The sequence below is a fragment of the Cupressus sempervirens genome, chromosome 1 (genome assembly GCF_028749045.1).
Source record: "Cupressus sempervirens isolate cs-2001-9-10 chromosome 1, ASM2874904v1, whole genome shotgun sequence".
NCBI classification, from domain to species: Eukaryota; Viridiplantae; Streptophyta; class Pinopsida; order Cupressales; family Cupressaceae; genus Cupressus; species Cupressus sempervirens.
The window spans coordinates 598902772-599046950 of NC_143118.1; the positions used below are offsets into that span (position 1 = coordinate 598902772).

A 144179-nucleotide genomic window follows, 5' to 3' on the forward strand; every position below is an offset into this window, starting at 1 on the left:
CACCTTCAGAATCAATTGAAGGTTTTTTCACCTTGTCTCCAACATACCAACTCATTTCCAATCATTAAAAACCAAGCTCTAATGGCTATAACTCCTTATGATGCTCCATAGCCATGAATTTAGTGTCCTTTACTTCACAAACTCTAATGGTGGTCACAAATCCTTAAAACTTCTTGTCAAAACATTGTTAGATATGATTTGTACATATTTTTATAAGATCATTCCATGAGATTCAAATTCCTACAATCATGGAATGATTAACATTTCAAGTAAAGACTCAAACTTGTTAATGAAAACAATGAAACCCTTAAAGCGGTGAGAATAAACTTGAAAGGAATGAACTTCACAAATCTCAATGCATTAGGAATTGATCAAACAATATGAAAAAAGGCTTATGAGATCATAAGACTACAAGAAATCAATGATAGTCAAGGCACCATGCACCAAATGCTTGAAAAATGAAGTTTTTATTGGCTCTCTTTACACAATCCGTATAATTGATCAAATCCCAATATTGTTCTCTCCATACAATTCCTCAAATTTGAATTAATAGCATCTCTTAAAACTATTCCAACTGATTTGGATCAGTTTCAATGGCTAGTTATTCCTAAAACTCATAAAATATAATTTACCCCCAAAATGGAACTAACCGTTGGGATTCAAATATTTGAATTTCCCAACTTACAATTTATTGAATAAAACAACTAATTAACCCACTAAACTTTCTTATTAGGTCCTCAAGATAAATTTAACAAATCCTAAACCTTTCTAAGACTCTTAAGGGCCCTATTAACTTCAATATTCCATTATGCCCATATTTCACTATCAAAGATCCTAAGGTCCTTAATAGGCCTTTTAGGATTCATTACTTTTTTATCATCTTTAAAGCCTTCTAAGGCCACAATTGACTTCAACACATGCCAATTGATTGGTTTAAACTCCTCCTTTCCTCTGATCCATATTTTTTCTTCTTTAGGGATCCTTGCACGTTTAGATGCTCTTGCATCACATACGTTGGCCCAACAATGGAAGCCAAGGATGTAACCATGCATGTATTGGCACAGTCTTCCTATGAAGATCCCAAGTATCTATTGTTGATGTTAATTTGGGAATCACTATATGATCCAAAATGTTATGAAGTACTGAAGCCGGTAGTAACTTCTCCCATGTCTTCAGAAAACATAGCATAGGTTTAGGGTCCCTTAGCTCCCAAGAATTTGTAGCAATTATTCTCACTAATGGAAGAATAACTTTAGTGAAGAGTTGAGTGTAAGGAGTTGAAGAAGCAAGTTCTAATTCTGTGTAAATTTCATAATCATGAGGCTCATTCCCTTGTAGAAGCCTCTACCACAATGACATTACCTCTAAACCATGCAAAGGACATTGAAGTGGTTCCCAACCTTGAAACACTCTTATAAGAAATGGAAAAGCAAATGCAGATGCAATAGATATATTACTATTATTTATTTATATGTTTATAAGTATGTATGTATGTATGTATCTGTGTGTGTGTGTGTGTGTGTGTGTACATACACACACATATGTGTGTGTCTATGTATGTATGTATACAGAGAGATCTTGGCACAACAGAACAATTGATCCAGTTGCATACATATTCCAAGATCCAAATAATAAAACAATAAAACTCACTTAACTTGTGCTAAGTGACTTACCTCAAGATCTTGCACAAAAATAATGCATACTAAGAAAATTGGGCAGAGTTTGCAAGAAATTTTATAAAAACATATCATAACAGATATTTTTAGAAAGAAACAAGCCATAAGCCATAACAAAGTGATCTTTTTTAAGGAACCTATTGATCCAACTGTATACATATTCTAGAATCCAAATAATAAAACAATAAAACTCACTCAACACATAGCATGGCCACAGATGTGATGGCAACGCCTATTGGTAAGTAGAGTCCTCTTTCTCTCTCATTTTCATGTGTTTATTTCACTTGAACTATTATTTCTTAGGGGGCATTTTGTAATATTGGATTCATTTTATGTAGGAAGAAATGAGGACATTCTTGGATGTACTCATGTTAGATGTACGAGAACACTAAAGAATTGTGATGAATTTCTCATGAGCAATGAAGATGGACTTCCCCCTGAGAGTAGCCCAACTTCCAAGTACTTTGAAGATTGATCCTTTCTTAAATATTTTAGATGTTAGCATGGAATTTAGATGTTGGGAGGTGGGGGTGTGGGACCAAATGAGCTTCCACCTTCATGTGGTTGGCCCTGATTAGTATGAAATATTAAACTATACTTGAAACCAAGTGAAGCTCAACATTAACCTATGATTGCACGAAAAACAACTATTTGAATCTCTTAGTTTCAGGCAATGCAGAAGGAGGCCATAATTCAATATGCAATCTCAATTCATATGCATACAACATCAGGTGGAGCTAAAAAAATGTAACAGGTTTGCATTTTTGTTAGAGGTCTTTAATTAGGTATTTTAATTTATAAATCATCACGAACATTGTAACTTTGGCTCTTACAGGCAAGGGTGATTAATGTCCTCAACGTGCAAGAAAATCAAGACTTTCTATGTGTTGGCTTGCTGAGGACATTCTCTCATCCATGCAGCTAGAGTTATAATGCTCATGATGGTCTATAATTTAAAAAACTTAATAGACCTATTAAATAAATGTAAACGTGGTGCATTTTTTCAGCTCTACCTATTGTCCATGCATATAGAACATAGTTGCACATGCATTCTCAATTCAAAGTGGCATTCACAAGTAGGGTGGGCACCTACAACTTGATAGATGATTCCTTTATGGGGGAGATGGTATTATCGATTGAACCCTATAGCTTAAACACTCTATAGCCTTTTGTCTCTGCAATATGGAGACATGGAGACCAATTTAAGGATGACCTAAAAAAGAAATGGTTAAGTGTATAAATTTTCTAGAACTGATGTCAATTATCTTAGTATGAAACTTATGTCAACTTTTTTAATTATGGCAGTTTTCTAACATTAGATTTTGTTGCTCCAGTGCTTGCTAATGGTGATAAATGGATTGTGCTTGCCAGAAATAATGCAAACAATTTTACTAGGATTGCATCAAAATATGAAGTGAGGTATGTAGTATTTGGTACTTTTCTATTCTATATAGATAATGGTCATCAATTTTTTGAAACTGCGGATGAGTTAACTTTTTTTTTAATTAATAGAATTGAGCATGTGAATTTTATTATCACATTCTCATTACAACTTTTTATGTTGAGAAAAATGATTATTCACAAGGATTAATGATTTTGGATATTTATTTTATGGTTTCAAACATATAAACCATTTATCCAAACATTTTTATTTTGCAATCTAGTTTCTTCAAATTTGACTTAATAATTTTAGCTTCTTCCTTAAGAATGACCCAATTCCCAAAGTATGATCATCATCTTGCCAAACCCATATGATATCTTTGAGAGCAGGTTTAACTTGTTGATTACATAATTTTTTGTATTATATTGTATCTCCATTGGCTTTTCTCAACTCCACTACAAAGAATGAAAGTGTCAACTCAAAAATCTTTGTAAAAGATACCAAGTTATCTTTTCTTCCATTCTTATTTCCTTGCATCTTGATTATGCAATCTATTTTCTTCATATTGAAGAATTATCTTATTTATCCATAAAAAAAAATAGCATTGGACTAAAGTATTTACCATGTTATATTGTGCATGTCACTGCTTTCAATCTTGAAGGAGGAGAATGCTTTGATAGATACAACTTTCACTCTGACTATTGATTTGGCCATTACTAATATTAACTATAGTCTATATAACCTACTACAATCTCTTCAATCCTTTATGAAGGATGACTCCTTATTGAGTAATATGACTAATGAGTGAATGACTGGACTGGTTGTTATCATTGCTTTTAATTACCATCCTTTAAATAGAGAAAATGAGTAGAGCTTGGAATATTAAATTATTCCTTCATGTAATGGGTTATTTTCATGTGATGAATCTACTTATATTCTCATTGGAAAGAGTTATATATTCGCATATGATAAGTCTCCTTATATTCTCGCAGGGAGAAGGGTTATTTGCATTTTGATAAAGTTGTGGCATCTAGTAACACTGTAACAGAATAGATATTGTGCAAAATATAATCCAGCATGTTCTGCTTTGTGATTCGCATAATAATCCACATTTGGATCCATGTTGTTCAAAATACCAGTCCAGTGAGAATTAAAACCTTCCCACATTTAACTGGATGTTGTTCAAGTAAATTGTTACCATAAATACATTAACAATATGAAGATAATAGATAGAGAACACAAGTTCAGTAGATTTACTTTTATGTGGTGCAGAGAAATACCATTCTTGTAAGAATTAGCTTCCTCCTCACACTAAATTATTAAGTAATTTATTTTGATAAATATTTTGACAATATGAAAGGAACATATTGAACATATTTGTTGGTTTTGGTGTGTCTTAAAATGTCTTGAAATTTTCTGATTAGCTAAAGTGAGAAAGGGTTCAAAAAAAAAATTAAAATTAAAATACCAAGTCCAGTGCACAAAAAGTAAGGGTTCAAAAAAAGTGAAGCAATATAGAAACTAGCACCAAAACTAGAAAAAAAAAAAAAAAAACTAAATTGCCACCAACACCAAATAGTACAAAAACAAAAATCCTAAACTGTTAAGGTAGCAAAGACAAACTAGCACCTAACATGAACCAAAAACCCATAGACACACACCAACACCAAGCTCCGACACCGTAACCACACCCCAACATAAGACCACTACTTTCTCATCTCCTTGGGCTTCTTTGAGAAGGATGAGAGGAATTTGCATCCCCTAAGTCATCCACCTCCTTAGTGACAATCTGAAGACCCTCCTCTTTACCATGGGTTTCCTCCTTTCTTTTTCTTTTTTGTTTCCTTTCCTTTAGCTTGCCTTGAATCATGCCAATGGACTTTAACACTTTGTCCCATGCAACTCTTTGTTGCATAGCCAAATCCTTGATTTGATCCCCTAGATGAACCTAAGACTCCTTCATAGATGCTAGGGAAATGAGAATCTCATAATGCATTCCATATCAAAATAGATTTTGGTTTTTCTTTCCATGACTTAAAATAGTTGTACAATGTTGGGATGCTTGACTAGTCTAATCATAGTTGTGCAATGTTAGGATGCTTGACCAGTCTAATCTTAATGTATGACTTTTCATGATTGCCAGCATCGCCACCTTCAATGTAGTGGTTGTGTTTCTTCTTTAGTCCACTGGATGGAGCACTAAGTTTAAATGGCCACAAAATGTTGTTCACTTTTGTGAAGTTGGGGCCAATAGTAACAATCTCGTGGATAAGATCTTCAATACATATTATGCCATATTTACCTAAAACATGTTCACAAGAAACAAGGTAGAAATAATAAGCATTGAGAAAGCATACTGACTAACACAAAAAGGCATCACGAACACAAGTGCTATAAGAATTTTCCTTAGGGCAAAATAACATCAAGATCAAGAAGCTCAAGCACTAGCACAATATGGACCAATAATGGATGATCAGAATAGCAATAATGAGAATATCATATGTGTGCATACACAATAGAAGTGTTTGTATATAAAGGGCTCTAGACTGACTAGGAGATAGCAAATTAAGCCTCACAACTAAGCACATGTCCACCAAGAGTGGATCATCCTCCATTGAGCACAAAAGTTAGTGTGATAATGAGAGGATAAGAACACTGAGCTATATCTCATAAAGAGATGTTGTAGACACCATGTGCTTAATTAGAGTAAAAATAATTGTGTTGTCTACATGACAACTCAGATGATTATGCAAATTCTTGTGTTGTCAACAAGACAACTCATCTAACTATGCATACTTTATGATAATTAATAAAATAATGCATTTAACCTAAGTAAACTTAAGTAAAGTGTAATAATAATTAATTATTTACACTGACAAGTACCTTTTCAATGACAGAGTTGTTAGTCAAAGGAATCTGTTGCTTATCAACCTTTTCATAACCTCACTTGTAAATCAAATCTCTTATGCTTTTTAAATTTGGATATCTAGAAAAATTAAGCAAGAGAATTAAATAATAGTAGACACAAGAATCTATGAAATAAGAAAAAATTGATCTACATATTGCTTATAACTTACCAAGAACATACCCAAAGGTTGCATATGGCTCAACCCGATGCAACATATTTATTGTTGCTCTGTTCACTTTTAGAAAGATGCCATTGAAGATCTAAAATGAAGTGCTATAACAAGTCAATATCACTAGAATATTGTATATACATCTAAAAGCAATCACTAACCACTATTTTAGAAACAAAAAGTGCAAAAGAGACAGGTCAAGCTGAAAAAGGACCAACTTGCCTCAAATGCAAAAGTTGCAAAATTATTCTTGTCTTTGGATGCATATCATTGATATTGAATAAGAAAAATAAGAAACTCAAAAAATGGGGGAAAAAAAAAACCTACTTAAAACATATATTAGAATTTGGCAAAGACTAATAATTTTGTGTTCATCTTTATTTAAAATAGAAGAGATCTAAATATATTACAATAAAATCTAGGGAAAAAACATTTACTCTTTTTTAATGAAAAATAGACTAGAGAGCTAATAGTCCGCCAAATCTATCACTATATAAAGACCAAGAAAGTACAAGGTATATAAATACTACAGACTAGCTACTTACCCACGGATACAAATAATAAACAATAGATTAGCTTCTGGCTCAACACAAAAGTCTCCTTTCATTTTTGCCTCTCTTCAATCTAATAACCTCTCATTCCTGATTTTTGTCACAAAGTACACAAGAAACTTACTAAGGTACGTTCATCAACCCTAGATGGATCAACATCGCTCCCACAACATAGCTATTGCATGGACGTCGCAATTGGACTGGAAGCTTAAGACGTCATACTTCTGATGATGTAATGTTGCAATTGTGACATCCTCAACATGAACTCTTGCCCCTTCCTTCTTCCAAGTTACGACAATTTTATCCATCACAATTGCGACGGGTGCCCTTGTTGTCGCAATTTGAGACAGCAAAAATCTGATGGGAGCCAATTCATGGTTCTGTCATTTGGGTGACAAATTTCCATCACAATTGCAACGGCCTTCCATCGCAATTCAGGCCCAAATGTAGTAGTGATGTGTCATAATTGGGATATATGCTTGTGCTACTATCCATTGACTATAGGACCAAGTCATCCAAGCTTAAGGATAGTAATCATCATGTGGATCCCTAGACCTGTTTAATAACCACCAAGAGAAGTGGAAGACCAACCATCATCAATGAGTCAAGCCTAGCTATTACTCATTATGAACAAATCATCTAAGGCCTATTACGCTGGAGAGAAAATCCAATTAGAAGTCGCCTATATTTCTATTGTTCATTCAATGATGAAGACTTATTCCTTTTTTTTGAGAAAATGTCTCAATATATTTGTAATTGAATTAACTTTTCTAATGTATCTAACTAAGATGACCAATAGTTTAGGAATTTAGTTAGAATCTTTTGTTTTAAATAAATTGTTGGAAGACTTCTCGTAGGAATGGGTGTAGTAAGATAGAAGTCAATATATTGTAGTTTTCCAAGCAACAAAGTTGTATCATTTCAATTTGAAGCATACATTTCATTTTCAACTATGAGTAAAAGGGAGATGTTTGCATTTCAATAACTTGCATGGTTATTCTTATTCACTCGCCCAAGGGGCCCACTTGGTGAGTGAATATTTCCATTCCTTGTCTTTGTAAAATTTGTTTAGTTCTTTGTTGTTCTTGCAACCACTATGTACCAAAACCTGTGAGTAGCAAAGGCAGACATAGTAGATACATCTCTAAACTATTGAATTTTGTTTAGGTTATTAATAATAGTTCAAGCTTTGATAAGATAAGATTAGAATCCAATATGTACTTCTAAAGATTATTTTCCTTTCTTTCAATAGAATAGTGATGGCATCTGAGGTAACTTAGTGCATATATTTTGTTGTGTTATTTCAAGTTTACATCCTTGGGTTGATAGATAAATGGACCTATAAGTAGAATTAATAACTATTGGATGGATGTACAATCTACAACTATAGGGTAAATTATCCTAGGTATTAGTCTGATTTAGTAGGCAAACAATTAGCTCTTTCATTCATTTCTTAATAAGATTTATCATTGTTTTTGTAATACTCAAACAAATATTTGTGTAGAGCCTACTTATGTTGCAACCTTGTTTACATAATTATGTCAGTTCATATAGATAGATATATATAATTTTATTAAATGTTTAAATAATTGATTTAAGCCACTTTAGAATAAAATAAAATTTATCAAAACAATGGAAATCATGAATATTTAGCAAATATTTTTTTTTAAATCTTCCTTTTTTTTTAAATATGTCATATTATTTATAAATGATAATATAAATGTTAATTTCAATTTGTTACAAATAGAAAATATATTTTTTCAATTATTAATATTAACTAGTAACAAATTAAGTAACATTTAAAAATACCAATTCAAACAAATTCTTAAAATGCAATTATTTAAATTAGAAGAAAGAATCATATAAAATTGCTTATTTCACTCATAATCTCCCAACTTGTAAAAATTTATAAACTACAATGGAAGTCCAAGAGTTGTCACTTGAAATTCTAACACTAAATATCATTTGATAAACTCATCCTCACTAAAGAAAATTTAGAAGTTCAAAATGAAAAATAAAATATATATGCCTTATTTATAGCACAATTAAGTATCTAAATAACAAATATAAAATAGTATATATATCGTCAGATATGTTTTTAAAAATAAAAAATAACCTTCCCATTCCAATACAAGTCCATCGACTCCGCACGGCATGAAGTATGAACTATAAGAAAGAAATCACAATTTGCTTGTCAACATGCTCATCCGTCGAGATTTGTTTTGGAGGCTTTAATCTTGTTTTGAAAAATGAAAAGATGGGCATGATTTGGGCTGGTTTTGAATAAAACAAAGAAAAACAGTGGTGCGGGATGGTAAGCATTTGTTTCTTTGAGGGATGAACAAGACTCAGCTAATTTGTGTACTCTGTTCTTGCCTTAAAATCTCTCTGACCCATTTTACTTTGAGACATTAATTCTACAAGAATGGCAGCCTCTAGGAGAACAGACAGCACAAAGCAGTTTTCCTTGTCAAGAAATGGAGAAGCGTTAGTGGAAGAAGAAGAAGATGATGAAGCCAATCTTGATCTGTATTTCTATATCATTGAAAACCAAGAATCAGTAACAGATGAAGGGGTAACCAGTGATGTTCTCCAAGGAGTTGTAGAGGAAGTGAAATATGGAGACCCACTTAGGCAGCTTCAAGCTCTCCGTCAGCTCAGAAAGATTTACAGCTTCCAAGATTACATAATCAATGGAGAACTTGTACCCGTGCTGGTTGATTGTCTGACAAGGGATGATTCAACAGAGCTTCAGCATGAGGCAGCTCACATGTTACGCTTTCTCTCCCGATTTGAGACTGCTGTTTTGATTGAAAACCATGCAGTGCCTTATTTCATCAACCTCTTGAATTCCCCCAATGAAGATGTGCAAGAACAGGCAGTAAGGGCCATCGCCATTGTTGCAGATCATGCTCTGCAATCCTTTGATTGCAGAGTCATAACGGAAGACATGATCTTCAATCTTCTCCCCTTCTTCTATCGACCCAAATCCCCTTTCAAGATCTTCTGGTTCGCCCTCAAAGCACTCGTAAACATCATTCGGTGCAAACCCATTGAGGATACTCTGATTGCCATTCCAACCCTAAAGGAGATTCTTGAAACAGGAGAAGATCCCCAAGTACTAAGGCTTGCTTGTGAGGCTCTTACATCTTTTTCTGAAGGGCCTGAGGGTGTTGAATCTATCATTGGCAATGGCATTTGCCCTTGCCTTGTTGAGCTCATGTTCCATGATTCTCCACAACTGCTTCTTTCCGTCATGGAAACCATGGCCAACATTGCAGACCATGAGAGCTATAAGGAGGTCATCAATGGCAGAACACTGTCTCAAATGGTTGCAATTGTGTCAAATGGTGGTGACAAGGGAGAGTCAAAAATGGTGAAGCAGATTCATTGTGAGATTTGTAGATTGGTTGCGAGTATCACAAGACAAACCCCAGATGACATTGAGCTTGCAATCAATGGAGGAGTGATAGATGCAGTTGTGAGGCTTCTTGCAGACGGAGAAGATAGTGTGAAGGAAGAAGCGGCTGTTACCATTGTTAATGGTATCGAACATGGGAATGAAGAACAGGTTGTGTACTTTGTAGATCTTGATTGTTCAAATCTCCTCAGTGATCTGATTACAAGTAGCAATGAAAGCCTCGCACAAACTTGCCTTGATGGAATTGAGAGGATGTTGCGGTTCATCAAAGAGGAAAACAAACACCCACATCTTTTCAGGAATACTAAGCTCAGGGATTTCCATAGAACGCAAACACAAAGTGATCAATGGGTAGATGCAGATGCAGAGGAAGGTGGTCTTCTATTTCCTCCTGCTAAGAAGCCATGCACTGATTTCAAAAATATTTTCAAGAGAATGAAGTAAGATTAAAACGTTCGAATTGAATGCCAATCTATATTTTGAACTCCCTTTTTGTTGAAATACCAAAATCCAATGACCTGGATAAGTTTAAGTTGGAATCTGTTTTTGTGTCCCAGCTTTCCAGATCATTTCAGAGAACAATTCAAGCGCTAATTTGATGCAACAAAAGGGTTGCTGAGTGATATTAGTCCAGTCTTTTCATTCCATCAAACATATTATTTTCAAATATTGTAATAGTGGTTTCTCGGAGTTTTTGCATACACCGAAGAGGTGAGATGGAATCAAGCTTTTATATTTTCTTGAGATGCCCGTAAATATGTTAGACCCTATGAAAAAACATATGTTAAATTCTTATCTAAAAATCTGGTTATTTCTTATTATCTTGGTTCAGCTTCTGTGATTCTATGCACTGGGTTTCAAAATTAGAGTTTGAAGTCATGTTTATATTTTGGAGAAAAAAAAGGTTGCAAATGTGAATTGCATTATATTTTTATTAAAATGGCATCCATTGTGAATCTGGGAACATTTCTTTATATTTAGTTCTTGTTTATTTTAAAATTTAGATTCTTTCTTAAGTCATAATTCTACAATGGCATCCATTGTGAATCTGGGAACATTTCTTTATATTTAGTTCTTGTTTATTTTAAAATTTAGATTCTTTCTTAAGTCATAATTCTACTTTTGTGAAATTTGTTTGTCATGATTTATATGGGACATTTTCATTGGTGCATTAAAATATACTATATGCACACTTTCATCTTGTAACATTTGGATGGTTAAGATCAATTGTTTTCAATCTTTTACAAACCTTAGTAAGGATTGACCAAAGAAAAAATGTCAGTAATCTACCAAAGTTATCTTTAATATTATTATTTCAAAAAGTTAATTAAAAAAATTATATAATAAGGTTCAAAATTACATATCATTCTAAACCATTTCTACAAATCAAAGAGGTTTTTGCAAGTGAGGATTTGAACTGGATTTGTATACTCAAACCTACCAAAATATAGATTTATTGTTCAAAGTGCAAAACAAAGTTTTGGCCAATTTAATATTTTCAATCATAAAAATATAATGAACCACATGTACATTGGATATCATAGTATCTTTTATCTTTTTTGGACATTGTCTTTATAAAAGTACTCTTATTTTTTTTTATACTACTTTCATGCCTAAAAATGAAGAAATCTTTTTTATTTGTTTTCTTAATTTTGACACTTCATTGAATATCAAAATACCTTATCTTTTTTGGACATTACCTTCATACAAGTACTTACTTTTTATATATTGTTTTCATACCCAATATGAAAATATATTTTGTATTTATTTTCTAGACTAGTCTATATTTCTATTGTATGCATTTAATTGACTAGTACACATAATAACATTTACAATAGGGGAAGTGGTCATTTAACTTTAAGGGAGTGCTCTAATTTTTCAAATTTTAAGTAAAAAGAAAAATAATAATTTTGAAAATTGAATAAGATAAAATCAAGTACAAAGTAAAATAGATAGATGCACTATAATAACATGGTAATCAGAAGTTTTATAAATCAATATTAGTATTTCTCTAAATAAATTTAAGTCAATTAATTTTGTCTATTACAAATTCAGACCATGAGCATGGCAATTTAACAGAGACACAGAGTGCACCAGCCCAGTGAGGGTCTTAACAAAGTAATTTTAGTTCTATACGAAAGAGGTATCAATTTCACCAGGTTCACTTGGACAATATCTTGGTCTCATCCCTTATTAAGGGTCTTACATTCAAAACACTTGATCTCTAGTTAAGTCATTTAAACCCTTTCAACTTCATCAATAGACCAATGACAATAGCTATGCAACAGCAACTAAAATAGACATTATACCGAAGAAAAAAACTTTGTACAATTTTTTTTTTAAAGTCTCCCCTTACTATAATGTCTATTCTGATAACTGCGTAGTCCATTGACCTTTTTCACTATTTTTAACAAAATTTCAAATGTGAATGTTGACTATTTTTAACAAAAATCCAAATGTGACTGTTGACCTGAACTCCAAATTCATAGATCAACTCACCAGAAACTTTTTATCTCTTCGAAATATGCTATTTTGTGTTTTTACAAGGGCTATTTTCTATGATATAACATGCAATTTCTATTCCTTATGGCCAGTTTCAACTTTATGAATACGAATCCGTTACTTGTTCATTTTCATTAAACATAAACGATTCGTCAATATACAAAGTTCAGCTTACAAGATCATGAATATACGAAGATCAACTTAAATCCTGACAAAACATTCAAATTAACGACGCGTCTACTTTTGCATGCCTGACATGATGTGAATGGACCAAAATCATGACGGCAAACTGATATGTTAAGCGTATTCCAGATAAGCCTCGAAAAATACTTTAATTTGTTAAAAAATACATAGCATACAAGAGCTAACTATATATTCTTAAATAAATTAGTAAATTTTTTAATAAAATTTGCAACCAACACATCAAAATTTTTATTTTATGAATAGGGATTGACATCGTGCATGTCAAGTTTGAAACAATGAAGGCCACTTTAGGTTTTTTAAGTCAAAAAATCTTACTCGGTTTTATAGCAGCCAGAGTATAAATGTAGACGAACATAGTGGGTATAGGGCGAGTGTTTTAAATGACACTTTTTGACCACTTTGCACTCCACGATCTCTACAGAGAGATCAGTGAATAACCAAAAACTGATTTCTTAGCTTTAAGCCCTCCACTCACTGACGGAGGTACACTGAAAAAATCGACAAATTCCAATTTATGATTTAGGAGTTCTAGATACGTGAGGAGCAGACTCGTCCAAATACATTAGTTCCAAGAAGATGGAAGGAACATTGAACTAACAACTGAATATGTTTTCCAGGGTCTACATCATCATCTCAGCCTTTGTCTGTCAATAGCTTCATCAGTGTCTGTCAATAGCTTCATCAGTGCAGATAATTATGAAGTGGCATCGTCCAGTAATTCTACGCGTAATAATACTCCTTGATTGTCACCAGTAGTTGCTCACTCAAAAAATACCAGTACTCGTAATTAAAAAAGTCTGAATAGTCTTTATGAAATGTCTCAACAGTGGTGCACAAATTAGTCAATCACCAACCAAAAAAGCTAAAAAATGATACATGTGGGATCGGTTATTAGTACATGAGTTTTCATTTTTGGGGGCTCTTTCAAGAGGTAATTGGGAGTATCTATGACAAAACTATCACGACTGTTAATACATATGGGATTGGTTATTAGTACATGAGTTTCATTTTGTGTGGCTCGTTCAAAAGTGGTAATTGGGGGTATCTATGACAAAACTATCACAGTTATTAGACCCCTTGTTGGTTACTAAGCCTCTTCCCCTAATCAGGGTCATATTGCGGATGCACAAAATATTGTTTTAACTAGGCCAATTGGTATATCAGTTTCATAAATTAGTGTCAAAATGTGGGCATACCGAGTATAATTAACCTAGGCCAATTTGTGAATCAATTATACAAATCAGGTTCTGATGTAGTTACCAAATATTAATACTGCCTGGGATATAGCATTCTTGAATAAGCGGGTCCAATTATATTTGACAAATATGCAAAATTATTAATTTTTCACCATATATCGGATTGGTAGGATGATCTATTTTTCATCCTCTTGCTCTCTAACATCCTGATGACCGATCATGGGTTTGATCCAAAATATTGATACAGAAAACACTTACATGATTAAATTAAGAGGCAGCTTTCAGATAATATATATGCTCGTCTGTCAATTACATTAACATGGTTTGGCAATTCCGTTAACATGGTTTGGTATAATAATTGAATGCAGGCACTAAAATTGGTTGGCATTTATGAATAAACCCCTTTAGAGCAACGTGATCTGAAAGATCTATCCAAAGTGTGGTTCCTTCTTTTTAGATCAAATGATTGCTGACTGCAAGACTGGAGCCGTTTCGTTCTGAATGATAATTTCCAAATGTACAGCAGCTATTAGGAGAAAAAACATATGCAGAATGAAGTGAAATATAACATTTATAAACATTAAACAAGATCAAAGAAGTTAAGAATAGGAAAACATTTATTTTCAAGTGCTGTTGTCATGTGAAAATCAAACATCTTGTTGGTCTGTGTATGCTGTAGAGAAGCTATATTGTTATGTTAGTTCGGGACACGGATGTAAATTCGTCTGTATTTAAAATTGTTTTCTACATAATATTGTAATAGTACCTATGGAAAAATACACTTGTATGATATGTCGAAATCTCGTAAAACTAGAAACTTGTATCCAGAACTATTTAGCGAATCTGAACTTTAGGAGACAAACAACAGGCAAAACCCTACTGCCAAGGACTCTTATCACCTTGCCTCATGTAGACATCAAAGAATGTTGAATCCTGGATACTCAAAAAGAAAAAATTCTTCAATGGAACTTATTGCATTAAAAAGGGCCCAAAAGGACTTCTGAGCTTCCTATCGATTGAATATTTGTATTGTAAAATTTACAAACTAGCTTGACCAGTAATGATTATACAAAAATAAATTAAAAGTGGAAACAATAATCCAACCGAAAAAACAAAATCCTTCTGGATCACCTGGCTTAATCCAATTTGCATCCAATTGAGGATACATCTTTACAAAAAGGGTTCATCTTTACAAGAGTCCTACTCGACCAGATTAAGTTCAACTTAAAATACAAAGAATGGCAGAATACAGCATTCTGTTACTGCAAAAAGTCCCGAAAACAGTGCCTGTAGCAGATCTGATCATTGATGCCTGTGAACTCCTCCAAAGAAAATGTTGAACATGTGCTAGCCTTAGCTGTATTTTCAGCAATATACATGGTTAGACATTAGATAAATTTATGAATCACTCATTTTTCACTATGATGCCACTTGCTCAAGCAATAAATAAGAGAAGTGCCTATATCTGAAGTACATGTACCTGTACAATATGGTACAAATGCATGGGGCCACAAAGTGGATCACCTGTCTTAGATAAAGAACTTCCTTGATAGTGAAGCTCAGCACCCAGACCAGCTCCCAATCTCATTTACATTGGTCCAGAAGTTGGAGGCTCGTTATATCCACTTCCTAAACTAGTATGAATAGAACTTTGTATCACATTGTGAGTTTGCCGATGCTGCTGCTGTTGCTGTTGTTGAGACATTGTTTGCTGGGGCTGCCACTGAACACCGATTTGTTGTCCTGGTGGTGGTCTTGCCCCAATTGGTGTATGGGATCCTGTGTTGTGCCCATGAACTTGACCAATTGAACTATACTGTCGTTGGGGAAGTCCTGCAATATTTGTTCCAGAAGCCAACATACCAGATGAAGTGGTCGTTGATACCGCAGCATTTCCATTTGTTGAGGTAAGCAACATTCCAGATGTGCTGACAGTGGGAGATATCTGGGTACCCGGAACACCATTGTGATTATTTAAGCTGTAAGGCATGCTTGTTGTTTGAGTGACACTCTGCCCTGTTTTCCACTGTACTGAATTTACAACATTATTGTTTGAATGAACAGTATCGGCAAGAGATGAGGCCGGAGCTGCAGAGGCTGTACTTAAAGGAACTCCCACATTGGATCCAACCTGAAATGCTAAATGTCCTTGTTGAGATGACAGCTGAGATGCAACCTGATCCTGTTGTGGCACACAGCTCCTACTGGTCTGAGACGAAGGTTGCAATCCAACATCGGGTCCAGACTGGCGATGAGGTAGCTTTCGATGAGCAAGCTGCTGTGATTGAATAGACTGTCGTTGTTGTTGGGATGATGAAGATAACGAGGACATGGGAACAGAACATGATTGTGCTTGACAGGAAGGCATCTGTTGTTGCAATTGTGCTGCACTTGGAGAAGAAACTGTCGCTTGTTGGTTGTCTGTGCTTAAAGAAGATGAAGGCTGTTGTTTCAATGAGGATTGCTGCACAAATCCCTTTTGCTGTTGGGAAAGGGCCAAATTCTGAGGCAAGCTCACTGGTATCTGTCCAGTAACTTGTCCTTGTCCTGACATAGCAGACTGTATCATCTGTTTCCCTGGCTGAAGTGAGCCAGAGCCGTGAAATAACCTTTGCCCAGGTACTAATTGCACCATTTGATCTTTCTCAGGGTGTTGATTTCCAGTTACAGGCCCTTGAGGCCCATTAACCTGACCAAGATCTGCAGCAATATTCTGCATCATCATACCACCCCTCTCCAAACCTTTTGACACTCTACTTTGCTGCTGCTGCTGCTGACCTTGTAGTTGGCTTTTTTGTTGCTGTTGTGGTTGTGCTTGGTGTTTTAGTTGTTGTTGTCGCTGTTGATGCTGCTTCTGCATCTGATTTTGTTGTAATATGTTTGACTGGCCAGCACCCTGATAATTTTGTCCTTGTGTCTGTGGGAGACTCGGTTGCCGCTTCTGTGAACTTAATATGGAAGTATTCATGGCAGAAGGGCCAGATTGTTGCGATATTTGATTTTGCACACCAGGGGGTGACTGTGTTTTTGACTGCTGTTGAGCACCTGTATGTTGTTGCTGCAGCACATGTTGTGGTAAAGAATGTTGTTGATGAGTGTTATTAGGGACAGTCGACATTGCATGTTTGGCTTGTGGAAGAGGGTGTGGCTGTGATTGTGAAAGTTGTGAACCATTTGAAACATAATGTTGTTGCTGTATAAGTCGTTGACGCTGCAATTGAATCATGTAGGCCGGACTATGGCTAGCATTTTGCAATTGAGAGCTCTGCAAATTACCATGTCCCTGATGCTGTTGATGCTGTCCAGTGTAATTCTGGGTTGGAGAAGAAGCCATCTGGTTAGAGAAAGAACCATTTAAGGTACTGTATGGAGCTGCAGCCTGACCATTTCCCTGAGCAGGCTGGATCTGAAGCTCTTGCATTAGCATCTGCCGTTGATCCTCTGGAGTCTGGCTAGGCTGTTAATCATGAAAGAAAGAAAGGAGAATGCAATAAGACAGTAACAAATATTTTCAATCTAAACATGAAATTAAAACAATGATGACCTTGAGAAATAACAACACAACTTCAGGTGAAATCTAGAATTTAGCACCAGTCAAATCTTCTATAATCTAACACAACTCACCCGCAGCATCTGCATTGAATCTCTTGATCGAGGGATCAAACTCCCTTGACCAGAAATAGCTCCAGAAGTTACTGTGCCAGTAGTTGACAATCCAACACCATTACAAGGGAGTATATTATTTATTCCTGTAGAACCCAAACTCATAATTCCAGGTGCTCCCATCGCAGAATATCCAGGCCTGGGCACTGGCATACCTCTATTAAGCCCAGGCAATAAACCTGCCGCATTCCCTCCTGGCAGCATCCGAGACCCCCGATCACTTGAGTTGGGCAAGCCCATTGGATGACTTGCTGACATGGAAACACCAGGGGCCTGCAAGTTTCTTGCGGCAATCATTTGATTATACTGTTGCATTCGTTGTTGCTCATCCATTTTAACAGAAATAGGCCTTACTGATGAAAACCGCTGCATATCCCTATCATGTAATAATGTAAATTCAGAATATGTCCACAAACAGATGAAAGATATGCAAGTGTTCAGCTAACCAAATATCACTATGATTCACCTTGAAGCTCCTGCCACATTTATTGCAGATGATGAAGCCACCAAATTACCACCCAGTGGCAGGCTACTGGGACCTTGCAATGAAGGAATGCCAACAGATCCAGGCTGCAAAGGTGAAACTGCTCCTAATGAATTGAGCATGCCACTAGTATGTGGTCCCTGGATTGGATAGCCTTGTGGTGATATCTCTGTACTTGATGAAGGTTTATCACATAAATCTAACGGCCTTGATTCAAAAAAAAATTTAATCATATTAGAAACAACAGATAATCAAATAATTTCTTTGAAATTATGTGCATAGCAACGTAAATATGAGAATAATCAATTATTTTGACAGCATTTCACATGTCTAGAATCTCTAGAAGGCATTATCCACTCACGTAAACGGCCCAGCAATATTTTGAATTGCCATAAAATGTGAAGCATGTTCTTGAGCACGCTGCTTCTGTTCCTGATTATCATTCTGCCAAAAAAAGAAGAAATGGGCAAGATCAAGCACACTGGACAGGCAGAACTCCACTAATTCAAATTACTCATGCTCCAAAGTATTATAAGACGGAACTTACAGGCAAGAACATACTAAAGGGGATCAAGAACAAACATGCCCACATGATTATATATTGAACAAACATGCCCACATGATTATATATTGTGATCATCTATTAAGCAGAGTAAACCTCACTAGTCATTTCAACTAAAGGCTACAACATCATGCTTCACACAGCTTCAAAGAAATAAAGAAGAACATACTTCTGGGACAAAGCAAATCTAAGAGAATTTTGCCTAGTATGCTGACTCTGGCAACTCTAGCTGACACAACTTTGGAGAATCAGCACTTGATAAAATAGGAGCTATGAAAATGCCTCTCCTTTATTCTAGCATCTATATTCTTGTTTTGAAGAATTCAACAGCTGAGACAATATTTTACTGGAGGTAGGACTCATTTCTAGCAAAGATGGATTATTTTTCTTAATGATTAGTAACTTCTAGTTATTTTTTACTTATTTCGTTTGCCAAGTCTTGCCGAGCTCATACTATTTTTCTTGACCTAGTATAAGCCCACAGCAGTTTTGAATAATCAAATATCTTATATCAATACCAAGCTACATAAATCATTTCAGATTTCAAACTCTCACTAAATTATTGGTCAGAAATATTCAGCATGAAGACTGCCTATCATATTCATTTATCCGAAAAGCTTAAATAATTAATTGCACCATGATATCAAAAGCATCTTGTATATCCTATACTGGAGGTGCAGATGTATATGTTTAGGATTTAGCTCTAGTAACAATCTTTCATGGTCTCTAGGGTCTCCATTCCAACAGATAATCCTAATCAGTTCTTTCGCATATGAGAAACCAACATAGTAAGCATGCCTTTATGCTTGCTTCCACCAACTTAATAAAGGACTAATATATATGACAAATTAAACATTCAATCCTTGCAGTTCACCCAACCACATGAACATTAAAATGGAATCCTACAATTAGCTAGATGGCCTCTATTTAAATGCCAAAAAAAAAAGGGTAGGCCTAATAGAAGGGCAACTTACACCATTCCGCCCCATTGTTATAAAAGCAGAATTACAATATCATCAGATCAAAGTAACTAGATACTACTATCCTCTGCCTGGGCGCACATATTCCCATCTCCATATTGGTTATGGATACAATACAACATAGATACACATTTAGTACCAGTTCCATACGTGCCCAAAAACCGAGATTCTTGAGCCGTGTTGGATACTGTGATTTGATTTTTTGAAAATTTGAAACAAATCTTCCTAGACTTTAAAAAAAATCAACCATCCAATTCTTTTTGGTATAAGCAAAAACCTACACCAAATGAGGAAGACAAATGAAATGTTTTTCTATTTCAGCAACCTAATTTTTTGAACTACCTTCCACTGCAACTCTAGTAATGTTTGCAAATTCTAATTTGTTATATCTACTTATTATTCTCTATGTAGCAATAGTATGTCTATATTGCTTTCAGAGAAAAACAAAATCCTCTAGTAACTCATAAAAATGTGTTAAACATGTATATATGTTTCTTATGACTTTTGCATCCAACCATATCCATATTAGGGGTCTTTAAATGGCCATACCCATATCCGATATCTTATCTGCAATTGTATCTGAATCTGTGCCTATGCAACTTTGCATCAGATTAAATAATCTCAAAATAGAATCAATTGCTAGAGAGTGATTAGATTTTGTTCATAATTTGAAGATACATAATAAGGTCAAACTGTCAGAATTTTGGAGGTTGCACAGTATTAATTCTTTCTTATACATTGGTAGAACTCAGCAAGTCAGAAGCCTCAACCTAAAGATTAGGACAGATCTGACAGCTGAGATTCATGAGTTTCAGCAGACTCACGAATTGTAGCAGTCAGCCTAGGTAGGAAAAAGATCAAGAAAAACAGTAAATCAACTTAAAATACTCGTTTTTAAAAGAATATTAAAACATTGTTCATTTATTACTTTAAAATCAATTGTGGAGTTGTATTTCCATTAAATTAATTGCAAAGTTGTCTTTCCATTAATCCAAGTCAGAAAATGTTGTCTTTCCACCGAGTCCATGTCCAAGTCAGAAAAAAACTTTGAGTTTTCAGCAAGTCCATGTCTTTACATATGATTTATACACTGATATTTTTTTGAGCTTGTAAACATGACAATGACTATATTCACTGCCTAGAGAATTTGAGAGAAAATAATTATGTTTACAGATACTACTTTCTTGAAATGTGATACCATTTTAGTTATTCATATCGTGATGGATTACCTTTTTGCCAAAATATTAAGTTTCAATGCCAATAAACAAACTGAACCTTAATTTTGCAGTCATCCAAAAACAAATAAGAATTGAAGATACAAAAGATTAAAAACAGTGGGTTGGAAACAGGTTTAAATTTAGTATATACTCCTCAACAATTTTATACAATTAAAATGGCTCAACTGTCTAACCAATTACATGGTGAAATCAACAATTTATCCATTCGATGCTTTTAAAAAATTGAACGGCAATCTGCTTTAGTTAACTGTCTAACCATTTCCTACCATGTATATTTAACAGTTCATCCATTCCAAGTGTCAAGTACAATGTTTACAAAAAACCCAAAGGGAAATCTACAGAAGTTGACACTGGAATGCAATCACACAACCCTCTAAATGGCTTCAGATGTACTGCTATAATCCTAACAGTAATTTGATGTATGAAATACCCTGTGCCTGAATTCCATTTACCAAATCTGAGCTGAAATCTAGAATCTCTATAATCACTATCATAAAACCAAAACTTAAACTAATATGAGTTAGAGACTCACCAAAACTATCTCAAACAACTACAGAAACTTCAAATTAAAATTCTGTGAGAAATCTATATATAAATGAAATATCAGTGTACTGGAACTAACAAAACCTAGAATATCTTAATAACTGAAGCTTAAATTTATAAATCCTTCAATACTATAGACTTTTAATATTGCTGAAAACTGTCACCAACATTTCATAAGTTAACTTGTATGAGAGATGTATTGGACACTAGCTCGCGCTGAAATATTAAATTTAGTGCTGCACTTGGCCCAAAACACCATTCACTCCAAACTTGTGCAAAAGCTCCATCCAAAGAATAATCACATTTTGACATATCTGAAGCCTTAGAGTGGTGTCCCAAGGTAGGGTTACCTCTCCTATTTGTATAGCACAGGTATCCCCATGAAACATTAAAATTACTGCAGCCACAAGTTCTAGAATCTTCTCCTCCAAATTGGAGGGTCCTTTTGTAGGAAACTTTCCGCTGCAGCTAGTAAATAGGGAAATAATTTTGCAGGAGTAATTTTTGGCTAAAGGCTTTCAAACAAATAGCCATGTAGGCGCAGTTTCATTTTATACAAAATTACCAGGAAACTACATTATAAGAACATGAACCATGTCCCTGTCCCTGCTTCCACAATTCTCGGTGACTAAATTTATATATAACATAGTAGTCTCCTTATTCCATTTCTCATATACCCCAATCTCTATGTTACTGGATCACTGCTGTAACTTAACGGATCCAGATCCTAGTCTGGTACAGGCAGGGGTGTGACTCAGGTCTGTGATTTTGCTTGTGCATTCTTCAGGGGAGAACCCATGAAGAACCCAGATTTATTTGCAAAACCCACAGTGAATCTGGCAGAAGACAGCAATTTTTTTATTTCTATTTCCTTTGGCATTTTTAATTGTTCAAGCTAAGTTTCTGATTCAGATTCGGATTAGGATTAAGGTTTGAGATTCAGTCAAAAAAAATTGGGCTTGGTTCAAACTCGTTTTTGGTTCATCTGTACAAAAGTATATGTTTTTAATATATATATGCAGCAGCAAATATGTTAATACACCACTATATTTATAAAGACATCTTATTAATAAAATATTATCTATTACCATCCATAGCAAAATAACTCACAGACAAGCTTAGAGCATGCAACAATCACCTATCAACACTCCTTGAACAATGGCAATCAAAAAAGAAAGTTTAGCAATGGAGGCAAGAAGTTCTCTTTTTCATTCACAAATGCACAAGTGATATAAAACAACTTTCTTGGCATTTTTAGGGCAAATTCGGCCCCAGGTTCATCCGCTAGAAATCAAATTTGCTGCAAATTCTTCTAAATTCCTCCCAGGTCTTCTGTCCGAATTTGCAGCAAATTTTAATGACTGGCAGAATTACTAACCAATTTGGCAGGGACCCAAATTTGTGAGGAATCGACCCGACTTAGAGAGGACTGTGAGTGAATCTGGTAGCTTAGTGTTCAAAAAATTTGACTGATTTGAATGCATCCCGATCATGTGTTTTCCCTACTAGTTAGTAATTAGGCATCACCTCCTGGTCATGCAGATTTATTCATAGTCATGGAATAATTGGCCCACAGGGGAGAGGCACAGCAGGGGAGGGTTCAGTTTGCACATGAAATTCCAATAAAAGCACAAGAATTAAGTTAGCCAATTTCATTTCATTCTAGAGCAAGCACTAATTCATGCAGTGGGCGGTGTACATTATATTTTCTGTTCTGTAGTTTTCTCTTGTGATTGGAAACTTGTGCATTTGTGTTCCTTTTCTTGCGTGAGTACCTGAACTTTTTGTTTTAAACATTTTAAATTTCAGGTAATAATTAACTTTATTTATTTATGTAGCCTATACTACAGCAAAATGTAAACTTTTAACTACTTATTCAATTCTTAAACATAAAGTTTATTCATAATTTATTATAATATTATACATTAATATTGTACAGGATATATATATATATATATATATATAATGTGTGTGTGTGTGTGTGTGTTACCAAATCGGGTGCAGATGTGGAGGCAAGAAGTGGGTGTGCAGACATTTTGTGGGGGGATGTGGATGTGTTTGGATGTGTGTGTGTGTATTATATATATGCAAATAAATGCATTTTCATTAACCTTGAATATTGAATAAATGGATTGTTCTACGATCACAGATTAACAGATGCTACAAAAATCCTCAGTCAAAAATCACAAATCTCTTCAACTGGAAGCAGCATTAGATAGGATTGCATCTTTAGTCTTATTTATTATCTCCTTAACATTTGCAATGGAAGACACCAGGTATGGAAAAATTTATGAACATAGAAGAAATTGATCTCGGGATTTAAATCTGCAGCTACACAAACTCTCAGACACATTTTCTGCCTGTAACACAATACAGATCTACAAATGCCCTCCATACGCAGAGTAATCAATACTCATCAACCTTAAGATTTAACAATTCTGAATTCTTTCTTCTCTGCAAGCCCAAACTGGATATAAATCTTAAGTTTTAACCAAATAATAGAAGCATATGCCTGTGGAAGCTACCACGAAGCACCTCCCAGGCATTTGGATACCTGGGAGGCGCTTCCGAGTGGCTTCCGCAGCATCCGCCTCCGCCTCCACCTCCAGGCCCAGGATGCCCACTTCAGCATCTAAGATATGTGGGTGTGGGTGTGGGTGCGCGCATGTGTGTGTATATTTTTGTTATTAACATATTATGGGCTAAAAATAAACTACTGCAGATATCTTAGATCCATCGATCTAAAAAATGCCAAGGGATACATCTTTTTGTATGGACAAATTGAAAATGAACCTGGCCCCAAATATTGTTTTCACTGCATCTGCAAAGTGAAACTCGAAACCCAAACTCAAACCGATAACAATTTTAGTATTTTAGCCTAAATTGATTGGTGCATCCCCGTCACTGTCCCTGTCCCTATCCCTGTTCCTGCCCTGATCCTGGCACCCATACCCCCACATCTTCTGGTAACTATGATTTTATACGATAGTATTTTTTCCAACTAAAAGTTATTACTAAGAACCCTTGAAAGCTTATTCTTGCAGAAGCTGTTAATTTCAAAGGAACTATATAACATTAAAACATTCTTAAGATTCTACTGCACCATCTTCCAATAAAATCAAGAATGCACCCTCAATCGGCCAGTAGTTTAGACCCTAACTACAACAACCATTCCATGCCCCAGGATGATATTGATGTCCCTGTTGTCTCAGATATTCAAGGGTCTTAGGCACTTGATTGTCCCCTCTTTCCAAAACATACACCCTGCTTTATTTGATACCAAAAGTCAAAAAATGTAACTTTTAAGGGGGAAAATGACTGAAAACTTTGAGAAGCTAAATGGGGCAGATTGTCATTGCAAATTCAGCACATGTACTTCGTTTGCCAAATTTAAGTTTTTTTTTGGTTTATTAGGTTCTTTTATAGCCCTCCTCTGCCAGCTTGAAATTTGTGAAAATTTTGACATTCATAAAACAATATTTCCACATCCTTGCATTTTCTCATCCTGGACTCGCAGAAACATTGTTTGTATATACTGTCAATTTATGACAAATTCACTTTAAAAGTTAGACATGTGAGATAATTACTAATTAGTTATTATACAAAAACCAAAAGCTTATCACCCTAAATAGATTGAATCTAGCTATATTCTCCAAAACATTCCTTTTTGTGCACCCATGAGATATAAAGGTGGCTCAGTGGGCCCACTACCTATAAAGAAGAATTGGCCTAGGAACCCTCAAAATGGTCTCCCTATTGATATTTAAAATAACTTGGACACACTGACTAATAGCCATATTGTGCAGAGCATACAACCAAAAAAGGCCCATAACAACATGCTCAAATGCTTTTCATTGTATATATATTGAGGTTCCTACAATATAATTTTTGCTGCATAGTTTCACCCTAATGCAGTAACAACACACAAAGTTTGTGGTGTATTATTATTGCACTACATCTAGCTTCACTTCAAAAGTTCAAATTGCTACAGTGTTGTAAAAGCATGTGCTAATTATGATTAAAAATATTAAATAAATAAAAATATAGCAGCTACAAATGAAGATGTTATGCTAGTCTCCTATTTCACTTTTTGTCCATGCTCATCTCCTTCCCTACCAAATGGGTAATGGCTAAATGACTCCAATCAAGTCATCATCCTTAACACCTACCAAACCCTGGTCTACCATTATAACCGATTCAAATCTTGTCATATCATTAATCTTATAATCAATGCCTGTTTGACTGTGTAGGAAAGGAATAAGTGGTGAAGCTTATACATAAGTAATCTGCCTTAAAAACATAATACTAATTATTTAAAGTAATATTTCCAGGTAAAAGATTACTCTGCACAAGCAATGTTTTATCAATTATCTTTAACACCAAATAGAAATTAAATGGAGGCAGTCAGAATTTCAAAATTCAACAATTGATAAAATGTCACTCTTCCAAGGCATGCATATAAAACTATACCTCTCAGGCTCTTCTCAGACCAAGGCTACATCAAGTCACCATGGAAAAAAATGTATACTAAAAATTGTTACTAATTATAATTCTCCATCACTAGAAGGAACATCTGACCTGAGTCTTTCGGACATGCTGCTGTTGCCCAATCTGCACAATTTTCTCAAAATGAGTCTTGAGCGCTTCTTCTTCCATTGGACCTTGCAGACGTTGGAGCAATATTCTAGCACTGCCCTGCATTGCCAAAGTTTAAATATGAATTCCTTGAAGCATATATTAGGGAAATATAAATATAACCCATGTTTTCCATATCAAATATTTCTTCACTAGAATTGTTTTTTCTTATGTTCAAATGGTTCTAGCCTACAAATAGCTATACTAAAATCTTCAAAGAAAAAGGCTTGCACGTCATTAGATTAATGCGTATATATAAAACCTGGAAACATATTATCATCTTAATTCAAAATATGTATTTATAGCGCAAAGATCAATCAGGATCATGCCTTTGGAATTCCAGGTAAGGTAGAAGGGTAAGGCTGAGAAGAGCCAGAATCTTCTGGACTGTCACCACCATCTCCACTGGTCCTCTCCATGAGACTTTTATGGCGTTCTTTACAATCTTTTGGTTTTCGAAAAATACACTGATGAGAACAAATTTCATGGGCAACATCCAATCAAGTGAGTAAAAATCAATTTCATGATTCTATAAACATTCGTAAAACTACACACCTATGAATCAACACTGCTGCTCTTCAAGTTCACAAATCATTTTTATTTATTCCTATGTAGGCTTGATTGATTGAACAAACAAGAAACAGTCAATCGCAAGACAGGAAGTCACAAAGAGCTTGATATCATAAAGCAGATAAAAAAAATCACCTTTATTTGCAAGCTGGAATTAATTATATCACTCACAAGTTCCCAATTAGGACCAACATCATGGACCAAAACAACAAGGGCCTGAAAGACAACATATTGGCAGGTAAGATCAACAACGATGAGACCATGAATGTTAACCAAATATATTCAAACTTAAGACATTTCTTTAACATCAAGTAGCCAAAAATAACATCACCTGATCTTCAAATGTCGACCACGCAATGCCTTGTCCTATGTGATTGGCAGCAGCCTGCACAGCCCATAAAGATGTCATCCCAATTTCATCATATCCCTTGCTCATTAGGACCAGCAGGACAGATTTACATTTATCAGAAGCATTGAAAAAATTTAAAAACCAGAACGATTGACACGAGCAATCAATGCTTCTGTTTGGTTTATATGCCAGAAGAAAAACACTTATTTTCTCAGAAGTGATCAATAATTACTTGAGATCTTTAAAATAATAAAGCATCTATAGATTCTATGTGACAAAAGCTTGCGCACTGCTTACCTTTGGTGTTTTATATTTCCTTCCTTTGTCCCGATTAGTTGAGAATTTGATGGGCTTACTAGAATTGGACATATTGCTCATTTGAGATGCACCTGGAGATGGTGCTGATATAGTTGCTGGTGCCTGTGGAGACATATCTGAAAGTTGCTTTGAAAGTTTTAGTTTCTTTATAGCTGTTTGACCAGCAATTCCTTGTGAATTTGTCATTTGATGATCCAAGGAAGAACCTGATTATAAACACATAGACTTAATGATTTAATCATTTCTTAGTATCATTATCTTCAATGAAATGAAAACAAATAACCTAATAAATAAGAGGAGTAGAGAGATGTCACCTAAAACAGTACTTGGAAGAAATACTTGATTTTCGAGTTTCCGTTTTGTTTGCTCTCTCTGCGCATGGAATAAATATTTTCACATGAGAGATTCGAATTACAAATTGGATTTTAACTATTCCCAGGGGAAAACATTATTGAATTTTGAATTTCTCCATATGTTAAAAACAGTTTCAACTGTTTCAAGTACAACCATGACATTTCAAAAAAATTATGTTACTGACAAATTAGAAACTCCATAAATGGGGTACCTTCCTTTGTACAAATCCTAGAAGTGAGAATTTTCTTTCACGCCTTATTTAAAATATGATCTCACGTAAATAATGCTGGTACATACTAAATAGAAATTTTGTAAATCTTTAGGACATGCAGGAGGTTTGCTTAAAAAGATCAATTTTGACATTCTGCAACACTAAATTATGTGATACATAGAAGGGCTCAAGATCTTTATAGTACTATTTCTTCTTCTCCCCTATTCCCAACTTCTGTTGCTATAAGGAATCTAAAAATTGCAAACATAAGTGCCATATGTGTGTGGCATTTAATATTCTAATGAGACATTATCCTACAGGAAAAGCTGTGTACACTAATATTAAATACAGAAATGCAAAACATATATTTCTACCTATGAACTACAAACATTAGACACAAGACATTTCCCTCTGTTTAGAAAAAACCATCCATATTTTCATCCACATATATGTGATATGGGAGGTTTCATCCGCATATATGTGATATGGGAGGATCCGCTTAGTTTATAAAGCAAACTTCATCTTCAGCCAACTGAGTACATTCTATTTTGCCTGTTTTGGGTGGTCGACATATTGCAGGTAGAAGTCCAGAATGGTTTGCTGGGGCCAGAAAAATTGCAGCTCCTCTTCTAGATCTGATGACCCAAAATTTGATGATGCCAAGATTGACAGCATCATTCAAAGGTTAATTCAACTGGAATGATCATACAAAAACCGATAAAATCTCCACAGGCATATGGGCCCTACCTAAAATGATCTAGTTGTGTTTTGGTTAATTTTAGAACCTATGTAATTATATATTGTGTGCATACCCAAACTATATATTGTGTGCATACCCAAACTATGTACCCTGCCTAAATGAAGAGTTCAGACTTTTTTCAGATAATGTATTGCTTATTTTTTAATGTAGTTCCTAGGTACTCTATACAATATCAACAGCCTGATCTTGCTCCTTTCACTTAACTAGAAGGGAAAGATTGAAGCAAGCAATTAAAAAACTCATTTAAGCAATAGACACATCAGAAGATTCAAAAGATTGACATGAAACCAAGAGAGACATGCAATGCTGTCATAAGTGAGACAGACGAAACAGAGAAATTTATCCCGTAGCTTATTGGAGAAAAATATATGCATAAGGCATAAGGCACACACATAAGTCTCATATTGATTTTAATTGTTGATTCCTGAGTCTCATTTATCAGTCAACAGCTGTACATTATGAATCACCCATTTGCACACGCTCAACTGTGTGCCACAGAAGCCTATGAGAGTAGTCATAAAATCTTATCATCTGCTGAACCTAACATTGAACACATATATATATATATATATATATATATATATATATATATATATATATATATATATATATATATATATATATATATATATATATCTGTGTGTGTGTGTGTGTCATTATTTCTGGTAAAGCATATGACAACAGAATCAAAGGTGACTAAGTTTATCAAACACAGATTTTAAACACATTAGAGCTGAAATTGCTGCTGCTAGTTTAAATCACACATTAGCAAAACTTAGTAAACCCAAACACATACTAAGGGATAAATATCAACCACCCAGATGGGTAAAAATTGAGGTGAGCTTATCTAACCCTCCTAATCTCCATTTGCATTTTGAGTTCGGATATTTTATTTAGGTCTGATTACTACTAACTGTTTTGTAGAAGTTAATTAAACCTTGTAATTGTGTAGGTTCTATTTCCCTACATTTGCATATCACAATAGTAATAGCATCTTGTTTGCCTTAGGATTCACACAACTATAAGTAAATTTCCTTGGTCAACAATTTACTTTTATTAGAAGCTTATTAATATACCAAGCATTTGAACTAGATCTGAGGCATAATATGGCAGATACTGTATATATTAAATTTTGTTAACTCTTTAGCCTATCATTGCGATGAAATTTTATCATTTTCAATATCTGGCATATGTCGATATTGAAAAACAATTCATTACTCTTCCATTACAGTGTTTCTTTATAGACATTTTGTTCCCAAATTCAAGAAGATATCGCTCCCCAATATAACAGAAAATGATTAGATTCCAAACTATTTAATCTTGACCTTGAAGGTCTGCACTCTTTTATCAGTGTTCTAAAACCTGAAAGAAAGGTAATTTAACACAATATTCATAAGCATAGGACTGCAATGAAAGATAATGATACCTGATCAAGCTGAGAAGTAACATCTTGTTGCCACTTAGGTTCATATTCTAGACCCTGCATTCACAACAACAAAAAGAGTAATTTAATAAGAAAATCAAAACAAAACCATGAAGCAGTCATAGTTGATTTCATGGAAGCAACAGAGCGGTGTACTATACATTTCCAGGTACACCTAAAGTCCCTGCAGCATCCATGGCACTTGAAGAGGGTCCCATACCAAACTGTTTTGACTTTTTCTTTTTTCTAGGTTTGAGAAACATATCTCCGCCATCAGAATGCAAAGATTTCCCATAATTGTCAATTTCCATACTTCTCCTAGATTGAGAACCTTCAATCAATGTGTTGAACTCATCTTGCAAAGAGCTTGTATCTCCACTAGAAACATCTGTCTTGTTTGCATGACCAGATGCTCCAGTTGTTCCTCCGCTGAGAGATCCTGCTGCGCGTTGCCTTGCAGCTATTGTTGAACTACGAATGCGCTTAGTTGGAATAGGAGCACCAGCATTTAAATTGGCAGAGGATGCTGTTCGCTTTCCATTCATTTCTGTTATTGAAGGCATGCCTGTAATTGTTTCTGCAATGATCCGTTGTGAAAATCCATGGGAATCTCCTGAAGGAATTCTACCATGAGCCTTTGGCATCTTTATCATGTGTTTTTTCTTACGGGCCTTGGTAATTTTGCTACCCTCAAAAGCACCTGGCAAATATTGTGCTCTCAAATCATCATCTTCACAAAAAGCTCGCTCTCGAGGAGCAAATCCTGAACAAGAACCAATGTCTTCAGCATAATCGTATGATGCATGTTTAAAAAGCACTAGCAAATCAGTGTAGGCTTACTACCTAGTTGAGTATCTGCATCAGTCCAGGTTTCCATGCTCTCCTTCTGCGGCATTCCAAAATCATTATATTGATATTCAATAAGAACTATTCTTTATGAGAAAGCTTTTTACTTTTAAGAAAAATAGGGACAAAATGATATAGAGATTGAGAGATGTGATAATAAATATTATAGAAATGCATTTTTAAGACAAAGAAGGGGATTCCAAATTTTAGTACCTCAAGCAATGCCCAATATAATTCCACAGAGTTGCGATATAGCTCCATTGCCCCGCAAGGAACTGTGTAAAATAGGCTTTCCTGCACATCATTATATTGCCATAACTCTAAATTAGATAAATGATTTGCCAAGAAACAGACTCTTACATGAATTGCATTGACTGGACAGTTTGTCATTAGGGAAGTCTTAGAATGTTGCATGCCCACAAACAACCCTCAACCATTGTACTCAATTCCAAGATGATACTACATAAACATATCCAACGAATATTATTTTGCAAATATTCATACAAAATAAAAGTCCATGCGCATTACATACCTCTGGAAATTGGTCTTCCCAAGATGGTTCCAAAATGCCAGCATCCAATAATCGCTCAGGAGTGGATGGAGCCTCTGCTTGAACGGTATCATCACTATCTTTCGTATATTTCAAATGTCGAATGGCATATTGCTGCAATGGTGATACATCAAGGGACTTTCCAGCCTTGGGTTCCTTGTTACATTCCTGCATTAATGACTTTATGCAATCAAGAGAAGGAGAAAAGGAAGCTTATATAAAAGTGCAAAATGAAAGAAAAGAGTGAGAGCTTATGGGAATAGAGGAATCAAAAAGCAATTTGTTTGCTTAACTTCATTATAAGTTAGAGTGAAGCTATATGACATGCTAGTATTGCTTTCAACATTTCTATTAGCTAAGATATTACAGATGCTTCACCAATATACTGTTAAATGGTTATAATAGGCCCATTTATAACATCCTTTTCCTAGAATATACTGTACAATACTTGGCCAGACAGGATTTTAGAGAGTGATGATTCCTACTGAACACAAGAGCTGCAGATATTTGAACTCTTTACAGGGTACACACGTAGAATCACTTGATAGAAAAATTGTGGGTTCTTCACAATTCCCATAGTGATAAATTTCATTATATTAATCAACTACATGTGTAAGTGTGTGACCCTCAACACATAATCCCATTAGCATCCATATATCGATACTCTCAAATAGTATATGCATCATTTGCATGTGTATATCATGTTAATACAATATTTAAAGACAGACAGAAAGTGAGTCTATTTGGATACTGTGAAGATGTCCTTTCTACTTATTTCCGAAGTCCTGAATAAAGATACCTAGCTTTGTTCTATTCAGTATAGTAGCTAAAAAGCATCAGGCAGTGCAAGGATCTTTCAAGCCTACCAAGATGATGATTGTGTAGAGTTCATTCTATCTCTATCAAAATAGATAACGCGGAAAATTGTTCAAGCAATGTTCCAATGCTACTCCCAGAAAATAATCTTCCTGATACCAGGCAATATCTCATTTCAAGCCTCATGTTACCACTTACATAGCCAGGTCTTCATCTTTTAGCTGTAAGGAGTGGCAATGTCCCCTGCAACTAACCAGGTGTTCAGCTTTAGCTGTAAGGACTGACAATGTCCCTACAACCCATGAGGATAGTTCAGTCAACAATTATCAGCTTGTAAAAATAACTTCAGAACTGCTTATCCATAGACCATGTCTATTCTTTCCTTATAGGTAGATAGCTCTCACATTAATTTTTAATATTTCTTCAAGATCAAATTACAAGTCTCAACTAAACCTGCTTATACATCAATTTTTATGTTTTCTTTATTATGGTTTATTTCCAGTTATGGGTCATGTTCTGATGAACCAGGCATAAATGCTCTGTCCAATTGACCTACTTTGGGAATATTATCATTGTCATAAACTCGATTTCAACTAGCAATGAATGGCAGGAAAACAGTTTAGAGTCGATCACAAATACAATGTAATATAAAAAGTAATTAATACCAAGTATACCAGTTCTTCCAAATTCTATGCATCCTCCTTGGCACATCAATTTCATACTTCAGTCTCCATTCTCTTGTCTCACATTTGAAACACTTGTTCTGAAGATCCAGAGGCATTTTAGATGTTCATTTTGACAGACAATTGTTGATTCTTTCTGGTGAGCAGGTAAAACTCATGTGCATGTAGAAATCTATTCCTGGCTTGATGAACAGCTTCAACAGCTTCATCATTAAAAATGTTTTCCAAAGTTTTGGAACAATTAACAAAAACTAATGAGTTCAATTTATGTTTATCAAAATCAAATATTGAATAGAATTCAGTGGTAAGAAAAGTTGAGATGGAAGAGGATGAATACCAGCGACTGATGTATAATATAAGGATAACTGGTCAGACAAAAGTTTGTAATTGTTAAAAATGGAGAATAATTTAATGGATTTCACTCACTGAATACTTCAAAGTGGAGTCTTTAGTGTACCAGAAGTTGAGATTCAGTTTTGAATCGATTGTGGAATGTACAACTGGAATGAAGCCAGAAGTTTTAATTTAATTAATTTGATAAATTTATTGCATGGAAGCAATCCATTTAGAAACTGAAATGGCATAGTACAAATGCAAGTTATTTTCAATTTGACAATTACCAGAGTTTAAAAAGAGAAAACAAGAAAAGCCATAGTAAACTGAAAAACTGAAAAAATAATTATAAATTACTATTAGGTTGCAACAGACTGGGCCAAAATGACCCCCAAAAAATTTAATTAATATATAACTGAAAAGTCTGGTCCCAAGTATGAAAAAACGTTGTCTTGAGTGATCTTATTTTACTAATAATTAATTACTAAGGAGCAGAATGGAGTTTTATTTACTCTCAAAATTCTCCAAGTTAATTTGTGCCATTCAGGAGGGCATAAGTATTCCTCCACTACACAAATAGTTGTGAATTAACCACAGTTCATTCTCAAGTTATGCTTATATGCATAGTTTGCAGTCTAGGACTTGGAAAGAGTACAAGGCAAGCCCAAAATTTTCAACTTGGCAAAAACTCAAAGAAAATTTGACCAAACCTCAACAACTTAGAAAGAATCAAAAATAAAAATCTCTTAACGAAACATTTTTTTTTGTAAAATTCAATTACAAAATGTATTAAATCAATTATTGACATATTCAAAGAGAAAATGCACAGTTTTATAGCAAAAACAGCACGTGAAAAACACATTTTAACCAGCGTTTTACCTGCATCAAAATTTTTACCCATGGTTTTTTGTGTCTATAGAAACCCAAGAGTTAAACTTGAGTACTCACCAAATAAAAAAGAACAAGAATACTCAGGAGCTCGGGGAGTTTTTGGAGAGTTTGTAAAACTATGCTTTTATGTCTTATTTACCATCAAAAATTGATCCCCATGAATCTCAACAAACGCATAAATGATTACATTTCCAAAAGCCTAAATCGTTGTGATTGTTTGGTGGTGAGCCTTAACTCTCATTGTTTTGAGTTCTAACAAGTTTAGATCTCATATAAGGCCCCTTTATGTGCTATGTTATCTTTAAGTTTTAACAGGTATGCATTGGCCTTTGGTTACAATCTTTTAATATCTACCAAAAAGAACATGATTAGTTGAGGGAGAAATTTTGAAAGCTGTTACAAAGATCCATAGTTTAGTGGGAGGTGTTGGATATAGAAGGTCAAGAAAAGCAATAAAAATTCTACAATGACTACTTTTAAATCTTTTTAAATTTCACCTATGAATAATCATCAACTTTGACACCTACACTCCCCTTTATGGGCTAATTGTATCTAAGATTAATGTAAGGCGCAGCAATGGAAAGCCCGCTTGCTGGGTGGGAAGCTCAACTTTGATGGAGCTCGCTTACTTTAATTTCTCCACAGTCTTGTCAGAGGAAGAAACTAATGGATACCTTGGTCACCGACTAACAAGGATTATTTTCTATTCAGTATCTTTCAGTTAAGCAATGAGAATCTGAGTCAGGGTATATGACAAACACGAATCTAAACTCATATTCTCAATTGCCTGTTACCTTTTGATTCCCTATCAAAAGCATTTCTCTGGTACCAAAATCAAGAATTCCACATAAGTCCGCTTTACATCACGGCCAACATCGAGATCAGTATATATTTATTGTATTCCATCTCTAGCATATAGAATTTTCAGAAAAAGTTCAACTATTTATTTGAAGGCACAGTATAATACCAATAGAATATGGAGTTCTTTTATATGTCAATCTCACTACATTATATCTACCTCATGAAATTAGGGCAACTTGAAGTGTTGTAAGAGAACTCCGTATATAAGAAGTAAAAATATTGTAGATAAAATATTTGGTAAGAGATTCAGGAAAAACTCAAGGTTGGCAATATTATACAAAAGGTTTGCAATTCCTTACAAAAATTACTTTCAGTCAATTGTATGGCTACAATTTGCTACATGTTCTGCGAGGAATTATGCACTATTCATATGACACAACTAACAACACATCTCAGCAGGCTGCATGGAAGAATTATTGTTATATAATAGCACCAGATTTAAAGGATTGTCAATTTCTGTTTAACCATTTGTCAATGGCGAAGAAGTAATTGGGCAAAGTGGATATAAAAATAATTCAGAATCAAATATGACATTTCTGCAGTCACTCTAATACATTAAGAATAATCCTGCAAATGTCATAAATAGATTTGCAGCAGCACATGTTAACAGAATCAATATCTCTGATGTGTGCCATTCAGGAAACTAAAGCAATTGCAAAAGACAAACTCTTTTACATAACGGTGTTATTTATGTTATTTGCCAAAGAGAAAAATGTATATGGGTATTTACTACTTCACGAACTAGGGTGGACGCTGCGCACGCACTTGAGTCAGGTACATGTATTTTATGCAACATTGTTGTATTTCTGAACCCTGACTGCTGTACAGAGGGCATTCAACCTTTAAAATTGACCAATATTACTGATTGTGATGGAAATTATTCCCCATCGTCTATGAAAATGAATTAACATATGTAGATGCATCACACCATATTAAAATAGTGAAGTTAAGCTCTTCAAAAACTGAAATATAGTAGCACAAACAGAAAATATAAATATCAAAGCAATAATAATCCAGCTATAGCATTCTTAACAATAAACTCAAAAGATCACTGTGAAGAGAAATATGGTCAATACTCAATACTTAACAAAATAACTCTTCTTTTCCATTGTTAAGCAAAGATATTTAACAAAATAACTCTTCTATGCTTAAGTAAAAAGAAAAACAAACTGGAGTCAAAAGTAATTTGATATTAAAATTTGTAGTCTACAAGAACTATCCTATAATTAGAATTTTGAACAATAAAAATCAATAAACTAACTAACCAGTTGCCCCATCTTGGGGTGTCGAGACACCCAGTCAACCTTAAAGAGCAATCAACTATTTTTCCTTTGAAAAAAAATGTGGAAATCGTATACAATGACACTTGTAGATTTCCTCTCTTATTTGTGCAAAGAAAAGTTGAGAGTAAACTACCAGAAATGGAACTAAAATGACTTTGAATGGCAAATTCAAATAACACTCGAAGCATTATAATTTCCTTCAACATTCCAAAAATAGAATATGAACAATCACAGGTCCCCTTCTACACTCCTGACTAAGTTGTTGACATCCCCATGTACATAAACACTTGACAAGTCTATTTTGGCTCTCCTCTGATTAATGGAATGACAAGACATACATATATAGAAAACATGTCTGTCATTTCCCATGAACAGTCATGTATCAACTAAAATTATTCATTGAAATTCTATTTAAAATTGTTCAAATTTTACATCACACACAAACAGATCAATAGGACCAGCTTGTAATTAGTGTCCGAAGAAAGACAGTCAGAGCTTAATGTTAGCTGACTGAGTGTCGTTTTAGAAGCAGGCCACCCTCTAGCATCAAATGACACCATGATAGGAATCACAAAAATGTGTAGTTTATTGACTTAAAATGCATAAATCCAAACAAGACAGATGCATGGACATCCTTAGAGACACTCAATACATGAATTCACAGCCAAATGCTGGCATGGCCATATGAAACTGATATAGTGTAGTATACCTACTAGGTATGCATAATGTATATGACATATTTATGTATACAGATATAAAATAGGATATATTTACTCTGATAGATTTCTTTAAATGCAAGATTAAGCAGCATATTTGATAGGCATGCCCCATCAACATAATAGGTCACATCACTTGGTAGCAACTATTAATAACTATCTGAGCTTAATTAGATAAAACACGCCCTTCCATGTTGAAAAGGCTTTGACCTCAAAGCACCACAAGGACTTGTATCGAGCGAGTCATTCTCTGAACTTGAGACAATTTTGTAAAACCATTTATTACTATAGAAACATTTTATCAATACAACGAAAACAAAAGATGAAGATAATGGATTACAAGTCATTCTTATGGATCATGAAGTGAGGCAAATGGAATAAAAATCAACAGACATTTAAATTAGAAGTATACAGTATGAATAGACTGAACAAAATCCCCTCTGAATGGCACATCAACAGAAATGACAGAAAATTGTCACTTAGTAAGGGAGATGGAGTGTGTAAGCACAAACCAGCATTATAACATCAGATTCATCAATCTCCTTTTGAACTACTTCATCATTACTCATTTTCTTCCGTGACATCAAAGAATCCTCCTCATTTCTGCAGCATACCAATGCCTCGGCTGCCTGCCAGAACTGCATGACAGAAAATGCTATCTTACGGGCCCCTTTCCTTTGCTTCTTGTATAGTGCCTCTTCTCGATATTCTGCATGTCCAATCCGTTCGGCTATTTCATGACTAAACTGAGCAGCAGCAGTCAATTTCCACCTCCTTTCCTGTAAACATCAGATATTCACTGCTTGAGAAAGCATGTAAGAACATGTAAGCACCTAATTATTAGCACAAATAATTCCTCCTGTGGCAGCAGAGGTATTAAAATTTGATTATAACGAAAAATAAGAACTCTTCATAATTTACACAAATGCAAAACCATTATCGACCAGTAAACCTGCATAAAATCATTTGCCAACCACTCCATCTCTGTAAGAACAAAATCCCAGTGGGAGTCTCTACGTGGAGGCTCCAGAAAAGGCTTTGTCTTAGCCAGCTCTGCATTCTTTTTCAATCTAGCCTGAACATTAAAAAGATCTCCATATCAAAAAAAGGTTCCACCAAACAGCTGACAATATTAAATTTAGTAGTTCATGCACAATGGATATAACTGAGATACTGGAAAAATCCAACGATATCTTGAAAACTTCAGTACTTACCTTGAGATGCTTGGCTGACTCCAAAATGAGGTCTTCATGTGCCTTCTTAGCTGTAGCTGAAAGGGTTGGTTTATGAAATTCTGCCTCTGCATTACCACCCGAATTCTTCCCCTTCTCTAAAGAAAGATTTATTCCCAAGTATTTTTTACTTGGCACACTCACTCCTGATGAAGACTTTGACTGTGGATGCGGTAATTTTGGAAAGCTATTAAAACCCCCAAATTGCCTCTCTTCCTTATTTTCCAGTAGCTGTGAAGAATTTCTTAATTTAACCTCTTGATTAGGTGTAATCTTTGGAACTTCAGTTTGCATTAACGTACTAGCCAGTAAACCTTCTTCAGTCTTGACCAAAACATCCGAGGTCACTAAACATTTTTCATCAGGTTTGGAGTTTCTTCTCCTCGTATGCAGATCAGCACAACTTGGTTCAGTAATTTCTTTTATATTGTCAATACCTCTACTCTCTGGTATCCTCTCAGACATCAAAGTTTTGTCATTTGCAGCATTAGAACATTCAAGAGAGCCAAGAGTCTCCTTTCCATTAGCCGAAATGATTCCTTCGGTGTCAGATTTACCCACATCAACTGCAGTTTTACATGAAGCTTTATTATTACTTTCTAATTCAAATTTCACTCCCTTATCACAATCATTCACACAACTAGTGGGTCCTTTATCAAGACTCTGTTCAGCAATAACAACATTTTGAACAATTTTATCTGTATCCACTCTATCATTTACTAGGTTTGAACATTGATTTGCTCCGTCATGTCCCACCATTGAAGTTACAATATTTCTTGGAACCACATCCTGGTCAGCGTCAACCTCTGAAGAACATTTATGATTTTCAACTTTATCAGAACATGTAGCATCCCTAGAGCCAGGATCACTTCCTTCAAGATTGACATTTGCATCATTCCTAGAAGCTTCCTGCTTTGGTGGCACATTTGAATCAGTTTCGAAATGTTTTTTATGTGTGGATGTTTCAAGCATTCCATTCCGATTGAGTGAGGTGGGTTTTGAATTACTATTTGATAAAACATTATAAGTTTTGTCTGCAAGAGTCTCAGGCTCTATATCTTTGGCTTCCCCAAGGCCTTTAATACCAGCAGCCAAATTTGGCAACTGATCACAGGTACCAGATTTTACAGAATCCTTCAATGATGCATGTCCAGTATAACGATTTCCTTTAGGCCTGTTTCTTCTTGCATAGCCCTTCACACCCATGCGAACACCCCCAGAGTCTTCTGATTCCTTTATATGAGTTTCAGTACGGCTGCCCTCCACATGGGATGTCTGTCCTTCCTGTGCAACATTTACTTTCCCATCGCACGAAAAAGTACCTCTTTCAGCATCAACAACTTCAGTATCACCAGCAAAATTGTCTGCTGTATTCAATCCCCTGCACAGGACAGTCCCAAGACTTTCATTGTTATCATCAGACTATAATTCAGGACGCATTCAAGGTAAATCTACAATTTGGTTCAACGAAAACTATAATCAAATGCCTTATCGGCTAGCATAATTGTTTATGTTATACAAAAATGCCATGTTACAACTTATAAATTGACTTCAAGTAAATAGCATCACTACTAAAAGAATTAACAAATAGCATCACTAGTAAGAGACAGAAGTGGAAAGGTGACAAGCCTGAAGAAAACCTTGTGAAATATGAGCGAAGGGATGTATGATATACAAGAAATGCCATGTTAGTAGCATAGCTAGTGAAAGAAAAAACTGCAAGAGGCAATAAGCCCGAAGAAAACCTTGATAGATACTGCTCAGCCAGTGGATCCGTTGGTGATGGCGAAAGAAAACCAGCGGTTGGCTCTCCAAATTTAAAATCCAGGGGATTCCCTCCCTGAAAGAAAAGATAGAAATGTATGCTCAAGCAGACTGATATTATTGTCAGCAAACCTAATAATAGCAATGATAAAATCAACTATCAGTTCATATTTACCTTCTCCAAAAACTCTAGCTCCCTTCTACGTTCTTCACGAACAACAAACTCCAGCCTGAGAGTAAGGCAAGCATTTCTCTAACATTTCAGTAAGACAGAAAACATGGTAGAGGCATTATAAGGATGTGAAGTACCAGCAAATTGAATCACTGCTACCTGAGCTCTGCTTGAGCCTTCTCGATGGCTGCACGGCGTGGAGAGGGTTCACTATCTATACCCACCCCACCACCGACACCTCCGCCCATGGAACCTTTTTCTGCATTGACCACGTGTTCAGACCCAGGGTTGGGTACAGGATATTCTTTTTACTAATGTTATGCAGTCCTCAAAAACACACTACAATTCTGTTCCATGTGTTCTTGTACAAACTCTCACAGCTCCATCAACTAGCAACAGAGGCTTGATCTGCTCAAATTATCAAATGAAATAAATGTTAGTGACAGAAACAAAAGGTTCGTAGCAGTCAAAAGAAAAAAGAAAAACACACTTCAAGTTAACTTGAAACATATATTAATAGACTAACATAAGATGTCATAAGATGAGACTACCCATAGCTAAAATAAGTATTTTGAAGAAGTCGTGAATCAATGCAGACAGACAGTGAACAAATTATAGAAAACTAAAGGGGTTCTCTACAACATTTTTAGGTCTTCGGTAAGGACACTAAAATCAGGTTAGACCATAACCCTCATAGACAATTTCATTGTTAGTTCTTCACTCAGGACACTAAACTCAAGTTAGACCACCACCCTCATAACACAACTAGATCACCACCCTCATAACACAACTACATAAGAATCCTTCTCAGAAAACTAAAATAGGAATCTGCTCAGCACAAAGCACTTAAAGTCATTCCAAGTCAACTCAACCAGGAATGCAACTCATCAAATCATCCTGTTTATGATTCACACCAAAATTCTGTTTCCATGTGCATTTGCAAGATAGTATCCATGGCAGCATGGTTTAAACATGGCTTAGATGGCAACAGCTGTAAAAGTCAGACCAATTGTCGAAAAGCTTGTTTGAAAGGCAGACTATATATCTTCTTAAATAAAAACTTTTTAAAAAATAACATTTTTGTACAGCATATAAGTTCCAGTAATGAGACCTATCTAAAAGCTTTCCAATTATACATATATCAAAAATTTGACATCTGAGAGAGAATCGATACAAAAAATATTTTGGAAATTTAAAAATGTGAAAATAAGCTTGCTTCTTTCCAATTTTGCAACACCGTATGCATGGGTGAGAGTAGACAACTGGTACACAATTTGACAATTACAGTGTATCACATGGACACAGTCAGCTAGTCATGCAGGCAAACGCGCACACAGAGAGAAACGCACATGCATAGACACGTAGATACATGTCTGTGTACTATGCAAGTACTATAAATTTAGAAAAATCTTGAATCAGATTCTTTTTAACCTACAAACAGTGAATGGAAAGGTCATCTTATAAGTCAATCAATGAAATCTAAAACTCTTTGGCTGAAGACCATAACCCTTACCTACAATGAAAAGATACCTCCCTGGAATACCCCTAAACCTCTTTCTTGTTTCTACAATAAAAATCTCTTTTGATCAAAAAGGTTATTTGTTCAAAACTTGTTTTGTTCTCCTGAAATTTTCCCCAAGAACCTGCTGTAAAATGACATCCTCATATTTGGTGCTTATAAAATCTTCTTCTGTGGTCCAGGTTTGTTTTAAAGAGTTGCTAAGCATAAGGGTGGTGCGGAAAGAAGAATTTCCAATTCTAATTTTCAGCAATCTTTTCATATTTCTGAAACCTCTACAGGTCTATCATTATCTCATATTCCTTCATCACATCATCTTTTCCATGCATAAGGTAGTTACATGTTGGGGGTTCTCATGCACAAATATTTCCACCATTCAGCTCCTTCATTGTGTAACATGTTATTTGGCTCTATAAGTTTAGACTTGAGTGCATTGTGCACTAAATCCTAGAATCTCTTTATCTTGCACAACAAACACCAAATAAAAATATTGTTCCTACCAGCGTTCCAACTTTTTGTACACCTTGGCAAAGTCCATGAAGCATGCAATAGTGAGAGAAAGGACCTCATTTATATGAAAAACTTGCTACTTGGTGATTACATGTGTATATCAAGCTTTCCATTTCTATATAACCATACTAGAGTAACTATAAATTCCCTATCATTAAGGTCTCATTTCGAAGTTTCCCACTGCATCTCATCTTTTTAGAACTCCATAAGATACAAATGGTTTGCGGTCAATGAAACCAACTTCTAGAGCAAGAAATTAATCTTATATAAATCATAGAGAAAACCTTATCTGATGAACTGAGAAATCATTTGTTGCAAGCATGATTATTGATTGGCTATGCAAAATGCTCTTTGCTAGTTTATAAATCTTTATTGGTTGTTGAGCAAACTTGAAACCAGCAATCTTATTTGATGTAGACCTTGAGTATTGATACAATAGTTTTGATTGCAAACCCCTCACTTATATATGATATCAGATCATTTTCTTTATCAAAGTGTGATTTTACAACCATTGGTCCACTTGTTTCCTGTAATACAAACTAAATTTTAATGTGCGCCTCAATGCGCCTTCCATCATTTTTCGTAAAGACTAGTGATATGCTTTCCATAAATGTAGTAAGGACTAGAAAAATCATAAGTTGATGTGTCTAGTCCAGAATATCCCCAGGAACATGTAGTGTTTAATTCATATAAACAATCAAACATGGATGCCTAACTCTCAATTCGAAGATACTTTATGGTTAATTAAACTTTTAAAAGTATACAATGAGAAGAAACACAATAGCTAAAAGAAAATTACTATATACTTAAGAGTTACAATCACTTTAAGCTCTCTCATTCCTAATGATGGATCATTGAGTATGATCCAGAATGTCGATGCTATAAACACACACAATCTCATCCAGAAGCATAAGTAGAAACATGTTTCTTATAAGAAATTACAGATAATGATTGTTCAAAACTCCAAAGTATTCATCAATCTGATTTGCTATAAGTTCATTATTCACAACATAGGAAAAACGTTGATATTACACTAAAAAGCCTATATTGAAAAAATTAAGAAATTTATTACAGTTCAACTAATAGTAAAATTCTAAACAAATGTCTAAAATTTTAACAATCAAAAAAATCATGTTTTAGCTAAATGTAAGTCTATGGAAGCTAACAGAATTATACACTTTGATAACTTATTATGTTAGTTCACACCATGCAAATACATTTAGGGTTTGCACTCACACACCACCAGACATCAACAAAGAAAGGATATTTTAAAGGCTAAAGTCATCAACTAGATAAATATTGGTCTATTTTAAAAAAATTATTCTCAACAATCAAATTTCACAAAAAATCATTAGTGAAGTCATTTAAAATTAAATAAAAATACTCTAATTGACTAATATTTACAAGTATTACTAATGAGTTCTATCACTATGCTTTAATTAAACATTAGAACATAATATGTATCTTCTTGGCTAGTAAAATTGGTAGATTCTCAAACCATGCTATAGTAAATAAATATCATTTATTAAATGTTTCAAGTTACAAAAACAATAATCATAGCAATTCTGTGTAAGTTTTGCATGCAAGAACAATTCCATAATCTTATCTACTAGATGGAAAGAAATAGCGATTAGAACATTAGTATCCAATTCAGTAACATAGCTATAAACTTATCAAAAATATAATTTATAGCTGGTTTAACTAAGAAATACAATCAAAAGGAAAGCAAGTGGAAGACATGCCTGAATGGAAATTACTGAACTTACAAGGAGATAGAAGAAACACAAATAGCATATAAAGAATAATCAGATGCAACACAATCTAACCCTATTTATTGAGATGAATGCAATAAATCAAGAGAATAATACTAGCATAGAAAGAAAGAAATATGAAGTACAAAGCACACTTGTTAGTTGCAATTCTTTTCAAATCTCAATAAATTTGCAAAATGGTGTAATCCCCCATAAATGCTCAGTTCACAAGGGAATAGCCTAATAACTTCTTCAAAAGAATTCAAAAAAAAGTTGAGACAAACACCCTTGTGTTGTTTGAAATGACATTTGTAATAAGGGATGCAAAAATGCAATAATAATTCATGTACTATGAGGACACATCCCCTCGGCATTTCCAAATATTATTGCAGTTGGGACATTTTGTGAATGCATTGACAAGTACAAAACTTCTTCAAAGTTGTCCCCAACAATCAAAAAAACATTTCTAGTATGATCAAAAAATCATAAGAGAAAGCAAGAAAAAACATGTGATGGTTAGTCATTCCCTACAAGCCGACCTATTGTGAGGTTCATTAGATATACTAAGACAAACTCTCGTAGTATTGGAGAAATTTTGAAGACATTTGTCAAAATGCTTGTGCGATGAAGCAATCCATTCATAGAAGGGATCTTAATTTGGGATTGTACAAGGAGCATACAGAGCCATTGTAATGTGCTAGTTCAATGCTTTGAATACCACACCTCAAATGCCCTCTATGCTCTAAATACCAACGATAGTCACTAAAACCTACCAAAGTGTCTCCTGGTGATGAAGAGGTGAAAGTGGAGATCATAAAGGCCGTTCAAAAGACATATAGCAATGAGAAGGCAACCCCACATTTAAAACAAAGTGGCTTTCCTTTGTTAATCTTTGAGCCCCACCATTTATCAAACCATAAGTGAGGACCAATAAGGGTCTATTAGCTCAATCCAACCCTTTTGAATAGAGAACATGGCATGGAAAAGATGCACCAACATTGTAGATGTTGGGTATATTAGTTCAATCCAACCCTATTAAATAGAGAACATGGCATGGTAAAGATGCACCAACATTGTAGTTGTTTGCCACTCATCTCCTTTCACAAGTTGCTAGTTTAAACATTGCAGAGAGAAATCGATCCACATACAATTTCAGTTAACTAAAAAGAATTAAGTTTATAACTCATCTTGTTCAAAAGTTGGTGGTCAAGCTTAGTGTCTTGCATCGCCAAAATAAACAAATTCTTGATTACTGGCAATCTCCAACAATATGATGCAATGTCAATCCCAAATAAGCCCATACAAATTAATGAGGCATAGGAGGGATTCAATTGGGGTACCTTGAATAAGATGATCCGTCATTTTCGGAGTGATTCTAATTCAATCTCTAATTTTGATTTAGGTGAAGAATAGACAAATTCAATCTCTAATTTTGATTTAGGTGAAGAATAGACAAAGGCATCACAACATTAAACCATTCTATTCTCTTGTCTTGCTCTCTTCTTTTAGATGATGGATAATGTAGTATCCAAAATGTTGAGGAAATAAACTCACGCAATTATTCCCAAAAGCTATGCTCAGTAACAATAGATCTAGTTGTCTACACTTTGTCAACTTGTAGTTGAAGCCTTTCGACCTTTTCAATTTGCCCCATGTGTACACTGATAATTAAGTTTCAAAATATTAGACATTGAAATGTTGTTAATTTGTATGTTAACTTGTGTGAATTCTTCATTCAGCTCTATTGATTCATAATATGGTTATATAATGAATAATATTTGAAATTTCCTATATTAATTTTTATTTTATTTTTAAATTTTCATCCTCTGCCAAAGTTTAAAAAAAGTTATCTGAAAAACAAATCCCCACATTACTATAGACTCATAAAGCATCCAACACGTTGAACAAGTTAGCATCTCTTACAAGTACCAAATTGTCCAAATAGCCAAATCAATTTGATTTTGTAGGTAGCAAAAACACAGCTTGGAGTTGTTGAGGCAACTAACACAATGGTTATCATAATCAAAGTGTGGTTGCAAAATGCCTCCACATTTAACAAAACTACTCACTTTCTCTTAAAAAATGCTGCCCTGCAAATGAAACTCCCAAACTCAAAAGTTGTATGTGAACAAAATTCTACATGCTTTGGAATATTTTGAAGAAAACATTCCAGTGTGTTTTTATTTTCACCAGGTCTTTTCACTCAAATATATTTCCTGTCTGTTTGCACCTCTCATGTTCTATTTTTGTATTAACAAAGATATTGTAATATTGCTATCAAGATTCAACTATGTGATTTTGAGTCAAATTCATTGACCCATGTTTCATAAGTAGTGATTCAACATGAGTCCATCTCTCATGAAAATAAATGGAACACTTAGCACTCATTGGATCTAGGTGATGTTCACAGGGGTGAAGCATCGAGACTTCCCGAGAGGTCACCTATCCAAGCACTACTCCATCCTGAGCGTGCTTAACTACGAAGTTTCCTCCATGGTTAAACCCAAAGCTTGCAACCCCATTTGCAAAACCTTCACCAAGTGTTGTGCCTTATGAACCATTCATTAGAAAGCCCCTTAAGCTCATCAATTGATAAGTAGGAGATAATTTCCACAGCAAGTCAAATTGTGATATTGCTATCAGGATTTAACTGTGTGATTTTGAGTACCCATGTTTCATGAGTAGTGATTCAACATGAATCCATCTCTCATGAGGATAAATGGAACAGTTAGCACTCAAAGAATCTAGGTGATGCTCACAGGGGTGAAGCATCGAGACTTCTCGGGAGGTCACCCATCCCACTACTACTCCAGCCTTTGCGCGCTTAACTAAGGAGTTTCCTCCATGATTAAACCCAATGCTTGCAACCCCATTTGCAAAACCTTCACCAAGTGTTGTGCCTTATGAATCATTCATTAGAAAGCCCCTTAAGCTCATCAATTGATAAGTAGGAGATAATTTCCACAACAAGTCAAATTGTGATATTGCTATCAAGATTTAACTGTGTGATTTTGAGTCAAATTCATTGACCCATGTTTCATGAGTAGTGATTCAACATGAATCCATCTCTCATGAGAATAAATGCAACACTTAGCACTCATTGGATCTACGTGATGCTCACAGGGGTGAAGCACCGAGATTTCCCCGGAGGTAACCCATCCCAGTAGTACTCCATCTCGAGCGCGCTTAACAATGGAGTTTCCTCCATTGTTAAACACAAAGCTTGCAACCCCATTTGCAAAACCTTCACCAAGTGTTGTGCCTTATGAACCATTCATTAGAAAGCCCCTTAAGCTCATCAATTGATAAGTAGGAGATAATTTCCACAGCAAGTCAAATTGTAATATTGCTATCAGGATTTAATTGTGTGATTTTGAGTCAAACTCATTGACCCATGTTTCATGAGTAGTGATTCAACATGAATCCATCTCTCATGAGAATAAATGGAACACTTAGCACTCATTGGATCTAGGTGATGCTCACAAGGGTGAAACACCAGGACTTCCCGGGAGATCACCCATCCCAGTACTACTCTAGCCTGAGCGCGCTTAACTACAGAGTTTCCTCCCTGGTTAAACCCAAAGCTTGCAACCCCATTTGCAAAACCATCGATTAGAAAGCGCCTTAAGCTCATCAATTGATAAGTAGGAGATAATTTCCACAACAAGTCAAATGGTGATATTGCTATCGGGATTTAATTGTGTGATTTTAAATCAAACTCATTGACCCATGTTTCATGAGTAGTGATTCAACATGAATCCATCTCTCATGAGAATAAATGGAACACTTAGCACTCATTGGATCTAGGTACTTCTCGGGAGGTCACCCATCCCAGTACTACTCCATCCTGAGTGCGCTTAAAGATATTGTACTCAAGCATAATGTGTCTTTGCTTCATCTCTTAGTACAAACATTTCACTCAATTCGGTTCCTTAAGAGTTAGAACCCACTCGCAAGATAATCACCAATTATTTGCCGTAAGTACTTAATATTTTTGTAGTAAAAGGCGTACTTGAGTTGTTAATGCCAATATTATATGCTTAACCAAAAAAAAATTGTTCTTGGTAGTTTGTTTTTGTTACTAGATGATAGTTGTATCTAGTAATCTACAAGTCTAATTTAAGTTATTTTGGAGTCTCGTTTACCTCAAGTTTTGTTACATAGAAGCTCAATTTCACTATTGTCCATCATCAACCATATATCATGGTGCAACAAAATAGAATAAAGACTTCTTCCAAATCTCTAGATTCTATGATGTAGCAAATAATTGTTCCTTTTTAGTTTTTAATACATTGTACAAAATACATTTGTTGGCGGTTTTTTAGTGAAACTCCATGATAAAATCTGTTTAAATTATCCCAAAATATATAAGGAGTAGAATTGTTCTTGGAATTATGGCAACTAAGATAGGTCTTGACCATCAAATATTGTTGAGCATCAACATGTATTTTAGTTTTGTAAATTAATTCGATACAGAAATTACTTGACATAGCTTTCTCTAAAAGTAGTAACAGGTTGCGCAACACTTAAATCATTGAGGCAAGTGGCTGAAACTAGAAGATTTGCATAGTCAGCCTATACGAGTTTTACTTGCTAGCACACATGTCATCTGTTGGTTCCTGTATTTCCAAATCAATCAGTACAATGGAATCCATACAGGCAAATCAGCAATTAATCAGCAAATGTCCAAATTTGAGAAGCTTACCAGTAGCCAAGCCTTACTTGGAACAACAATAGCAATAACAGGCATAAATCTTACATCCTAAATGTTACTTATTCAGGTCAGCAATTCAATGGCTGAATCAGTAAAGATATCCCCGGAAACTAGGGCAGATGCCAATTGGAGGTCACAAACTCACCTTCAACAGTCATGTTACAGTTCCATCCATAATACAATCGATAGTACATGGAACTTTATCGCCAGAGCAAGAACAAGAAAAATGCACTTCCGACTTTAGCAAGTGAGACGCAATTTCCATCGAAGACTCATGATGTCAACTCAAATGGACAAACAGTCCCACACGCCACTTCAATGTCATAAACAAGAGTAACGTGGACTCTATGACCTAGGGCGTGCCATCAAACACTGCGATTCCGATTCCTCAAGTGTGCAGCAACTATCAGCCAGCAGTCACGAGTTCAATTCACAGCACAAACATACTCCAAACAAACAAGTACACGTATGCCACAATAACGAGCTGGAAACAGAAAGCCCTAACTGAATGCACACAAAAATCACCAATTCGAACACTTGAGCCCGAAAAGAAATAGCTAAAGCAGACGCACGCTCTACAATCCCGGCACAAGAAAACACCCCGAACACGCATTGCACGGCTCAAACGAACGTCGGGGCCCGCAAACAGCACTAGCTCGAAATTCCCACCGTGCCCTAATTTTAAACTAGAATGAAATTTAAACCCTCCGAAGCAAATTCAAACATGAATTATACCAAAACAAGAAAGATTAAGGACGAGCAAACATCGAGTTCGAGGGAAAAGAATGGTTCCACGTACCTGCGAAAACCCTAGGAGTGAAACAAGCTCAAATTCTGAGTGAATTTGCCCGCGATGTCCACGGCCGGTGATGCGAGTGAACAGATCGACGGAAAGAATCAGCGGATTTACTCAGAAATATGAAAATTTTGAAGTGATGTGCGGGGATTTTCCTTTTTTTTTCCTTGGCTGGCGGGTGCATGTTAAAAAAGCTCTGGTTTGTCCTCTGAGTGAATACGCGGGAGTTAAACACGTGATATCCTAATCGAGGCCTTTTGTTTTGTGAGACCTGAAGAGGAATTCTGCCCTTGTTTTTATGAACAACTATGCTGATTGCGTGGTAGATGACCTGGAGCACATGTGGTCTACGCAGCTCTTTTAATAAGCTTTCACTGGATTCAAATATCAATCAACACAAATTTCATTGCCACGTGGATTTTTCTGCCCAAGCTTTGGGGATTTTCAATATTTTTTAATAGCATATTGCAGGATTGCATAAACACTTTTTATTATTATTACTTATTTGCGAGTTTGTCAATAAGATTGCATTCGAATAGTCATTTCAACTTTTAATGTTTTTGGAGTTAAATTTCAGGAGCTTCACTTGATATGTTGGAAGAGGGAAGTCAGATTTTTCTTTTGATTTTATTAAAAGTTACTGTGTACGATAATTTTAGTACTTGGGGTAAGTAGTTAAGTAGTTAATCAATTATATTTGATGTAGTCTGTAATTTTAAATTTAAATGTAATATGAGAATTATAGAACGTGGGATAAGTAGTTAATGTATTGTGTAGTTTTAAATTTAAATGTAATATTTAGTTATGTCATATTATTCAATTTTTAGAAGATCTTGATTAGTTTAGATTACGTTGTGTTTTGTGTTATTAAAAGTTATTGCATATGAGAATTTTAGTACTTAGGATAAGTAGTTGATCAATTATATTCGATGTAGCTTATAGTTTTAAATTTAAATGAAATATGAGAATTATAGAAAGAGATAAATAGTTAATGTATGTAGTTTTAATTTTAAATGCAATATTTAGTTATGTCATGTTATTCAATTTTTAGAAGGTCCTTTTTAGTTTAGATTATGTTGTGTTTTGTGTTGTGTTATTTACAGGAGATGAAGTATTTAACATGTTTCTTTATTTTCAAATTTGAATTTCTAATTTTAATATAATTGTTATCTACCAATTAGTGTGTTAAAGACTTTTAATTATGTACCTCTACCTTGTATTTCAACTTGATTCATTCTTAAATAATATGATAGTACACAATCGCACAACTTGATTCATTCTTAAATAATATAACAGCAATTCACTTTCTACATCTCTTGGTTCTCTCACATCCTACGAGACAATTGAAATCGAGATTAATATTAAATTTGTTGATCATGGAAAACTTGTATTATTAATAGGATGATGTGTTTGTGTATTAGTCGTTAACATTTTGTATGTTTAATTGTATGCTACTCTCTCTACATTAACATTCAACATCTTTGTTTTATATATTGCTTAGATCATTATTGAAACTATCCTAAGTCTTGGCTACTAATTGTGAACTCTTCCCAAACCCCAATGATACTTTTTAGAAACACCTAATTTCTCTTATTCAAATATACATTAGGCAAATTTTATGTATGGGTGTTAAATGCGTATTCCACTCAAACTAAAATTATAACATCAACATTAAATCTTATGAATGTTGGGATTAACATGTCTCAACCCTTGCATGTCCTACCATTTGATTTGGGGATTATTTAATTATTCTATCCCAATATTGCTCGCTTTAAGTTAGCTACAACTTGCACCCAAAGATCGATAGGTGTTGTGATGTGGAGCCTAATCAAACTGAGAGGTTTATTCGGTGTAGTTTCTCCTCAGATTATTTCTACAGGGGTTTTGGGGCAATGCCCCCAAGATAGGGTCAAGGGGTAGTGCCTGTCGCAGTACAAGGTGGGGTTGAGGGGCAATGACCCTATGGGGGTTTCGGGGGGCAGCGGCCTTGAAGCCAAAAATGACCTTACTATTGTAAAAGCCATCGGCTACTATTTTTCTATTGGACAACTTATTCTAGTTCTAATTTTGTAAGCAACAAAAGCTTGTATAAAATGGCTTAGGAATAGGGATTTCATAATGTATGGTGATATTGTAGCTTCTTGTAGTGGTATTAAGTTGTAAGGGACTACAAATTGTAATTACTGGATAATAATAATATTGAACTTGGTGTTTGGTGGATGTAGCCCAGGGATTGGGTGAACCATGTTAAACCTTGGTGTTTTTTTTCTCTTTTGTGTGATTTATTATTTTATGATATTGGTTATATTTGCATGTAATTGTTATTTCTATGTGTGGTTAATCCTAACAAGTGGTATCAGAGCCAGACTGTCGTCATTTTTTTTAGCTATCCTCTATAGGAAGGTCTTACGATTGAGTGGGAGCGATGACATACGAGGGTAAGCTAAAGGTTGAGAAGTTTAATAGTTAGAAGTTTCAGTAATGGAAAATGCAAACGGAGGACTATCTTTATCAAAAGGATTTATGGAAGCAATTGGAAGGGAAAACCAAGAAACAAGGAACTATGACAAATGAGGACTAGGAGAATTTGAAAGACGGAAAAGCACTTGGAAGTATTCAATTATGCTTGACACCATTAGTGACATTTAACATTACAAAAGTGAAGATGATGGAAGAGTTGATGCAAACCCTAGTGAAATTGTACGAAAAGCCCTCTACTTCAAACAAGGTATTTCCCATGAAGCATTTATTTAATATGAAGATGGGAGAAGGTGGATGTATTGCATATTTTTTGAATGAGTAATACCATTACTAGTTGGTTATCTTCTGTGAATGTCAATTCTGATGAAGAAATTAGGGCTCTTTTGATTTTGTGTTCTTTGTCAGAAAATTGGAATGGCTTGGTAATGGATGTGAGTAATTATATTTCTAGGTCTAATACCCTAAAATTTGATGATGTGATTGGTGTTATTTTGAGTGAGGAAACTCGTAGGAAAACCTCAAGTGGATCTACATCAAGAAGTGTTTTGAATGCACAAAGCAAAGGTAGAATGACTGGGAGAGGAATTAATTTTGGAAATTGTGGGAAATTAAGAGAAAAATCAAATGGAAAAAGGTCTCAATCCAGAGGACCAAGAGATTGTCGGTACTGTGGGAAACCAAGGCATAAGAAGAAAGATTGATGGACTCGAAAGAACGATGAAAGAGACAAATAAGATGGAAACAAGGAGGCAAATGTGGTAAATAACAAATCCAAAGAGGATGCTTTGCTTCTTTCTTTAGAAAGTGTTTATTATTCTTGGGTTTTAGATTTTGGGGCCTCATTTCATGCTACACCCCATAGAGGTTAATTTATTGATTATGTCCAAAGGGATTTTGGGCTTGTTTATTTGGGGGATAATGAACGCTTTCAAATTGTTAGAAAGGGAAAAGTTAAGATTAAGTTGCAGAATGTGAATCATTGGCTACTACATGAGATAAGACATGTTCCAAGGTTGAGTAGGAATTTAATTCCAATAGAGCAACTTAGTGACGAGGGTTGTGTAGATACTTTTAATGATAAGAATTGGAAGGTTTCAAAAGGTTCCCTTGTAGTAGCAAAAGGTGTGAAATTAGACACCGTATATCTTTGTATAGGTCATATTGTTCCTTCTACTTTAATTATTTCATAACAAAATGAATGTTCAAGAATAGTTGTTGCAATTGAGCAAAGAGAACAAACAATTGTTGTAGATTCTGATACAACGTTATGGCACTACAAACTTGGGCATATGAGTGAGAAAGGTATGAATTACTTCATTCAAATAAAGTTTTACCAGGTCTGAAATGTGTAAATATGGATTTATGTTAAAGTTGTGTGTATGGAAAACAAAAGAGAGTTAGTTTTGTGAAGAGGAAGAAGGAAAAAGAAAAACGAGAAATTAGAGCTTTTGCATACAGATGTATGGGGACTGGCTCAAGTATCTTCCCTTGGTGGATTTCATTACTATGTTACATTAATTGATGATGCAACTAGAAAAGTATGGGTTTATTTCCTTAGACAATAATTTGATGTATTTCTAACTTTTAAGAAAAGAAAATGCTTGGTTGAAAATGAGACTGGAAAGAGATTAAAATGTTTCAGATCTGATAATGGTGGTGAGTATTGTAGTCATGAATTTGAAGATTATTACTCCAGTAATGGGATTCATAGACAGAAAACAATTCCAAGGACTCCACAAGAAAATGGAGTGGTTGAATGCATGAACAAGACAATAATGGAGCGTGCAAGGAGCATGAGGTTGCATGTTGGGTTGCCCTTAAACATGTGGGTGGAGGCTGTTAATATTATTGTATATTTGATTAATAGAGGTTCCTCTACTCCTTTGTGTTGTGGTATTCCAAAGGAAACATGGACTGGTAAGAAGGCGAGTTATTATTTTCTCGTAACCTTAGGTTGTGAAGCATGTGCACATATAGATTTTGGAAATAAAACCAAGTTGGAAGCTAAGTCAAAGAAATGTATATTTGTTGGATATGGCATTGATGAATTTGGTTATAGGCTTTGGGATTTTGAAAATTTTAAAATTGTAAGAAGCAAGGATGTCATATTCAATGAGAAAGTGTTGTACAAAGATATGTTGCAACAACATGAGAAGAAACAAAATCATTATGTAGTGTTCAATGATATTCCAAAAGCTAATGTTCCAATAGTTCCTCATGATCTACAATAATTGCAACAACAAATACCACACACCCTAGTGAATGTTAGACGGTTAACAAGGCTAAGTAGACCTCCAAATAGCTTTTCTCCCTCTTTGTACTATATTTTACTTACTGATGTTGGTGAACCTGAATGTTATGACGAAGTTGTGTAGGTGGATACAAAGATTCAGTGGGAGTTTGCAATGAAAAAAGAAATGGCCTCTTTGTTGAAAAACAAGACATGGGCTTTATGCAAGTTTCCTACAAGTAAAAGGGCTTTACAAAATAAATGGGTTTATAGGTTGAAAGAAGAGGATGGACGTAAGAAAAGATTTAAAGCTAGGTTAGTGGTAAAAGGATTTGCACAGAAAATTGGGATTGATTTTGATGAGATATTTTCTTATGTTGTTAAAATGACTTCTATTTGTATTGTTTTAAGTATTGTGGTTGATGAAGATTTGCATTTGGAGCAGCTTGATGTTAAAACAACTTTTTTTCACGGTGATTTGGATGAAGAGATATATATGGCACATCCATAGGGATTTGAGGTCAAAGGTAAGGAGAACTTAGTGTGCAGATTGAAGAAAAGTATGCATAGCTTAAAGTAAGCACCTCGGCAATGGTATCTGAAATTTGACAGTTTTATGCATGAGCATAGATACAGTAGGTGTCATTTAGATCATTGTGTTTATTTTAAGAGGTTGGATGATGAAAACTACATTATTTTATGTTTATATATTGATGATATGCTTGTAGCTAGGTCTAACATGTATCCCATTAAGGGGTTAAAAGAACAGCTAGCACATTCATTTGCTATGAAGGATTTGGGGGCAGTAAAACAAATCCTTGGTATGAAGATTTGCAGAGATAGAAAGAACAAAAATCGACATTCTCAAGCTGATTATATTGAACAGTTGTTGCAACGTTTCTCTATGGAGAATGGTAAAGCTGTCGGGTGGAAGCACAAACCTGTGTCACCTTTCGTGATATCCGTGGGGTTTTTGGTTGTAAGGGTTTCGGTTGTAACCTTTTTAGCCATACAAACATGGCACTTTCCTGCGCTTATGTGGCAGATAGGTTTAGGGCCAAAACCCTTTTAGCCGAAAGGGTTTCGGTCGTAACCCCCTGACTTTATAAATACCAAAAAATGACTCTCGGCAGTCATTTTCACTGTTGCGTTTTACAGTTGCGGCTATCAGGCGATTAGGGTGTTTTGGCCGTAATAAGTAGGTGCATTTTTATTATTTTTTTGTGTTTTTTTTGTTATTACATGGTAACATTAATTAAATAAATTGTTTTAAAGTGTTTTAATAATTAAATTAATTATATTTTAAGTGTTTTTTTTAGTAGTTGATAATATTTTAGTTACATTTTAGAAAATATTAACACAGTAAACATTAACAACAAACCTATTAGTTACATTTTAGAAAACATTAACATAATAAACTTATATGTACTAAATAACATAGCATTTTACAAACTTATTAGTTACATTAACATAGTAAACCTATATGTATTAAAGAGAAAACATTTTAGAAAACATTAATAACAAACCTATTAGTTACATTTTACAAAACATTAACATAGTAAACCTATATGTACTAAATAACATAGCATTTTACAAACCCACTAGTCACATTAACGTAGTAAAGCTATATGTACTAAATAACATTACATTTTACAAACCTATTAGTTACATTTTAGAAAACATTAACATAGTAAACCTATATGTACTAAATAACATAGCATTTTACAAACCTATATTAGTTACATTAACATAGTAAACCTATATGTACTAAATAACAAATACATTTTACAAACCTATTAGTTTTAGAAAACATTAACATAGTAAACCTAGATGTATTAAATTATAACATACATGAATATTTTTTATTCACATACATGAGCTAGATGCTCACATACTTGAGCTAGATGTACTAAATAACATGTGCATACTTTTAGTTACATTCAAATTTGTACATATTTGTATACATACATTTTTAAAATTAAATTTAACTTTCAATTTTATATGTAATTATGTATGTATATCTTAACTCTACATTTATAGATAGAGATATTTGCATATTTCATTATGGCATCTAGTATTGGTGGAGCACCTACGTCCTTAGGGGAGGCTAGTGTTCATGGAGGGGGTCTTAGTGCTGAGTCAAGTACAACACATAGACCGACATCATCCACTGAGGAGAGTCAGCGTATATTTGCAGATACTATTGCTAGATTATCTCATGCTCTCAAGTATCTTGATTCTACATTGTTAGCTTCTACCACTCTCCCTAATAGGGAGAAGATTGTTTCTATTAGAGATGAGTTGTGCCAGATGATTGAGATGATCTCTGCATACAACCCATTTGATGATATTAGTATTGAGACATTTTACTCTTCCCTTTCTTATAGTGTCACTGGCATTGTGAAGTATTCACAGACTGATGGTGAGGTCTCCACCACTATGGTGAAGACCATGTTTCCCTTTTGTACAAATAGGGCTAGGGTTAGAGGTTATTCAGTGATGAAGTGTACAGATCGGCTCATCACTCCATCTATATATCCTCGGTGGTTAGCTACACATCACAGGTGGCCACAGAAGGATGAGTTTCCTCTTTATTTCTGCAAACAATTGTTTACAGAATTTCATTTACATCATGATGTCGACTATATAGATTTTCTAGGTCATGTTGGACAGGGCCTAGGCTGATTGTCAGAGAGATTTAGACCTACGGACACCCCTGCGCCCATTAATAAATGGGCAATGGTGGGTTCAAACCTTTTGGTCATGCCGAGAGGTCCATAGATGACTGTTGCGGGTTTGAGTGTTCCTAATGATACAGTCAAGAGTCAAATATTTTCTAGCATTGCCACACACTTACAAGAGATATCTTCAGATAGATATGGTAGATATATGCTACGATCTCATGGTCCCATTTCGACAGGTGCATCCTCTAACACAGGAGCTGATGATCTAAATGAGATGGCAGATATACCATTGCCACTAGAAGTTTTGGTTATATCAGATGTGGATGCATTGCGCCGTATGGCATCTTATTTAGCATATGATCTTCTTGGATCATATCAGGTACTGTCAATGGTCATGGGGATTCCTCTTCATGACATTGGTGGACACATCAATCATATTTTGTCATGCACAACAAGACCACAACCCTCATAGAGATAGGAGGATATCCCTGTACATTCTACAACACCTGCTCCTACAAAGGGGCATAGAACACCTGCTCCTACAAAGGGTCATATAACACTTATCCCCACACCTACTCAGGATCCTGTAGCACCTGCTCCTACATGCCTAGCCTTAAAGCACCTATGTTCCATGATTCAGAGATTACTCTATCACTACATGACTTAGATATCAGTCAGATTGGCAGAGCACTACATGATGCTACAGTAAATATTGTAAATTTATATATATGTTTATATTTATTTGTTACTATAATTTATGCATGTATACAACTTATTTAGCGTACTCAAGATCTTTTATGTGTATGTGCTTAGGTCTATACATATATATTCTTGAGTGATTCAATTTAACTTGCGTACATGTAGATGTGTGTTCTATAGGGTCTTAGTGATAGTCTGTTGCGTTTTGGAGATCTTCAGACCCTAATAGATCCTCCACGACATGAGTCGCAGGTATGTTATGTATTTTTTATTATATATATTGGATGGATATATATTGTACATATGATATTTAATACATGCACGTATACATGAATATGTATAATTTTACAAATTTCTTTCATTTGACACAGGGTGCAGATCCAGATCATAGAGCCCTTTGGGGTCAAGGATTAGGAGGGGATGTGGTTGATCTTAGTTTACACATGTGTCTATTTCATTGATGTTGCTAGGATATTATATATATATATATATATATATATATATATATATATATATATATATACATGTCATTTTAGATACTTTTATATCCAAAGATGTATGTTATCTCATATACATGTGTTATTTCAGATACTTTTATATGGATATGTATGTTATTTCAGATACATGTCTTATTTCAGATACTTTTATATGGATGTACATGTTATTTTAGATACATTTGATACATGTGGTATTTTAGAGATATTTGATGTGGTATTTTGGACACATTTTATATGGTATTTTGGATACATTTTACATGGGTATGTATACATTATTTCATACATGTGTTATTTTACATAGATGTACATATTATGTTCATGTCTTATGTTCATGTTGAATGTATGTATGTTTTCAATATTTAATCAATAAATTTAATACAAATTTAAAAACATAAAGAGTACTAGAACTTAATGTCTTATGTACATGTTAAATTGATCTTTTAATGTCTTAATCTTTTATGTTTATGTATGTGTTATTCATGTTTATGTATATGTTATTCATCTTAATACCTTATTCATGTTTTCAATATTCATGTTTATGTATATGTTATTCATCTTAATACCTTAATCTAAGTGTAATTAACTATATTTAATGACATATCTTAAGGGGAGATCCTAAATTATACATAAGAATGTAGATTAGAATGTATTTTTTATTTCATAGATGTATGTAACTATGTTCATGTTAAATGTAGACATGTATGTTTTCAATATTCATGTTTATGTATATGTTATTGTTTTTTATGCCTTAATCTAAGTATAATTAACTATATTTAATGACATGTCTTAAGGGGAGATCCTAAATTATACATATATAAGAATGTAGATTAATGCACAGGTAAGAATATAACATATACATGTACATAAGAACATATAAAGAAAACATGACCTAAAGAATGCATGTTACAATATTTAATTAATAAAAGTTAATACATATAAGAACATAAAGATTATATACAAACATAAAGAATGTATCATATAAGAACATAAAGATTATATGTACATAAATACATAACAACATTAACAATCATAAGAAAACATAAACAATGTATATAAATACATACAAATACTAAAGGGGTTGTCTTAAGGAGAGGTCCTAAAAAGTGGTACTAAGGGGATGTCCTAATAGGTGGTCTTAAGGGGAGGTTAGTTAATAGGTAGTCCTAAGGGGAGGTCCTAAGAGGTTGTCTTAAATGAGATATCCATGTCTAATTTAAATAAAAATAACAAAGCATGGTCCTAATAAATCGCATATCCAAGATAAATGATCTAATGTATACAAATTTATAAAACAAATATCCTGTCAACATTAAATGTGAAAGTATAAGAGCTAGATAGATATAGAGCTCCACAATAAGTGCATAGGTAAACTAGAGCTCCACAAACATTGTATTGTTAGGATCCTCTCTAATTTTTATTATCTCTAGAAGTTTTTCATGTTCTTCAATAGACAATTTCCACTTTTGATTTCCACGACGTCCTCTTCTTTGTATTGCTTCAAATTGTAATTTGGTTGCTATAACGTGGTTACTATAATGTAAAACCTTTGCTCCATGCTTGTATTCAATAAATTCAATACCACTATCAGTTACCCTTGTTTGTTGATAATATGTTCCTTCAATAACAACTGATCCAATTGGATATGACTGTTCATCAGCATCTATAGTTCCTTCTAGCAACTTGTGTTTTGCTTTTGTGCATCTTAAAAGATAATACTCAACATTTTTCACATTATCTGGTAAGGCTTGAACTGCAAAAATATCTCTTGCATGTATATAAAAATAGATAAATATAAATTAATTTTAAAATAAATATAAATGTATATTAATGTATATATATGTATATATGCACACAAACTTGCCATAACTAAATCAGAAATGTGCTCATAATTAGCTGAATATACAAGATCATGAATGTCAATGTCAGTGTCAACATCTTCAAAAGGAGGCTTTCTAACTATCTCCTTCAAATCCCAATGTGAAACATATCCATTCACAATATTTTCACATGCACTCACTGGATTGTCCTTAATGCAGTCATCACAAAACATGTTTTCTCTCTTACTTTAATTACTATAGGTTTATGGTTTCCTATAGTCATCACTTAATGTAAACTTCTAATACCAGGAATCATTTGACAATTGTAAGGATTAGATCGATCTATATTTGTTACAAGTACAAAAATAATTGTCATATTTCAAAATAAATATTTTAATAAAAAACTCAAGAATTTGAAAAATACATTAAAAATAAATATAATTTAGTTCACCTTTCACTTCCCAAAAGTAACGCTTATTGTATTCAGTATCTCGAGTAGCAAAATGAACTTTGCACCATTCAACAATTTGATTTGCACTCTTTATCCTATTCCTTGTATGTACATACAATATGTATATATATAATTTAAAATATATGCTACTAGTATTAAACATGCACATTAAATGCATATATTTACCTGCAAGTTCATGTTGTCAAAGCACACGCTTTATACATGCTCCTACTCCATCATGCTCCCCTTTTCCACATTCACTTTGAAAGAAATTCCATAAAACCTAACATTGGTTCTAGCATGTTGCATTGCTAACCAATTAAATGCTTTTGCATATTTGAATTGCCCTGTGAACATGAAACATGATAAGTATCTACAATTATATGTGTACATGTATCAAATCAAAATAGTCATACATACAAATAAATATAAGTTAAAATAAAGTTAAATAAATGTGTAAGTTCATGTATACTAATTTGCACATCCATCAGACCAAATCCAGTGCTCTGAAACATTTATTCCACGATTTCTAAGATCTTCAGAGAACATTGCAAAACAATGAGCCACATAACTCCTATCATGAACTCTATCATCACTAATATAGAAATGAACCTCTTTGATGATGATGCGTTCATTTTCATCCAACCTTTCTATCTCATCCACCTCAAATTGTGCATGTCTATAGGTCACTTGCACAAATATTGCAGCTTGTTCAGAATGATAATATTGCCCTTGAAGCTCTGTTTGAGGTGCAAATGTATAATTCTCAGAAAAATCTACAAGTAAAAGTATACAACTAGGTGGAAAACAATTTTTGGAATCACGAAATTATTCAGCTTGCCATTGTGTACCATGACAATGTTGGATATGTGGATATATCAATGGACAGAATTTAATCATAAACTCATCATAACACAATTCACTCTCCTTCAATACAATTTTTTTGGATTCATCTCTTATTTTATTTTGGTATGTCTCATATTCATATCTCATCCATGAAACTGGTGTGGATTCATTAATATTCTCAATTTGCATTTCAAAAAATTTGCGTAAATCTCCACAATCTTCACACTGATTTTTGATGCATTGCACTTTGAACTCATTTGAATCTTCTAATTTATCACATAATATGGACTTCACAAATTGTGTTGTACTACTAGGGATGACCAAATTAGGATCAAGTATTGCCATAAACTTTTTATATGATTGCAAGTGTAGACCAAATTCAGCATAATTTCGACAACAAAAATTTTCATACATCTTATTTATGCGTAGAAAGGAAGGACACAAACTCTCAAACATTCTCTGACATATTTTGACATTTAAACATTCTTGCTTGAATGTTTGAAATAATTCACTTTGAGTTATATCTATGAAATGTTTTGGATGTTCAATTTTGGCCCCTATTTCTTGATCTTTAATTTGTATAGTATCACATCTGTTGGAAGAAACATGAGAATGTAAGGTTCAAAATACAATAAATTGTATTTTCACATCTTCAAAAATTTTGTCTTTTCCAGGAACTCTACAAATATTCACCCTGTTATTCTCAATGTTATCATCTAGCATATTTCTCCTCTTGATGTATCTCTAAACAATTCTTTTAGATATATGTAGTACATCAGAAATTGCACGTACCTATTTTCTATGTGTCAATTTTCTACTAGACATAGTAGTCATCAATGCTCTACATGCATTACTCAAACTACCTCCTTGAGTTGTGTTGTCAATTTTGTTATAAGTATTTTGCAAGTTTTCAACTATTGTTTTATTAATATTATGCACATGGTTTTTCCTGTTATCAACACCCATCAACTCTAAAACAGGTCTCATATCTTTTCTCCTAAATAACTTGACAAATAATTGTGTCTATCCAAATATACTTTTATCTTTGAAATACTCATCCCACATGTTTTGACAATGCTTTCTAATAGTGTTATCATTTATCATACCTTTAGATTGAATTTGGTTGAAAAGTAGTTCCTCATCCAAATCCATCAAATTTGTTATGCCTTCTAATTTGTTTCTATCAGTAGAACTGCCAATTTCTTCCTCTTCATTACTTTCATTCTCTTCATGAATCTCATCTTGTTCAGGAATTTCAGTAGGTTGGTTTTGGTTACGTTTTGTATGACCTTTCATTTTGTCATCTCTTTTCTTATCATACTTCCTTTATCTTTTCCTTTTATTGTCCATTGAATACTTTAATCTATAGAAAAAAATTAATTTAGATTTTGAACACTAAATACCAGCTAATGCTTCAATTTAGAATACATAAAAATAAAAATAAGTAGACAAGAAAAAACGCCTTAAAAATATTCGATCCTTTGCAATTTTGATTAAATCTACGAAATAGTTGCTGAAAATGGCTTCAAAAATCATTTTCTTCCAAAAATGCTCTTCTATTTTTCGTTGTTTTCTATATTTATTAAAATAAAGAAAACAAAAATCTTATTTTATACATGAAACTGCCAAACTAACTTATTTTATACATGAAACAACCAAACTAACTGCTTGAGGTTTGTTGGGTTGATAGGGGTTTTGGTCGGATCCCTTTCGACCGAAATGGTTACAGTTGAAATGGTAACTGCCTATGGGTCATCCTAGGTGGCAGCCACACAAGCAAAAATAAGAACTTCTGCAAACATCTCACTTTGAAGGCCAATTTGACCTACTAAATTGATTTTTTTTTTAAAACTAAAAATATACTTTTGTAGGTCTTAGAGTCAATATTATGATCATATAATTTTTTTAAATATTTTGATTATGGATAATATGTTATGATTTGAAAATATTACAAGTAGGTATTTTAAGATTCAGGAAGATGTCAATTCAAAAATAGGAAAAAAATAGTAAATCATGTTCAAAAATTATTATTTTTTAATGTTGCACTAGAGGATAGAGTCTTCTTCAAGAATATGCAATTTTTTAAAAAAAATATGTAGATTTGATGAAAAAGTTTGACGGGAGAAAAAATCTGTCAATTTCTGATAACTTTGACTTTGACTAGTTATAACTTGAAAAATATTAACTGAATTTCAATTTTTCTTTTTTGGTGCACAAGGTATACATGTCAACTCTAACATATTCCAAAATCAGACCAAAATATGAACATTTGCATATATTTGTTTGATGGGAAAAAAACTCTATATTTTTAGCATTTTAAAAAAATTCAAAAATGGACTTAAAAAATTTGAAAATAAATAAAATTTTCACTCAATTATTTAAAAAAAAAATTACAAACATAGACTTCATCCAATTTTACACATTTCATTATTTTACATCATCTTCAAATTCTAAACACAAATGCCACTTTTATGTTGTTAAAATTGAAGAGTTTAAATTTTGATATCACGTTTCCTTTATAAAAGGTGACACAGGTTTGTGCTTTTACCCTATCAGCACACCTTTACCTTGTCATTTGAAGTTGACTAAGGAGATGTGTCCAAAGACACAAGAAGAGGAGGATAAGGTGTCCAAGGTACCTTATGCTTCAGTTGTAGGAAGCTTAATGTATGCTATGGTATGTATGAGGCCAAATATTGCACATGCAGTGGGAGTTGTTAGCTGGTATATGAGTCATCCAAGGATTGAGCATTGGAATGCAGTTAAATGGATTCTTAGATATTTGAAAGGAACATCTAATAAGTGTTTATATTTTGGGGGCTCTATTACTGATTTACAGGGCTATGTTGACTCAAATTTGGCAGGGGATATTAATACCAAGCGGAGTCCTATAGGTTATGTATTTACTATAGGTGGGGAAGTAGTGAGTTGGGTTTCTTGGTTACAAAAGATGAATGCTTTATTCACTACAGAGGCAGGGTATGTTGCTACTATAGAGGCATCCAAGGAGATGATATGGCTTCATTTTTTCATGGAAGAATTGGGACAACCATAGAGGGACAATTATTTGTTTACAAATAGTTAGAGTGTCATTCATCTTGCCAAAAATTTTGCTCTACATTCAAAGACAAAACACATAAAGTTGTAGTGCCACTTCATTCGGTCAATTTTGGATGATGGACAGTTAAAGATGGAGAAGACGCGTACAAATGATAATCCACTAGATATGTTTACCAAGGCAATAACAAGGGACAATTTGAACTCCTCTTCAGCTTTAGTTGGTCTTCTAGACTGAACAGGATAAAAGAATAGTAGAGTCCATGGTGGTTTGATATTCCAATGGGAGTTACAGGTTTAGTGGTGCTATGATTAGTCTCCAAGTGGGAGGTTATTGTTGTGGAGTTTGGTCAATCTCCAAGTGGGAGATTGTTTTGATGTGGAGCCTAATTAGGCTTGGAGGTTTATTCGGTGCAGTTTCTCCCTAGATTATTTCTATGGGGATTTCGGGGTAGTGCCCCCAAGATGAGGTCAAGCAGGTGCACTCCTCGTCACAATACAGGGTGGGGTAATGGCCTTATGAGGGTTTTCGGAGGCAGTGGTCTCGAAGCCAAAAATGACCCTACTATTGTAAAAGGTGTCAGATGTTATTTTTCTATTGGATGACTTATTCTAGCCCTAATTTTGTAAGCAGAAAAAGTTTGTATAAAATGGCTTAGGGTTAGGGATTTCATAATTTATGGTGATATTGTAGCTTCTTACGACAATATTGAGTTGTAAGGGATTGCAGATTATAATCACTGGATAATAATAATATTGGACTCGTTGTTTGGTGGATGTAGCCCAAGGATTGGGTGAACCATGTTAAATATTGGTGTCTTGTATTCTCTTCTATGTGATTTATTATTTTCTGTTATTGGTTATATTTGCATATAACTATTATTTTTGTCTATGGTTAATCATAACAGGTATTTGATTAAAAAAAATGAAGCTCCATAACATAAAAAAGGAAGTGTATAAAAGCATATATCTACGAAAATGTGTCATTGTAGAAGGTAGTCTTATACATAGTAGCATCCATTGTAGACAAATTAAAGTTAAAGTTATGTCCTATTATATTTTTTTATAGGTCCTCCTAGATATTAAAGTAGCAGTCAAATACATGGGAACACATTGAAAATGTTGTAAATATAAATCTTTGTTATTTCCTCTTCTTCATAATATTCTACACTTTTAAGATTTGTTTATATTAACAAATATAGTCAATCTACAAATTTCCTTGATTGAATCTTAACCAAATTTGATGTTATCGAGGATATTTTCATAATGTCGCCAATGGAAATATTCTAGAGAAAATGGTAGTCTTATGGATTGTAATGGTTACAGGATATGCATAGAATGGACTTTTTTTAAAGGCTTCATAAACTCTCAAGAGATTGCAAGTAGGTGTAAAGCTTGCTTCAATAACCTTTTCCAACATCCTACCTACTCGTGATAAAATGGGATCCTTAGAAAAAAGTATGGACATACATTAAAGCATGATGAAAGTTAGATTTTTGTCAAATACCATGGTTGGAAATGCTTGAGCATGATGGGAAGTGGAATACTTTACTAGATATGTGTGTAAAATGTGGAAGCACAGAGCATGTGAACATTTTTACAACAAGATTTGTAGAAAATAGATTTCTTGGAAAGGCTTGAGAAACTTCCAATTAAATGTTACAAGGAGGTATAATGAGACATAGAGTGTTGTATTTATGTAATTTATAGGTAGTCATAAAGAGAAACAACTGTATGAATGGAGTATGGAATGTATTTAAATGAAACTCAAATAACTTAATTGAGTCAGATTTTATGGGGAATACAATTATTGTGAGTGACAAGGCATGAAAATTGAGAAAATTTAATGTGTCTTGGCCTTCATCAATAAGGATGCTTGTACTTCATCTCCTTTTCATCCTATGACAAGATACATTTAAATATTATGAAGAGGATGATGTCAGATCTGACTGATTTGTACGCCTTCTAAGATTTGAAAAAAAGCTCTCCCTTACATTTAAATCTTGCTAGAAGATAAACATTGACATATAGTTTTGATGCCTAAATTGGCAAATAGTTTTTAAGTGTTTCCATATTCCAATATAGAATCTCCACCATATTGTGTGGGTTGAGAGGACATGTTGTGACTATCTTCTCTCTTCTTTCAAAAGTAAATTTAGATCATCAACAATTGTAGGGAGGAAGAAAATCATTAAATGCCCACATGAGAAAAGTTGTTAGGTTTAGGTAAAGCAACAAAGTTGAATTCATGTCACTCTAAAAAAATGATCAACTTAACATTTATTCAAAAGACTAAATCATTAACAAGATCAAATTAACTATGCCAATAGTGGCATGTTGTGATGGTTAAGTTGTTATGTTGTTATCCTTGCCATCAAGGTTCAAATCTCATGGGGATGAGGTCCCCCATTTGTGGCCTCACTGGTTCATAGCTCCAGGTCAAAGCGTTTACCCCTCTTAAAAAAAAAGAAAAAAAGATCAAATTAACTAATATTCAAGTAAAGTTATCTTTATAAAAATAATTTTGAGTAATAATATGCATTGTCCTTAAATACCTCAAAATTTTTGTATAAATGTAGTGAAAGTAGTTGGGTTGCATCACAGAAATAGAAGGCATCTGAGTTACTATATAGTTTAAGAGACTAAAAAAATGTAGAAAATGCTTGGGTAACACTTGACTAGCTACCTCTTAAGTACACATAATTACATCTTGAAGTAAACTACAATCTATAATGTTTGGTAATACAAAAGTATTCAAAATTAACTTTTTTTTTTTTTTTTAAACTGCAGGAATCGGGGCAACACGGCCCCCCTATAAACTGTAGTGTGCCTGGTAAACTTTTTAACGTGACCGGTAGCACTGGCGCGACACGCCCACCGGTACCACAAGGACGGAGGAGATTAGAACCCGTGACCAACCCCCTGCATCAGGGAAGATTTAGCCAACCGAGCTAGGGCCCCCGCCCCATATTCAAAATTAACTTGAGAGAAGTGTCCTTCCAAACATCTAGTGATTGCATGTCCTTCTTCCTACTCCATATGTTTGGGTATGGTTTGAACATGGGGAACTTTACTTGTATCAAAAGATGTATCTTCAATACTTAATCCTTTGATGAACTAATTCAGGTTATCAATTTCTCTCCTTGGCATGTCCTTGTGAATAAAAAAGTATTAGCATGAGAGAAGGTTAGTAATGCCCCGCTTGAAGATCCTTGGAAACAAGGATTCAAATCAAGCCAAGATATTTTTTTTTTACAAGTATGAATGCACATGACAACATCATACATGGATCACAAAGATTGCAACAGAAGACTTCACCACAATCCCGACAACCAATGAATCTCCAAACGCCACTACCAAAAGACAAACGCGAACAAAAGCCAACAACCACCACAACAAGATGAGGGTTCAAGAACAACCACTCATCAACAAAACACTGAGCTGGGGTAAAATGCAAAATCCTAAATTTTGGCTGAGCCTGAAATCTTGAAGCCCTGAAAATTGGTTAAGTCTGAATTTCTGAAGCCTTGAAATTTCCTAGAATCCTTAACTTGTCTTCGAGAGGTCTGAAACCTATCTCAAAAGATTTGTCGCATATATTAAAATATATCTTAAGTATAAGGAATTAAATATACATCAACTTATACTTAAACAATATATTTCAAACCCCTAGGAAATCTGTTTTGAACCAGGAAGGTGTAAAAACCAAAAGGGTGTTCAAAACCAACTTCCAAACCTTCATCCGACAAGCCTAGATAGCCCCTGTTTCTCGCGCGAGAAAGAAAATTGGTCTCGAGTTTCGCGTGAGATCTTTCACCGCTTCGCGCGAGAAAGTGCGCACTTCGCGCAAGGACTATTGAGCTTCACACGAGGATTCACATTCTCGCGCGAGGATTCCTATGCACTGCACGAAGATTTACATTCTCACGCGGGAAGTGTATTCTTTCGCACGAGGAAGAAACAATCTTGCACGAGGAAACAAATCAGCGTGACATAAAATGCAAACAAAAAGCTAAACAAACAAGGAAACCTCCACACCGGGGAGTACTGGATCCACTTAAATCAAGGAATGAACACTCGAGAGTACTAACAACAAGGAAAGAGGAACATCTAACCATCTAAAACATAAAAGCAAAGCACATACTGAAATAAACATCGCAATGAACAAAATACATTTCAGAACTAAACAACCAAATAAGTGCGCAGTTCCTCCCAACCGTCAATAGCATCATAAGACCATTATGGGTCCTAGCCATCCCCCACGCGTAACATCCCAAGCCACCAACCAGATCGTCAATACTATCATAATAGGGATGTCACTACTAAAACATGCAACAATAAAAGCATAAGGAAATCTAACATGCTAGTAGTAAAGCATAAGATAATCCTACAGTGGATAACATCACCTATCACATGCTAGACAACAGTAAGCAACATATATATTACTAAATCAAATGCCATCATCTAATCATATGCTAACCATCATGATAAGGGAATGCATCAAATAAACTAACATCATCTAAACATGATATCCAAGCATTCCAATGAAAGCATAAATCACAAGAAAGCAAACTCTAGAACCCGAAGTATCGAGTGAAAACATCCAGCAACAGTCGTACTAGGATAAGAGACTGTCTCTATACACCAGTCCCTAGCAGTGGTGAAGGTAGCTATGCCTCCCAACCACGTGGCACCCATAGGTCCACACCCACAGTGCTGGTGGAGATAATGATCCAACCACAAACACACATAAAACACAACATCCATGGCTAACACTCACGCCAGATAGTATGATGGCTGAACCAAGAACCTAAGACAATGCAAGGAGTACAGGTCTTGGTCAAACACTCAAAAGGCTACTAAGTAGGGGCTGACATCATGGAGAGTCGCTTGGCATCCAAAAGCCTAAGCTTGGATCACGTGTGGCAACACTCTCAAGGGACTCCCTTGGAACCATCACACGAATGAGGATCTTTTCATTATCGTAAATTTTATTAACACTCACACATTTAAATTTAGTTATCACTTACTTAAAACTTCATATCCTCCGTCAACCTTCGACGCCATAAATGCCGAGCTACGAGATAGAAGCCCCCTCCAGATGCTACCCTACCCTACCCATGCTCATCCTACAACAAGTGCTCGTGGGCATGCATACTCCCATCCCAACCCCAATGATCAAAATTTCCAGAAAAGATATGGAAGGTCGAGACCCGCAAGTCCTCTGACAAACGTACATGCACGTACTCGTGTGTGGCGCACCACCATCACGAAGATCACAACACAAGGACAGGATGAGAACACAATGCAAAACAAACACCCAACCGAAAGCAACTCAAGAGGATGAATTCTACACGAATCTCAAAGCCAATAAAACCATACATCATAAAATCACTCAACCGGCCTCAATTCGAGAGTATGGATTCTACACGAATCCTAATGATGCAACAAGACCAAAAGTCATGAACTTACTCAACCGGCCTCAATCTGAGAGTATGGATTCTACACGAATCCCAATGTCCATGAAACAAAGCAAAGGTCCAAAAGAAACCATAACGGGTATAAAATCACTCAATCGAACACAACGTTGGGAGTACGGATGCAACACACATCCCAATGCAACATAAAAGTGCAAAAGTGCTCTGACTGATATCCAACGGATCATCAAGGTCCATGACCCACATTGTGCCAAGAAAACCTGAGAAAACAGGGTGGCACGTAAAACGAGGTAAAAACTCCAAAATTTGGAAAACTTCAAAATTAAAACCCATTTGGCCTTTGGGTTCAAAAACCTCAAAAATCCAAAAAAAATGAAATTGGACACCGTATGCAAAAACAGCCAGCATAATGGTGCAAAACTCCAAACCCTCATCCCGAAAAATAGGGAAATGTTCATACTCGCCCAGTCGGGTAGAACTAACATACAAAAACGGAGGGGAACACTAGTTCTCAGCCTCCAAACAAACGGCTACAAAAAACAGAAGCAAAAACGGAGCAGAAACAATAAAATAGGAAAGCCCTACCTCACAGCCAAAAGGGCAAAACGGGAATCTGAACCAGAAAATAAAACACCCGCAGAAGTGGTTGAAAATCGCGACCATCCAAAGTTTCCCCGAGCTGGATCCAACGAGTTCAACCTCGCAACGATCCCATGCCCGTAGCTCCCACAACGAACAAAACAGTAAATCCTCATGAAGAGGATTTTGGGTTTTACTCTCCAACTTTCCAAATTCAAAAGTGAGAAGTGAGGAATTAAATTCCTTTTGGATACTTATTCACTTTTTGGGTGAATAATCGATTAGGGCATTTAACCAACCAATCTAGTTAAACCTCGAACCGAACCAAACGAAAATAGGCTATTCCTATAAATAGGAATTCATCTATGGCAAAGCTGCTAGAAATTAAAATAAATCAATTAAAAAGCTCAAAAACCCAAAAACACATAAATCTCCTTAATAACTTTCGCGACAATGCGAACCTCTAAATGCACAGACATGCTTACTGGTCTAATCACATAATGCAAATGAGTTCGGATTTAATAATCACCGAAAAGTTTAAAATAAACATTTAATTAAAGATACGTCGACCATATAATGATGACATTGGTAAAATATGAAAGGCTGAATCACTAACTCCATGTGCCACTGCCAGGGATATAAATCTTGCACACTAAACAACACGATCAAGTGCAATTGCATATAATAACATAGCCGAAACAATAAATGCATTAAATCACCTAATTTAACCATTTATTTAATTATATTAAAATAATCTATTTACATCACTCACGTTCGCATAAAGCATAACAACGCAGGAATGAAGTAAATAACCATAGCATTAATTCCATCACATAACAAAATCAAAGGTATGTCCAAATACCAGATAACCAGGTAACCATATATCATCATAAAACACACTGTCATCTCAAAATGGCATCATCATGCAATATGATTAACTGAACAACTTAGTAGTCTAAAATCCATGATACTAGAATCAAAGTGTAACATCTGACCCTCGGGTCCTCTCAAATGTAAACATAACATGAGTAACAAATATCTCTCTAATCATAAATATAACAAGGTAAATGTCTGCAACACATAACCAAATAAATCAACATGGACAATCCATTCTAATTACTTAAGCATTTAATAATGGTTGATCACACTGCATTAAAAAGGGCACTTAAAACACATAAGCAAACAAAGTAAAAAACATGACTAACCACTGCTACAAGAACCTAGTCCAATGTAGCATGGTAATAGAACATAGTGCAATCTCTGCACACATCTCAGGGTAATCACGGAACAACCTCATGATACCACATCGATCTTGATAACCACTGGCACAAACCTCAGTGAACCAAAAATCACATCATAATCTCAAAGATCAGTCAAAAGCATAATCAAAGCAACTGATACAGAAACATAAATCCGAACACCTTGACGGTGTAGACCACATAGGGTCACAATCATGATCCCATCACAACAAGGATCAACAAGGTTGCATCCATCAGGATGACTTACAAAAGTCAAATGGGAGAGGCACTACACGGTCCTCATTGTAGATCTAGATTCATCCCTCTAGTGTCAACACCTTGAATTTGTCTTTGGAGATTTCTAAAGCACCAACAACATGTGACATTATTTTAAAATGTACGAGTTTACATCCAAACTTGGTAAGTTATCTCCTCTTTCAAAAAATCTATCCATTTTTCTCCTTCCAAAGAAACCATAAGACTTTGTAGTTTAAAACAACCCATAAAGTGTTAGCTTTAAGATCGAAAGACTCCACAAAACTAGCTAAAACTTCACTCCAAGAAAGACTAGGTCTATTGTTCCAAACAATGGGTGACCCAAAGAAAATGGACCAGACACCACAGGTATAGGAACACTTAAAAAATTGGTACTCATAAGATTCTGGAATAAAACACACACTACACACAATAGGGTTGCCTAATTGATGTGGCAAAGTGTTACCAATAGTGAGCTTTCTCAAAAGCAATAACCAGATCTAAAGCAGGTTGTTTTTGGCACACAAGGAGAGTGCCATAAAAAGTTAAAGATAAATTGCCACCTAAGACTGACCACCCCAACCCCCAACCATGGTTCACCCTTTCAAAGATGGGACAATCATCCTTAAGCATATTATGAATCTACTTAGTAGAAACCTTACTAAGTTGAATGCCATTTTTCTATTTGATCCACTACAAATATTGATCAGTGTTCATAATATGGTTAGGGAAGAAGTTACTCATAACTTTAGCAATAATAGATAAGTTTTCTTCTGAGTATTAGGAATGTCATATTTAGTTGAGATTTTATCACAATACCCTAACCTATTGTCAACCATAATATCTTTAACTAAAGAGATGTCATATTTATACCAATTTTTAGCAGAACAACTTTGGGTTAATGCAAGAGCTTTACCATTAACTTTAATCCCCACCAAATGGATCTATCCAAAAAGAAGTATGTAGGAGAACCACCACTTGCACCCCTAAATAGGATAAGATTTCTAACTTGGATCCATGCCTTCCAAATGGATTGAAAGACTTTGGAGTCAAAAAAATATAACTCAAAAATTCCAAAACACTTTACGACATAGAGGAACATTAGCCTAGTCTCCACCTTTTTTTATTCTCGATCTAGAGATATTGTTTTTGACCAAAACTTTCCATGGTTTCTCCCCTGAGAGGGCTTGAATGATCCATTTAGATGTCAATGCCATACCCTGAGCTTTCAAATGTTTAATACTCAACCCACCCTTTTCCTTAGGTAAATAATACCATTCTCACTTGACACAATGCCTCTTTTTGTTCCCTACCCCATTAGACCACAAGAAGTCTCTCATAATCCTTTCCAAACTATTAGTTTGATAGTTAGCAAACAACCAAGCAAAAGAGAAGTAAATATGACGAGAAAATAAATTTTTTTTGATCACTTGCACTTTGCCTACCAATGAGAGGAGATAAGTTTTTCGCTTTAGATATTTCTTTTCAATTTTGGAGAAATGCCAATACCACATATCTTTAAGAGACAAATCAATAGAGAATGAGATTCCCAAATACCTAACAATATCATTTGGTCCCATCCATTTCCACCTTTTACTCACCATCCACTCTGGGGGGAGGGAGACCAACCAATGATGGAAGACTTATGGGGAGCTACCTTAGCCTCAAAGACCAAACAAGAATTGAAGCATGCGATTCATGTTATCAAAATTGATTTCATCCAATTCGATAAATAAAGTAATATCATCTACAAAGTGATTACTAAGTAATATCTCTTGATTAGAAAGAGTGATCCCTCTAACTGGAGGTCCTAGCTAAGGAGATATGAGAATATAAAACAAGGCATCAACTGTAATAACAAATAGAGAACGTGCAATTGGGCAACCCTATCTTATAGATCTTTGTAGAATAATACTATAAATTAGCTCACCATTGACATCAACAAATGTAGAAGAATCCTTAAGTAAAATACCAATCCATTTGCAGAAATAAGGGGCAAAACCAAAAGCTTGCAACATACCCTGATAACAAAGGTCCATTCAATTTTGTCATAGGCCTTTTCAAAATCTATCAAAATCATCACTGTATTTTGATCATTATTCTTATCCCAGTGCGTAGCTTCCCAACTTGTAATAAGATTCTCAAGGATAAATCTCCCCTTAATGAATCCTACTTTATTTGAGGATATAAATTCATTAAGCATACCTCTTATTCTTCTAGCAAGCACTTTAGCCACAATCTTTTAGGATAGATTCAGTAATGTTACGTGTCTCCAATTCTTGACTTGAGCCTTGTCACCGCCTTTTGGTAATAATTTGATAACACCTCTGTCAATGTTAGCAGTTAATGACCCTCAATTGATGGCATCTTCATATAATTCCAGGAGATTGAGGCCAATCCAATCTACATTATGTTTGTAGAATTCAGCTGGGAGGCCATCAGGACCATGCGATTTATCATTAGCTAGGGAGAGAATTGCATTATCTACTTCTTCAAGAGTTATATGCATTTCAAGCTTCTTAGTTTCATTATTTGAAATCATTTTTGGGATAATCTCAAGACATTTCTCTAGATTAGATTTATTATTCTCATTAAATTTTGAAGTAAAAAGGTCTTTATAGAAATTGAAAAAAGCACCTTTAATGCAACTTGGATCATTAGTTAGATCACCACTAATCTGGATATTCTTAATCAGTTCTCTTTTATGTTTGGCTCTAATGATATTAAAATAATACTTGGTGCCTTTGGCTCCATCCTTTATCCAATTCATCCTAGCTCTAGTTTTCTGCCCTTTTATCTTATACTGTTGGGTTCTTCTTAATTGACATTTAATCCCAACTAGTCTCTCCTCCAACTTAGGATCACACCCCTTAGGTTGTAGTTCCTTTTAAGTGGAATTCAAGGTGCTCTATAATAATTGTTCCTCCTTAGCTCTATCAATAGTTTTTTTCTTACCAATAATCTGATATAGTTTCCTCCAAGATTCCACATATCCCTGGGTTTCATCCCTTGATTGCAAAGTTTACGAAGATTGGTCATCATTTTAATGCCATCATCATTCTCCTCATCATTAAGCAAGGAATTATTGAGTTTAAAACTTGTTTTCTTCTTCTTCCTACTATCTGATAAATTGTCCATAAATACATTAGCATAGATTGGATGATGATCTGACATAGCATAGGGAGAGACATAAATAGGGGTATGTCCATCTTACTTTTCAACAGAGAATATGGAATCCTCTACATAGATCCTATGTAGTTGACAGTAAACTCTTTGATCTCTAGATTGATTTTTGCACCATTTGAACCAAATATTAGAGAAAGACTTCTTCTGAAGAGCTAAAGGGTCGACAACTCTAAACTTCCACTTGAAATTAGACCAGAAAAACTGTTCATTTCCTTTCCAAAAATGAACGTTCCCCCCACCCATATCCTCTTTATTCTCCACCATATTGAAGTCCCCAACAAAAATCCAGTGTGAGTTAGGTAGGCCATTAGATAACCATTCCCATAATGGTGCACGATCCCTATCATTGTTAGGGGCATATATATTACATACCCCAATTGAAACATAATTGTGCTGAAAAATAACCCACAAGGCTCTATGACAAGGGGAGGAACCATTTGAGATAAACTTTTCTACCCATTATGGTCAGACCAACATAGAAATGCCACCTTTGCCTCTAGGGTGATTAGAGTAAAAACTTATAGATTGGTCCCATATAAATTTCAAAATAGTATCGGCTTCGAAACCCACAATCTTAATTTTTTGCATGCAAATAATATCTTTAAAAGGTTGGTGCACCATTTTTTTACCATATACTTCATGTCAGGCATCTCTAGACCTCTCACATTTCAAATGTGTATAGGCATTATTTATGTTGTAGAGATTTGGAATTATTATAAAATCTATTAAAATAATTTGGAATATCTTTTTCAAGCTTCCTACTATCACTGGATAGAGATTGTCTCTCAATCATTATCCTCTTTTTCTTAAATTTTTTATTAATGGATTTAGTAAATGGCTCCTCATTCATGAAATCAATTGTGTTACCATTATTCTTTTGAACAACTATAGATTTTAGGGTCCTAGTTAAATCCTTATCTCTATTCAAGGGTCCCTTAGAAGTCTTCCTAATACTCTCATCTCTTTCATTAATGGTGTTAAGAGAAAGTTGTTGAGCATTAAGCTTGGGTGAGTGAAACTTTTTCATTTTCCCTAACATTACCATTTTCAGTACTAAAATTTGGTTGATAATTGGTTAGAGAATCAGAGATACCAAAGCCTGAGGCTAGCATCACTTTAAAATCATCTTCAAACAAAGGGTTATTTAGGCTAACATATTTACCACTATCAATAGTCTCCTTAACTGCATCATTAGAGGAGGCTTCATTATTCTTAAGGGAATCCTTATTAACATCTAATACATCAATCCTAGAAGGATTATTCACATTAGAATCATTAACCCTAGAAGAAATACTTACATTATAATCATCCTTTTAGAATGGCCCAATTTACCACCATCCTTAGAATTAAGGTTGACATTACTATCAAGTCTAGGGTTGTGGAAGTTACTAAGAGTCAGGCACTCTTGTTGTTGTGAAAACATGACCCTAAATTTCCTAATAAATAAACTTCCTAGACAAACTTTTCTTCTTCTAGTTCCATCGAAATAACGTCCAGGAATTCTATATTAGATGCTAGAGAAAGTAAAATCCTAGTATTAAGATGAGGTAGAGCATACCTAGCATCCTCAATCTGTAAAATTGAACTAAGAGGTTGCACAATTTGTGGAATGAAGGGCCAAAATTCTAGTTATAGATTCTTAATTTCAATCCAATGTGGGGCGGAGCGAGCCACAACTTATTCACCTTGCCTTTGGTTGACCATTGAAAGGCCCTAAATAGAGATCAACCTACATTTTATTAATTATTTTTCAAAACTCTTTCTTACATTCCATGTGATTTAATAAACTACCACAAATAACCCTTTTGTAATCATTTTACAGGAACTTACTCAAATTCCTAACTTTCTTCCCCAAATGTTAGCAATCCCATCGTCAAACAAATGTGCAAAGGTAAGGAATATTTATCTAAGAAAACAAAGAAAATATCAGTTTCTTTCAACCGTAAACACTCTTTCCTAATGGCCATAACCATGTCTTCATTAGGAGAAAAGAGAGAAAGTTCTAAAGTCATGAAGAACATACTTACCATCTTGAAGATTTTTTATGGTTCCATCTTTAGCTACTCTCCCACCTAGTCTATCTCCATTGGTTGTAGGTCCTCCAGAACTACCGTCTTTCCTGCAAAATACTCCATTAAAAGTTATCGACAAAGGACAATCAAGTCTAGACTATTCAAAAAGAATTGCCTTGTATGAGGGTCTAACATCTCCTTTATCATTTTACAGTGTTGCCTTATTATGGTCATCTTGATTATTTAGACCATTCTTGTGTCAATATCCATCCCTAACTATGGATTATCATCATTATGCAACCCTTCTAACTTGCACATGGGTGAACTAAGCTGGGAGCCAAGGGGACTTGACTTTATTGACATGATATCTTAAACCCTAACCAAACACTCATAACACAAAAAAATAAAACAAAAGTAAGGATGAACAAAATATAATTGAAAAGGACACCGAAAAGCACACATAAACCAAGCAAGAGAATGAAAGACATGTACAGGACTAAGGAAAATCTATTAGGTTCTATATTGTGTATGACTGTAGACGATGAACACTTCACCGAGAGTTGTACAGTTGTAGAGCCTGCTTAGAATCAACTTTTTGAACTAAACTCAAATCCCTCAAAATTTTGATAATATTATTATGAATATATGTATATAAGATAAAAAATGAGAGTTTTTTTAATGAATAGTCTCTTCTCTATTAATTAAATATTAAATTTATATATTCACAAAAAAGGGGTCAAGGATACAAGATGACCTCACAAGAGTACACATGGCATCAATGTCGGATAAACTATAAACTATTAATAAAAAATATAGAATAAGCAACATCGGGCTATAGAAATAGTGCCAACTGAGGGAGAAAAATCTTGACAATCATCAGAACCCCATACATCAATAGGGTTAATAGGTTGGTTAGGTAAATACCACCCATCAACATTATCTTCTTTATCTTTATCTTTTTCCTCCTCATTCTTGGGAGGAAAATAACCAAAGCCAGATGAGGATAGGAGCATTTGGAAGAAGTAGCCTCTAGCCACGTAGAACCACCACCAAGGGTGGGCCAGCTAGTAGCAACAAGAGCAGTAGGAGCAGGACTCAAGGACCAGCCAGAGCCATGCCATGATGGAAAATGAGAATTTCAGATATCTAGGTAACAAGTTTTTTTCAAGAAATATTTTTGCAATATATCAAGTTATACAATTATACTATGAAAGCTCAATTTTATTATTATTTTTAATTAACCAAAAATGTACACAAGGAGGTATGAGTAAAATATCATATAATTTTAGGCAAGAGCCTACAACACAACGGTGAATTGTGAACCTCTTATTTGGGAGATCTTGGGTTCGAATATACTCGAGCTTAATAAATAATAATAATAATTAATCACAATACATAATAATTAATCTTGGCTTCAACTCATTACCAATAAATAAAACATCATATAATTTCAAATTTAACTTCACAAATTCATGCCATTTCCATTTAAGAAAATGATAATAAGTATAAGAAACCCCAAAAGAAAATGGTAATATATCTCAACTAAAAGTATCTCAATAAATGCAATAAATGAAGTGGCTTCACAAATTCACAAATCTTCTTTAAAAAATAGTTTGACTTATATATGATATTATAAATCCAAAAACACAAAAAACTTCACAATATTAAGAGATTCCCTAAACCAAGAGATGTTAAAAATGAAAATAGAAATTTGAAGAAATTGCAAAAATATACTATTTTTTCTAGATAGAATAAAGAAAAGATTAAAGAAATTCTCTTTTAGTTTAACTATCTTGTTTCATTTCACTATCATATGTCCAACCAACAAGTTAGTTTTGGTTTTTTAAAGCGGAATGTTATAACTATTTTTTAAGCCTTTAAACTTGAAATTTTGTCTAATATATTAATGAAGGGTGGGCCCCTTATTAACACAAATACATACAATAAAATAAAGAAATAACAACAATTTGCTAGAACAAAAAATTGGCTTCTAATTGTCATGCCCACTTTTTTTCTACATAAAATTTACTTAAATTTAATAAATAAAAGACAAGATTTAGATTCAATGTTTTAGATATGTAGTAGATATTTTAATAACATGATCTTGAACATTAGTTAGTTGTTTCTAATGAAATAATTTACAAATTTTACATTCAAAACAATTTCTCAATTAGCAAAAACTTAACGAACAATACCATAAATAACATCAACTTTTAAGAAAAGATTTACAACTTCTCAAATGATAGTAGCATAATTCCTATAATTTTTATCACAAACTTCTTCTTTCGTACACAATTTAGATCTATTATCAAACACTTTAAAAATCTAATTTCCATTTACATTTATTTACAAGAGTACAACAATAATTACCAAAACCATTCACATAGATGCTCATTTCCACCCTACCATAATGGCATCATAAGGCCTCTTGTGCCCTAACCATACCCCTGAAAAAAGAGAACTCATTTCAACCAAGAGATGATGGATGCAATCCTAAGAGTTCTCTCTAAAAAATTATGGAATAATTCTTCTAACAATATTTCATCTTAATAACTAAAAACTACTCTAAAATGCATATAAGTTACTTATCTTTTCAAGAGCTCTCCCTTTAGATAGATCTTCATCTCCAACCAAGAACCATTCCTCCTCTTCCTCCATCTCCTTTTTCCTCTCCCCCTTTCTCCTATTCCCTATCCAAGAATGAATCTCCCTTCCATTTCTTCCTACCTTCTTCTTAAAACCCTAACTATCCCTTTCTATCCCCATTATTTTAATGATGGCACAAGGCTCTATGTCCTCCGTTGTCTCCTACTCAAATGTCACATCTCCTAAAAAGGGGAGAAGGCATGGAGTGTGTCTCCCACTTTTAATTTTCATCACTCTTGGGAAGTGGTACCTTTGAGGTGTCATAATGAAAGTTTTAACCATGATTTGACCTTCAACTAACCCCCAACACTAGGTAGTATAAGTGGGTTAGGTTATTTTAACCCAAAATGTACTCTAGGGTCCATTTTAACCCCTCTAAAGTCCAACTTTAGTTCATATCCGAGTTTACAAGAATTTGCATAGAGGTAGACTTTGATTGTTGTACAGGAGTTGGCATAGTTTTCTCAAAGGTCTTCATAATCATCCTACTATCATAAGAAATGTCGACGATCTTCATAATCATCCACTGCACAAATTCAAATTTAACATTAATAACCAAACATATAAATATACGACTGTAAACATTAATACATATCCCTGAATTACCCATAGATCAACCCATTAGATCAATATCATATTCCAACATCATTTTCTTCTAAATCATTTGCATATGAAATTCATTTACAAATAAGTATCATCCTTTCTACTCTAATTGCTTCTCTAATTACAATCTTTTCAAGAATAATAACCACATTAATAATTCATAGTATATGTATCAAAACACCTTACACATACATTAATCAAGTTCTTACAATTGAGTCTAAGTCTAGAATGATATGGGGTATTGATTTTTTAAAGCTAAATGTTATAACTATTTTTTAAGCCTTTAAACTTGAAAATTGGTCTACAATATTAATGAAGGGTGGGCCCCTTATTAACACAAACACATACAATAAAATAAAGAAATAACAACAATTTGCTAGAACAAAAAATTGGCTTCTAATTGTCTCCACAAAAATGAAATTACAATATTTAGAAATATGACATTAAAATCCACATGGTCATTTTCCTTAAAATGTTTGTAAGCCAGAGCCACCATATACATCCCCATAACTATGCCAGAAAACCATACAAGCCTTCTTTATATAGGAAAATTTTCATTACCAAAGAAGGTTCAAGAGATTTTAACCCTAAACTTTGAGGCCAACCAACCCTAAGATATTAGTATTTATATTTTATTACATTAGAGTAGGTCAAGAAACAACTTTTGAAACTCAAAAGAAATTTTGAAGGAATTATATTTTTATCAATTTTAGGTGGCACAACTTCCAAGGACCATAACTCTTTTCCAATTGCGTTGGTTGGATATTATGACCCCATTTTAGAAAATTTGCAAACAACTCTATAGCACTTCTCTCACACAAAGTCCAATTAGCTAAGGTTTGACCCCTTTCTAGAGCCTCTAAAGCCTTCAAAATTATGTTCAAAGTTTTTATACCCTGTTGCCAATACCAAAAAATTCAATATCTTCAAAAATAGACTTTGATATTGAAATGAAACATTACTAGGAAGTTGATATATTCAAATTGAATCTTCTTAGAATAAATCGAAACATTTTGAGCTCTAACGACCAAATTACTAAAAATAGTAAGCTCCCATAAATAACAACTTTACTTTAAGATATCCCTTATTGTAAAAACAAACCATAAATATTTTAGGGTGCTGCAAGATTTTCCTTACACCTAGGATGCTCCTACATCAAACACCTGAGGTAATTTGAGAAGTGACCTTGTCACATCTCAAGTGTTCAGAGGAAAACCAAGACGGTTAACCTCCTTCAATAGGTCTTCCATTCTATTTGACCAGATAGTCTTCATATGTTCTATCTCTTGTGCTTCTACAAGTATGATTGTCTAAAATGTTTTTTTATCTCCTCAATAGCTAAAGTAGTTTTTGGTATACTCCATTGTGCTTCTATGACCTCATATTCGCCCCCTCCTTCATGATACTTTGTGAGATCTTAAATATTAAATACTCCTAAAATATTGAATTCACTAAAAAATTCTACATCATAGGCATTCTTAAGTGATGCTTATTTAGTATCTTACATGGTCCAAACATCTTCATCTTCAACTTATTATATTTTCTCATAGGAAATCTCTCCTTTCTCAAATGAACCATGACTTTATCTCCAATCTAGAATTCCTTATTCTTCCTTTTCTCATATGCCTTAGCCTTGTATTATGTATTCATCTTGGTAATGTGTTGCCTCACTTCCTCATGTAATTTCCTAAAGTGTTTTGCAAATCTTCGTCTTCAACACTACTTGTTTTCCCTTTGTTCAATTTTCCCAATTTGAAAGCATCTCTAGGAATACTTATATATACTATTTGAAATAGTGATTTACAAGTGCTCTTATTGATAGAATTATTCTATGCAAATTCTACATGTGATAAAATCAAATTACATCCCTTTGTTTTATCTCTAACCATACATCTCAACAAGTTCTCCAAACTTATATTCAACACTTGTGTTTGTCGATCAATTTGCAGATGATATGCTTAGATGAATTTCAAATTTGTATTTAACTTCTTCCACAATGTTCTCTAAAAGTAGTTGACAAAATTGGTTTCTTGATATGAAACTATGCTCTTTGGTAGACCATATAGTATCACCACTTCTCTAAAAAAAAATTCTACCACATGAACAACATCATTAGTTTTCTTGGAAGGAATAAAATGTATCATCTTTGAAAACTTGTTAACCACTAAAAAAATTGAATCATGCCCTCTATGATTCCTTGTTAAGCCAAGAACAAAGTCCATATTGATATCCTATAATGGCTTTTATAATGCAGGTAATGGTAGATATAACCATGTATTATGCTTGGCTCCTTTTGCCATCTAACATACTATATAACTTTGTACAAATTTCTTAACATCTTGTTGCAAGTAAGGCTGATAATAATTCTTACTAATCAAAGTAATGGTCTTCTTAGCTAAAATGTCCAGTCAAATTGTGCTTCTCTTTGATGAGATTCTCCCTTATAGAACACCTTGTAATGCACAACTGGCTACCCCTAAATAACATACCATCATGAATTATGAAGTCTAACCATATGATTTTGTCTAGAGAAATAGGTTATATACAAGCTTTCCAAGATTCACAAGAATTAGAATCATTTGGATATAAACTCTTGAGTTTCTTGAACCCAATAACCTTAATTTGCATTTATGTCAACAAAATCTATCTCCTTCTAAGAGCGTCTACAACCTTATTAGACTTATTGCTCTTATTTTTTAAAACAAATTTGTAACTCTACAAAAACTTGCCCCTTTTAAAATCCCTTTGACTCAACTTTCCTTGACTATTAAAATATTACAAAACTTGATGATCAGTAATAAAATAAACTCTTTACATAAAAGAAAATATTTTTATTTCTTCAATGCCTAAACTATAGCATAGAATTATTGATCATAAACATAATATTTTCATTTGGCATCATTCAACTTCTCACTAAAATAAGCAATGGGTCTACCTTGTTGACTCAAAACAACTCCAATATCATTACAGCTAGCATCATAGTATACTTGAAACACCTTATTAAAGTCTAGATGTGCTAAAATAAGTTGTTCTACAACTTTCTATTTCAATTATTCAAAAAATTTGTCATCTCCTATATTCCACTTAAACTCTTTCCTATCCCCTCTCATTATTTATTGATGGGTCTTCAAACATTACTAAATTTTTAGATAAACTTTATGAAAAAGCTGGCCAAGTCATGAAAATATCTTGTCTTACTGGCACTCCTTAGGGTAGGCCATTTGAGGATAGCCTTAACTTTCTTTGGGTCCACTTTTAAACCTTTTGTTGAAACTATAAATCCTATATACACTAATTCCTTCTTCACAAAATTGTACTTCTTTAGATTAATCAACAATTTCTTCTCCCCTAACCTCTCAAAGACCCCAAAAACATGCATTTTGTTCTCGTCCAATGTCTTACTGAATATCAAAATGTCATCCAAATAAACAATGACAAACTTACCTAGAAACTCTTCAATACCTCCTTCATGAATGTCATGAATGTGCTTGGTGTATTATTTATCCAAAAAGGTATGACTAGTCACTCATACAAGCCTTCCTTCATCTTGAAGATTGTATTTCATTCATCTCCTTCTCAAATCCAAATATGGTGATATCCACTCTTCATATCTGTCTTTATGAAATACATAGATCCACTCAAATAGTCCACAATATCATCCATCCTTGGCAAAGTAAATTTGTAGTTGATAGTAATCTTGTTGATGTCTCAAGAATATATACACATACTCCATTATCCATTTTTCTTTGGTGCTAATATTGTTGGTATAGAACATGGACTCAAACTCTCTCTAATCAACCCCTTCTACAACAACTCCTATACTTTTATGTTCAATTCTTCACTTTATGTTTGTATCATTCCATGTGCTACCTTATTTGACAAACCAACTCATAGAATCATGTTTATATGATGAATGATCTTTCTCATAGGTGATAGTCCATTAGGCACATTATTGGATACAATATCCTCAAACTCATCCAATAAATTTGTAACACATAGGTGACAATCTATTAGGCACATTATTGGATACAATATCCTAAAACACATCCAGTAAATTTGTAACCCTTGCAAGTATATCTTCTAATTTATCTTTACTAGCTTTTGGAATTAACACAAAATACACATGCCAACTTTCTAGAAACTCCCTTCCATCAATTAAGCATATTCTGGCATTTCAACATACCTTTTCTTCTATTTTATTTAATGAATTAAGCTTATGTCACATTCCATCCTTTGTCAAAGAATGGTTATTTGTATACTCATCATGTATTTCATGATGATTGAATAGCCAAGGACTCCCTAACAAAAAATGATAAACATCTATGGACATAATATCATATAGTAGTCCATCATGATAGTTCTCAATCTTAAACTTTACCAGACATTGTTCATTGATGAAGGCTTTATGATCCTTTTGTAACCAAGCAATCTAGTAGGGATTTGATGTCTCTTTCTTTCAAACTTTAACTTATTAACCATTACCTCATAAATAAGATTATTTATACTACCACTATCAATAATGGCATTTTATACTTTATCATTGTACTTACACCTTGTGTGGAACAAAAATTGCCTTTTCTCAGGCTCATTCTCAACCAGGACTTCTCCTCTTTCAACATCTTTAGAATGTAATGATTTGGCTCTTTGTCTACATGCATAACTTAAGCATTACCTTCTGGTGGTCTATTGGTTCTCCTTTGATGTTGATGATACTCAAAAAATATATGGCCTTCTTCTTCGCAATGAAAACATGTCCCACATAAACCTCTTCTTGGTCATTTATCTCTTTCTTTTTCTCTCTAATCCCTATTATTTTGATCACATGAATGATTAAAAATTATTTCCCTATGATTTTGACTACTACTTGCCTCATCATTCTTTTTCTAATCTTTATTTTGGCCTCCATAAGACCATGTGTTGGATCTTCCACCATGACCTCTTCCACCCTAATTAATTTCAAACTTATTATTCAAATTTCCTTCTACCCTAAAGGAAAACTAGAATGCCTCTTCAATACTAGTCATTCTAACTAGACTAAACTCCTCTTGGATACTTGGCCTTAACCCACTAAGGTAGTGAGAAACTTTCTCTTTGTCAACTATTGCATGGCATGTTTTGATGAGATCTCAAAAGAACTCTTATGTATACTACTAAATAGATCTTGTTGCTTTCTTCAACCTTCACATTTCCTTCAACAAAGCAAGCTTATAATTTACAAGAATGAATTGTCTCTTTGATTTCTCTGCCATGTAATCCCATTTTGTGATTTTCTCCTTCTTATTTTATTTCGCTTGAATTGAATCTCTTGTCACAAAATTTTTGCATGACCCTTCAATTTGACCTTTGTGAATTTGACCCTCTTGGGATCTTTGATATCTTCTTACTAAAAATATTCTTCTAATTCATTGATCAAATTGACCAGTTCCCATTTAGGGGGAAAATGGAAGCAATGGATTTAACAATGTAAACTAGATTAGATAAATTCATCCATGAACCACTTGTACACTAAGTCATTGAATACAAGAGAAAGAGGGGCTTCCAAACATAACCCTCAATATAACTCAAGTTATAATAGAAAAATCCAAATAGGATGAAGGGATACCAATACTAAACCCAAGTTATATCAAAGAAGTATGAAAGCAATTCCTCTTTCATGCAATGTCAATTAACTTTAAAATGTACAATGTGTATGTATATAGAACGAATCGATTAAATGAGAAGAGTAAGATAGGTCTATGAGCTATATATATGCAATTAGTGCAATTAACATATGGAAATAGGTATGTGCTAAGAGATAAAAGAAAGGGTGGAAAACTTACCCTGAAATATGCAAGAGAAGATTATTTTTCACTCTGAAATCATGGATCTGCAATCATGACTACAATTTTGACTACAATTTTAAGAATAGGACAAAAAACCCAAAAATCTCAAATCTCTAGGTATAGGTAAACCTAAGAAAAATCTAATGGTAGGTTTACAACATGTGTCTCATGTTCTCCAGGTAATATAACAAAGTTGACCTAAAAAAAATGGGAAGCCCTTGACAAGTAGTTTTTAGATATGAAGTTGCAATTTTGATACCATGCTCCTGCACGCAAAAAAAAACTTACTATGTTTGTGGGGGAGGGTTTACCTTAGTCAACTCATACATTGAGGCTTCAACCTTGAAATGAAATGAAATGTAAAGCATGTAAGAAAGAAAGACAAATGTAAGTATTTACCTTGCTTGATGAAATCCTTGTCAATAAGGATTTTGCAATGGTTGAACATTATAAATGTTAAATTTGTAATGAAAGATGTAAAAATTCTCCATAAAAGTATTACATCTATCAAAACCACATCATGGATCCATGGATGCACGTGTGCATCAAAGAAGAAGAAGATGAATTCCATAATGTTAATCTCCTCCTTTAATGGCTAAAAAATGCTAGATCTTGCAGAGGAAATGCTCATAAAAGATCCTTGAATTTTGAAAACACCTTGAATGCTTGAAATGCCTTAGGAAATATACTTTCTTAAATGTCCTTATGCAAATAATAGATGTCTTGTAATTTATAATGGATTTTTAGTGATGAGAAAATTGTTAGCATGAATGCTAATGGTATTCCTTTGGGGGAGTATCCTAAGCATTAGAGAGCATGTAGCATGATTGACATGTTGCATTCATGGATGTGTTTTTCATTGATGACAACATAGTATGGCTATGTAAAGATTGGCAGAGTAGCAGACAGAGATCATGATCGTATGGATAGAGGTTTGATGTTAAGATGAAGCACAATTAAGGACATATTCTACACTATCAACTAATGATGAGGTTGAGAGCACATCAAGTAAGTCAAATACGTACAAAAGATACACTTGATTTGAAGAGAACAACATAGAGATAGAGTACCTGAGAAGCATTTTCTGATGAATGGATTATATCTCCTAACAGAGATAGAATCCCGTTATGCGAAGTTAGGCAGTGATAGAGGACAATCTAATGATGACATCAACGAGTGCGCAAAAAATAGAGTTGCACGTGTGAGAAGTTGTAAAGATTGTGAGCCAACAATATTGTGTGATTGAAAAAAATTAATTATCTTAATGTGGTCCTATTATAATTAGTTAGAAAACCCTTAGGGCCGACTCAAGGAATTGTTTTGAGGACACGATATACAAGAAAGACATTTTTCTAGTTTGAGATAGGTTCGATGTGAATTACAATTAAGACATGTGGACAAGAGAAAAGTATTTAGTAAATATGAGTAAGCGATCTAAGGGATTATTAGATGCAAAGTTGGTGGTCAGATATCGAGATCAAAAGAAGTAGAGAAGTCTAGTTGATAGGATAGAGGAAGAGGAAGTATAAGTATAGTTCAATTCTATTATTATACAAGGAATAATACAAAGATCATTTGGATAGTGGGTTCATTGATCTTGCCCCTAAAGCTCTTTGGATAGTGTGTCCATATACCTTCTACAACTCCTAATAGGGTTGGCATAACTCTAACAGGGTTGGCACAACTCCTAACATGGTTGGAATCTCCTAGCAGGAATTTAGAGTCTCTTAACAGGTACTGATATGTACTGAATGTATTTCATAGACTCCTAACAAGGTCCATCCTCTAAAAGGAATATTTATATTAGTACATCATTTTGTGGGTACCATCCCCATTGGGGTTTCCCCTTTGATCAAGGGTTTTCCTAGTTAATATATTTGGTGTTATTGTGCATGGGTATCTTGTTATGTTTACTGATTATATTGCTCATATGGTTAAGGTTTAATAAGGTTGATAATTGTGATAATACTTATATAACTAATCCCCCCCCCCGCCTCAATTATATTAGTGGACTTTGTATTCCAACAATTGGTATTAGAGCTTCAGGTCCTTAAAGAGAAAGCTTAATAGCTTTGGGAGATCGATGGTGAGTTACTTTAGAAAAGAAAGTCCTAAGTTAGATAGAGGAAATTTTGACACCCAGAAGATGAAGCTTCTATGGTGAGATATTAGAACTATGTAAAGAACAAAGTATCAAGTTTTCAGATCCAAAATCCTTTTGTTGCATACAAAAGAATAGAAGCACAAGTAAAGAAAAATCTAAATCCAAAGAAGATAAGAAGATCAAAGAAGGCATTGACCTGCTTATGATAAGATAGATAGAAGGTATGAATTTTTTTGTTTGTTGGACATGTAAAGAATTCAGTCATTTTTCATCAAGATGTCCTAGGAGAGTAAGGAAAACAAAAAGGAATTAGCTATTTGATGATGAAGAAGAATTTAAAGCAAGTATGGAAATATTCTTGAATGATAATGATAAAGACAATTACCTTGAAATGTTTGCAAAAGAAGAAGTATTAGAAGAAATGGCTTTAGTAGCTATTGTTGATGATGAGGAAGAAGACAATCCTAGAATTATTAGGGAAAATGCAAAAGTTTTTTTTGATACTAACAATGACTTGCATAATGATGTAAAAATTGTTAAACAAAGAGATGAACATATATCTAAACTAAGAGATGAGATAAGAGTTGAGATAGAAACTCCTACACCTAACAAGAATCTGACAAAGAATCACCCTCCATAAAAATTATTGGAAGTAGAGACAAAGGAGTGATGAAAAGAAACATAATACATAAGGAATTATGTTTGATTTCTCAAGTTGAACCTAAGAGCACAGATGAGGCATGGAAAGATGATAATTAGATTCAAGCAATGAAGAAGGAACTGGATCATATTATAAAGAATGAGACATGGGAATTGGTTCCTAGACCCAAAGATAAGAATGTTATAGGAACTAAATGGGTATTCAAAAACAAGATGAATGAACAAGGAGAAGTTGTGAGAAATAAAGCTAGATTGATATGCAAAGGTTATTCACAACAAGAAGGAATAGATTATGAGGAGACATATGCTAGAATGGAAGTAGTGAGAATTTTCTTGGCTTATGCAGAAAACAAGAAGTTCAAAGTCTATCAGATGGATGTCAAATCAACCGTTCTGAATGGAGAGATTGAAGAAGAGGTTTATATTGAGTAGCCTGAAGTATTCCCTTTGATAGAAGACAATGATATGGTATGTAGATTGCAAAAAGCTCTATATGGTTTAAAGCAAGCACCTAGAAACTAGTATGCAAGATTGGACAAGTATTTGGCAAAGCTTGGATTTGCTGAAGGAATGATAAATAGTAATCTATATTTGAAAGAAACTGAGAATGATTTTTTAATCATTGTGATATTGTTGATGACACAATCTTTGGAGGTAATGATAAGGCAAGTGATAAGTTTTTTGAAGAAATGAAGAATGATTTTGAGATGAGCATGATTGGTGAGATGAAGTTCTCTCTAGGTTTGTAGATTGTGCAAAACACTGATGGAATTTTCATATCACAAACTAAGTATTTGAAAGACTATCACAAACTAAGTATTTGAAAGACTTGTTGAAAATATTTGGCTTAGAAAGCTGTAAGCCTATTTGAACACCAATGATAACTAGTCACAAGTTATCTAGCAAAGATGAGACACCTACAATTGAGAAAAAGAAGTACATATCGATGATTGGATGTTTGCAATATTTGACTTGCACTAGACCAAATATAGCAAATACAGTTGGAATTGTAGCTAGATTTCAAGCTAATCCTAAAGAGTAGCATTATGCAGTGGTAGAAAGAATATTCAGATATTTGAAGGGAACATTGATTATGGGATATGGTATGATAGATCAAGTGATGTCACTTTATGTTCTTATACTGATGTAGATTGGGCATGCAATATGGGTGATAGAAAAAAGCACTAGTGGTGGAGCATTTTTCCTTGGAGGAAGATTGGTTTCTTGGCAAGCAAGAAACACGAGTGTATTTCACATAGTATAGTTGAAGTAGAGTATGTAGCAACAAAAAATAATTGTAATAAGGTCATGTGGATGAAGCAAATGCTAACGAATATTGGGATAGAATTTTTAGAACCCATTGTCATACATCGTGACAACACAAGTAGAGTAAGTATGTCTAATAAGATTGTATTGCATTCTCAGACTAAGCATATATCTATTAAGTATCATGTTTTCAGAGAGAAAGTTGTAGAGAAAGAAATCAAATTGGAGTATGTCAGTACAAAAGATCAGATTGCAGATATCTTTACAAAGCCCTTACTTAAAGATACTTTTGAGTACTTGAGAGGCATGCTTGGGGTTATGCTCCTGCCTACCTTTGAGTAGATGATACAGAGATTGCATTGATCTAGTGGTACATAACATTATTGATTGACTGGACTGAATGTTGATGCTTCATGTATGGAGAAGTATTTGGGACGAGTAGAGCCATTTGTTGGCTCCTAATTTAACAGTGGTTATTATTACCAACAGACAACAAAATTTATTATACCTAGAGGCAGCTAATGCTCATGATTAGTATAATAAACTACATCTCTAGGCCAACTGCACAAATCATAATGCTTCCCACACTTTTGGCTCTACAAAACCAAGGTGGGAGTATCTTAAGGATTCAATTAACTTCCTGACTCTTACCCTTAATCCCTAGAAACAACAAATATGGTCCAATTTCTTTGATATATGTGAAACAAAGATGAGCTACAATAGCTAACAATAACTCATAAATTTCCACAAATAGATAATGACCACCTTATTCACTTGATATAATATTTGATTGACTTAGATTTGAGTATAAATTTGATACATGTAGTAGAATTTACCCTAGTTTGTCTCTAATTTATATGACAAGTGCCTTATCCATTACTACACAGAGTAAACTATTAGTAGGGGATCTAATTCAAATAACTTGTAAATGAATTTTATCAACTATAATCGCTAATTGCCATTCTTATGAAATATCCCTTTTATAAACTCATAGACCCTATTGATTTATTGAAGCACTTCCTTAACTCCTTGAATTAAAAACAACAAAGGAATCAATATACAACCTATCCAGATTGCATTCAATCAATTAAACCTTATTTAACTGATCTTAAAGTAAAAAAACTCATAAAATGGAGACAAAGATTGATAACACATATGTAATGTGAGTGCTCTTTTGTATTATCCTTTGAAAAGACTGATACGATAACTAATAGAAACTCAATGAAACATAAAATATCTCATTGATTCTGTCATCATAAAATATCTATGTTGTTACTGTCACAAAAAATAAAATTTGGTGCAACATGATGTTTTCATCATGAATATTCTCTAATGGGACCACCTTCTAATGTGTCCTTTTATTGCTGAGGATCTCATGATTGGCCTTGATGTTGTTGCAACTCCTCAGAGGATGTAACCAATGGAACTGCACGTGATGGATTTGGCTCATATTTTTGTAGAGTGACTTCAACTCAAGAATTTCTATCCATGTCATCACATACTGCCAAAATTATAGTTACATCTGATTCTTTTGTTGTTGTGTTATCGGTTTGAATTTTTATGCTTGCAACTACAATTAATTGCTCACCTTTTCCCTCTTCTTCTTTTACTAATATGTCAATAATTTGTACTTCATCCTGTTCCATATCTTCATCATCAATTTCAACATGCTCTAACTATTTTGCATCAACAAGTTTTGCCATCTACTTGTCAAAAAGTGTGTCATTGGGCCAAACAAATTGTAGAATGTCATGTTGCTTTTTCATCACATATTCTCCCAATTTATCAATTTCAATAAAATCTTGCCTTAAAGAATCAAAGAATAACTGAACTTTCACAATTTCCTCAATTGTGGCTAACCACCATGAATTTCCCTTTTCATTTATGACTTAATTCATTTGAAGGCATAATAAATCATCTAATTCTTGGGCCCACTCTTCCTTATTTTTCAGTTTATCTTTTTCATCTATGGCATGTGGGAACAACCTGAAGTTGACACTCTTACACTTATCCAAATAACTTATGATTCTTTTTTGCAATGCAATTCTTTTATCATCAAATATTGAGAGATTATTGGCAACATCATAAGTCTTTTCTATATGCTCATAGGATAAATTGATGACAGAAAAACACAAAAGAGTAACCTCTTTACTCCTTTTACTCTAGTTGTTGACATTTGGCTTCAAGGCCTCATCACTTGCCTTTATCTCATCTTACATATTTATTGTCTTTTCTAGTTGCTTGTAAAATAATGGCCAATCAATTTTATCAACTAAATATATGAGATCTTTCCTTAGCTTATCCTGATATTGTACATCCAGCTCCACATGTAATGCCCACAATTTGTTCTTTTCTCCTTCAAAGTCTTCTGTAGTATAATACTATGGCCTTTGTGGTGTTTTTGGGATATCAATGAGAGGAGTGGATTTAAAAGGTTCCACTGGTGGGTGAGGATATTTGATTCTTGGCCTGGTGGATCGCCCCATCACTTTATTCTCTAGTTCAATCCTCTTTTGAACTTATTTATTGTATGCAGCCAAGACTTTCTCATAATTTTCTTGTAGCTCTAGTCTCTCTCTCTTGTCTCTTTGAGCTATGGCTAAGGTGAGGTTGGCTGATCCAACACCTAGCTCTGTAGCCTCCTTAGTCGTAGTTTCTTCAACTCTTTTTACAATCAGGCTACCCATCAAGCCAGTATCATCAGGCTAGGAAGAAGCAGTCCTAGATCCTTTTCTCATTGATGAAATGACCAGTGTAACATGGTCTTCAATAAATTTTGCACCTTTCATTTCTTTCTTCCCCTTTTCTTTTGCACTTGGTTTATTTGTAATAGAACTGAAGACCATGGCATCTGTAATATCCCAATTGGGTAGCAATAAAACCCCAAATGCTTTTACCATTTGCCTTCCTTCTTCAAGAGTCAAACTTTTGAATTCTTGCATCATCTCTTCTTTGATTTGGTTTTGCACATCAACCTCTTCCATTTCTGGATGCTCTATTTTCAATTTGTTGCATCTTTCCTCAAACATTCCAATGTTTGTTCTCTAAGAAAATTGGTAAAAGGCTTTGGATTTGACAAAATTATCATCAGAGATAAATTCATGGCAAGCCTGCTCAATCACAGGGTCTAATTCCCTTCCTCTATAATTTTCCACAATTAACTCTAGGCTTGGCATTGGAGTTCCTGAAGATTTCCCTCTTCTAATTCTGATGAAGTAATAAAAACTCCCCCTTGGGATCCCAACTGCTCCACCTGCTCCCTAATGAGCTATTCACCTCCTATTTGTAATGGGGATTGAGTGGGTGAATATTCCTCAATTTGAGGTGCTTGTTCCTTTTCCACTCTTTGCCTCTTGGGCATATGCTCATCTAGTCTCTCTTCAAGGACAACATTGGTTGACCCCATTATTCATTTTCCCTTATCTATAGTGGCTTTTTGGTTCTGAATTACACTATAACCAGGTCTCCTTTGAAAAATTATCTACCTTGATCCTAATGTAGGAGTTAAAGATAATCTCCTCATAACTTCTCTGGCCTTTTTAGGAAAAGAATTAATAAAGAATAGCTTTTTCTCATTCACGACCTCCATAATTTCAGGAAAAATGGTCATTAGTTTCTTTAATTTGTCTACCTCTATTTTTGTATCCTTTAGAGGCTTAACTTCCTTATCAAAACAATTAATGAATTCCAAAACTTTGGAGCAAACTCTCCACTTTTCCTTCTTGATCTCTTTCTCTTGTAAAGAGAATTCATTCCTTATAACATCTTCAAGGAAATAGAATTGGTGGTCTTTTACACCAACTTCAGCCCTCTTTCTGAACACATCAAAAAATCCCTCAGTATCACAAAAGTGGGGGTTAGATACAACCATCTTGTACTGATCCAAAAATTTATACCAAAATACCCAACCACCCTTAGTGATAACAAAATGGTAAAACACAGTACAAGTGGAGAAAAGTGAACCTCTAGATCTACCAACCAAGTTTCTTCCAACCCACCTATTTTCCATATCATTTCAACTATCCCTACCTTTAGAGGTACTTGGTGGGGCAACACATGAGGAGTCCCTTGAAGACCATATACCCTAAAAATCATGGAAATAGGGTATGGATGATGTCTAGGATACTTTCAACCTAGAAGGATTGTATGACTGGTAGAATCTCTCCTTCATGTTCTCAATTCAAAACCATATCTTTCTCAAAATATGTAACCCCCTTGAACAAGAACATGTGCATTGGCAATGAATAATGGCCAAAAGTCTTTTCCACTTTGCCCTTTGCAATCCCAACTAACCCTATATGGATCTCTTTTGCTATATAAGATGTAGAATAAAAAATAATATCAATACCAAAAGAAGAGAGCTGAGTCATTGTATACATGAATTTTATTGGCATAAAATTTTGCTCATCTTCACCAAAAACCCTACACAGAGTCATGTATATTTCTATGGCCCTGGAAGTGAAGAATTTGTTTTTGAAAGGTTCTTTAGTTGATGCTGTAACCAATGGAAAATTTCCAATTGAGCCCAAGTGTGCCATTAGTGCACCTTGTCTAGCCTTATCTCTCTTAGATAAGTATTCTTTTTCTAGTCCTGGTAGGTCAATGGTTACATGATAATCTGAAAGTGGCTCTAGACCAAAAACTTCTCAAATTTCTTTAGTATTTATATTTATTAGGCACTCCCCATCTATTCTTCTTACTATCCTGATTGTTGGATCATAACTTTTGGCAATGGCTACAAGTAGGTCAGAATCCATGAAAACTCTAGGGACCACTAGTTTTCCTAGATCAAAATTCCAGATATTGCCATGGGGAGCAAATAATTTTCTTTTTGAAAACCACTTCTTAAAAAAACAGAGCCTTGTTTTAGAAGTAGTTGCATCCCTAACCCAATTTCCTTTTTCATACAAGCCATCTATAATTTTGAGCCTAGGGTTCACAAGAATTAATTTTTTGACTTGGGCTGACTCAGTTGTGGATTCAGGTAGTTGTTCGAGAAAGTCATCATGGATATTTCCACTTGCATAATCTACCTTTCCCAAAAAGACTTTCCTTGGAGGCATGTTTACTGATGATGCAAAATACCATAATTCTTTACTATGTAATGTATTTGAATACTTACTTGGCTATTTGTTACTCTTTCACTGAAATTTTGCAAGATAGAGTGGACATTGGAAATTCTTTCGCACGCTAATCACTTGAGAAATCTTTCAACATGTTCTAAACTCTTTGAGAATCTGAAATTTGTTTGTGTAGAGAAGAATTGGTGAAATCTTTTCAATATATCCCTAGTTCTACTTCACATGAGGAGCCTTAATTTTCATAAATGGGTTATAAGGAACATAGGGTGGCATCACCTTCTAAATTTGAAAGCAAGCCATTGATTTCAAAAAATCTAACGATCCAGGAATACGATTGTTAATGACTCAGTTTAAATCAGCTAGGTTGCTAGTCAACCCAATCAAAATTATCCACATAAGCCTTTCTTTCCACCACTGGCAAGTTTTACTGGACCCACTGGTGCCTTTGGACACATGTCACACTCTCGCTATGCCGCTATGCATAAACATCAAGTAACTCCTACATGTGACATAACGACCTTCATTGATGCAACTTTGATTGGATGATGCATATCTCATGATTATTTTATTGCAACTATGGTGTGTCCTTTCTAAATTTCCTTTGTTTTCCATGTTGTATTCACTAAAGGTCATGCAAGTTTCTATAGCGATAAGGCGCCCACCGTCAATTGAGGAGAGATCTGATGACACCAATCAACACATATTCCTTTTTGAGTGGGAATCCATGTGGCACATGACATAATACCATCTTGACACATTGACATGCCTTTTATGACAAGTGGTTTCTATGGCGCTGCCTTTTAATCAAGTCCCACTACTTTTCTAGTTTTACGGGGGTCGCTATGTTGCGTCTGACGAAGTTTTCACAATTTCTAGTGGTGACATAGTGACCATCGTGACTCTGCATAAATCTAGCATCGTAGAAAACAACACATTCTTTCCATGGTACCTCCTTTACTGTGCCTGACACTTTTGACATCCCATCATGTTAGCGTATCTCATTAATGATAAACAAAATTTTTGGTGCCAACATTTACTTTTGGACTCGCTATGTTTCTCTTCTGTGGGAGGTCACCATGTCACATCCAGTAAAATTCTTGTGATTCTCGAAGGTGACATAACAACCACCATTGATCTTGAAAGATTTGATGACATAGGCAAAGAAAATTAAAACCTTACTAAAATTGAACTGGGTCCCAGAGGCATAGTACTTGCTTGGTCGCTATGTCACATGCTATAAAATGAACGCAAATTTCTATAGCGACAACACAACCACCGTAGATCTTAAAAAGATCTGATAGTAAGGGATATTTTGGGAGATTATGAAGCAAAAATGAAAAATCTTTTAAAAGTTCCTGAAAAGGTATATATTATATTATTTCAAAAATGATTTTCCCACTTGATTTATAAGGTAAAGGCATACGACCTAAAGGACTTGATTAGGGCATGAAACTTGTTTAATTAGGGTTTTTCTCAGGGTTAATCAATTTAGAAAAAACCAAATCCTAATATGCATATAAAACCAGGAACACTCTTATTGAAAAATACTCTTAAAAACATGACCAACAACATCAAGGCCTCTTGGTAGTTGGTCTTGAATAGTGTCTTTGGACATTTGAGCTGATTGAAGACTTGGAGAAGATAATTGACATAATAAAGCCTTTGTCATTGATGTCAATGAGGGAGAGAAGTGTGCATGAAAAAATCTCCTAAGTATGAATGGGGGAGAGTAGAAGTGTGCACGGAAAAACATCTCCTAAGTATGTTTATGGGAGAAGATTCTCTATGGGGGACAGATTGATGTATGGGGGAGAGATTGATATCTCCTATGTATAAGAAAGTATTGTTGATGTCAATGAGGAGTAACATTGAATTGGGGGGAGGAAGCTGAGAGTTGTTTAGTGTGTGAACAAATGATGTGAGTAAAAAGAGTTGCAGAACAAAACAATGTTCTAGTAAATTTCAGATTTGATTAATGAAGAGGATTTGAAAAAATGAGAACAACAAAAAAGTGTTGTCTTGGTATTCTTGGAACTTAGATTTTTTTCATCTATGTTTCCATCAATGCCAAAGGGGGAGATTATTAGCATGAATGCTGATGGTATTCCTTTGGGGGAGTACCATAAGCATTGGAGAGCATGTAGCATGATTGACATGTTGCATTCATGACTGTGTTTGTCATTGATAACAATATAGTATGGTTCTGTAAACACTAACAGAGTTGCATATAGAGAACATGGCCGTATGGACATATGTTTGATGTTAAGATGAAGAATAGTTAAGGATATGTTCTACACTATGTCCTGATGAAGAGGCTAAGTACACATCAAGTAAGTTGAAGACATACAAAAGATATACTTGATTTATACAGAACAATACAGAGACATGTTGAGCTATCATTTTGCATGATGTTGAAAAATAGGGATCCTTTTGAATCCCTCTCTTGAAAATCTAATCAAGGACCAACTCCAAGGTTCTAGGTGGGTTTTGCAACCTACTAGGTTTGCTCAATTGAAGATAAATGTTTATGTTCATGAGGATGCCTTTGTTGGTTCAAAATAATCTTGGACAATCTCTTGTTGTTTGAAAGTGTAACCACAAAAGAGATATATTTTTGTATTTTATGTTTTATGATAAATGTAATTTATCAATGCAACTATATGAATTCCTCTTTTTAAACAACTATCAAAAATGTAAATAACAAAGATAGAGTAATAAGAGATTAAAACAAATAACTGAAAGGGAAATTCCTAACGGACATAAACCAAGGTAACAACATGTCTATAAATTAAATTATCAAAAGGATTCAGGTAGAAAACTAATGAAATTAGGAGCAATGCTTCCTCAACTCCACTGATGCAATCGCCAATGGAAACTTAATATAAATTGAAAGATGTTTCACATTCATCAAATCACAAGGCCATGAAAAGTGCGCTGATGCAAGACAAGATGCCATGCAAGAACAAAGATGATCCTTTCTCCGATTTGTCACAATAGCAGAATTCATTAACACAAGGAAAACAACAAAAATAAAATGTCATACAGTCATAACAACATAATAAAACCATTGGCTCCATTATTATTCATGAACATGCATTCACAAAAATAACACACTCCGACAAGATTTACTACTATCAGAACGAGAGTACCAATAACATATATTATTGCATCAAAATAATGACCTAGAGTACATATTACATCCATGCCCTCTATGTTAGGAGCGAGAGCTCTTATAATGCAAAATCATGATAAAAACTAATAAAATAAAGCTAATTACTATATCATCTTAAAATGGAAGCACTTTCATGTTAAGAGTGTTTAGCCCTTTGAGTAAGTGGTCTGGGGTCATGTCAAGTGCCCTAAATGGGTTTTTGCATGGATTTGGTTGTTTTCCCCTTATTCGACTTCTCTCTCTCTCTCTCTCTCTCTCTCTCTCTCTCTCTCTCTCTCTCTCTCTCTCTCTCTCTCTCTCTCTCTCTCTCCCTCCATTTCTAGCCTGTTTCTGACAAACTGTTCTGTGAAACTAAGAACTTTGGCCACTGGGTCAAGGATGACCTTTTGGGTCAAGATCGACCTCGACCCTAATCTAGGTCAAGGATGACCTTGACCATGACCTAGGGTAGGGTCAACCTCATCCTTGACCCTAGGTCCCATTTTCAATTTCTAGGAGTTTTGGGATATCGAGCTTTGAAAAGTTTCTTTTCTGACTGTCGGGTCGGTTGTTTTGGGTTTCAAAATGGTTAGACTCTTAAATTACATTTAATCTAGGTCCATGCCTAGGGGTTAAGGTTAAATGGTATTTAATGCTCCTATGTTGGCCTTCTCTAGGAGTTAGTGCCCTAGATCTCTATATAAGGAAGCCTTCTTCCCTCATTTTGATATCGATCCATCCACCTATTATGAAGTTTACACACACAAGAGATACCAAATGAGCATCTACCTACATGAAGTGAAGATCTAATATCCACCAAGCATTTAAGCATTCAAGCATTCAAGTGTTCAAGCATCCATTTCATCAAGGAGGTCCATTGTTACCCATTGAGGGACTCAATCTCTATGGAGCCCTCTTGTTGAAGATTTCTCTATCCATATTCATCCAAGCCTACTTCTATTGAAAGATACATTCAATATTGGTGTTGAAGATCTAATGACATTGATTTGAGACATCCTACATAAATTTCTACATTCATTTGGAGTATTCTTACTTGTGGATTCAAGGATTCAAATCCTTCACAAGGATTTCCACATAAGCAAGGTGAATAGTTCCATTTATTTTGTTTATGCATATTATAATTTCAACTATGTTTCAAGGTTAATTCCAAACTGGGGTTTGATTGAGGCAAACCCCCCATCTAACAAAAAACCATTTTCCTTGCAGATACAGGTGTGGAATAGTGAACTGGAAAGCAAATTTGGATACCCTTTTCGTCAAACTTGCGAGATCCATAAACATAAATTTCATTGGAGCAGTGTAGGTCAAGGTTGACTTTTCAAGGTAAAATTGTGCCTCGAGGTAAGATTGTGCCCCGCTATTAGGGTCAAGGTTAACCTCCCTTCAAAAAGACAAAAGATTTTTGGGTTTTCTCCATCTCGATATTTCCAGTTCGAAATAGGTTGCAAAATTCCCCAAAATTGTACACAGACATCAGAATTTAACATTTTCCAAATTCAAGGTTAGCATTTGTCTTTTATCTATTTTAGGATTTAAGAACATACTCCCCTCAAAATACAAAGTAGAGAAATTGAACCTCTTTTCACCATTTTTTCCATCACTTGATCCATTTCTGTATTGAACACTTTCTTGTGCTTAATCAATTTGGATCCTTCCTTTTAAAAATTAGGGTTCAGAAGAGGTTTCCATTTTCTTTCTATTTATTTTGGTGAACCTAATAGGCTTACCCTCTTTTATTTTGTGGAATTAAATGCCCTATTGTGTTTTGTGGTGTTAGATTTCCTTTCATATTATCTTGTATGTTTACCTTCACTATTCATTTTGGTGAACCCAACGTGCTTACCCTTATCTTTTGTGGAATTAGATGCCCTATTGTGCTTTGTGGTGTTATATTTCCTTTCATTTCATTAGGTCTTTTCTTCCATTAAGATTAGATTTAGTTTATGCTCTTGCATTTTAAATTCAAAAGTACAAAAAATTGCAAAATATCTTTCAAAATACCAAAAAATTATTGTTTCATGTTTTCTTAGTTTAGTTTATTCGCCTTGCATTGGTTTATGATCTTTATTACTTCTAGTCCTACTTCTAATCTTAGGTTTAGACATAGTCGTAGACTTATGGGTACATTTGAGTCTGAGTCATCTTCTCCTTTCCTTAGGATTCTGGATGAAACTTTGATTCTTCTTGATTCTAATCCTCTTATAGAGAAAAAATCTTCTCACTCATCTCATGATGAGGACGATGCTTTAAGAGTTCCTCATAAACAAGTACAATTTTTTACAAATGAACTTGATAAAATGGGTAATTGGCTTCATCAAGAAAACCATAATCAAGATTCTATTCAAGCTATAGAGGCTCTTAAGAAAGTTCTTCGTGATAGTTACCAAGGTGTTAATCTCTTGTGTGGTATTACTCACCTTGTGCATTCCAATGTTAAGCCTTTAGCTCAAGAAGCTCATGATTTAGGGTTGACTCCTCCTATCACTAGTGTAGAACCTTCTTTTGTTCCTTTCCCTAGTGTTCCTACCTATACTCCTTCTTTGGTGACTACAACGGTTCCCTCAATTCCTATGACTGTTCCTCCTGTGTCTCTACCTACTTCACAACCTTCTTATCATAATGTTCCTTTTACTTATTCTAATCCTCTACCAACTATAGTTCCTAGTGTTCCTCTAGTTGTGTCTTCTATTCTTGTAGCTTCGTACACTTTACCTAGTGTTTCTAATGTTGCTAGTTCTCCTATTTCTTCTCATGATTCAACAATTATCGGTTTGGCTCAAATTGTGTCATCTTTACAAAAACAACTTGCATCCTTGACTCAAAAAAAGTTTCGTATCCCTACTTGTGACATGGGAAGTCCTTTTTCTCATGATATTAATCATACTCCTATTCCTTAGCAAGTCGATATGCCTCATCTTGAGAATTATAATGGTAAGGGAGACCATGTTCATCATGTTAAAATATTTCAAATTCTTTGTAGTGATTATGCTCACAATCATAGAATTTTAGTGAAGTTGTTTGCTCAAAATTTTTATGACAAGGCCTTACAATGGTTTTTCTCTTTGACTTCTTATTATATTCATTCATTTCCTCAACTTGCTAATGCTTTTATTAAACAATTTCAAAAAAACATTAGCTTGCAAGTGTCTTTGACTCATTTGATGCATTGCAAACAAAATTCTAAGGACAATTGACTGAATTTATTGGTAGATTTAAGCATTTGCATGCTTAGATTTCCAATCTTGTTCCTAATATTAATATTCAACGTATGTTTATTTCAAATTTGCAAAAGGATATTAGAGATAAAATTATGCTTACTGAATTTATTTCTTTTCAACAACTTTGTGCATCATTTCATCATTATCAATTACAAGTGGGTAAATTTGAGAGCACCACTCTAATGGCTCTTGTTCCTGTTGATAAAAGTGATGCTGCTCCTAATCCAAATAAAATTCAAAAATTCAATAGCTATGTTAAGATAAATAAACAAGCAAATGCAATTGCTGATCAAGTTGTTGTTGCATCTCATAATGCCACTTCTGCATCCACTGCTTTTCAATTGAATTGTATGTTTACTCCTTTCTCTAAATCTTTACATTCTATTCTGAATAGGTTGTTAACTACTAATATAATGACTTTACCTCCTATTCATCCTCTTTTACCTACTACAATGGCGGCTAAATCTTTTGATCTGAAATCTTTTTGTCAATATCATTGCCAGAATGGTCATGATACTGAGAAATGTTATTCTTTAAAACATAAAGTTTAGGACTTAATTGATTCTAATGCTTTTATATGTTGATAATTTTGATGGTAGTGGGAAAAAAATTGTTTCTCCTCCTAATCAAAATTTGCAAATCTATACGAATCCTTTACCCACACATGATACTAATACTATTTCTTAGCCATCTTCTATGGATATTGTGTATGATTCGAAGATGGATGATCTTAATCATGTTGTTAATTGAGTGGAGCATGTGGTTCCATCTATATCTCCACCTCAATCTCAAACTCCACTTCAATCTCAAGTTTCAGTTCCACCTCAACTAAAACCTAAGCCTAAATTGAAGCCTCAACCTAAACCTTGACAACAACCTACGAAAAAATGACCTCAAGAACTTTTAATTACCTTTGATAGTTTTGGGACTATTAAAGCTCCTGATTGTCCCCTTTATATTTATGCTAAGGTTGATGAGATACCTACTCATGGTTGTCTTGTTGATCCTACCTCCTTAGTAAATATTATTATAGAAGGAAATCTTTTTATGAAAAGTTTGCAATGTGATTTTTGTGATAAATCAGATGTATGGATTCAAACTTTTAATGATTTTCTTTATCCATAATTTGGTTCTATTGATTTACTGGTTGAACTTTGTGGAAACATTATGAACACTACCTTTGTTGTTGTTCCCACTTCTGATTAATTTCAAGTTAAGCTTGGTTTATCATGGTTAAATGTCATGCATGCTGTTGCTTCACCTATTCATAAATGTCTTAATTTAATTTATGACAATGAAGTAAAGATGGTTAATCATATCTAATACCATACTTTTAGACCTAGGGATGTTGCTAACATTGAATTCTTTTGGCCTTCATTACCTTATTCATGTCCTTCTCAACTTGATCATCTTTTCCATTCATATTAAGTCTATAAGAAGAGGAAGATTCTTGAGTTAAGCTTACCTCCTATGGATCTTAACTATGGTATTTTGCCTATACATTCCATACCTCTTTTATCTATGAATTCTACATCTATTTATCAAACTTCTCTTGTTGCTTGTCAGTCTCCTGTTAATCCCATTAATCCTCCTATAGAACTTGTGAAGGATTTAATAGTTGTTCCTCCTAGTTCTCAACACATTTCAAGTAAGGAAAAATGTAACCGATTTGTTAATGAACATCGTAAGGAGCGCCGTGCTCAAGCTAAAGCTCCTAATTCTGTTATTCCAAAATCTTTATCTTCTTTGGATACAACTATGCATAGTGTATTAGAAGAAGTTGTTACTAATAATGATGTTAAGTTACTTGATTCTAATGATTCTATTTGTATCTAAGATCCTATTTTGATTAATCTAGACGATGGAGATACTCTTGATGATACTGATGGTGTTAATGATGAATACGAAACTATTGACATTGATGTTGATTTACCTAATAGGCTTTCCTCACAATTAATACTTACACCTAGTATTGAACATTGTGATTCTCAAGAGGATCCTTCTTTGGAATTGGCTATCATTCCTACTATGTTGGATATAGTCCCTCTTGCAAGTTACCCACCTTCCCTTTAAAATGATACAGAACGGGATGGGGAGAGTAGATGACATGCTTGATTAGCTTGTTTTTCATGGTAGTCTTTGTTGTGTGTTTGTCTGCTGTACTATGTTTCTCTCGTGATGTGTTTAAATGTTGTTAGATTCTTTTATATGATCTTTGCTGCTTTGTTAGTGCAAGGTGATAAAAGAATCGAACCTGTTGTATTATTCTTCTATATGTAGTTCTATTCTTCCATACATTGTTTCATGTTATGTTGTACTTGTGCTATTGTTCATACATGTTTCCTTGTGTAATCTGCTTGGATCCGTGACTTGGTAGCATTAATTATTTTTGGTCTCTAGGTCATGGTCTGAAAAGATTCTTCTTTGTATTTCTTATGTGATCTTTCCTCCTTTGTGATTACAGTTCTACTTTCTTTGGGGAATGATGTCAATTCATTTGCAATAATGTCATACATGTATGTATATATATATAAAATCTTATGATCGTACCAACCCCATAGTAGGTAGATCTCTTCTGTGTTCTCTGTATGTTTATGTGGTATTTCCCTTGATTTATCTTTGTCTAGGGGCATTTCATAATGGAAACCTAATCAGTTGAGTTGTTTATATTTCCATTAAAGCCATTGCTCTTGTTAAAGTGTTAGTAACGACTTTAATGTGGGTGCATATGCTTTTTCTCACTTATTGCACACACACAATTTTTAAACATATATATTATTTTTCTGGATAACTTTTCCCCCTTTTTAGGTTAGTGACTAATCCTTAAAGCATGGATTTATATTTTAGGATCTCTTGATCCCTCCAGTTTCAAATATTGTTGATCCCTTAAGGTCGAAGGTGTACTTAAGATTGGATCTCTTTTGGTTTTACTCTTATAGAATAGAATATTCTTGAAGGTGAATCCTTGATGGGTTGACTAGTGAGTAGCCACATTCACTAGGTGATTCAATTCTATCTTTCCAGTTATGCAGTTTCCTTATGTGGTTCACAATGGGACATAAGTTCTCATTGGGAGAGATAACCACACTCTTTTTCCTTTTCTCTTTTTTCTAGAGAAGTCTCTCTTATTCTGATCTTGGAGTTGACAAAGACTTGAGTCTCTAGGGGCTTGAGGATTTCTTTGTCCCTTTGATTTTAATAAGATTATCTTTTCGTTACGATCTACTTTACCAAGAGTTTGCATTGAGTCCATACTCTTGCTAAAGTAGGGACTTGATGTATCATCGAAAAATGGAAGCACTTTCATGTTAAGAGCATTTAACCCTTTGAGTAAGTGGTTTGGGGTCATGTCAAGCACCTTGAATGAGTTTTTTCATGGATATGGCTATTTTCCCCCTATTCTACTTCACTCTCTCCATTTCCAACCTATTTTTGACAAACTGCTCTGTGAAACTAAGGATTTTGGCCTCTAGGTGAAGGATGACTTTTTGGTCATAGTCGACCTTGACCTTGACGTAGGTCACAGATGACCTTGACCCTGACCTAGGTCAAGGATGACCCCAGGTCCCATTTTCAATTTTTGGGAGTTTCAAGATCTTGGGCTTTAGAAAGTTTCTTTTTTGACTTTCGGGTTAGTTGTTTTGGATTTTAGAATGGTAGACTCTTAAATTACATTTAATCTAGGTCCATGCCTAGGGGTTAAGGTTAAATGAGATTTAATGCTCCTATGTCAGCCTTCTCTAGGAGTTAGTGCCCTAGATCTCTATATAAGGAAGCCTTCTTCCCTCATTTTGATATTGATCCATCCATCTATTATGAAGTTTATGCACACAAGAGATACCAAATGAGCATCCAACTACATGAAGTGAAGATCTACTATCCACCAAGCATTTAAGCATTCAAGCATTCAAGTGTTCAAGCATCCAATTCATCAAGGAGGTCTATTGTTAGCCATCGAATGATTCAATCTCTATGGAGCCCTCTTGTTGAAGATTTCTCTATCCATATTCATCCAAGCCTTCTTCTATTCAAAGATACATTAAAGATTATTATTGAATGTCTAATGACATTGATTTGAGACATCCTACATACATTTGGAGCATTTATACTTGTGGATTCAAGGATTCAAATCATCCACAAGAATTTCCACATAAGCGAGGTGAATAGTTCCATTTACTTTGTTTATGCATATTACAATTTCGATTATATTTCAAGGTTAATTCTAAACTAGGGTTTGATTGAGGCAAACCCCCCATCCAACAAACAAACCATTTTTCTTGTAGATATAGGTGTAGAACAATGAATTGGAAAGCAAATTTGGATACCCTTTTTGTCGAACTTGCGAGATCCACGAACAAATTTTTTATTGGAGTAGTGCAGGTCAAGGTCAACTTTTTGGGGTACAATTGTGCCTCAGGGTAAGATTGTGCCTTGCTATCAAGGTCGAGGTTGACCTCCCTTCAAAAAGACAAAATATTTATGGGTTTTCTTCATCTCGACATTTCTAGTTTGAAATAGGTTGCAAAATTTTCCATTACTATACACAGACATCAGAAATCAACATTTTCCATATTCAATGTTAATATTTGTCTTTTATCTATTTCATGATTTAACCACATACTCCACTCAAAATAGAAAGTAGACCAATTGAACCTCTTTTCACCTTTTTTTCCATCACTTGATCTATTTCTGCATTGAACACTTTCTTGTGCTTAATCAATTTGGATCATTCCTTTTCAAAATTAGGGTTGAGAAGAGGTTTCCATTTTATTTCTATTCAATTACATACAAAATGACTCTCTAAATGGTACTAAGTAGGTCTCCACCCTTGTTTATATCAATTAATGGGTGCAAGAGCCTTTACATGACTTAAAACAATAAAAGAATGAGAAGATAAGAAGATAGAAGCCATGAGATGATCTAGGATTCTATGGAGCTCTAAAAATGGAAACTCGACCTTCTCTAGGTGTTTCTGGGAGTTGAACTATCATCAAAATGAATTTTTGGTGCGTGGAATGCTCTAAAATAGCAACTAGCAGTTAACTGTCGGCATAATTTTTCTTCTTCAAAAACTGTTAGTGCACCTCTGAGAAAAGTGCACCTTGGAAAAGCACATCTGCACACCTTGGTTACAAGACACAAAAATTTAAAAATTCTTCTAAATGTCAATTTTCCAAAGTGAAATTTTTTCTAACTCCACAATTTTTCAAAGTGAGAATTTTTTCTAACTTCACAATTTTTCAAAGGAGATTTTTTCTAACTCCACAATTTCTCAAGGTATAAATTTTTCTAACTCCACAATTTTTCAAAGTCCATAATTTTCCAGAGTGAGAATTTTTCTAACTACACAATTTTCTAGAGTGAGAAATTTTCTAACTCCACAATTTTACAAAGTCAAAATTTTTCTAACTCCACAATTTTCTAGACTGATATTTTTTCTAACTCCATAATTTTTAGTTTCCATCATCTGGGTCTTGTTGACCTTCAACCAAAATAATGTGTGGATGTTTCCCTTTAAACTTTTGGATGATAGAGGTGATTGATAATAAGTCTAAAGCTTCATAATTTTCCCTCACTTCCTTGTGAAAATCATGAAGTGTGACTTCTTGGGAATTCCTTGGAACTTGAAAGTCATGGATTTGAGAGTGATCTTAGCTGGTGTAGAAGACAAGGAAGCCATGGTAATGTTAGGGACCTCGGGGGGCCTCTAGATGTTTTAGATATGCACATGTGTGCGCCTTTAGAGATAATTCATTCACCAAATCTTCATATTATGCACCTAAGAACTTGCACACCTATGCACCTATGCACCTTCAGGGAAGTGCGCAAGGTGTTCAATTCACCCAAAAAAAAAAGTTCTCTATTTTGAAAATAGTTTCCGAGTTTTGCGCAAATAGGGTTTTAGATCATCTTGTGTACTTATTTTGATTTTTTTTGATAATTTAGTCTTGTTTGTGCACCTTTGAAAAGCTATGCACTTTACTCTTCAAAACTTTGTAAAATTGTGCACTTGCACACCTTAACATCTTTAGGACTTTGGGCATCTTCAAGACTTTTAGAATTGTGCACCTCCACACATTTGCACATGCATATCTTAGTACCATTTGCAAGTGTGTACATTCTGGAGACAATTCCTTACCTAATCGTCAAATTGTGCACCTATGCACTTGTGCACCTTCATGGAAGTGCGCAAGGTGCTTAATTCACCCAAAAATCAAAGTTCTCAATTTGGAAAATAGTTTTTGGGATTTTCTCAGATAGGGTCTCGGAGCACTCTAGTGTACTTATTCTTGATATTTTTGATGATTTATGCCTTCTTTATAGACCAACATTTTTCATATACTTGAACTCCTTCTACTTCTTCTATTTGAAATCCCAAGGCCCCTATTTTTAAAATGCACATGCAATACCATGGTAATTTTTTGTTCTATGGATAATTAGGATGCCATGATGACCTAAACAAAAGATAAACTTCAGTATATTAGTGTTAAGGGTTAAAAGAGATACTAACTAACCATACTCTTAAACCCAAACTACAAAATTTCCACTCCCTGAGGCATCTTGGAAGATACCCTATTTTGATGAACAAGCTTCTGTGAGCCAAAAAAAGTGGTCCCTATTTTTGAAGGCAAAAATGGGGCGTGTGTTGTGTAACCACAACAAATAGCCCTGACAAAAGGAAGAAATGACAAAGGAATTTCTTTATCAATGAGCAATTTTTAACCCCGTATCAAGTTTGTAAGTTGATTCCAGATGTCACAAGTGGCTTTTGAGAACTTCAAACAAGAAACTTGAACTTTTTAGTTTTCACTCTTAGCGTGTGTTCAATGTCTTAATTCCCTTGATGCTCCTAAGTGCCAACCACCATGAGTGTTCAACAACATATAAATAATCTTTCACTGACCAGTGAGAGTTTGAGAAATCCTCATCAACATATTTTTTTAAAAGAAAAAGTGGATGTGCCACTATATATATTATTATATAATAGAATGGTTCAAAAATTCAATCATGAAAGAACCATAATGAAAACCTGACATCACTATTTTATACAAAATAATATATACAAGAGAATGAAGTCAAAAAGTTAGTGCAACTACCATCTTGAGACACCCTCAAAAATCCCAAAGACAACCTAAACTACTCTAAACATTACATATGCTAGCAAAAAACTCATCAACAATTTTTTTGATAGAATTACAAGTAGGAATGGTAAACTACTAGGGGGGTGAATTAGTAGTTAAAACATGAACCCATAAAACTTTTCACCACTCATCCATCTCATGCATTCAATAGATAAATTTGAAATAACATGCAAAGCATAAACATCTAAAACATGTAAACACATAAACAATCACACATTTGACACCTGATATGATTACCCAAAAACCCTCCAAATGAGAAGGTAAAACTGGGTTGGAGATGACACCCACAATTCTTCACTACTACAACAATAAAGTGTCAACAATTAAGGTTAAAATGAGTTGACCATGAGATATGACTTGCCTTATGAAAGGCTTGCATTGTTAAAGGCTTGAAAGCACTGTTAGGTCCCACCTTGTTAGAGGATTTCAACACCCTGTTAGAAGTGTGCCTAGCTAAAGGACTTTAGAAAATCCACTAGGAATGTCACCTAGTTAAAGGATTTAAAATAGTCTATTAGGACTATTCCACCTAGGAGATTTAACCAAAATCACCTGTTAGGATGTTTTAACATAGATCTTGTGATTAGCTCTGGTAGCCGGATTAAAGATCAAATCCATACTATGTCTTTCTTGATCCTCTCTGATCTGATATGTTAATTTTGTATCCTCTATCCTTTGTTCTTCTCAAACTGATTTTGCAATTCACTCTCTTACAACTTCTAAGTCTCCATGCAAACTTTGTTGTTCTCTACCTTCAATTCCTTATGCACTCACTCTTAATGAAGTTTTAGGGTTTTCTCCTCAAGAAGACTAGAAGACTTAGGGTTAGGTATGAATCTATGACTAAGATTCATCCTTTTTTTTTTGCTTAATCCTTCCCTTTTTATGATTGGCTACATGTAATTACATAGGAAATCTGCATATAGATTCCTCCTTGTCTTCAAAAGATCGTATTCTATTTTTAGATCGGCTGAAAATAGTTTACATAGTTGTTTGTGCAATCTCAAATAACTATGTCAAATCTGTGTTACTTGACACTTAAGGTTACTGACGCTCAACACATACTAAAATTTTATCTCTAACTCGGTACCAAAATTGCTCGACATCCACTATTTGCTTAGCACATGAATCACTCGACATGTATTGTCTGCTCGACACTTAAGTGACTCGACATAGTCTATATTTACATATTATACTCAACATATACTACAAGTTTGGCATGAACTTAATAAATAACTTAAGTGTGTTGACACTCAATTATCAAAACCAATCTAAGATCAACAATCTCCCCCTTTGACATGAGTTTCAAAAACATTTAAGTGTACATAGCAAATCTATCTTTCTTGAGTATAATATATTCACAACTTGGCATATGCAAAACTTTAAAATTTTCAAAATTCTATAATAGACTATATATACCTCAAAATTCATAACTCCCCTGAGTTAATGTGCCTATATTATCCAAAAATATGTTCTCCATTCTGAGTAAGTTTGTCTCTTGCTGATACTCTTTGACTTCAAATATGCTAATACTCTTTATCTGATATGCTTTGGTTTTGCTCTTCTATTTTTCTGCTCTTCTCTGTTTGCTCCCCCTTTTTGGTATATCTCCCCTTTTTCTCTTTTTGTTTTTCTTATTTATTTCATCCCCCCCTTGCTTATTTATTCCCCTTATTTATTTATCTCCCCCTTTTGACACTTATGTCAAAGAGTCTATGTAGAAATGGTGTATTTGTCCAAAAAGTTTTTGTGGACATCTATTATGATTTTCAAAGCAACATCCCAATTGTCACATGCAACATCAAGTGACTTGATTTGGATGGCTATCTCTGCTGCAAGGTGAACTAGTCTGTCAGATGTAGAAAGATTAGGATCCTTCTTCAAAAAAGTTTCTACAAATGCTAGTTTGTTATGGAGTATTTCCATATGAGGGGTTAGGGAGGCTTTAATGTTAGTCAACTTGGCTCTTATATTAGCCTCTTCTATGGTTAGCACAACTAGTTGACTTTGTGAGTCAAGCAATGAGTGAAAATGCTTCTCACTCTGAGTAGGGTTTTGAGGTAGATGCATACCTAAAACTTTGAGATTTCTCTCTAGACTCAGAATTCTATGTCCAATTTCTTGTGTGAAGAGTGTGGGATCACACAATTTTGTGTACAATGAGAATATGTTCTCAACTACCTTCTTCATTGTCTCAATTTTTGTAGCCAATTGTACCTATGCCAATGCTATATCGCCAGATATTTTCTCATTGACTTTCCCTTGAAATTTTCTTTCTAACCATTCCATAAGTTGCGCATTTGTATCTTGGTCTTCATTATTCACCTGATCCACAATATCTAATAGTTGTTCTAATATTGGCTTTGACTCTTCAGGTGTAGGCAAACTGAAAGCATCTAGAAAGATATCTTTTATTTCCTGCAATGCTTGCCTCTGCTTATACTCCTTTATGAGTATTTCTTGATTTTTCTTCTTTTTTAAGGCTTGTTGCATTAAGCCTATTTGTTCCAAGGTAATGGTCACATAGTTATATTTAGGTATCACTATTTATTCATCTAGAGTTACATCTCCATAGTGAATTACCTTTGCAACCTTGGATGAACTGGAGCCTGGTGCTAAAATCTGCAGTGGTACAACATTAGTGCTCAGCTCCTGAAGGACTTTTGTAGGAGTGCCAGATGTTGGTAATGTTCCCAATGCTTGAGAAGCTTCTTTCTCCTTCTCCTTTGGTATGTCCTTTTCTTCAGATCTCCCTTGATCAATTACTATTGTCTCGCTTGCACCTTGTGTTTGTGCTATAGGTACAGATGCATCTATCTGTCCTATCTTATCTTTCTCTTTTGTTTCAGTCTGCTTCTTCTAAAGTGTCAACTTTTACAACTGTGTCAACCTTAGTAGATGTACCTACTAGTCTTTGCATCAAAGGTTGCACATGGGTAATTGAAGGGATGGTAGAAGGTGGTTCTTGTGTATTTACCTTGTCCATTGTGATATCAGTTATTGCCTTTTGGAGCTCATCTACACTCACCAATATTGGTTGTTCACATAACTTTGCATGGAGTATAGATTGATCCAATATCCTCTTCAAGTCATCTATAGTTAAAGGATTGATGTTCTGAGGTTGATGACAGTCATGTTTCTAAAACAAAAAATTGATGTTTTTCAAATGTTTAAGTGGTACTTGGCAAGAGTTAAAAAAGAAATAGGTAAAAGTCTAAAATGCTTAAGATCAGATAGAGGAGGATAATTCACTTCAAATGAGTTTGAGATGTTTTGTAATGACAGAGGAATCAAAAGATAGACACCTGCACCTAGGACCCCTCCACAAATTGGAATTGCTAAAAGAAGAAATAGGTTTATAATGGACTATGCCAGAACACTTATGATGGAAAAGAATGTTGCTCTGAAATATTGGAGAGAAGCTGTAAGTATTGCTGTATATACCTTAAACCATGTGCAAGTCAAGAAAGATACTCATTCAACACCTTTTGAACTATGGTATGGATATCCACCTAATGTGAAATATTTTAAGGTATTTGGAAGCAAATGTTATATTCTTAAGGATGTTAGGAGTGGAAAGTTTGATGCAAAAAGTGAAGAAGGTATATTCCTTGGTTACTCCACAAGAAGTAAAAATCTTACAAGTGTTTAACTACTAACACTAACAAAATTGTGGAAAGTGCAAATGTGAATTTTGATGAGTTTACAAAAGTACATGAGGCTGAACCTACAAAGGAGCCAGAAGAATACAAATCATTTGTATACTTCTATGAAGGAATGCCTGCTGAAGAAGATGCTATAAATCAATTTGCAAACCAACATCAAGTCTTAATAACTACTGAGTCACAACTTGTGAATGCCAAGTTGCATTCAGGAACTAAGCTGCATTAAGATGCCAAGTTGTAGAATGAAGAAAATACACATTCTGATTCTAAGATCAGTATACATGAAAGAGATGCTGAAATACTTGATAGAGATATACACAGTGACACTAAAGTTGAGAGACAAAATGTAGTTATTAAAAGACATCATCCTATAGATTGAATCATTGGAGACAAAGATGCAAGGCCAATGCCAACAAATAGATTGAGAAGTGAATCATGTTTGTTAAGCATGAAGGAACCTAAGACAATGAAAGATGTATTGGAAGATGATGACTCATACAAGGCTATGGAAGAAGAAATTCAATAGATAGAGAAGAACAAGACATGGAGTCTAGTCCCTAAACTAGAAGACAAGAATATGATTGGCACCAAATGGGTATTCAAAAATAAGCTAGATGAGAATGGTGAAGTGACAAGAAACAAAGCAAGACTAGTTTGCAAAGGATATGCACAAGAAGAAGGAATTGACTATGGTGAGACATTTGCCCCTGTTGCAAGAATGGAATGAGTGAGAATTCTGCTTGCTTATGCTACATATAAAGGTTTCAAAGTTTATCAAATGGATGTCAAGTCTACATTTCTGAATGGCATATTAGAAGAAGAAGTCTACATAGAACAACTAGAAGGATTTGTTGATAAAAATAATAAGAACATGTTATGTAGACTACACAAAGCCTTATATGGATTGAAACAAGCACCAAGAGCATGGTATGAAGGACTTCATACTTATCTTGTGAAGATTGGATTTGAGAGGACTGATGATAACAACAATTTGTACATGAAAACATATAAGGACAAAGGTATACTGTTATCTAAAATATTTGTTGATGATATCATATTTAGAGGACAAGATGCTTTGTATAAGGACTTTGCATATCAAATAAAACAAGAATTTGAAATGTCAATGTTTGGAGAGATCAAATTCTTTTTGGGACTACAAGTATATTAGATGAAATATGGTATATATCACTTAGTCAAAATATGTCAAAGAGATATTGAAGACATTTGGACTAGAGGACTCCAAACTAGTAAGTACACCTATGGTGACAATAGTCAAGCTATCAAAAAATGATGATTCAACTGAGGTAAATCAAACATTATATAGAGCCATGATTGGAAAATTGCAATATGTAGTACACAACATACTTGATATTGCATTAGCTTTGGGGATAGTTGCAAGATTCTCATCTAATCTCACAGAGAATGACTTGATGGCTGTGAAAAGAATAATGAGATACTTGAAAGGAACATAAGAGTTTGGTTTATACTATAAGAAGACTAAAAAATTTGAACTGAGAGTCTACACTGACGTTGATTGGGCTGGAAACATTGATGACAGAAAGAGCACTAGTGGAGGAGCATTCTTCATAGGTTAAAGACTAGTTACATGGACTAGCAAGAAGTAGAGTTGTACTTCCCAATCTACTACTAATGCAAAGTATGTTGATGTTGCTATTAACTGCACAAACATTTTATGCATCAAACAACTACTTAAGGGAATGAAGGAATAAATCACAAAACTAGTGACACTTTATTGTGATAATACAAGTGCTATCAATATATCAAAGAATCCCGTGATGCATACAAAGACAAAGAACATTGCAATCAAGTATCATTATGTAAGGGAATTGGTTCAAGATAAAGAGATGAAGATGGAATATATTAAGACAAAGGAGAAAATTGCTGATATATTCACAAAAGCATTACCTATGGATGCTTATGAGTATCTAAGAGGTAAACTAGGGGTAATACCCCCATCAAAGGCTATGTAAAAGATAGAGGGAGTGCCCTGCATCAAACATGCTGACATTCATTTAATACAAATTGATGCAGTGGATCTTACTTTAGGAATTGCCTAAAGTAATCACAAAACTAGAACTACAAAATAGTCACAAGCAAGGTGACAGAGGGAGAAATTGAAGAACCTGCAAAAGTCTATATCTGCATCTATTAAAGATGCCAAGTGTTGAGCATATGTCTTTGGCATTGTTTTTGATTTGGAAAATAGGTTTTATAGGGATCCCGAAACCCAAAGTTTTACAGCATAAAATAACTTAAAGCATAAAAGTCAGAAAAGACAAAAATAGCCTCAAAGGGCCAGAAACAAAAAGGGCCGAAGCCAGGGAAACAAAGGCCAGGAACAGAGCCTGGCGGACATACTAGTGTCCCTTCTTCTCCATTGCCTGTAGGATTTCTGCAGCATCACTTTCCTTCTAGATGGCCTCTTCCTCCTGGGTCACTGGGGGGAAATGCATCTGGTCCCCCTGGCTTTCCTGGATTCCAATCTCTTTGGCATTGTTATCAAAGAGGGAGAAAGTACATTAAACTGATCAAGTATAAGAGGAATAATGGAGAAAGTACATTAAACTGATCAAGTGCAAGAGGAACAATGGAGAAAGTACATCATCAAAAGATCAAGAAAGAAAGAGGGAGAAAGTAGAAAGCAATAAGAGAAAGGAACATAACAAAAAGGGAGATATTCTGTTGATCGAAGGGAGTTATATTTTGTAACCTAATCAGAAGATGGAAGTTTTTGATAGAGGGAGAAATTTCAATATAACTTTTCTTTTTGGTATTGTCTTACTATTTTAACCTAGTTAGTTTGATTGAACAAGATGTTCATCATTTATTTGACTTGGTCGATCAGTTTGGTATGCCATCAATGCCAAAGAGGGAGATTGTTGATATCTGATTGAAAAGATCATTGATTAGAAAGATTGTTGAAGAAGACTATGTGTTTCAATCATTGTTTTGTCACTGATGTCAAACCTACTATTTTTTGGTAAGACAATTGCTTATATGTTTCAAGTACTATCACTTAGTTGATTGATGAGGAGGATTTGATCAACAAGATGTAACAAAAGCACCTAGAGGAAAGGTTAAGTTATGATTATGTAATGAAGTACAAGGATCAATTAAGGTAATGATAACATAATGTATTGATGATCTACTTAAGGTTATAGAATGGTTGGCTACGCTTAGAAAGTTCAGAAGAATAAGCTAAACAAAGTTCATTTGCCAAGCTTGACCAAGTGGATAGTAGGTGCCGAGCAAAGTTAGTTCAAGCCAAGCAAAAAGTCAGTTGGAGCCGAGTGAAAATGAATTCTAGTGGATGTCGAGAAAGTTAGTAGATGTCGAGTAAATTTTAGTTGATGCCAAGCACTACTAAAATCTAGTTGATGCCGAGTGATTTTATAATTGATTTTGAGTGATGCAGTATGTGTCGAGCATCAAAAGATTGATAATACCGAGCCACTGCATTATGACAAAGATCAAAGATTTGCCAAATAAAAGCTGAAAAAGTTTTTTTTCTTGGAACTTGTGAATCAGGAGGAAGATACAATTGATGAATTGGTGGCACAGAATATAATGTAAACCATTTTGGAGGTAAATTCAAATGGATTCTAAGAGAAGTTTCTAGAGAAGACAAGATATGGAGTAAATACATTGTATCCTACCTAATCCATCTAAAACCCTAATTTAGACAATGGATAATGATTAGGAAAATGTTCTAATTTATTGTATATGGGAATGTTTGGTCATGAAATAAGAGGTTAGAGAGTTTGATGCAAAAATCTGATAAGGAGAAGGAGAAAGGGGTTTTGCTTCATCAAGTGACTCAAGAGAAGAGACTACAATGGTGTACTAAGCAAGAAGGCTTAAGAGGATGAATGCTTAAAGGGTGAACAAGATGCCAGAGCTGCAAAGAATGGAAGCCAAGTAGAGATGAGGACTGAACATAGAAATAAGGTTGTAAGTTGTATTAGATCAAAGCTCTATTGTTACTTTCTAACAATTATATCAGTCTAGGGTAAATCCTTTGGAGTAAGGTTGACTTAATAGTCACTGGAAAATCCTTTAATAGGGTGGCATTTGAAGAGAATGGCCTAAAGTCCTCTAACAAGGCTCACTTTTAACAAGGTGATTGAAATCCCTTAACCGGATCACACTTAACAGTGTGTATTGCAACCTTTACTAGGGTTGGCCTTTAACAGGGCATCACTTTAGAAGAGTGAAAAAAGAGTAGCATGTTACTGGTGGTTTTTCCCAAATTGGGTTTCCATGTTAAATCATTGTGTCAAATGTGCTGATGGATGTGTTGTGTTTCATGCTTTACATTTTTGCAAGTTGATTTGACAGTAACATATAAGTTTTAGTTGATATACAATGAATGCATACATGGGTATGAATATTTTATGGGTTCACTGAATTGCTCTTAGATTGGTTTTGATAATTGAGTGTCAACATTATTAATTAGTATATGACCAAATGTGAGAAACCATTCATAGGGCTCTTAATGAGTCATCCATTACTTATCTTTTGTATTTTTGGTGATCCATTTGTCAACTTCATGGAGCTTGCATGTTTCCACTTGATTCTTTCTTGAAACTTTTGTTCATTTGAAGTGATCCAATGATTATATTGTGCTAGCTCACATTGATTACCTTATTTTGGTTCATACCAAGTTTTGGAGTCCTATTTGATGATACCATTTTTTTTTTGACAATGACTAGACTCAAGGTGTTGGTGTTCCTTTCTTATGGACCTTTTCCAATATGATGACTTGTGCATTCCTCTTTTAATGAACTTTTGGAAACTCACATGCCAACAAGTGATTTTGATAAGCCACTAAGGAAATCCTCTATTAAAACCAACAAGTTTTGGACTATCCCTTAGCCACTGTTCACCTGGGTTGAAAGCAACCTAGATGACCAATTCTTTAAATTTGTAAAGTGTTGAGAGTGATCAATATAGAATATGATTTCAAGGTTGAAATTCCTCTTTACTTGCAAGAAACACTTATATTTAGTTCATATAAGAAACAAATCTATCTAGATGCTTTGACAAAGAAACACCTCTTCTAGAAATTAAGACTAGTCAGGATGGACTACATGTTGGGAACAACCCTGACAAAAGACAATGACTCCTTGACTCAAAGACTAAAAAAGAAAAAGAAACAAAAAGATGGAAAAACCCAAACAAAATAGACTCCACACAAAGAAAACTAACACCTAACTAAAAAGAATAAAAAAAACACAAAAAAAAATTATATACAAAGAACCTTGAATAATAAGAATGTGGGTGGTTGTCAATAGATTTCTCATTTTGTGCAATAGTAATAACCCAACCCATATAGTTCTAAAAAATGCTGACTTGTCTTTGTACTCAGAAAAATAAAATTTGGACAATCTTGGTTCAAATTGTTAGCATGAATGCTGATGATATTCCTTTGGGGGACTATCGTAAGCATTCGAGAGAATGTGGTAGTATTGACATGTTGCATTCATGACTATGTTTGTCATTGATGTCAACATAGCAGTAATTCTGTGAAGACTAACAAAGTAGTAGATAGAAATTGTGGTCGTATGGACAATGTTATGATTATCAGGAGATGCACAATTAAGGACATGTTTTACACTATGTCCTGATAATGAGGTCTAGTGCGTGTAATTTAAGTCGACAACATATGGAAGTTATATGTTATTTATAGAGAGCAGTGCAGAGATATAGTGCCTGGAAAACAATTTTTAATGATCTTATTATATCTTCTAATAGAGATATAATTTGTATATGTGTAGTTAGACATTAATTAAGGATAATCTGTTGATGACATCAACATGTGTGCAATCCCTAAGGTTGCATGTGTTATATGTTGTATAGACTATGAGCCGATAATGATATTGTAATTATGAAATAATTAATTATCTTATTATAATTAATTGGGAAAGCTTTAAAGATGGCTCAAGCAATTATTTTGAAGATATGGTATAAAGGAAAGATGTTTTCCCTATTTGTAACATGTATATATTATGAAGTGTGCAAGGAAGTGCGAAAAGGAGCAGAGTATTTGGTAAATGTGAATAAGCGATCCAAGGGATTATTGGATGCAAAGTTTGTGATTTGGTAACAAGACCAGAAGGAGAAAAAGTTTGGTTGGTAGGATCAAGAAAGAGAAAGGAATAGTATAGTTCAATTCTATTATTCTACAAGGAATAATAGAGAAATCATTTGGATAGTGGGCTCATTGTTCTTGCCCCTGAAGTTGTTTGGACAGTTGGTCCATCTATCTTCTACAACTCCTAATATAGTTGACACAACTCCTAATAGAATAGGGTTGGAATCTCCTAATAGGGACTATTATGTACTAAATGTTGTAAAAGACTCCTAATAGGGTCCATCCTCTAACAAGGAATATTTATATTAGTACATCATATTGTGGGTGCCATCCCCACCAAGGTTTTCCCTCTGATCAAGGGTTTCCCTAGTTAACATATTTGGTGTTATTGTGCATGAGTATCTTGTTGTGGTTTTTGATTATATTTATCATATGGTTAAGATCTAATAAGGTTGATAATTGTGATAATAGTTGGATAATTGACTCACCCCCTCTCTTAGTTATATTGGTGGACTATATGTTCTAACAATTGGTATTAGAGTATTAGGTCCTTAAAGAGTAAGCTTAACAACTTTGGGAGATTAATGGTGAGTTCTTTTAGAAAGGATAGTCCTAAATTTGATGGAGTGAACTATGACATATGGAAAGAGAATATGAAGACTCATATGCTATGTATGGGTCCAGGTTACTAGCTTTTGACAAAAGATAACAACATAATTGTGAAAGAAGAAAATCTTGAAGAATGCAATGAAGCAGAAAGAGATCTATTCATATGTAATATTTGAGCTAGAGAAGCCTTACTATAAGCTCTTTCGAAGAATGAATACAATTAGGTAAAATATTTGGCAACATCCCATATAATTTGGAAAACATTAGAATCTACTTTTGAAGGAGATAAACATACTCAAAGGATAAGATTGCAGAATTGGATATGTGCATTTCAAGATATGCTAAGATGATGGAAGATGAATCGGTAAGAAGCTATGTTGGTAGGATATTTGATATTTTTGTACGAATCAAATCATATGATGGAACCAAGGAAGAAGATGAGGTTGTTTGGAAGATTTTGAAAAATTTAACACCACAATTTAAGCAAGTAGCACATATGATTGAACTGTTGACACCCTGTACTGAGAAATTCACCAAGGGAAATTTTCTTGGAAGATTGGAAGTAGTATAAGAAGGTATGAGACAATATGGAGAGTTGACAAGAGGAGACAACTTTCAGAAACTTAAGTGTTCAGCCAAGTTTGTCTAGAAGTACAAGCACTCATAGAGATTTCACTAGCAATAGTGAACCAGATCTGATGAAGATAAGAATATTGATGAAGGTATAACCCTTCTTGTAAGGAGAGAACTAGATGGTAAGAATATTTTTGAAGGTTGAACTTGTAAAAAATTTGGTCATTATGCATGTAAATGTCATAAGAGAGAGAAAAGTATAAGGGACAGTTAAAGCTTAGAAGACCTAGAAATTGTTTGTATGCAAATGAAGATGAGGAATCTGATGAAAGAGTTTTGAGTGAAAGTGATGATGAGCTAGGATTTGTAGCTATTAAAGAAGATTATCTTGACATAGAAATTAGAGAAGATAAATCTCTAGTTTCCCAAGTTAAAAAGAAATCTGATTGGATGTCATGTCCCCTTTTCAAATAATTAAAAAAAAAAATCTTTGCTAAGGTAGGCAGGCTCAAGAAAGTGAAGTTTCGGAAAAAGGGGGTTAATCTTTGGAAACCGTTGGACTAATAAATAAAAATTATTATTAAAATATGTTTCATTAACCTCTCTTGGACGTGAGTTATGGTTATGCCCTCTTTTAAGGGGTTTTGGAGGCATTTTGGGCTCATTCCAGAACTTGATTTTGCTCATTTCTTTGTTATTCTTCAGAGGCTGCCAAACCTGTGGAGAAGGAGACCCAAGAACAGGAGTTTACAGGTTTCCAGGGAGACCCAAGAATGAGAGTTTGCAGGTTTCCAAGAAGGCTAAGGATGGGATTTTGAAGCCATTCCATGTGCATGCTCATACAGAGTTTGCCTTTGTGCTAAACAGTGCAGATTTGTGGGTTTTTAGGTGTGTTCTTTGTATGAGTTTGGTGTTTTTAGTTGAGTATTTCATATCAGTTTGGGTTGTTGCTGTATATCAGACTTTTAAATGTTAAAATATAGCTGAATATATGTATTGGGATGTGATTAAACTTTTGAGATAGATTATTAGTGTTTTTGTGGTGTTTTCGAGCATTTTTGTGTTAATTTCGGGAGCCCGATGAGCATAGTTTTTGTCCTACATTTGAGAATTGTTGTGTAAAGGCTATACGGATCTAGAAATTTCATTTTGTAGGATGTTATGCTGCTGAAATTTCTGTAAAAATTTCCACTTTCAGATTTATTAATAATAGGTGAAGCTGTGAAGCTTTTGGCACAATTTCTGGCATACTCGATTTGGGGTTTCTTGAGGAATTTGGTGGATCTTTGGGATATTAGTTGTTTGATTTTAAAGATCTAATTTGAGGCTTGAAATATCATGAAAAATCAGAAAAGGGACATTTCAGTGGTATCAGAGCCATGATCTTGCCAGCCCGAGGGTTTGTAGAAGTTGCATGCCAGTTTTGACAACTACCCAGATCTTGCATTTCAGTTTTTAGAACTACCCAAATCTTGCATGTCATAATTGATGATTGCATGTTGCTTCTAATCAGCTGCATGAAAAAATTTATGGTTGCATGCTAATTTTAATCATTTGCATGTTAGTTCTTGATGAATTTGGTGGTTGCATGTTGCTTCTAATCAGTTGCATGTCAAAATCTATGGTTGCATGCTACTTCTAATCATTTTCATGTTAGTTCTTGGTGTTTGAAGAAGTTATATCCTATTGGGGTTATACACTACTTTATCCAGAATGGACAGGTATAGTATAGAGTCTCAGAGGACACGATCTTGGACAATTGATATCCAGAGTCAAAACAGTAGAAAGGATGGTTATTTAGACATTCGAGATAAACTTATGAAAATAAGCCATGACATGTCTGAACAGTTGATTGAGCACCACCGTATAATGAATGACATGTTGTCCGACCTAGCTAAGGTGGATAAGTTGACTGGATTTCTATTTGGCAGACTTTCTCACAGGGCAGATGACACAATTACCAAGAACTTGCATGAAGAGTTTGAGAAACTAGCTGATAGCCAGGTAGAGGTCTCAGATTCTACTCTGCCACAGGAGGTGGTGGGAAAGGATATTACACAGATTGATAGTAATGGTCAACTTGATACTCAAATTGAGACAATTGTTTACAGGTTGTCAAAGGGTGATGCCACAGGTATTCAGGATGGTATAGTTACAACAGGTAGTGACTACAGTGTAGTGGGTTCAGATGATGATTATGAGGATGTTGTTGTGCAGGATGGTGAGATACCTGGTAGAGATGAGCAGACATTGAGCATTCATGATTTTTCTGAGAAAGAGTACCAGGCACAGTTAGATGCTTCACCAGATGAGGTTGAGGCTGGTAGTACTTCACATGATTTGTCCACCCAGCTGAAGGTGAACAAAGATAGTATTATGACTTCATTATCTCATCATGACAGGCATGTGGAGTTAGTTGGTATTGGTCATGTTACTCAGGTGAGGAGTTTTCTTGAGTTACCAGTTGATTCTAGTTTACGGATATGGACTCGAGATTGTTATATTGGCATTTGGGATTCAGTTGACTGGAGATCTTTAACACTTTTTGATAGCAGTGTTTGTTTGGGTGCTATCATGGATTTGATTAGCAGATTACATGGTGTTGTCTTTTCTTGTGCCAGTATCTTGTCTGATGTTGGTATTAGTTTTTATACACCGATGTTGGGCTTTTTTCATATATCTAGTCGACCATACTTGCTGGAATGTGTTGATGATCTTTCATATTTGGCAGTGTGTACAGATGAGTCCCAGGATCATATTGGCATTGATGACATCCAGGAGGATGTAGTGGGTAGTTTTGAAAACTTAGTTTCCTTGGGTACAGATGAGTTGGACAACAGTGCTAATGTTTTTGATACTCAGTATGTTGATATGAGCTTTAGATTTGATTCACAAGATATGGATTGTAATACTCTAGAGACTAGTGACTTTGATTATACTCCTTTAGACAGTGCATCAGAGGAGGTTTGTAGGAGACAGTCAAGCCAGTGCCATCATGTGTCTAATCAGTTGAGAGTTAGTGACCGAGACATTGCTATCACTTGCCAACATTTTGATGCTGCTCGTCAGTTGTTAGCAATTTATGGATGGGGTTCTCCTACTAGTGATGAGCAGGAAGGAAGTTATCTTTCCTTGACAGAGATCCACTCTTTATGGGAGGCTATTCGGATTTTGAGACAGAATTATATGCAGTTGGTAGCCGACAGAGATTATCTTATGGAGTGGGGCAGTACAACATATGATGCATTTTTGGCCAAGGAAGATGAGGTGAGTGAGCTTACTGAGCAGCTTGAGGTGACTTCTGAGATTCTTGAGAGTACACAGTTGGCTTTCAAGGAGTCACAGTTTCATTTGGCTAAGGTGACCATGGAGTTAGAGCGACTATAGTCTTTACCTGATTCTATACAGTCACAAGCTATGGTGTTTGGTGATTCGAGGATGTCCATGGCCGAGATTGTCAAAGACAGTGGGGATGGGGATGCATCCATCCTTGATACTAACATTGGCATATCAAGTTCATTCCCACTAGAGTCAGGTTTAGTTGAGTTGGGTGTTGTAGCAGATTGTTGTATGCCTGACAGGGTGGTGGCCTCTAGTACTGAAGGCACAGAGACTAGAGATGTATCAAAGATCATGTGTGATGTTGGTGAGTCGGCAGTTGGCATGGTTCCTGCTAGTAATACTACTCCCTTGGTGATATCTTCAGAGGTAGTAGTTAGTTCCAACATGGTTAATGATCAATTGCAGTTAGTTTCATCTAGATTACAGTCTAAGCCACTGACTGAGATTGGCGCATTCTATCGGCATTACACTATGAGGTACACTCATCTATTTACCTTTGATGACCATGTTGATGAGATGATGATACAAAGATGTACTTTGGTTCCTAGTGCTTGTCATCAGTTATGGGATAGTTTGACACCTCAGGATGAGGGTTGTGATGGGCATGACATGGCAATAGGTTCTACATTTGACAGCTTGATAATACATGACTTAGAGCAGGAGTTTCAGAGTGATGCTTTAGCGGGTGTTGTTATTGATTCTACTCCTTTGGCTATGACATCTCCTGACTTAGCTGGTGATCAGTCACAGTGGGTTGTATCACTTGTTCATGGTGAGTTGTTGACTAAGGTTGGGTTTTTTTATCAACATTATATTGCAAGGTATGTACATCAATTAGCATTTGATCCTTGTGTTGAGGAATTGATGGCAGGAAAAATTGGTTTGGGTTCCAATTCTTGCTATTTATCTTGTGATGGCTTTTCACCATCAAGGGTGCATGGTAGTTATGGTTATGAGATAGTGGTCAGTGATCTACAGAGTTGTGTTGACTGTAGGCATTGTAAAGTGTGTGGATTCTCCATACTTGGTACAGTTTCATTCGGGAGCATTCACCATTGTTGCAGAGTTGGATTCTACATTCCGTATAGGCCAGTGGAATGCATTGATGGTATTTACTGTGTTGGTAGTCCACTTTACTTGGGTTTTGATGTTCTAAGAGTTTGTGTCTCATGGGTTTCTGACTGTGGAAATTTTGATTTTGGAGTTTGGTGGAGTTATAATTGTCCGTTTGATTATGGATTCCTCTTGGTCATATTGCAGAGGATATTGCAGGAGCCTGTGTTAATTGGTAGTAATATAGTTCAAGACTACATTTGGGATCCAGGTGGATTGATTGGTTTATTGTTTAGCCATTGCTTGAGGACAAGAAATTTTTGGGAGGGGAGGACTTGTCATGTCCCCTTTTCAAATAATTAAAAAAAAAAAAATGTTTGCTAAGGCAGGCAGGCCCAAGAAAGTGAAGTTTCGGAAAAAGGGGGTTAATCTTTGGAAACCGTTGGACTAATAAATAAAAATTATTATTAAAATATTTTTCATTAACCTCTCTTGGACGTGAGTTATGGTTATGCCCTCTTTTAAGGGGTTTTGGAGGCATTTTGGGCTCATTCCAGAACTTGATTTTGCTCATTTCTTTGTTATTCTTCAGAGGCTGCCAAACCTGTGGAGAAGGAGACCCAAGAACGAGAGTTTACAGGTTTCTAGGGAGACCCAAGAATGGGAGTTTGCAGGTTTCTAGGAAGGCTAAGGACGGAAGTTTGAAGCCATTCCATGTGCATGCTCATATAGAGTTTGCCTTTGTGCTAAACAGTGCAGATTTGTGGGTTTTTGGGTGTGTTCTTTGTATGAGTTTGGTGTTTTCAGTTGAGTATTTCATATCAGTTTGGGTTGCTGCTGTATATTAGACTTTTAAATGTTAAAATAGAGCTGAATATATGTATTGGGATGTGATTAAACTTTTGAGATAGATTATTAGTGTTTTTGTGGTGTTTTCGAGCATTTTTGTGTTAATTTCGGGAGCCCAATGAGCATAGTTTTTGTCCTACATTTGAGAACTGTTGTGTAAAGGCTATACGGATCTAGAAATGTCATTTTGTAGACTATTATGCTGCTGAAATTTCTGTAAAAATTTCCACTTTCAGATTTATTAATAATAGGTGAAGTTGTGAAGCTTTTGGCACAATTTCTAGCATACTCGATTTGGGGTTTCTTGAGAAATTTGGTGGATCTTTGGGATATTAGTTGTTTGATTTTAAATATCTAATTTGAGGCTTGAAATATCATGAAAAATCAGAAAAGGGACATTTCATTGGATAATAGACAGTGGATGTTCACATCACATAATTGGTGATATGAACAAGTTTGTTAAATTTAGGAATCATGACAGAGGTTTTGTTAAAGTTGGTAACAATGCAACCTACCACATCACATGGCTAGGATCTTTACTCTTGATGGAAAGACTAACACTAATGATGGTTTAAAACATAACTTGTTGAGTGTTGGACAAATGGTGGATAAAGGTTATCAATTGAAATTCATAGAAAATACTTGCATTATCAAAGATAAAGATGGTAAGTTGATTGGAATAGGTACAAGATCCAGAGGTAATGTATTTTAGTTGAATTCCATTGAGATGACATGTCTGGTTGCTAAAGTGGATAATAATTGGTTATAACATACGATATTTTGTCATATAAACTTTGACAACATTGTGAAGGTTGGTAACACATTTTCACTTAGAGATTTGACTAAGATAATAAAGCCTACTAATATTGTTTGCAAATAATGTATCTTGGCTAGGTAGAAGAAGGTATCATTTCCCAACAAGAAATTCACTACTACAAAGAAATTGGTGATTGTTCAGACATATTTGAGTGGCCCTTCAAGGATAAGAGTATTCTATGGAGAAAGAAAGGAGAAACATATCAGCAGTAGAGGCAACAAGAGCAATGATGTTTGAGAATGATGTATCCAAAAATTTTTGGAGAGGAGTCAATACAATAGTGTACACTATGAATAGAGTGCAAATTAGAAAAGATATGAACAAGAGCCCTTATGAATTATGATTTGGTCATTCACCTTTAGTAAAGTATTTCAAAATCTTTAGAAGCAAGTGTTACATAAGGAGAGATGATGATGTTGGTAAGTTTGATCCAAGAAGTGATGAAGGTATGTTTCTTGGTTATTCATTAAAAAAAAAAGCATACAAATGTTTTAATCATAGAATCAAAATAATAGTTGAATGCACAAATGAATTTGATGAAAATTTTGGAATTAAAGAAAAGATGATGGATTGTAATTTCAATGAAGAAGAAGATAATAATGGAAAAGTTAGATAGAATGTAGAAGTTTTCCTTGAGACTAAAAATGATCTACAGAGTGATGTACAAATTTTGAGCAAAGAGGAGAAAGATTTGAACCAAGAGAAGAAGTAAGAGTTGAGTTAGAAATTCCTAGCTCTAATAGGAATCTAACATAGAATCACCCTCCAAAGTAGATAATTGGAAGCAAAGACAAAGGAGTGATGACAAGGAACATAGTTAATGAGGAAATATGTCTGATCTCTCAAGTTGAACCTAAGAGTACAGATGAAGCATGTAAAGATGATCATTGGATTCAAGCAATGAAGGAACAATCAGATTAGATTGTGAAGAATGACACATGGGAATTAGTCCCAAGGCCTAAAGACAAGAATGTTATTGGAACCAAATGGGTATTCAGAAACAAGATGAATGAATAAGGCAAAGTTGTAAGAAACAAAGCTGGACTTGTATGCAAAGGATATTCACAGAAAGAAGGAATATATTATGAGGAAACTTATGCCCCTATAGCCATAATAGAAGTAGTGAGAATGTTCTTAGCTTATGCATCAAATAAAAAGTTCTAAGTGTATCAGATGGATGTTAAGTCAACCTTCCTAAATGGGGAACTTGAAGAAGAGGTATACATTGAATAGCCTGAAGGTTTCCCTATGACATAAGAGAAAGATATGGTATGTAGATTGAAGAAAGCTCTGTATGGTCTAAAGCAAGCACCTAGAACTTGGTATTCAAGGTTGGACAAGTATTTGGAAAAGCTTGGATTTTCTAAAGGTATGATAAATATTAATTTATACTTGAAAGAAATTGAGAATTGTTTGCTGATAATTGTCATATTCGTTGATGAAATAATTTTTGGAAGCAATGATGAAGCAAGTGATAAGTTTGTTAAAGAAATGAAGAATGAGTTTGAAATTAGCATGATAGGAGAGATGATTTTTTCCCAAGTTTACATATTGTACAGAACAATGATGACATTTTCATTTCACAAGAAAAGTATTTGAAGGACTTGTTGAAGTGATTTGACTTGGAAAGTTTTAAGCCTATTGGTACACTAATGATAACTAGTCACAAGTTATCTAGCAAAGATGAGACACTTACAATTGAGCAGAAAAAGTATAGATCCATGATTGGAGGTTTGCAAAATATGACTCACACTAGACTAGATATAGCAAATGCACTTGGAATTTTAGCTATATTTCAAGTTGATCCTAAGGAGTATTATTATGTAATAGTAAAGAGGATATTTAGATATTTGAAAGGAATATATGACTATGGGATATGGTATGAAAGATCAAGTGATTCCACTTTGTATGCTTATACTGATGCGGATTGGGTAGGCAATATGGCTGACAGAAAAAGTACTAGCAATGGAGCATTCTTTCTTGGAGGAAGATTTATTTCTTGGCTAAGCAAGAAATAAGATTGTATTTCATAGAGTATAGCTAAGGCAAAGTATGTATTAGCAAAAAATAATTGTAATCAAATCATGTGGATGAAGTAGAAGCCATAGGATATTGGGATAGAATTCTTAGAACCTATTATCATATATTATGATAACATAAGTACAGTAAGTATGTTTAAGAATCCTATATTGCATTCTAAGAGTAAGCATATACCTATTAAGTATCATTTTTTGAGGGAAAAGGCAACAAAAAAAGAGATCAGATTGGAGTATGTGTGTACTAAAGATTAGATTGTAGATATCTTTACAAAGCCCTTACCTTAAGTTACATTTGAGTACTTGAGAGGTATGCTTGGGGTTATACCCTTGCCTACTTTAGAGTTGATGATGCAAAAATTGCATTAGTCTAGTGGTACCGAACACTATTGTTTGACTAGACTGAATGATGATGCTTCTTGTATGGGGGAGTATCTGTGATGAGTAGAGTCATTAAGGACTCTTGGTAATCGGTCTTCAATAATGTCTTTGGACACTTGAGCTAGTTGAAGACTTGGAGCAATTGATTGTCATGTATGAAAAACATCTCCTAAGTATGAATGGGGGAGAAATCTACATGAAACACATTCTCTAGATGAATGTGGGAGATATAGTTATTAGGAATATCTCTAAGGAAGAGGTATATAATATGAAGATTCTTGATGAATGGGGGGAAGCTGAGAGCTGTTTATCATGTGAACAATTGATGCCAATCCTAAGAAGATGAAAAACAAAGTAGTGTTCTAGAGGATTTCAGATTTTATTGATGAAGAGGATTTGAAAAGATGAGAGAAACAACATCAGTGACAGAGTATTGTTTGGTATTCTTGGAACCTAGATGTTTTTCATCTAGGGTGCCATCAATGCCAAAGGGGGAGATTTTTAGTAGGAATTATAATGGTATTCCTTTGGGGGAGTATCCTAAGCATTGGAGAGCATGTAGTAGTATTGATGTGTTGCATTCATGACTATGTTTGTCATTGATGTCAACATAGCAGTAATTCTGTGAAGACTGACAGAGTCGCAGATAGAGATCATGGTCGTATGGATAATGTTTTGATTATCTAGAGACATGCAGTTAACAAAATATTCCACACTATGTCCTAATAATGAGGTTTAGTGTGCATAATCTAAGTCAACAATATATGGAAGTTATATGTATTTATAGAGATAATCTATAGATACAAAGTTAGATAGTAATTAAGGATTTTTTTTGATGACATTAGTGTGTTCACAAGCCCTAAGGTTATATGTGTTATAAGTTTTATAGACTATGAGCCGACTGTGCTATTGTAATTACAGAATAATTAATTATCTTATTATAATTAATTAGGAAAGCCTCAAAGCTGACTCAAGTAATTATTTTGAAGATGTGGTATAAAAGAAATATGTTTTCCTTATTTGTAACATGTATGTATTGAAAAGTGTACAAGGAAGTGCAAAAAGGAGTAGAGTATTTGGTAAATGCAAGTAAGCGATCTAAGGGATTATTGGATGTGAAATTTGTGATTTGGTAACAAGATCAGAAGGAGTAGAAGTTTGATTGATAGAACAAAGAAAGAGGAAGGATAAATATAGTTCAATTCTATTATTATACAAGGAATAATTGAGAGATCATTTGGATAGTGGTTTTATTGGTCTTGCCCCTGAAGCTGTTTGGATAGTGGGCCCATCTATCTTCTAAAAATCCTAAAAGGGTTGGAATTTCCTAACTAGGACTATTATGTACTGAATGTTGTAATAGACTCCTAAAATGGTCCATCTTCTAACAAGGAATATTTATATTAGTACATCATCTTGTGGGTACTATCCCCACTAGGGTTTTCCCTCTGATCAAGGGTTTCCTTAGTTAACATATATGGTGTTATTGTGTATGAGTATCTTGTTGTGGTTTCTAATTATATTGTTCATATGCTTAAGATCTAATAATGAAGATAATTGTGATAATAGTTGGATAATTGATTCAATCCCCCCCTCTTAATTATATTGGTGGACTATATATTTTAACACAAATTCTAGGTACAAATCACACAAAATTAGAAGTTGTGGTAACTCTCCATGTCCATGATTAATCCACAAAAAAGTTCTCTTACCTTCAACATCATATTCAAATTGAAAATCATCAAATTGAGAGGGATAATTGAAAGATATCACTTGATATAACAAGTTCCCCACCATAGGGGTACACTCACACATTGCAATTTCTCCTTCTGGTGGTCTTATCTCATGATACACAACTCCATGCGCACATGGAACACTATCATCAATGATGTAATATAACTATAAGAACAAAACCCAAAAGATAGAACATTGTAGTTATGGTCCTTATTATCACCATCATTAGCCTTAAACCATGAGTTGTCACCTTTAGGCTCCTTGGGACTAGAAAACTCAATCATTAGTCTTCCTTTCAAATTACATGCTTCATTAATATCATTAATCAAAGTGTTTTCTCCCTTCTATCCCAAAGAAGCATGTTCAAAATCATAATTACCCTCCATTGCGATCTCCCAACCTAACAATAAATTAGGACACATTAATTCTAAAAGGAACCCAAAGGGATGAACTCTATATGAATTTGTTATTTCATAGTTTGATATATGCATAGAATACCCATAAATAGATATATCCTTAGTCAAGCTTGAGACCAAATTAAGCATTCTATCAATCTCGTCTGATGACATATCTTGTTCTGAGGGAGGTATCTTATCATTATCTGATAGGGGATCAATATCATACTAGGAAGCATCGGTATGTTCTATAGCACTCCACCATGTGACCCAAAAGAATTAACCTAAAGTTTTACTAAGTTTGCCAAACATTTTTAAAAAAAAAGTTAAAGATAATAACTTAACAACAACAGTTATAACATAGTGGAAGCAATTAACATTCACATAAACACATACCATAAAATACAATTCTTAAGGGTCCCATGACATTGAATCACATTTAAGCTTAATTAATAATAAATCTAATATATAATTAATCCACATCAAATAATAATATACCAGTATGAATCCATTTAAATAATATACAATTATATATGATGTCACTTGGCAATAATCAGAATGCACAAGCATCCACTATATAGGTCACAGGGTATGAAAGGCTGAAATAATATACATCATGAAATAGATTACATCATCTAGTAAGATCTATGAAATAAAATACAATACACGTAGAGCATAACCATCCATCATAGAAATACAAGATCAGATAGAAAGGAACATCTGCACAAACACATCTAGTAGCGACATCTGACGGTTAGATCTCAATGGTATAAGAAAAAGCACTACCACCCGACCTCGTGGAACATAAATGGCCCACTCCCACCACGTTGAGGAGATAGTCTCAAGTCCCAAAAATTATATCAATCCCAAAATTAAAAGTAATAACTAAGTCAAGGAAGCCCTAAAAGTAATCTAACTTAAAGGTTCCAAGATAAATCGGCATCTAGACCTAGAGGCAAACATAGACACGTAGGGAATCTACTATGCAAGCAGGCAAGTGTCATTGCATGAATCAATGATAGAGTTTCCCTGGCAATCTAACTTGACCCTGGCCCCATAGTGACTCTATGCAACACTAGTATCCTTTCGTATTGACAAGGCATACTAACAATGCATGGTCGCAACCAAGTGTTCTCTCTACTCCCATCCTAGTCTGTACTAGCACTTGAGGCATGAGCGAGAACATACAAAGACTCTTATTAGGTTCATTTTATTCCCATTTAGTGTAGTATTTTCACTTGTTAAACAACTTACAATGGGTTACCCTGGTAGCCACTTTGGGCTTTGACCTCCATTGCGAGCCACTTCCTGACATTACATATAGATAACCTACCCTAAGCTTAGTAAAATCAAAAGATCACAAAAGACCACATACCATACATCAGTTCTTAAACAAGAAACTAACAAGTACTAAAAATCGCTAATCATAATTACAAATTCCACCAAAATGATCATCCTAATAGGTCCGATCCCAAAATCAAGTATACACAAACCAATCCATGTCATTAATCACATCACCAAGAACAAATCATACAAACATATCAGTCTTATAAAAGTGACTGGAAAGCAATCCAAATACAATTGATCAAAGACTCAAAGGTTATATCAAATAGGTCACACCATTCACCTCAGTTTCACACAAGAACACTGGAAAGCAATAACAATCAATGCATCAAAACATCTCATAGAGAATACTAGATACATTACTGTGGTTTAGTATAAAAGATTGCATACAAACGTCATCAAGCCATCACAAAACAAACCCCCCAGCCTCTGGTAAACATCTTGATTGGCCAAAGCTAAGACAAACCCCAAAAATCCCAACACTAGTAAATCACACATCACATAAAGTGCATACAAAAGTGAATTTCATAATTCATTAGGTTTAGAAAACCCTAAAGTTCAATATTTATTAAAAGTTTGTAGATTAAATCATAGACAATTCTATAATGGAAATCAATTTTCCAAAACAAGTGTTTCAAACTAGAGAAATTTTGAAAATAGAAACATAGCAGCCACAAAGAAGATAGGAATTCAAAGAATGAGCAACTATTGCACAAACCCACAAGATCCTACCTGGATTTGATGCTAAAACAATGAATGCACAAACACACAAGAATCTTACTTTTCCTTCGAAAACCCTCTTTTCGAAAATCGGCTCCTCCAAACTTGTGTATCGAGAAATGAGCTCTAATTTCTTTAATAAAGAGTTTTTCCCCCAAATCAAGGCTTTGATCATGCAATCATGTGAAAAATCTTTGTCTTTAATTGCTATATTTTAATTTTCATGCACACGCTTTATACAATTTAATTAAAATAAACTTTATTAAATTAAAGCTTTCCCTCCCTTATTAAATCATGTGATGTTTTTAATATAATATTTATTAATTTAATTAATAATATTATTTAGAGTTTATTAAAAAGAGAACTCCCAAATAAATTATTATTAAATTAAATAAATATAAATATGCCAAAATAATAATTTTAATCAAATCTTTTAAATTTAATTCTTTCTTGCACATTTAAAGAACTTTTTAATTAAACTCTTCTTTTATTTTTTCTTTTCCCCCACTTATTAATTAGTGTAAGCACTATTTAAAGCATAGTTTATTATTTAAATTAATAAGAATAATTAAAGCTCATTATTTAAATGCAACTCTAGTTTAATAATTATTAATTAAATAATCATAATAAAACAATATTAAATCTCTTATAATGTGGGAACTATGGAAGGAACGTAATAGAAGAATTTTTAGAGGGGAAAAAGAAACTCTAAGAAGATGCTTAAATAGAATAATTAACATTATTGAAGAGACAGTTAGTGTTTTAGCAACAAAAAGATAAGCTATGCAAATCCCTTACACTAAAGCTAATACAATGTTACAAGCTTCATGGTAGGGATAAGATTCAAATCTCCCTTAGAGGCTTTAGTAACCAAAAAGAAAAAAGAGAAATTAGGGAAAATCAAATGGAAAGTCCTATAGGAGGGTTGGATGAAGGCGAATTTCAATGGAGCAGCTAGTGGAAAATCAAGAATCTCAAGGGTTGGGGTTATTCTGAGAGATAGTAGAGGTCATGTTCTCTTAAAAGGTGCTAAAAAATTACCTACAGGCACCAACAACATAGTAGAATGTCAAGCAACTCTGCTAGTATTAAGGCTAGCAAGGAAGTAAGGAATTAAGACATTACACTTGGAAGGAGATTCTCCTTTAGTAGTGCAGGCAATAGCAAAAATGCAAACTAATGCTTGGCCTCTTGAAGTTATAATCAATTAGATTATGGAAGAGTTAAGTTATTTTGAAGATTTCAAAATTTTGCATATTAAATGAGAAGGAAATTCAGATGTAGATTTTTTTTTTATCTAAATGGGCTCTATCTTTGAGTGATGAAGAAGTTCGAATCAAACATTCAAATAAAAAAGAAAATATTAATTTAAACCCAAATGATGAAGGGATATAATTAACCACCAAGTGAGCCAATGCAAGGACGGAATAGTTAGCATGATAAATATGGAAAGATTTATAATACACTTAAAATTTTTAAGAAGTGTGCAAGTTTTCATACTCGTATGGAGAGGACAAGCCTTTAAGAGGCCGGTAAGAACAATGATGGAGCGTTAAAAGGTGCCATCAAGAAGAGTGTGAGAAAATCTATAAAATAGAGGAGGCGTTCATTTTCATTCATAAATTGCGTAAACCACGCGATTGTTGTAGGTCTAATGGAACCAACTTTCACTTTTAGAACTTCCAAACAACAAAAAGCGCTTTTTGGGAGTGTTGCAGATGGCCAGTTGAAAAAAATGGTGAAATGTCCTACAAAGGAAGTAATTCAAGCCATGCAAGAAACACTAGGGCCATTTTTTTAGGAAGCTGAGCATTGATGGAAATTGTAGGTGGATATAGCTATCATGATTATGGCATGGTGTTTACAAATAGGGGAGCATGAACAATTGGTCACTTGGGTAATGAAAGAGCTCTTTGAGGAAGCTTTAATTCCAAATATGGAAGCCCTATTGGAATGGGCATACCTGGGTTGGGCATTTGACTTCAGTGAGGGATATGCTAATGAGGAAGAGGGTGTTGAAAAAGGGATATTTCCCTTTGTTAACTGGCCGTGCAGACAAATAGACCAAGAAGCCTACATGAATGAGCATTGCCAGGCATGGTAGGCATTCAAATATGCAATATTGGCCTATAATGAGTAGAAAAGGAGAGTGACGATTCCACAAAATTTTTTGAAAGGAAAAAGGTCAGCAAGGAACAACCGTTGTGCATGAAATGTAAAAGGATTGATTCAAATTTTTGAGAGGGAAAGGACACCCATAGTTTCAATGGCTATTTTTTGGATGAAGACGATAGTGGGAGATTTTGAAGCTTGTGATGACATGCTAGTTTTTGGACGAGCAGGAAGCCCTTGAAAAAGTCCATGCAAGAGAGGCAATTTTGGCTCGATGGAGAATGTTTGATGGAGTCCAGATTACGAAAGAACAAGGTGATTGGAGTAGATTGACTCATTGATGTCGGGTTTGGGAAGCATCGAGGAGTATGAGAATGAAGATATAGAATTTGCATAGTTTAGCAAGAGAGGACATGGTGAAGATTGGCCTAATAAGAGACTTTTTGTATTTAGAATGTATAGGAGATATAATGTTTTGTAAAGGATGATCCTATAGATAGAAGGAAGGACCCTAGAATCATGACGTAATTACTACTATTATATTAATAAAATCAAACTTATTACCAACCTAAAAAAAAAATCATATTCTAATCTTTCTTCAACTAATTTTCTAAATTTAGACCTCTAATTTTAAACTTTTTATTTGAAGTATAAATTTAATTAGTTTTTAATTAAATCAAATATTCACATATTTTAATATTTTCTTTTTAATCAAATAATATTTATTACTCAACTAATAATATTATTTAGAGTTTACTACTAAAATAAAACTCTTAAATAATATTTATTAAATGAAATAAATATATATGCTAAAATTAAAACTTTAATTTAATTTTTTAAATTTAATTCTTTAATTTAACTAAATTTTCAATTAATTAAATATAATTAAATATTTCCTATATACAATTTTCATGCAACAACTTTAGGGTCCGTTTCGTTCGTGGATATCAACAGGAATTAGAATTGCGAATTCTAAAAAAATCGTAATCCACTGTTTGGGTCAATGAAATGAGAATTGGAATATGAGAAAATTAGAATTTCGTATCCTCATTTATCCCCCAATTCGAGGATTCGGTCTTCCTTCCAAATAGTTGGTATTGCTCAAATACCCGTTTTAATTCCAATTTTGGGAAAAACGAGCATTGCAAATTAATACAAAAGAATCTTTTTTTTAAAGTCCGTTAGACCTAATTCTTTTTGGCACTCAAACTTTTTGTCTGCCAGATTATATTCGTTTGCACTCCATTTTATCTTTGCAAACGTTTTGCTCCTTTTTTTTTGGTTTCTCACGTTGTTATTTGCAGATCCATTTTTTCTCTGCCAAACGTTCTGCTCTCCATTTTCTTTGGTTTCTCAACGTCTTTGCAAAGGTATGGTTGCATTTTTCTCTCCATTTTTCTAGGGTTTAATAGATTTTTCTCTGAATACGAGGCCCTTCTTTTGTTGTTCATTACAGTGTTGCTATTTTTACTTGTGAGGAGCTGCGTAAAGGCATATGCACTACTTACCCAGTCCATTATTTCTTCTTTGGTCAACCAAACTCCTATAGAATGGTGGTACTTTTGTGTTGAATGCAGATTTGCTGATTTTTTATGGCTTCTTTCTTGCGTTAACCCTGCCTTTGTGCATTTCGCCGAGGTTCTGGTCGTGAGTTTGAACCCTAGCTGTCGTAGTGGCCATTTACTTCACTAACAGGGCAGTTTGTAGATTGTTTTCCTCTAATTTTTTTTTGTTTTCTTTTGGTTTAATTTGTCTGCCATTATGAGTTTTGGCGTGGCCATGCCTCATATCCAATTCCAAAAATGTGCAACCAAACGGTGAAAATGTGTATTCTCATAATGAATTCTTGGTGAACCAAACAGTCCCAAATCAAATCCTCAAAATAGTAATCTGGATTTCAAGTTCTAGAATCCCAAATCAAGGTTTCCGAATGCCCAATTCTCGAATCATATTCCAGCAACCAAACGAGCCCTTTATGCAATTTAAATTAAAATATCTTTATTAAATTAATTTTCTTTCTCACTTTAATTAATCATGAGACGTTTTTAATATAATATTTATTAATTTAACTAATAATATTATTTAGAGTTTATTAATTAAAATAAAACTCTTAAATAAATTATTATTAAATTAAATAATTATAAATACACCAAGATTAGAACTATAACTTTATCTTTAAATTTCTTGCATACGCTTTATGCAATTTAATAAAATAAACTTTATAAATTTTATGTTCTCTCTCTCAAGTTAATTATGAGATGTTTTAATAATATATTTATTAATTCAATTAATAATATTATTTAGAGTTTATTATTAAAATAAAACTCCTAAATAATTTTTTTTTTTGGTCAGTAATAAGTTTGATTTTATTAATACTAAAATAATATTTACATCAAGATTATAAGGTCCTTAATTCTATCTCTAGGACCATCATTTATAATATGATATGTTTCTCCTATATATCTTAAACACAAAAAGCCTCTACACTAGGCTAATTTCCTTAAAAGCATTTTCTCCTTTTTTTGAAAAATGTGATACCTAAACCTGTGTCCATTATGTCCTTTGACACTTCCAAAAAACTTTCATTGAGTCCCTCCTCCAAAAACATCCATATTTTGAAGTTGCATATTCAAATTGAATTCTTCCATTATAGAGCCGAACAGCCTTTTCTGTGCTGCCTTCCATTCCTATAGGTCTTCCTGCTTTTCAAAAATGACTCTTCTATTAAAACATAAGGCAACATTGTTATGCTATCTTCTTGCGCTCCCATCCAACAAAAATATCCAACCTTCCCATTCTGTTAGCTTTCATAACGAGATTTTCATTATCCACATCAAAATTTATCACTACCCTCCTTCACTTTAAACACAACAAAAATTTCTTGCCGACCTCTTTCTCTTTGGGAAAGTGGTCCCCTTCTTTTGGTCATTGTAGGACAAGATTGCAAATTTGAGATCATTCTATGCATGGCGTCGCTCATTTGTGTAAGTTTCCCTGTCCATCTTCCCGCGTGACCAGTTTACAAAGGGAAAAATCCCTTTTTCTATTCCTTCTTCCTCACCTGCATAACCTTCACTAAATTTGAAGGCCCATCCTAGATGTGTCCATTCCACTAATGCCTCCAAGTTTAGAATTAAAGCCTCTTCAAAGAGCGCTCTCATCACCCATGCAAACCCCATGCCATGATCATCACTGCTATATCCAACTAAACCTTCCAATGATGGTCAGCTTCATGAAAGAAAGGGCCTAAAGTCTCTTGCATTACTTGAATCACTACATCAGAAGGGCATTTCACCATTTTCTTTAGACGGTGGTTTGCTACGCACCCAAACAAAACCTTTTGTTGCTTTGTCATTTTGAAAGTGAAGGTCGGCTCCATGAAACCTGCACAAAATTCCTTTCTTAATGAAGAATTTCGATTTAAAAATCCAGTCCCTTCCTTGTTTTAAAGAGCTTCACACACTTTTGCTGATGCAATCTCTATCACGTTATCATAGCCACTATCTTCCCCTTTTTAAATTAGTCCTGTTGCCGCACAATTTAATAAACACACACACTTCACAAAGATTTAAAATCTTTAAAAAATCTTACTAAATCCTCCTTTCTGACTTCCTCATCCTTGCATAGGTTACTTACATTCCTTCATCACTTGAATTGTAATTTATATTTTTTTCCAAATTTGAATGCTTTACTCTAACTGTTTCATCATTTAATGACAGTGCCAATTTTGACAAAGTCTCAGCCTCTATGTTTCCTTCCCATTTGATATGCATGATTTTAAAATCTTCAAAGTTACTTAATTCTTCCACAATTAAATTAATTATCGTTTGAAGATGCCAAGCACTGATTTTCATTTTTGCTAATGCCTGCAGTACTACAAGAGAGTCACCTTCTAAGTGCAACTTGTTAATCCCCCCTCCTTTCTTGCTAACCTTACTACTAGCAATGCTGCTTGACATTCTACTATATTGTTGGTGCCAGTGGGTAGTTTTTTTGCACCTTTCAAAAGGATATGACCTTCACTATCTCTCAACACAACCCCAACCCTTGAGATCCTTAGATTGCCACTTGCAGCTCCATCAAAATTTGCCTTTACCCATCCTTCTTGTGGAGCTTTCCACTTAATATTTTCTAGCCTATTATTTTTCTTTTTGGTTACCAATGCCCTGGAGGGAGATTTGAACCTTATCCCTAGCCATGAAGATTGTAACACACTATCATCTTTTGTGTAAGGAATCTGCATTGCTTGTCTTTTTGTGGCTAAAACACTAAGTGTTTCCTCTATTGCATTTATAATTCTATTTAAGCATCTTCTCAAATTTTCCTTTTCCCCTTTAAAAATTCTTCTATTACATCCCTTCCATAATTCCAAAATAATCAAAGATGGAGTACAAAGCCATATGCTTGAGAGAGTTGATTTTCTCTGCTCCCTTGGCCATCCATCAAAAACCCCTTTGACACTTTGAGCTCTTGGGCCTTGCCACCTTAATTTGAATTGAACCAAATCCCAACATTTCCTTTCATATTGACATTGAATTAAAAGGTGATCTATTATTTCCTTGTGCTTCTTACATAAAGGACATCTTGACGGACCTATTATGCCTATTCTCCTTAGTCTTTCCACCATTAAAATTCTTCCATTATAGGCTAACCATGCAAAGGTTCCTGCCTTAGGTAAAATGTCCCTATTCCAGCAAAGATCTTTTGAAGTGAAGACCTCCCTATTTGTTTCAGCCAGAATATTATATCCTAATTTAACTAAGTAATTACCTGATAAGGATCCACACCAAATTATTTTATCCTTCTTAAGACTCACCATTAGATTTCTTTCTTTGAATATGCTCTGCATTCGCTGCTTCTATATCTTTGATAACTACTCACTTGAAACATCTTTCCAACGCCATTCTTTCCCTAATAAACCATCCTTTTCTACCATATAGTCTGCTAATAAATTTCCCCACTTGTCTTTGAAGTATGTTTTTAATTCCAAGTTACCATCATCCTCCCCCAGAACTTTATGCCCATTCCAGGAGTCTTTCCAGAATTTAGCTTGCTTCCCATCCCCAATACACCAAGAGATGTGCTTCTCTATAAGCTGTCTACAAGAGACCATGAAGTTCCATATGGCTAAACCTTTTGGTGGGTCTCGAATCATTAAGATCCTTTGAGCCTCATCTGAGTCTAAATATATACCTTTCAAAATTCTCACCCAATAGAGCTATGGACTCTCATACATTGCCCATATTAATTTTGCTCCCAATGCTTTATTCATTAGTTGCTAGTTCCCTAACCCAACTCCCCCTTCTTCCTTGGGTCGACATATCTTTTCCCATGCTAGTAGGGGAATTTTGTCAGCATCATTAGATCCATTCTAAAAAAACTTTTTCATCTTCTGTTCCAGAATGTAGACAACTTTTTTGGGTAAATCTAGACACATCATTGCAAAAATAGGCATGGCTGAGATTACTGTTTGGAGCATAAGGATTCAACCTGCCAAAGATAACCACTTTCCTCTCCATCCTTCCATCTTTTTCTGACATTTCTCTATCAACTTATCCCATAGCTCCACTTTGTTTTTGCCTACAAAAAAGGGAATCCCCATATACTTATTTGGCAACAACCCTATTTTTATGTTCATAATCTGACATATTCTCAATTTGATATTTTGTGGGGTATTGAAGAAGAAATCTTTGATTTATTCCAATTTATAAATTGCCCTGAGATTCTTCCATAGAGTTCTAGAGTGTGCTTCATAGTCTTTACTTCTTCTATTCTTGCTACTCCTACTAGAAAAGTATCATCTACAAATTGTAAATGAGTAAGGGCTTCCACTATCTTTGTAATTTTGATTCCTCTTCATAATCCCTACTCCTGTTGTTTGTGAATTAGCCTTCCTAACACCTCCACCATTATGATAAAGACAAAGGGGGATAAGGGGTCCCCTTGTCTAATGCTTTTTTCTTGTTCAAAGAAGCCTTGAGGGCTTCCATTAATCAACATTGAGAAGTGCGGTGTAAATAAGAAACTTTCTACCCATTGTAACTATTCCAGACCAAACCTAAAACTCCTTACCACATTCAACAAGAAACCTCCATCAACTTCATCGTAAGCCCACTTTATATCTAATTTAACCATCATGTTTTGTGTTTTTGAGGTTCAAATAGTGTGAACTACCTCATGTGCTACCACCACCCCCTCAAATATGGATCTTCCTCGTAAGAAACCACTCTATTCTATCAAAATGATTGAGCTAAGAACTTGTTTTAGTTTTTTTTCCATAACCTTTGAAATAATCTTGTAAACTGTATTACATAAAGAGATTGGTCTAAAATCTTCAAAGGTTATTTGTGTTTCTTTTTTTGGCACTAAAGCTATAAAGGTGTTGTTGAAATCTTTAAAAATGAAACCTCCTTGTCTAGATTCCTCTACTACTTCCCACAAATCCTTTTGAAAGATAAAACTCAATTTCTGAAAAAACATAGCAGGAAAATCATCTGGGCCTGGGGCTTTATCCCCTCCTAGACCTTTTAAAGCTTCCACAACTTCACTCTCTTTGATTGGATCCATTAGTGCTTCGTTTTGGGAAGCTGTTATCCATGCTGGGATAACATTCAACACCTCATCCACCTCATTCTAATCCTTTACAAACTGCTATCCTCTGTGAGAGAAAAAATTAACTACTTCTAAATTGATTTCCTATTTATCTTGGATGAGAACCCCTTCAACATTTTGAATCTGATAGATTTTATTAGTCACCCTTCTGATTTTAACTGAATTATGAAAAAACTAAGTATTATGGTCCCCCTCCTTTAACCATACTTCTCTTGATTTTTGTTTCCAGTAAATTTCTTCTTTGTTTAGACATGCTTCTAATTCCTTTCTTAGCAATTTCTACTCCTTAAAGTCCTCCTCAAATATACCATTTTCAATGACTTTAAGACTTAAAATTTTTAATTTCTCCTCTAGTTCCTTTTTTTAATAAAAAATATTGCCAAAATGTTCTCTATTCCAAATCTTTAACTGTTCCTTGAGAAACTGTAGTTTTTTGAAGAAAATGAAGGCTTTATTAACTTTCCTTTTTGGAGCATTTTTGCACCATTCAGCAATGAGATCTACAAAGCCTTCCATTTTCATCCACCTGACATCAAATTTAAAAGGACACTTATCTGGATTGTTTTCATCTTGAATCCTCAAGAAAATAGGGAAGTGATCAAAACCTTGATAAGGGAGAATTTCAGCCGAGCATGACCAATTTGCCTATGCCCAATTGCCTGCCATAAGAAATCTATCCAACTTTTTTGCTATATGCACAAAACCTTCTCTTATGTTTGTCCATGTGAAATCTCCTTTTTTGAAAAGAATTTCCACTAATCCATTGTCATTAACAAAATTGATAAAATCTTTTTGGCTTTCTAAAATCCAACCTTTCTCACCCTTTTTGTCTCCCAAGTTCAAAATTGCATTAAAATCCCCTCCTAATATCACCACATCATTATCTAAATCTAGCACTTTTCTAGATATGGTTTGCCATAAAATCCTTTGTTGAGCATTATTATTTGGACCATATACATTAAACACTAAGAAAGAACAATGTAATTGTTTAACATATACTTTATTCCATTGCTAGTTAGTATCCAAAAGGGATTTGATTATTTCTAAAGTTTTTGATCTCCATAAAATAGCCATACCTCCTGAGGCTCCTTGAGCTCCTGTCAGTAAGCATTCCCATCTTCTAAATTTTCTTTTGAACTTGGTAAAATCCTCCTCCTTAATCTTTGTTTCCTGTAAAAGCACCAAGTCCAGCTTTGATTGATCAAGACACCTTTTGATCAATTGAATCTTGTTAGGGGCATTGCAACCCTTGACATTCCACGATAGAGTTTTCATGGCTCCCAGGAAAAGGCTAAGCCTTCTCCCGATCTCAATATTTTTGATTGGCTTGCTGCATTGCCTGCCAATTCCAATTTTGATTTGATAGATTTGGGGCCTCTTTTCTTTTTGCTCCCTACATTTGGTTTCTTCTTTTTAGAGCTTATTTTCTTTATTGATCTTTCCTCCTGAATGCCTAGATGTTCTAATAGGCCTAGGTCATTTATGTTATCTTCCTCTTCTGGAGCCTCTTGAGATGAATCTCCTCCTTCCTTCATGCTGCTACTCTCCATTGTTTCCTCAAAGGATTCACTTAAGTTTCGGTTAGGGGATACTTCTATATTCTTAAAGACTTGGTTTTCCTCTCCTAGTACAGTCTTCCCATTGTGTTCTTGCATTTTCAAGGGTGTTTCCATATCATTTCCTAAAAATCCTTTGGGGGATAAATTTTTAGGCAGGGCAATTTCTCTATTCTTTTCTAACATCAATAACATAGAGGGAGTGCCATTTACCCTTTCTTGTATCTCTTTTTCCTTATCCAAATTTCTCATTTGCAAGTCCTCACCCCTATTTGCTTCCCAATGTTCCATAGGGGTTTTTGTCACTAATTGGGTTGATATCTCTTTTTCCTCATGCTCCTTCACATCTTTTTCCAGAAAAAATTTCTCCACCATGGCTAACTTTATTGTAGTTGAAGTCTCCTAATTCTCACAGAGATCATTTAATTGAACATGATTATTTAAGCTTTTATCCTTCTCCAAATGGCATTCCCTCCATTCTAAAACCTCTAAAAGTTTGTTTGCCTCTAGCCCTTTCACTTTCACAAAACTGCTGCTCTATAATGCCTCTTCTAGAATTGAATTTTCTTCCCCTTCCCACAACTCAATAGGCTATTTCCACACTCCATTTTCTGTTCATAGAGTGATGAAGTCTAGGCAAGGGTTCCCTTCCTTCATATTGATCAGAATCCTTGGGTGAGAGGAATAAGCTTTGATGTTTAGAACTTCCTCTGCTCTAACAAAAGATTCGATCATGTTCCCAGTCTCTACCATAACCTCCTCCCCCCAATATTCCACTGGTAAGTTGTGGAGATTAATCCATAAAGGAAATGTCTACAACTTTTCTTTACCTAGGTCAAAATTTGGCTCCCAATCCTTCATAAATATACCTTTTCCCTCTAAGAGATAAGGGCTATTGTTTAGGATTTCCCATTTGTCTGATTTACTCAGACCTAACCCCATGCAAGAGCTATTTGTTAGGGTTTTCAACCTACATTGCTTTCCCCATAAAGCTTTGCATCCTAACCTTATAGTTCTTACAGAAGGCCATGGGCCTAGCCATTTGAAACGGAAAGTTTTTTCCTTTAATTCACTTGTTGTTTCTTGCCATTTTGCATTATCTATATGAACAATGGACATTACCTCATAGGTGATATGCTCGTCTGGGTTTTGGAAAGAGTCTTTGACTACCTTTTTTCTCCTTCGCCAAAGCTTGTTGCTACTATTTGGGTCTGTAAAACTTGTGTGCAATCTTTGTAAATTCAAATTTGTTGAACTTTTTGTAAATCGGCTTTTGTCCATGGGCCTAGTTTCCCCATTTCCTTTCATTCCCCCCAACTTGTCTCCTTTGTGGTGGATTAAAATGATCATTTCTCTAGGGGTAGGGCATTGATCGCTGGAACTAGTTTTTTTATATCTATTCAAAGGCAATCTATTGTTGGTTTGCTACTCGTAAGACCATCGTGCATGTCGACAAAAACTTGAACGAGCATCTGCTTTCCATCCACGGCTTCCCTCGCCATTTGCAGGTAGCCATTTCTTCCATTGTTCAAAGCGCTCGTGTTCTC

The 144179-nt window shown here is 34.4% G+C and overlaps 2 protein-coding genes across 3 annotated transcripts; one reads left to right on the forward strand and one right to left on the reverse strand.

Annotated features, from left to right (window-relative positions):
• Positions 1–9110: 9110 nt before the first annotated feature.
• Positions 9111–10700, forward strand: LOC149578867 (importin subunit alpha-8-like). Its single transcript, XM_089801560.1, has 2 exons — positions 9111–10546; positions 10664–10700. The coding sequence occupies exons 1-2, from the start codon at positions 9111–9113 to the stop codon at positions 10698–10700; spliced, it is 1473 nt and encodes a 490-aa protein (XP_089657686.1).
• A 4277-nt stretch (positions 10701–14977) lies between these two features.
• On the reverse strand, positions 14978–49866 carry LOC149578868 (chromatin modification-related protein EAF1 B-like). 2 transcript variants are annotated; one of them, XM_089832298.1, is made up of 23 exons: positions 49539–49866; positions 40405–40653; positions 40249–40303; positions 40055–40149; positions 38292–39690; positions 38030–38152; positions 37590–37856; positions 31477–31662; positions 31158–31238; positions 30942–30984; positions 30260–30861; positions 30102–30155; positions 27665–27722; positions 27330–27556; positions 27015–27068; positions 26819–26899; positions 26443–26580; positions 26057–26173; positions 18517–18599; positions 18138–18362; positions 17633–18047; positions 15533–17465; positions 14978–15365 (listed from the first exon to the last, which is right to left on the reverse strand). In XM_089832298.1, the coding sequence occupies exons 2-22, from the start codon at positions 40491–40493 to the stop codon at positions 15597–15599; spliced, it is 6261 nt and encodes a 2086-aa protein (XP_089688424.1). In that variant the 5' UTR covers positions 40494–40653; positions 49539–49866; the 3' UTR covers positions 14978–15365; positions 15533–15596. The 2 variants fall into 2 exon arrangements, with proteins under 2 accessions (XP_089688424.1, XP_089688418.1); XM_089832292.1 differs by having other exon boundaries at positions 15489–17465.
• Positions 49867–144179: the final 94313 nt, after the last annotated feature.

What these genes read in the sequence shown, in the direction of transcription:
- LOC149578867 (XM_089801560.1), top strand. Translation starts at nt 9,111, where the DNA reads ATGGCAGCCTCTAGGAGAACAGACAGCACAAAGCAGTTTTCCTTGTCA. An exon ending in AATATTTTCAAGAGAATGAA is followed by an intron (nt 10,547 to 10,663) that starts GTAAGATTAAAA and finishes TTTGTGTCCCAG; the next exon opens with CTTTCCAGATCATTTCAGAG.
- LOC149578868 (XM_089832298.1), bottom strand. Translation starts at nt 40,493, where the DNA reads ATGGGCGGAGGTGTCGGTGGTGGGGTGGGTATAGATAGTGAACCCTCT. An exon ending in TTACTTCTCAGCTTGATCAG is followed by an intron (nt 27,723 to 30,101) that starts GTATCATTATCT and finishes TTCCATGCGCAG; the next exon opens with AGAGAGCAAACAAAACGGAA. An exon ending in AGCATGTCCGAAAGACTCAG is followed by an intron (nt 18,600 to 26,056) that starts GTCAGATGTTCC and finishes TTTTTTTGGCAG; the next exon opens with AATGATAATCAGGAACAGAA.